Raw genomic sequence first — 142027 nt, 5'->3', positions numbered from 1 at the left:
CAGTGATAATTCACCTCATTCATACAGACCAAGAAAACATTGTTTTTTTCTTTGGACACTTGTTAGCTTTAGTAATTAAAATATTGTGGACTAAATTATGCTTGAGATTCTCAAATTGAAGCTACCTTCTGGCTATGCAGGATTGTCATTTGCCTATCAACTGTTGTATCTATTGGATGCCACCGGATTCTATTCTCTGGGCTTGCATGCACTTAATATTCAAGTTTGTCGAGCTACTGGGCAAGAGCTGGTTAGGTTCACTTCAGTGAATTTTTATTGTCAAATTATTGTATCACCTTTTAGTAAATCTGCTAGTACTTTTCTTTTTAATTAGGGAAAGCTGAAAGGAAAGAGGACTTGTAAATGCAAAATTTGTATGAAATGCAGGAGATCATATGGCTTAGAGTTAGTTTCTTTTTTCATCATTTTAGCATTCTCTCTGGTTGCTGTTGCTTAGTTAAAATACAGACGGTTTTTTTTTTTTTAATCTTCTCCCGTTACCTAGTATAAGGTTATCTCAGTTATGTGCATCTTTCTTTGCCCAAGGCATGAAATTGTTCTCCTTTTTTAATTGCATAATTGGTGTTGGTGTGAAGATGGAATGAGTCTGTTTAAGAACAGCCATCGTACTTGCTTATAAACTTTGTTTGGCATTTGGAGGTAGTGTTAGACTTGGTGCTTGCTGTAATTTGCTAAGCAGGACTGTCTTTTTAATTCAATGTGGTGCTGAAAAGAGTTGTGTGAATGAAGATAAAGATCAGACTTTTAAACTTAGCAGTGCTGAATGTGCTATGCAGACCTATGGTAGGACCTTTGTACTAATTGCTGTTGGCCAAGCTTATGCCAACGCTCAAAATGAATACATAATAGCCAAATCTTTTTTGACCCTGCAGCAGAATCCCGATAGTACACTGTACATGTCTAAGCTGTGCATGTCTTATTGGATAGTCCTTTTTCGTTTGCTTCATTTTACTTTTAGAAGGTATCAATCTACACTTGGTATCAATCTACACTTTCTTATGCCAATCTAGATGGATACTTCATCAAGAATTTCCAAGATACGAAATCAAGAACGTGAGAGACTTCGTGGTCCTCCATGGTTGAAGGTATGGATCTGTCTTGTTAGTTGAATTGATAGATGTCACTTAATGTATACTCTTTCTCAAAGTATCGAGCTTTGCATGTTCACGTGGAAGTGCTGGTAATCCAAAATGGTTGGCTATTTCCTCTTCTTTTTAAAGATTTGATAACATAGGCACTAAGTAAGTCACCCTTTGATCACACGGTTAAATGAGCCAAAATATATGCCGGGGAGTAATTTTTGCTCATGTGAAGTGTACTTTAAATGTCTTAGTAATTCGACTTTTAAATCACTTATATCTTATTAATCCTAACAGGCAGTACAAGGTGCCTTGCTCTCCTGTACGTATACAGTGCTTGACTATGCACAGACTGGATTAATTGCAGCTGTATTCTTCTTCAAGGTGAGTCCTTTTCCTACTTATTTTGATAATAAATTTACTGCAAACAGTTGCATTGACAAAGTATAAGTTACTATTCCCTTTTGTGATATCTGCATCTGAGGTGGTTATTAAATTGTTTGTTGTAATCCTGTAGCACAATTTTGTCTATTTTTTCTAGAAGTGAATGAATCTGTATGATGAAAATGTGGAAGTTTGCTGATGTTTGAAATTTAGTAGATGATGGAATGGTGGTACCAATCTGCTGAGGAGAGAATGTCAGCTCCAACCGTGTACCCTCCTCCACCACCACCTCCACCTCCAAAGGTGACAACTCTCTCTCTCTCTCTCTCTCTCTCTCTCTCTCTCTCTCTCTCTTCCATACCCCTGACACAAATGATTGCTTGCTTCAAATGACTAGAGAATTTTTGTTATCAAGTGTCAGAACTGAAAGAGATTTGGATATTGGATAAAGACAATTTCACGTTTCTGGCAAAACTAGACACCTCTTTCATCCCTCAACAACAATCCTCAATTTATTGTCATGCATGGCTGTGTTATAACAGCAGAGAATTTTTTCAAAAGAGGCTATATGATTCAAGAATCAAGCATCATTTGAGCAGGTTGCAAAAGAAGGGATTCCACTGCCACCAGACAAAACATTATGCCCTTTGTGCTCACAGAAGCGAGCAAATCCATCTGCAGTTACTGTCTCGGGGTTTGTCTTCTGCTATGCTTGCATTTTCAAGTATGTTTCGCAGGTGAGCTACTTCCATCCTAGCAATAATAATTAAATGCAGACTTTAGTGAAATACTTTAGGGAGCACATGGCGTATACATACGGGATATTGTGTGAGCAATTAGCTCTAAGAGTTGTTGAACTGGTCCAAATTATCGTTGAGACTTATGGTGGTTTAGGATGTTCACTAGCTAATAACAATTTTGATGTTATTTAAGATTTCAAAATTGTTGATTTACTACCTGCATGATAACTTATCTTTCTTCTTTTCTTTATTTGTCTTTTCTCTTTGCTAAATAGATAATACTTTATCCGCTTAGTCGTTCTATTAACTTATTGAGACTCTTCAAGTGAATATTGATTCAAAACCTGAACTCTTTCATAAAGCTAAGAACAGGGATTCTTTCGCCCTTTCATTTGTTGGATAAAAAAGGGTGGAAAAGATAGTATTTATTCCTTTGCTAACATGTTTTCAGAGGAAGGACAAAAGTACCAACTTCTTAACTGAAGCAGCTCATATAGTTCAGTATATATCTGATTAGGGACTATATAATGTCTCTTTTCCTAAACCGGAGATTTTGACTTTCTTATTTGTCTATTGATGGTTTTTCCACAATTCCACAGTATAAGCGCTGTCCAGTCACATTGATGCCCGCAACAGTTGACCACATAAGGCGGCTGTTCCACGACATGTAGGATACTCATATCTCTGCAGATGATCATCTTTCTAGACATGGCCAGAACCCATGGTCAAATGAAGGAAACAATATGCTGCAATTGAACCGAAGACGGCCGTTGGGGTGTTTGGAGCAAAGTTGTGGTCTGACAGCGTTTAGTTACCTGATCTTGCCAGCCCATGAGTTGTGACTGAGATACATGTCAAACTTTGTTTCACCTCTCATGCCTTCATTACATGCTCACAACATGCTCAATACGAGTGAAAGTCTCTCTCGGATTACTCAAGCCCAGTCACTTGCCTCACTTGTTTTTTCCTTGGCAAAAAAGAGAAAGTGACGCGGCCATAGTTTGTACATACCTTTGAGATTGTCTCATGTCTTAAACTATATCAACACTGATCATTTTTAGATTAATAAAGGCATCCATGCTTGAGGGCTTTTCCTGTGAAACACATTCCCTTTATAAAGGCATCACTATCCAGGCTTAGTCGCTAGTTGGCTTATAGAATGGGGACATCCTAAGCGGAACTATGGTGGTTTCTCTGTCTGTGGGCTTTTTAATTAAATTGTTTGTCCGGACCTTGGTTGGCTGAATAACTGAGTCGATTTTAAATTGTTAGAAAGAAGCCGAAAGGGAATTCAGAAGGAGAAATCAGGTTGTTAAAGGGGAACCTAGAAAAGGAAATGATACCGCTGGCTAAAATGTCCAAACGTTGCTGGAGTTTACTTTGGTTTCAATCTTGAGTTCACTCTGTATTGTTCATGTTCTAGTTCCGGCTCTCGGTTCAATTTCATGCTTAGACCTTACGATTTGATATAGTTTGTTTCAGTTTCTGGTAGATTCAGTCCTCCAGTGTGTTTTGACATTCTGGATCCTGATTTCGTCATATTCCTCAAATTTGATTGCGCTTCAGTCGAATCCCGATTCAGGGGATGAATTTCTTCATCTCTCTTGCATCTGAATCTGGTTGGCCACGGTCCATTTCGAACCCCATCTCAAAACCGATGATAATTCCGGCTCGGGTTGGAGTCGTCACGAAGTCAATGTTCTTCAGTGAATGTCCCACGAAATTATTGGAGTGAACGTGATAGGACATGATCAGAGTTCAGGATGTACGCTGAATCGGGTGTCTCATCTCAGCCGGGGGACCCAAAAATAATGCTAACAAGATGTACGCTGTCGTATTGACTTTTCTCCCGTGAAGTCCTTCGCAATGGCACAGCCTTCGTCCTAAATTTTTAATTTGAATGAATGCATGTTTAATATGAGAATTGGACCCAGACAATCGCAATCTAATAACACAGATTGGCTTGAACAGAGCTCGATATGCTCTTCCTGCGGAAGCATTTTGGTTGGATAAGCAGATTCAAGTTGAGTTTAACTTCGGAAAGCAGCTTTGCACTTTCAAATTCCTTCTACGGAAAGTCCTTTGTCCTCAAATCCTACTCATTCAAGGCTTGAAAAGTCCATACTTCACAATTGATCCAATAACTAATGATAAGCAATTCAAATAAAAGTCAATAACCTTCAGCCAAAAAACAAAAAAAGTTGGTGACCTGACATAAATGAGTAACTTCATCAAGAGAAAGTCGATAGCTAACTCAAATTAAGGTGGGGCACTTCTTTATAAGAGTCTATGACAATTACGCGTCACTTCTTTTATAGGTTTGACGTTTTGAAATTATGACATTTCTAGAAATTTATTTATAAGAAACTTTTTTTCCCGCCTTTTGTTTTCCAAATGGAATGCTTGAATTCCGCTTACTCAGACCGCATATTTTATACTCCTGTAACAGGGTCTCGATATATTATTTCTTAAATTTCGGTATTTTTATTAACTTATTAATGTGAGATTTTTAGTTACTGTGTGGAGAATTCGTTCAGTCCTTACTTGAGCCTATTGCAGCTATAATCCCTAAAGGGTGCAAAAGGGCCGCCAGCCCTGTGCCATGTAAGTCCAAAACAAGAAAAAGAGAAAAAGAGAAAAAGAGAAGATAAAAAGAAGAAGATCCCGTGTCATACTTTGATCATATGGTCCCTTTGTGCTACAAAAGCTCTAGGCATGTACTTTCCCACGAATTAATTTTTATATTTCTAAAGAAGAAGCTCGATAATTTGATCAACATTAATTTAATTCACTCGGTACTAGGTTTCACGTTCCCGCCAGGTTGTCACGTTGTCTTTTCTCTCCCATCTCTTTCAAATGCGTAAAGGGATGTCATTATCCGATAAAGAAGGAGCACCTAATTCTCTTTAGTTGAGACATTGAGGCAGTTGAGACATTGTGGCATTAGATTACCCAGTCCCGCCCCTCAAATGTCTGTGGTCTATAAAGGCGAGTCACATCATGGGTAATTGCCGAGAATAAAACTTCACAAATTTATGGTTGTGGAGGCGTGTGGGGGCCCTGGACTTATGCTGAGGACAAGAGAGCACGGTCGTCGAAACACCGGAGATGGCCCGTAGGGGAGAGATGGCCGACGACCTTGTGCAAGGGCTGGTGATCCAAGTCACCATCTGTCGACATGCAGCCAATGACGGTGCTAGACTTTGCTCTTTCTTGGAGTCTTGCATTGCCAAACAACCTCCTTTGTAAGATAGGTGAAGTCGGTATTGATGCCTCAATATGTTTCAACCATTGATAAGTCGCCATCTGTCGACATGCGGCCAATGATAGTGCTAGACCTAGCTCTTGCTTGGAGTCTTGCATTGCCAGACAACCCCTTTGCGAGACAAGTAAAGTTGATGTTGATGCCTCAATATGTCTCAACCGTTGATAAATCTCCATTTACTTAATTCACAATTTAAATTTATTTATATAAGAGAAGGAGTATCGTGCATAATAAACAATCCAGAAGATCCATGTCTAAATTGCCTCCTCCAAACACCCCCTTCCCAATCTAGGAACTGAGGTGTCAGAGCTAACCCTTGCCTTGAATAGGAACTTCATCAAGAAAATAATTATTTATAATACGGAAATAATAAAGATAGCTGCCAAGACCATAAAGAAGTAATAATATCACATGGCATCTATACTAACTATATAAATTTGCTACCATACACTAAACGCGTTGCATTCACATCGAATTAAACTTTTGGTCGATTTATTTTTTCCATTTCTCGCTTTTGAATTAGAAAAGTTCCTTCACTCATTTATCACAGCTAGTGCAGCATCATGGCAAGACATTTTCTTGGCATGCATGATAAAAGCTTAGGCAGAAGGATCAGAGACCGACGAATATTCCTGTTGCAATTTGCATAAAGATATCAATTTCGGTTTTTTCTTTACACATTGTATGACAATGAACAAAGAGATAAATAAATATACTTAATTCACATCTTCACATGGCGCGGCCAGGTCAAAAGCCAATATAATGATTACTAACGTCTTATTGGTAGAGAAAATATTAGATACACCTCGTGCTCCAACGTGGTAAATAAGAAGTCACCTCAAATTGCGCCACGTGTCCAACGTTGTATGGCAAGACACTGACTGCTACTTAGGGCTGTACTATGTTTCGGAAAGAGTTAAAGAAACTCAAGTTTATTTTATTACGACATGCTTATTTAATTGGGAAGGAAAGCATTGCGTAAAGTCCAATACTTTATGTGAATATCTATTCAATTAGGTGTGGCTCTCAATATATAAATCGCGCTAGATGATTCTGCCAGTTTTCCATATGATGTGTCATGTTAAATAATCAAAGTTCATTTTTGGTGAAACTATAAAAGAAAGTAAATAAATAACGTGCTAATTTTGGTCATGTCTTTGTATGTAAAGTAACAAAAGTTCATTTATAGCACGGTAGGAAAAAAAAGTAAATAAATCCTCCATACTAGTTATATATGTACAGGTTGCATCATGAACCGATTAAGTAAAGATTATTATATACAATTCAAGGGTACAAGCGAAAAAAACCCACTATTTAAAAGCCTATTAATAATTTTGCAGGCATCATGAACCGATTGAGTAAAGATTATTAATAATGTACAGGTTGCATCAACTCAAAGCAATATGCTGTTGATAGGATTTGAATGAACAATCTTCAACTTTGGAACTCAAAATTTCGTGACGTCTACTTCTTAAAAAAATTATGAAAAAGATAAAGAAGCAATATTCCAAGCTGTTGTGTAGATGGTAAACGCCACCACACAGCACCACCACACATTTTTCTTTTTAATTTTCGATTGAAAAATCATATGTGGAGTACCAAACCCGTTTTTTATTTGCAATGATATATGTAATATTTAATTCTTTTAAGCAAGATGTGTGTTTTATATTTGCACGAACTGGGTGAACGGCTTTCCAAGAAGTAGAGTCTTAACAATACCATCACTTTACAGGTTTGAACAACATGTATCTATGTACGTTAACAAAACTTATCAATACACTTATAAATATATTAAAGCACTTTCCGACCAGATTCACTTAATAAGGGAAAAGCTTTATTTCATCCTTCTTGTATTTTTACATCTTTTCTAATTAAGTCTACAAGCATTTAATTTGTTTGATCAAGCCTTTTTGCTTTTATGGGCTTTGAAATCCGATCAATCCAACTGGCATGGCCATAGGATGATCTCGTAGCATCCATTGGTAAGATTTCCTCAATGTAGAAGTTTATGTGCCATCATGATATGATGTTTCATACATTCGATAATATTTTTCCTTAGATGTCCACACGGACCTTATACGTTACTCGCCTCACCATTTGGTCTCCTCCAGCAACCATGTGTTTAATTCGGTTTGATCGAATTTGGTGTCGGCTAGATTTTATCAAAAAAATTGTTAAAGTAGAAGAACTCAGTTGGACAAATTGAGCGTATAAATATTTTATCAGAAGCAAAGTAAAAATACGTAGACGAAATGTAGAAATTTCCGCATTTAATAGCCGCAAAAGGTAGGAGGGGCTCAAATCCATATTCCCAAATAAGGACAAACCTTCTTTGGGGCAGGTCCCCTCACTCCTTATTTTCTTTTTATTTTCTTTTTTCGTGGGCCCACCTCCTCGCCGTTGAGATCTGGGGGAGTCAAGGCCTGTCGAAAGTCAATAGATCGGACGCTCCTCAATAAAAGATTGGACCCAAAGGGTGTTACTTTCACCTCGAAGCTCGAAGCTTGCCTCCGACTCTTTATGACCACTTTGCGTCCGCACAAATCAAAGCCGCCCAAACCTTAAGCTTGCCTATTAATTTCAACAATCGTTATTACATTCATTGACTATGTTCATCACCATTTTGCCCGCATCATACTTAAGAAGAAATTATCACGTAATCATCATCATTTTCTAACCTGAGTTATGAAATTAGACTTTTCATTGTCGAGGCCCTCAAATACTTATTAAATATATTTAATTAGAAAATACATGAATCTTTGTTTAAAAAATATAATGGGTAGATTACTTTTTCATAATGGAGGGTGGCGATTCTCATAACATCAATAATATATATTGATTATAGTTAGCTCCGTTCATATATTTTGACGTGAGTATAATAACGGGTCAAAACGTTCTAAGTTATCATGGTCTTGATCTAGCCATGTCATATCACATTAAGTTCAATTTTTTTTCAAATTTGCATATTATTTTATCTGTCCCTAATTCGAAAGGTGAATCGAGATTTTATTTTTACTTTCTTGTAAAAATTGACAAAAGGAATTGCATTTGACTTATCGGTTGACGTTATTTTAGCATATGTTTAGCATTCCGAGGAGAAGCTCAATTAACAATTTAAAAAAAAAGTCATGGAATAAAATCAATCTAGACATAAGTAGATAATATGTTTGTGAATATTAGCCGATTCCTACAACTCGTCGGTTACTTTACCAAGCGGTCAAAATCACGAGATACGAGCGTCCACAGTTAAGGGTGCGTTTGTTTGCGTTTCTGTTTAAAAATCGTTCTGGGAGCGAAAATAAAAAAAGTGTTTTTAGGAACAATTTTTGAACAAAACAACGCGTTTAGAAACTTGTTCAGGGAATAAAAATAAACAAAACATGTTTGGTAAATTTGAATAATTTTTTTATTTCTTTTATTTTTCTATTTTTTTCTTATTTTTCCTTTTTTTCTTTTTCATTTTTTTCTTCTTTTTTGCCCATGCGACCGACCTCAGCGAGGCCGAGCTCGCCCGGCGGCGGGCGGCGCGGCCTCGCCGGCCACCACCCGGCGGCGCCGACTCGCCCCCAGATCCGGCGAGGCCGAGGCTCGCCCGGCTGGGCCGGCGAGCTCGGCCTCCCGCCGGATCTGGGCGAGATCGAGCTCGCCCGGGCCGGCGAGGTTGGCCTCGCCATGGTCGGGCGAGCTCCTCGGCCTCGCTGGGCTGGGCGAGGCCGCCCGGGCCAAAAGAAAAAAGAACAAGAAAATAAGAAAAAAAGAAAAAAAAGTTTCTCAAAGTGGTTCGAAAACAAAGAACACAAAATTTGTGTTTCTTTTTTTTGCTTTGTTCGCAGCAAAGAGTAAAACGAATGCAAACGCGTCCGAACAAGGTCCCAAACAGCCTAAAATTTTAACACGTCAATGAACTCCAATCTAGAACCGGGGGACCGGGCAGTAATTATCAAATATTATGAGAATTTGTAAAAATAGGGAAAAAAAAAAAAAATTAAAGTAAAGGAAGAAAGAAAAAGAGGAAGGGTTGCACTTAAAACCCGAAGTCGCAAGAAACAACCAGCCGAACCCACAGAGGACACGTGTCTCCATCTTTTGGTACGCCAGTTCGCTTTTCCACTTCCTTTTGGCCATCCCCCCCCCCACCCATCGCCATCATCATTATTCCCAAAGCTGAAACCATTGCAGACTCCAACTTCGCCGCTTTTTCTTTGCACTTTCTCTCCCTTTACGCAAGGATTTTGTCAATTAGTGTCGACATTAACTATATAATCAAAGATTTTATCATTTTCAAATGCACCATCTTTCTTATATTATGAATATATACATTGCAATATAAAAACTTTTTTTCAATTAAGCATAGATAACAAATTGCGTACAAAGAATTCTAAATCGAAGATGGTGATGGCAGTCAAAATCAAGACACTTAATAAGTATATGAAATTTGTATGGTATTTTGTAGATATTTATATTGCGGAAACTACATCCCCATTCAGCAAAAACAATCTCGAACGCTCTTTGAGGCTCTCGAGATAATTTCCACCTGGAGATGATTAAAAACTAATAAACAGCATCAGCTTTTGACAAAGAGAGAAAGGAAGGAAGGAAGGAACAGCTGTTTTTTTCGACGATGTAGCAAGTGAAACCTGCCCAGATCGAGAGAATCCATGCTCACCTGCACCAAATACAATCTCCTCGCCTTCATTTCTTTTTTATTTACACTTCTTGCTCTGTACTATTGAGGAGTTTTGATGACCCAGGAAGAGACTGCTCCAAGTGCTGCACATCGCACCCAACCGATGCGGCGCAATATCTGTTGCTATTAGTCAGTCCTCGTAGGGATGTGAATCAGTTTGGTTCGAATTTTCAATTCAGATATGAGTGTCAATGATTCGATCCGGATTGGATTGGAAATTGGTCTTGAATCGAATCAAACCATTTGTGTGTATTATCTTTGAATCGAAATGTACCCCAAATTGCAGACTCGGATTGGTTGGGTTTTGGTTTTTTTGATTTTTTTTTTTTAAATATTAAAAAGATATTTAGTGGAAAACAAGAGAGATTGTGTATAGTGTAACATTAAGACGAGAAGCAATTTTCAGCTCAATTAATCGAACTGAACTAAATCGAAACTATCTAAGCCAAAAAAAAAAAAAAGTTTTATATCATTATCCGAACCAACACTCGACTAAACAAAAAATGTATGAAAATTTAGTTCGGATCAATCTTGATTTTAGTTCAATTTCTCGATTTGGTTCAAATGCCCTTTTTTTCTTGAGAATCTAAAAATCCAAATTTCATGTCCTCTTTTCTATTCCCAAAAGTCTCTTTTTCTGACACTCCCACTGTCTCTGATTCACTCGTGCCGATAGAACGCTAAGGTTCTTTTAGTTTATTTATGTGTTGCCCCTGTTTTCTTTCATACTAGTTCAACAATTTTCGATTCTTTCTAAATATTGACAGATAGGATTATTTATAAATTAGGTTAATATTACAAAATCTTAACTTAATATACTTACAACAAATTTACCAACAAAAATTTCAAATTAGAATATTCGTGATAATTTTCCCTCCATTAATTTCTGTTAGATTGAGTTAGTACTATGAAAAACTCCCAAACTTGTACACATATAATAAATAGATGATAATATCCCAAATTGGTATATCCGTCAACTATCACGTTACACCCAATTTAGCAATATAATGATAAAATTTAATGAAAATTAACATAGGGTGAATTTATCACAAATATACTAGTTTGGGATTTTGCGTGTATTAGTCCTTTATAATTTTTTTCCCAATTCATGATTTTGCTATAAAGCAATTAGTACTCTTGTGAAAACATTTGAGAGCTACTATTATGTGAACACTAACAATCTTACGTGATATGGTGCTAATGTGAATATTTTTAATATGGTTTTGTTCTTTTAAATTCTTTACTCTCTTTTCTTGTTTGGACTAAAGTTCATAAGGTGCCATGGCCCTTGCCCAAACTGAGTGAGAGCCATGACACGCTCGCCCAATCTAGGTGAGGCCACAATGCCCAAAACCAACGAGGGTGTGCGACGCTCGCCCAAAGTTGGCATGGGTTGGCCAGCAACCTTTGCCATCCCTCAATTAAAAAAAAAAAAAAGAAGAATTTTTTTAATTAAAAATTAAAAATTTACATTGATATCAATAATCTCACATAAGATAATCAATATCTACATAAGTAATTCTAGTTTAAACTAGCTAATGGACTTAATTGGCAAAATATAAATAGGTTTAAAATTAAAGTGGCACAACTAAAAATTTAAAACTAAATTGATATGATTGTATTAAATTTGTGCAATTTTTTGGTAATTTCTCCCGTTTGTTGTGTCCCATCTCAATATGAACTTCCTACGGACGAGGGACCCGAAAAAATGTTGGCAAGGTGCACGTTGTCGTATTGACTTTTCTTCCTTAAGTCCTTCTCCAAGGGCAGCATACGTTCCAGTTGAACGAATGCATCTTCAATATGAGAATTGAAGACCCCGACACAATCACATTCTCATCACATGAGATTGCCATGTATAGGACCCGATTGCCATGACGGAAGCTTAAAGTGCATTTGGTAAACATTTTGTTTTTGAGAACAAATTTTACTTAGAATTTTTTTTTTAATTCTATTCCTAGGAAATAATCTTTGAGTTTTTAAAGCGATTGGTAATTGTTCAATTTTTTTTTATTCCCTGGATAGAAATGTCTTTAGTAGGATTCATAAATTTTTTGTTTCTTTTAATTTTTAAGTACTTTTATTATATATTTCTTATCTTTTTCTTTTTCCTTCTCTCTTCTTCTTCCTCCTTCCATCGTGGTTGATGACTAGCTAGGTGAGGTCTGGTGAGCTCGTCAAAGCCTCGCTTGCTGGCGTGAGGCCGGCCTCGCTTGGCCACCATGAGGCTCGTCAGGCTGGGCGAGGTTCGGCCTTGCCCAAATCGACAAGGTTGAGCCTCGCAGTGGCTAGGCGAGGCTCTAGCGAGCTCGTTGAACCTCGCCCAACTAGTTGCCGAAGATCGTTAGTGGCTGTGGCGATGGCTAGCAACAGCTGATGGTCAGCTGGGAGGGAGAAGAAGAAGAAGAGAGAAGGAGAAAAGAAAAAATTAGACTTGATTTTAAAAATTGTTCTTGAGAATAGAAAATAACTTTTTTCTTTACTTCTTGATTTAGTTCCAAATTTATTCCTTGGAACAAAAAAATGGATTTTTGCTCTTGGGAACAAAAAAATTATTAAACGAATCTCTATTATTTTTTTTGTTCCGAAAAATAAAAAAATAGAATTAGTTATTCCTAGGAGAGTTACCAAATAGGTCTTTATTCATACCGGATCATTTATACTCGCTGTAACATAGTCTCGTTTTTGAGCTAGGATATCATTATTTCTTGAATATTGAGGTTTCCGTTAGTTTATTAATGCGATTTATTGCAATGACGGCGTGAGAATTAACGCCGTTCTTAATTGCACCGATCGTAGCTATACTCCCTAGGGGCGCAAAGGGCTGCCGGCCTTGTATCGATTAAGTGTTAAAAAGAAGAAGAAGAAAAATGAAATCCGGTGTCATAAGTCACGTACAATGATTTATTATATAGGTCCCTTTTTCTATGAATGTGCTACAAGAAGCTCTTTGGGATATATTCCACCCAAAATCAATATATTTATTTCTAAAGAGGAAGCTTGAAACTTTAGTTGCAACATTAATTTGATTACTCAGTACGACTTTTCACGTTCCGGCCAGGTTGTCATATGTAGTCTTTTCCCTCCTATCCCTTCCTATTGGCTAAAGGAAGTCATTATGCAATAAAGAAGAAGCACCTTAATTCTCTTTATTTGAGACATCGGTGCTACTGAAAAATTGTGGTATAGCTTACTCTGTTCCCCCTCAATGTCTATTGTTTATCAAAGTGAGTCACATGCGAGTCATAGGAAATTGCGGGGAATAGAACTTTTGATTTGACATACTTATGTTTGTGGAGGCATATGGGTCCCTAGACTTATGCTAAGGACAAGAGAGCACGGTCGCTGAACCATCGGAGGTGGCCTATAGGGGAGGCATGGCCGACGCCCTCATGCAAGGGTCGGCAGTCCCAACCACCGAATGGTGTGCATCACGCGCCCAGTAGATAGGCAGAGATCCCGCGTCTCAGGTATTGATGCTTCAGCAAGTCTCGACTGTAAATAAAATTCTCATTTTCTTCATTCACTATTGAAATTTATTGAGACATCAAAAAGAGTACCATGCCAGGTGGAGGATCCATGTCTAGGTTATCTATCGCTCTCTCTTGCCAATACATAGGAATTGACATTTCAGAGCTGACTATTCAATAATCAATCACATGTTTTCGTTTATTAAACTTTTTGATTAGGAGTTTCATCATGAAACACAATTAATATAAGAATTCGAAAACAATAGAATAGCTGTTGAGACTTTAGCAACACTTAATTCCTCCTTTGAGTAGTTTCATTAGGAACTTTTATAGTAATCGAAGAAGAAGATTGCGATAATAATATCACATTGTATTTACATTTACTATGTAGTTTTGCTACCATGTACTATGCAACGCGCATCCCTAATCACTCAAGGAAGAGGCTGAACATGATGATCTGATCAAGGACCAATAGGCAAGCCATTGTATCATGTTGGACAAATTCATCTCCGCAGTATCTTGAGAAATCCTGTTGTTGTAAGTCTAAGGAACAGGGAAAGAGGACAAAGCTTTATCGTCAAGCATTATGAGTCGGACTGCCGGTATGATCGTGTAAACATTGCTCATTTGCCGTCAATCAGCTTTCGTGATCAATGCTGTAATGAGGAGACCTAATTAGAATTGAATCTAGAATCCATTTACAAGATGATCCTACGATAAAGGATGTGTCGAGACCGGTAAATGGTTGCTTGGCCTGATCATTGATACATACAATAGATGTGGATTTGGTGATTCAGACTTTCCAGGGCCAAGTTTATTGTTATCTTGCATACTCGGAGCAAGTGTGGTTACAGCAAGAAAGCTACTTCGTCGGCTTCGTTTCATTGGCGAGCAGCATCCATCGTTGCTTAATTATGGTTCGGTCTCGGACTAAACTTTTGATTGATTTTGTTTTCCTATTTCTCCCTTTTGAATCAGAATAGTTTCATTACTCATTCATCAAAGCTAATGCAACATCTTCGCAACACATTTTCTTTAGCATGCATCAAAAAGCACAGGAAATTAGATAAAGATGCTCATGTTTATATAATTACAACTTGTTTATTAAATTATTTTCCTACACTCGTTCGTTGGATGATTAAAAAAATGGCTTCGCCGATATTTAACTGGGAGGGAAAGCATCGCTTAAACCCAATATTTTATGTGAATTTCTAATGTATTAGGTGGGGCTCTCAAAGTTTAAAAACGTGCTAGATGATTTGGCTAGTTTTCCGCATGACTTTGCACGTTAAGAAACGAAAGTTCATTTATGATGAAGCTACAAAAGCAAGTAAATAAATAATCCATCAAACACCTAACTAGTTAAAGAAGCCAAATTTCAAGCTGTTCTGGAGAGGCTCAACGCCAACATACAGTACCACCACACATTTTTTTTTTTTTATAAAAAATTTCAATTGAAAATCCATATATTGAGTACCAAACCCATTTTTTATTTGCAATGATCGATGTAATTTGTGAGTTTTTTCTGCCAAATGCGTATTTTATTATTTGCATCAACGGAGCGGATGGTTTTCCTAGAAGTAGAGTCTACATGCGTTTAATCTGTCTGATTGAACCTTTCTGTTTTCAAAAGCTTTCCAATCCAGTTGGCGTAGCCGTAGGACGACCTCGTAGCATGACCTAGGTAAGATTTCTTCAGTGCAGAAGTTTATGTGCCAGCATGATTCCACGTTGCTTACATTTGCTAAATTTTTCCACACACGTCCACATACACCGCATAAATTTTTTGCATCATCCTTCGGCATCCTCCGATGGCCATGTTTTTAACTCAATTTGGTCGAATTTGGTGTTGCCGGATTTTATAAAAAAAATCTGCAAAGGATTAGACAAATTAAATGTACGAATATTTTATCAAAAACAAAAAAAAAATGTGTAGATGAAAAAGTTGAAATTTCCTAATTTTAAACCACAAAAAATGAGGTGATCAAATCGCAACTATAACCAACTCTTCCCATATGGGAAGGAGACGTGCCGGGTTTGAACTCTCACATTTTCAGGAGGATTGGGATGGGGATAACTTGCCTTCAAGTGTGGGTTTCGATTGCTCTGCCTTACAAGGAGATAGGACAAAAAGTTTAGAGTGAGTATTAAAGTAAAACTGGCCAAAAAGAAAAAATCCCAGCTACCAACTATCGAGGGTCAAACAGCCAATGACAGTGCTAGACCTTGCTCTTGCAAAGAGCATTACGTTGCCAGACAGCCCCCCTTGCGAGACAGGTAGAGATTCCTCGTCCCATACCTTGCGTTGCTCCTCTTGGTATTGACGATCAGTAAGTCTCAATTGTTGATAAAATCCCAGTTTTCTTAATTCAGAATTAAAATTTATTGAGACATTAGAGGGAGAACCTTGCAAAGTGAAGGGTCTATGTCCAAGTCCTCTCTCTCTCCTTCCCTCCCTCCTTGATATCTAGGAATTGATGTATCAGAGCTAACTATCGCGAGGAGATTCAATAATCAATCATAAATTTTCATTTATTACACTTTTTGAATACGAGCTTAGTCAGAAAATATAATTATTCATAAATACGAAAACAACAAAATAGCTGCCAAGACATACCAAAATAATAATATCTTATAATATTTTCATTGACTATATGGTTTTGCTATTATGTATCGATGTGTTACATCTGCTAAATATTTTCTGTAGCATGATAGATAATGCATAGGCATAAGGATCCGAGGTCGATGAATATTCCTGTTGCAATTTACATAAATATATCAATTTCAGTTTTTTTTTTAACACATTGAATGACAAAGTGATAAATAAATGTACTTGATTCATATCTTCACATCAATGGCACAGCAGCGAAGTCAAAAGTAAATGATATCGATATAGCAAGACACTGATTGTTACTTCCTAGCACTACGTTTCGAAAAGAGCTAAAAAGAAATGCTCAAAATTATTTTATTACGATACATTTATTAAATTATTTGCCTGTGCACCTTCGATCGTTGGGTGGTAAATAAAAAAATGGCTTCGTCAAGATTTAATTGTGAGGGAAAACATCGCTTAAATCCAATATTTTATGGGAATTTCTCGGGGCTCTCGAAGTATAAAATACGCTAGATGATTCGGCTACCTTTTCCCATGACTTTTGCACGTTGAGTAACGAAAGTTCATTTCTGGTGAAGCTACAAAGCAGAGTAAATACAAAATCCATCAAACGCGTTACTATTTAATTCCCACTGCAGTTAAAACTGCTATTGATGTGCCATTTTTCACAATGCCTTTGCACGTCAAGTAACGAGAGTTTATTAATAGTAAGGTAGGGAAGAAAAAGGTAAATAAATCCTTCATACTAGTTACATTTATGTTTTACATATATAACCCGCTATTAAAAGCTCATTAATCATTTTGCAGACACCGTGAACGTTAAATGTAGATTATCAATAATGTACAAGTTATATTGACTCAAAGCAATTTGCATGTGACACCTTAGCCTTCTTTAAAAATTACGAAAAAGCTGAAGAAGCCAAATTTCAATCTATTATGGATGCTCAATGCCACCACATTGGACCACCTCACATTTAATTTTTAATTTTCGATTGAAAAATCAAATATTGAGTACCAACCCCTTTTGAGTACCAAAATCAATTACTCTTTTTTTTCGGCCAGATGCATGTACATCAATTGAGTGGATGACTTTCTTAGAAGTAAAGTTTCTTAGAAGTAAAGTCTATATGTGCTTTAATTTGTTCGATCTAACCATTTTGCTTTCACAAGCTTTCTAATCAAGCCTCTATGGCACCAAATCCAGCCAATTTGGTTAGCATGGCCGTAGGAAGACCTCGTAGCATAACATGGATAAGATTTCTTCAATGTAAAAGTTCATGCGTCATTATGATCCGATAATAATATTCACTAAATTTTCCAACACGTGTCATCATTTGGCCTCCTCCCACAGCCATGTTTTTAACTCAATTTGGTCAAATTTAGTACTGGCTGGATAATATTTAACAAGAGATTTTGCGGAAGTAGAAGAATTCGATTAGACAGAGTATACATATTTTATCAGAAATTAAGTAAAAATACGTAGACGAAAAGTAGGAATTTCCGCATTTGAAAGCCACAAAAAGTGGGAGGGGCTCAAATCCCAATTCCCAATTAAAGGACAACCTTCTCGGGGAAGGCCCTCACTCCTTATCTTCTTTTTATTTTCGATTTATAGCAAAGTTGCTGGGGATTTGCAAATCACGTTGGGCCCACCTCGTCGCCGCTGAGATCCGAGGGAGTCAAGGCGTGTTCGTAGTCAACAGATCGAACGCTCCCCAATGAAAGATTGAACCCAAAGAATGTACTTTCACCTCAAAGCACGAAGCTTTGCCTACTCATCATCATGGCCACTTTGCGTCCGCACAAATCAAAGCCGCCTACAGCCTAACTTACCTATTAATAAAACAATCATTTTTACATTGACTATGCTCATCACCACTTTCCCCACATCATCCTTAAGAAGAAATTATCATATAACCATCATCATTTTCCAAAATTTGATGTTGATTTAGACTTTCTATTGTCGAGGGCCCTCGAAATACTTTTTGAATATATTTAATTAGAAAATTTAATGCTGTTTAAAAAATATAAGAGAGTAGATTATGTTTTCAAGGTAATAATACAAAAGAAAACCCTAAATTAGTATATTTATAACAAATTTCCTCAAATTAAATTTTTAGTCACCAAAATTCTAAACTAGTACATATGTGATAACTTTAACCCAAATTAATCTTTTTACCATAAAAAACTCAAAACTAGTATATTTGTAATAAATTTACATTCTTTTTATTTTCCGTTAATTAAATTGTACTAATACTAAGAAAAATCATAAATTATAACACTTATAATAAATAGAAGGTAAAATACCGAACTATTCGCTAACTGCCACATGTCATTCAACTCAATAATTTGACAATAAATTTTGACTTAAACTTATAGATGGTTAATTTATCGTAAGTGTACTAGTTTAGTTTTTTTTTGTCGTCAAATTAATTTGGAATAAATTTGTCATAAGTGTACAAATTTTACATTTTTAATGGTATTGACCCTATGTTTTCATGGTGGGGGTAGTAATTCTCATTGCATTAATGTATATATATTGGTTATCAGTATCTCTATTCATATATTTCATCAATTAAAATTATAAGTTGAAACGTTCAAATTCATTCTAGTTGCATCGAGTTTGAGTTTTTTTCAACAATTTGACACTGTGCTCAAGTCATATCCTCATGTTGTGTCGAGAACTACATGTTCTTTTATCTAGATTATTTGTTGTCCCTAATTCAAAAGGTTAAACTAAGATTTTCTTTTGGCTTTCTCGTCAAAATTGACGAAAATGATTACATTTGACTAATCTGACTGACTGTTGAGCTTAGGATATGCTTAGTATTTTGTGGAAAAGTTTGATTTGTGACTTTCGAAAAATCAGAGAAAGAAGTCATAAATTAAAGTCACTCTAGATATAAGTAGATAATTTTGTTTATGAATATTAGCTGACTTGTACAACTCATCGGTTACTTATTAAGCGATTAGAATCACGAGACATGGACCTTGGCAAGTAAAATACCAAACAAGGTTCGCATTTTTTTGCTGCGCTAATCACACGGCTATAATGCGTTCACGAACTCCAAGCTCTTGCGAACTAGATGAACGCAGAGTAGACCCATCAAAATGGGCTTAATCTATATATGTATTAAATGCGTTAGTTATATTAAGTAAATAAATCATAAATGAGTTTAAATATAACATAAGTGTTAAATGAGTCATAAATATATCATGAACCGATGTATAATTTACTCAGACCCAATCTGAATATACCCTCTTCATTCTACTTTACCCTTATCTACTTGCTCGTTCCGTAATCTCATCTTAGAGTTTCATAAATTGAATTAAATTTGAAAGCACTTTTAATAATACAAGTTGAGTGTGTATTGGTTAAATGAGAATAGTTGGATTAGATCATTTTTAACTTGATCCGATCTATATGTTTTGACGGGTTCAATTGGGAGATATAATATAAAAAAAAATTAAGAAACATTGTAAAATAGGAGGAATAGGGGAAAAAGGGGGAAAAAGAAAAAGGAAAAAGAGGAACAGGGAACCCTTATAAAGCCGCGAAGTCGCGAGAAACAACCTCGGCTAGAAGACGAAGTCGCCGAGGACACGGGTCACCACCTTTCGGTACGCCAGGTCGCTTTTTCACGTACACGTGTCGCCATCTTCTCTTCGGCCATCCGCCACCCGCCACCATCCCCATCCCTCGTCCCCATCATCACTCCCCTCCATGCCGAAACCCATGAAAATCTCCTCCCTTCTTCACCGCTCTCTCTTTGCACTCTCTCTCTAACAGAGGATCTTGTCAATTGATATCTCACATTAACCATAAAAATAAAGATTTCACCGTTTTCAAAGGGCAATTTGCACGGCCAAAGTCTTGAACTCGATCGGTTCATGAAATTCTTATGGTATTTCGATGAAACTTTTATGGTATTTCAATGAATTTTCAATTTCTATGGAGAAAAGAATCCTCAAATACTCTGTTGATGCCATGAAAAAAATTGCCACTTAAAGGGGTGATTAAGATTTAATCAGCATTAGCTTTTGCCAAAGAGGGAGAGAGAGAAGAGGAAAGAGAGGAACAGCTGTTTTGATGAGGGTAGCAAGTAAAGCCCGGGTCCCAGCCTCCCAGGTTGAGAGAGAATCCATGATCACCTGCACCAGATACAATCTCCTCGTCTTCATTTCTTAAATTTTTTCGGCACTTTCCGGCTCTGTTTTCGAGGAGCCTGATGATCCAGGAAGAGGCTGCTCCAAGTGTGGCCCCGCGCCTAACCGATGCAGTGCATATCTGTTGCTACCTAGTCAGTCGGGACATGTCTGTGTGTTTGTTTATTGAGAATCTGAAAATGCGAAATACAAAAGAAGAAGAGAGGGTGATTTCGGGTCCTCTTCCCGAAGTCTCTTTCCCGACACTTCTGCTCTCTCTCTCTAGCTCTGATCCTTCTGCATATTCCACTTCGTGGGACAAAATTTGAGACTGCCCTTTTTGGAGTTTTATCTCTTTCTCGTGAGCTTTCTGCTCTTCTTCCTCCTCCTTTGGATGCTTATCTTGAGTAGCTGGTGCTAAAGGAAGCTTCTTTGCGTTTCTCTGCTGAAAAGGTTGAGCCTTTGCTTACACGAACGTAACTGGGTTAAATTCTTTTTGTACTTTCTCTGTTAGCTCTTCTCTGTTCTTCCGCTTTTCGAAATATCTCGGCTAAAAAATCTCGCTAAATTGAAGGGACGGTCGTTTCAGTTAAGAAACTCCAATGGGAATCACGCGAATCTCGAAAATTCTGATGCCTGGTTTTTGGGTCGGTTCATCTTCTGAATTCTCATGATCACGGGTGATGTTTTCATTTTATTTTTTGCTGTGAGACGGCGAATTGTTTGAGAGAACTTGAAGCTCTGTTTTTTCATCTGTACTGCTGAAGCCTCCCTCTCAAATTCTTACGGTTATTTTTTCCTTTGTTTTCTGGTGGCCGTTCATTTCATTTTTGTTTGTATGTTCTGCTCGTATCTTCATAGATTTTTTATGTTTATATTTTAATTTTGCAGTTGATAGGAACATCGAAGAGGACCACTCAACAATAACACCCTATCGAGGTGTCTACAGGTAATAGGATGGCTGTCGCTGAAAGCTATGCCTTTGGAAATTTTCTGGAGAGACCCATGAAGGCATTTCTACCGATCATGAGAAATTAGTTGGCCTCAAAGCAAAAATAAGAACAAAAAGAAGAAGAAGAAGAAGAAGAAGAAGAAGAGATCTGGTGGGAGTTTCATTCACGCGATTATAGTGAAAAAAGTTGGGGGTTGACAGTCCATGACATTATCCGTGAAGCTATCATCGTTCTCTTTGGGTCCTTGCGTTCCTCTGTTTTGATAGATAATTGGAAGAAAATGGAAGCTCAGTCGAATCAGAAGGCAATTGAGAGAGTGGTTTCGCAGAAAGCTCTGCAGATGGGGAGCTCATTTCCATGCCAAGTCTGTGTGGTGGGTTTTCTCTGTGGAGTGTGTCTCACCACTCTGTTTCTGGCTGCTCTCACTTCTTTCGGAGCGTTCGGGTTCAGCAGAGTCTCCTTGCCTACGATTGCAATGGGGATTTCCCAGGGGAATTCAAGCTCAAACACCATCAGTGAGTCTTGAATTGTATATTTTTTCGTTATTTGCCTTTTTGTTCACACGCGTTGATGATTAATCGTCGTCCATTATATGTAATACAACTTTGATTATCTGACTTTTGAGATAAACTACAGAGGATGAAGTCGTGAAAATTTCATGTGTTACGGGAAATTTCTGCAACATTGTAGTTTATTTCGTACTTTAAGGGAAAGAGTACAGAAGCAAAGATTTTGGTGCATATATGGCAGTTAAAGATAGCCTTCTTTGCAGAACTCATAAATCTGAAAATTCCATTTTTCCAGGGAAATTTTTGACATAGAGGAAAGATTAAGGTGGAGAACAGATGAAAAGTCATAATTGGGAATGATGGAATGGTGTAGATGAAGCAACTTGAACCTTTTAGCTTTGCTTGTTCAAGTCATTTTGTTGATTCACCTTTGACTTTGACCTGACTGGAGATGCAAAATAACTTGGTATATAAATAATTTAGTTCATGATTCTTCTGAGAGATTTCTGCAGATATTGGATATTGTTCTCTCAACATTTTGCAGACCTTCCACGTTAAAATGTATAATGCGATGAAGCAGGGTAAGTGTGAAGAGAAATGAAGTGAAAGTGATCATTGACTAAATTATAGCTTCCGTGATGGTGTGCTCAAGTTGCTGGCTTAGGATTTCCCTGATAAATTGCAGTAAATCTGCTTATTTACTCGCTTGTGCAACGGCGATACCAATTCCATTGATCCAATTCTTTTTTGGGAGCTCAATTAATTCTTTTGACTATTATACATGGCAGATATCTTCACGAGATCAGATCAAGATTTTGATCTCAAAAGGCCAGAGCGAAATGTCGATTCACTGCCAAGCAAAGAGCATCAAGAGAACGAGAGAGTCTCTTTGCTTTATTCAGCTTGGAGTGCTTTACTAAAAGAACCAACGGATGGAAGAGAGGAATTGCATAAATTAGGACTAAGCAGACCCGCAGTACCATCTGCTCCTCATTTGGAGGACTGCAAATCGAGCGCTCAAGTAAATAAGCGACTCGACAGCTATGCTGAGAATGAGATATTTCCTCCGTGGACTAGTTGGAAAGCATCATTGGAAATGCATTCGGCATCTATAAATGATGAGCAACTGAAGAAATATAGGCGCCGAGAAATATCTGAAGGTTCTTATCCTCCTTGGGTATGATTCTTCAATTTTTAAATCCTCCGGAGATTTTTCATTGGCACATCATGCAATAGCGATTCGAAGTTGTGCAAAAAGATGACATCTCTTAGCTAATTAGCAAGTGATGTTGACAAAATCATCGTCTTAGGTTACCAAGTTTGCGCCATTTCTTGAATCTGTTGCTTTTTGAGTAAAAAATGAATCAGCGTGCTTTGGTTGGGATAATGTATAAAATGTTGGTCTCAGTGTTTCTCTTGATCTAATTTGGGGGAGCATTTGCAGATCACTGGGTCAGATCAGGAAAACTATCCTCTCACGAGAAAAGGTCAACGTGACTTATGGATCCATCAGCATCCTTCAAACTGCAGTGATCCTAGCGTGAGATTCCTTGTGGCAGACTGGGAAAGATTACCTGGATTTGGTATTGGAGCTCAAATAGCCGGAATGTGCGGGCTTCTTGCCATTGCTCTCCATGAGAAACGGGTCCTCATCACTAACTACTATAACAGAGCCGACCACGATGGTTGTGAGGGTATGAACTAGTCCTTTTGTGTGGCTAATTGTAGATATTCGTAGAAGTTCAGATTTCCCAATTGACAAATCTTAAATTGTCCTTTGCAGGATCAGCGCGCTCAAGCTGGTCATGCTACTTCCTCCCTGAAACATCCCAGGAATGCCGAGACCGTGCACTCGAGCTGATTGGGAATCATGATGCATGGACAAGTGGAATTGTCACTGGGAAACAAAATTACAGTTCGAAGCAAATATGGGCTGGCCAAATACCCCAGTAATTTGACTCCGCTTTACCCTTTTTTTTAAGTCAAGCTCATGAGCGATCAGCAGACGTTCGACCCGTTACCCTTTCAATCCATTTGGCTAAATAAGAATTCTAATTCAGGTTATGGGGGGATCCTTGGACTTACCTGCAGCCGACGACTGAAATAAATGGAAGTTTGATTTCGCGTCATCGCAAAATGGACAGAAGATGGTGGCGAGCCCAGGTACAAGGATGCTTTGCTGCATGCATCAAAAGTCTTTTTTAGTTTCCCCAGTTTCGTTATAGAAAAGAGCAAGCAGAGTCACGCATAAATGATGATTGCATTCTGCTCCAACATTTATTTTAAGCTCGGTTCTGTGATTCTTTGCGATGAATACTGATGGTATTTTTCAGGCGGTGCGCTACTTGATGAGGTTTCAAACAGAGTACACATGCGGCCTGATGAATTTGGCGCGCCATGCTGCTTTTGGAGAGGAAGCTGCAAAGATTGTCCTCACAGGTTTGCCTGAGAAATGGCCACAGGTTTGTGTTGTTTTTCCAAGTGCTCCTGCCACGGGAAATTGATCATCTTTAACTGGTCAGCAGCTCATGAGAAATCTTCCATTGCAGAACGCCGTGGAGAAGCCTGTGTCGGACATCGAAAAGTTTGTTTGGTCCAATCACAGACCGTGGATTCCTCGGCCACTTCTGAGCATGCATGTGAGGATGGGCGACAAGGCGTGCGAAATGAAGGTGGTCGAGTTCGAAGACTACATGAGCCTGGCCAACCGCATAAGGAAGCGGTTTCCGCACCTTAATAGCATATGGCTTTCCACAGAGATGCAGGTTGATTTCCTATTTCACACCTTCTTTTTTCTGTGGTCTGATATTCTTTCTGGCAACATTCGCGGTTTGCAAGCTGGAACAATGAATTGCGAATTACCTTCGGCATCGAGTATCTTAATGATTGGAATGTACTCGTTGCCTCCAGGAAGTCATCGACAAGTCGAAATCATACGCGAGCTGGAACTTCTACTACACGGATGTGAGGCGACAAGTGGGCAACATCACGATGGCCAAGTACGAGGCGAGCCTCGGGAGAGAGACGAGCACGAACTACCCGCTCGTGAATTTCCTGATGGCGTCGGACGCTGACTTCTTCATCGGAGCGCTGGGTTCGACTTGGTGCTTCCTCATAGACGGCATGCGAAACACCGGAGGGAAGGTAATGGCCGGGTACTTGAGCGTCAACAAAGACCGATTTTGGTAGAACGCATCGAAGCCCCATGCATACGTCGTTGCATGATCACAATTTTGTGCGTTTCTTCTGTATTCATGTATAATGTGTATATATGTGTATACTTCTCATGTATCAGTTCAATGTACAGATCAAATAAAGACGGTCAATGCATATCCTCAATGCAGTAATTCACGCAGGTTAACAGAGCACGGGTTTATAACCCCTTTAAGGTCGGTTTCCCACATTTTACCCTAAATATGAAGCATAAAAAACGTGAACGAACCCATGTATTCAGATTGATATGGTCTCATTGGGATGATACCTAACTTTAACTAACGTGCAAGCTAACTTAAAGTCGAGGCGAACAATTCTGCAAACATAATGAATAGATTTAATCGGTTCATGAGATTTAAAATATATTTCAGAGCTTATGTGCTCGTGTCCATGAATAATGGAGAACTAGTAAGTATTTATCAAACATCCATTAATGTGCGGATACATGCATATCATCAAATTATTCCCTGTTTCTTTCTTCTTATGTCTTTTTTTTCTCATCAGTTAGCTTTGCATAGATCAAACTAAGTATGCTATTACATTGTACATATAATGTATAGCTGAAAAGTAAACTGGAAGCCATTCTACTTTCCTACAACGTGATGAAATTTCTGCTGGTGGCCTAGCTTTCTTAATTTACTTTGATCCTTTCCAATGTAACTGAAAGTGACAATCAACCTCTATGTGTTTCGTTCTTTCCTTTTGTAATTATAACCTTGTCTTTTTTTCTTCAATTTGACGCGTGCTTCATTATGAAAAAGGTGTATCAAGTGATTAATATATTATTTTAGGTTAAATTGCATTCATATATCAGCTCATGGTAAAAATCAACTTTCCAACAAGGATTTTGGATCCTAAGAAATGAAGATAATTGAGCTTGTGTTGTCAACTTGAAAAAGGATTTCCAAGACAAATTTTCTCGATTTCCTTTGTCAGAATTTCAATGCCAAGAAAATATTTGGGAGGTCCCAAATCCTTGATGTGAAAAGTGGAATGTAAATATTTCTTGTCTCGATGTGATTTTCCCAAAATAAAGCATAATCATGCTTTGGAAACCTGCAGAGGTTAATGCAGCAATAAACTTGGCATACCATTGTCTAGATGCCTGTTTTAATCCATACAAGGATTTGCGAAACGTTACTGAGGAATTGTCCATACATACTTTTACCCTTGAAAGAAGATTGAACTCAAAATCTGGAATGTATAGGACATTTTTAAGAACAAAGTTCTGACCAAGATGTACGGTACCAATTTTAGTAACATGTGTAATGTTCCCATTTGGAAGACGTACCGTAACCGAAGACTGTAGATTTTGATGGATTTGGGAAAATAGGGATTCATTACAAACTATGTGGTCACTAGCGCCTGAATCGATAATCCATGCATCAACAGACAATGAATTCCTTTCATGGAGAAAAGTACCTGAGAATCCTGCACTAGTGTCACCGGTCTTGAGTTGGCTCAAAGCTTGCACAATATTTTCATATTGTTCTTGAGTTATACTCTGCTGGGATGTTCCACCACTCTTTTGTGTAGAGACTTGGTATATAGAAGACTCCTTTTTATTGTTGGGTCTCCCATGTAATTTCCAACATGTATCTATAGTGTGGTGTGGACGTTTGCAATATTCACAATATTTATTTTTAAATTTTGAATTTTGCATACTGACCTTCCACAGTATCGGTGCATTTCATGCAACGGACGAAGGTACTCTACCCCAGTGCTGACGTGGCAAAATGCCGAGCGTCCGATTGCGCGCGATGATCCCAGACGTTCGATGGCGCGCGAGAATCCCAGCCATCCGATGGCGCGCGAGAATCCCAGCCATCCGATGGCGCCCTAGAATCCCAGCCGTTCGATCCAGCAGATCTCCCTCGACCGTCAGATCTCACGCCGCGATCCCAGCCGTCCATTCCAGAAGACCTAAAAACCCTCCGATCATTTCGCGAAGCCATGGCGCGAAACCTCCCCCTCGTCCTCTCGATTCTCCTCCTCCTTCCGGCTAGGGTTTCCGTCAAGACGAATCCGAAGGAAGGGAGCGAAACTGTCCCTTCTCGACGCGAGCGTGGTCCGTCAAAGATCCGGCCGAGCGGTGGTTGGGGATCCATCGCAGAACTGCGATCGGAACACGAGTAGGAGTCGTTCAAGGTAAGTAAAAATCTTGTGGCTTTCTCATTTTCCTTAATCGCGTGATAATCGGAAAGTGGCCTCCGGCCCTTCCAATTTGTCTTCGGCGCTTCGATTTCGTTCCACGGGCCCGACAGCCCGGTTGAAGCGGGCGGTCAAAAGATTCCCTGTTTTAGCTTGGTTAGGGCTCGTGTTAACGAGAAAAGCCTCGCCCTATCTCGACTTTCCATACATCTCTTGCGGTTATCCCGGTGTGCCGGATCTTTTGTCGGAGGAAGTCAAGCAGTGCCGTCTAGGTGCGCACCAATTGATTGCATCGCCTCCCGATGTCTCTGCGGTCGTTCTTCCATTGGGTAAGGAATTTTTCTTGATAAATTCTTCTTTAGACTTAAGTGCTCGTCGGAAATCACGGGCCCAAGAATGATAGTTCGCCGTCCCGGTAAGGGTGGGTGATTAGGCGCAACTTCGGCCCGTTCTGGCCGATGTGGCTGGGTAGGGTTCCATCCCTTGACCCGGTATGAATTCGGGTGCATGACTCGCATTCTCCATTGATGCCATGGGGCTGGAGGCCGATAAGGATTCTGACAGGGAATCTGTCTTTGGAGGCCTTCTCCGGTCGATCCATCAAGATCGAAGCTAAAATAGTTTGATCCCGAGTTGATGAATCTTCTGGTCGTAGGACGATGAACGAGGCTCGATACCATGACAGAATTTTGGTAAGAAGTGTTTTCTTGTATATCCTATTACTCCAACTGGATATATTGAATAAGTCAATACTTGCTCAAAAAAAAAAAATCAATAAATTAATATTATTTCTAACACAACATAATTCACTTCCCATGTAACTGAAAGTAGCACTCAGAGACGGTCGTCTCTGTGAAAAATGGATTTATGAAGTAATATAATAAACTTTATTTCTAAACTCACCCTCCAACTGGATATATTGAATATAAGTCAATAAATTGTTAAGAATACCGTCTCTGTGAAGTGATCCGCGGAATACCGTACAGAATAGTGCATCTGTTTGGTGGGTAGGTTCCGATTTTTAGTTCAACATTAAGGCAAGACTTAATTTTGGTCCCTGAACTTGCGTTGTCCTTCCAATCAAACCCTTTTAACTTTTTGATGTTTTTACTTTCCGCTCTTTCTACATAAGTCTGATGACCCGGCGAGAGACTGCTCCAAGTGCACAACACAGCCAACAGGTGCAGTACATGTCTGCTGCCATTAGTCAGTCAAGGCATGTCTGTTTGTTTCTCGAGAATCTGAAAATACACAGAATAAAATAAAAGAGAAAATGTTTGTCTTCTCTACCCAAAGTCTCTCTTTTCTGACACTCCTGACTCGCTCTCATTCATCTGCATATTCTATTTCAGTCTCTTTTAAACATTTTCATCCCCAGTATTCCTTTTTGTTTTTGAAGCTTCATGGGACGGATTTGACCGCCTGCCATTTTTGGGTTCTATTTCTTTATTGTGAGCTTTTTCTTCTTTTCGGAATAATAAAGTTTTTATTGGTAGAATTTTTGCTGCATGCAAGTTGGTGGAACATGGAAATTGCTTTTATATTGAAAAAGGTTAGTAGAGGTGTTGGAATTTGACGAGGAACAGAAAACTTAGAGGGGAAAGTCAATGGTGGACTTATTGCTGATGGCTTAGGCGCGAATAATTAGTTCTGTTCCAAAAATTAATTTCTGATTAAAAATTAATTTTTTTATTTCTATTTATTGGATAAGTTTTTGAGTAAAAATATATTTTAAAATTTCTTTCCTAAAATAGAAATTTATTTGATAACAATATAAAATTTATTCCTATCAAATGATGGTGGGAGGCGCTTGACATCGGTGGCTAGCAAGTGACTAGCGGCGGGTGATCGATGTCCGGCGTCTAGGGTCTGGTGTCCGGTGTCTGATGTGCGGTGGCGGTTGTTCGCACGTCTGGTGTCCAACAATTGACGGTCGATGGCCGGCAACGAGCATCCGGTGTCCCACGGGCGACAAGTGGTGACGATAATGAATGACGAGAAGAGTCTTTATTTTTTCACTCTTGTTCTAGAAATAGAAAGGTTAAGAATTTTAACTTTTGATTTTTAGTCCAAATCTATTTTTTGAAGTAGAAATTTATTTCAAAAATAGAAAAATGAAATTACTTTATCAAATAGATTTTATTTCAAACTTATTTCGGGGAAAAGAAAAATAGAGAAATAAAGAAATGTAATAGTTATCATTCGCGCCTTTAGAGAACGAGAAATCAAATTCTACTATGCGTTGGACAAGATTGCCTAGCGCTCTCCGTTTACAAGCTGAACTTCTTTGCCGACTTCTAGAGCGGGGTGGCTTTTTTATACATACATACATAGATGTATGTATTTATATATGTGCGTGTACACACTACCAACTAGGTAGAGTTTCATGTAGAGAGGAGAAAAAGACAGAGAGGGCTCTAGTCAAGCTTCTGTGTGTTTGTTCTACTAGTTGTAAGCCTAAGCAAATGGATCTCTCTCATTTTTTGAATTTGTGCTATTACTCCAAATTATCAAGAGTTGATGTTGTTTTCATTCCAACATTTGATATCAGAGCTAATAATGACGTCCATCAATTCCATTCAATTACAACTTTTAAAGTTGACAAGAGAAATTTCAATAACTAGTCTGTCCAGATGAAGGTGCTCTTCAAATCGTAGGATTTGTGAAATCAAGTAGAGAAAAGCTACACCAAAGTTACCAGGACTAAAGCATTCGATGCCTTAAAGAAGAAGGAGAAAGTTCCATCGGTGGGGTCTCAAAAGTAAAATCATAAAGCATTGTAAAAATCTTTTAAGTGAGAAAACGATATCTGAAAAAGATATCGAGCAGAGACGGCCAAACAGCGTGGGATTTTTTGCAAAAATGTGGTTGAGGTCGTGGAATTAGCCAAGGTAGAGGGGGAAATTCAAATTCAACCAGAAAGCATAAAACATGACATCAATTCAAAGTCAAGTGTTTTAAGTGTAACAAATTCAAACAATACAAATTTGAATGCCGAGCAAAGGCAATGCACAAGCAAACAGTTAATGCAATACCATTTATGCTGACACCAATGCATGGTACCTTGATATCAGGTGCAGTAATCACATTTTTGGCCAGAAGTTGTTATTCACATAGTTGGATGAGACAGTTTGTGGTGAAGTTAACTTTGGAATAAATAAAAAAACTCCCATCATAAGTGCATGTAACATTAATATCAAGTCAAAGATGATACTAATGTCATTATTGTAGATGTTTACTTTGTGCCTAGGCTTTTTTGATATTTGCCAAGTATTGGGAAACTTTCAAAAAAAAATGTCACAAAGTCAACATTGAAAATGGAGTTTGCACCTGTAAACAATAGATTGATTACAACGCCGGAGATGATGAGGAACTTGATAGTCCTCTTACTCTTTAGACAACGACTGCATTGACCTTTCAAGTGATGATGTAAGATGGGAATTGGTTGTAGCCTCTTTGATTTGGTCGTTGAAATTTCCATGTTCTAAAAATTATTGGTCCGGAAAAAGATGGTGATTGGCATGCCTTTGATCGACAACCTAGACCGCCCATTCGGATGGTTTCTCATCGGGAAAAAAACATCAAGAACATTTCCAGTTGAAACAGCAAGAAGAGCAAAGCAACCATTAGAGTTGGCACATGCATATGTGGCCTGTTGAGGTGAAATCATTTAGGCAATAAAGCTATATGTTAAATTTTGTGGATGATTTTACCAGAAAAGAATGTGTACATTTTTTAAGAGAAAAATTAGAAACTTTTGGCAAAGTTAAAGAATTTAAAAACTTTTGAAAAATATAGTGACTTTGATTTGAAGACATTGAGATCAGATAGATGGGGAGAATTTACCTCAAATGAATTTAATAAATATTGTAAAATTTGTTAGTGAAATGTCAAAAAAAATTCTTCAACTAATGATTCATTTTTGCCTATCAGTTCAATTTCTTCTTTATCAACAGTTTAGGGCCTGCATGGTTGCACCTATTTCTGTTCCCAGGAACAGAAATTTCTGTTTTTTTGTTCTGGAACAAAAAGGAACAGAAACGCGTTTGTGTGCGTTTCTTCCTTTTTGTTCTTTTTGTTCCTGGAACAAAAAAAAAAAAAAAAATGTAAACAAGAAACACAAATTTTGTGTTTCTTTTCCTAACACAAATCAAAACACTTTTTTCTTTTCTTTTTTCTCTTATTTTTTGTTCTTCTTTCTTTTTGGTCGGCCGGCCTCGGCCATGGCCGGCGACCGCCGACGAGGGCCGGCGGCCTCGCCCGCCACGGCGAGGCTCGCCGGCCCTGGCGAGGCCGACGCCGCCGGTCCCCGGCGAGGCCGAGGGTCGGCCTCGCCATGGTCGGGCGAGCTCGAGCTCGCCCGGCATCCGGCGAGCCTCGGCCTCGCCGGCGGGCGAGGTCGGCCTCGCCGGATCTCTGGCGAGCTCGAGCTCACCCGGCCATGGCGAGGCCGACCTCGCGCCGGCCCGGGCGAGCTCGATCTCGCCCGGATCCGGCGAGGCCGACCTCGCGCCGCCCGGGCGAGCTCGATCTCGCCCCGAATCCGCCTCGAGCTCGCCCCAGCCGGCGAGGCCGAGGCTCGCCCGGCGAGGCCGCGCCTCCCCGCCCGGGCGAGCTCGGCCTCGCCGGATCAAGGCGAGGCCGACTCGCGCCGGCCCGCGAGCTCGATCTCGCCCGAGATCCGCCTCGAGCTCGCCCCCCGGCGAGGCGAGGCCGAGCTCGCCCGGCGCCGGCGAGCCTCGGCCTCTTGGCGGTGGCCCGGCGAGGCCGCGCCGCCCGCCGCCGGGCGAGCTCGGCCTCGCCGGCGGTTGCTGGCCAAGGCCTTGGCCGCACCGGCCAAAAGAAGAAAAAAAAAAATGAAAAAAAAATGAAAAAAAGGAAAAATAAGAAAAAAATAGAAAAATAAAAGAAATAAAAAAATTATCCAAATTTACCAAACATGTTTCGTTTATTTTTATTCCTGAACAAGTTTACCAAACGCGTATTTTTGTTCAAAAATTGTTCCCCCAATGTAAATACTTTTTTTCTATTTCTTCTTTAAACAATTTTTAAACGAACGTTACTAAACGCGCCCTTAATTGCCATTAGGTCGTTCGCAATGATTGATGGAGATGCCAAAAAACTTAAGGACCATAAGATTACGAAAGATGATGATAGTGACAAGGATAAAATCACTTATGAAACTATGGTAAATTTTTGTTTATTGGTAGAATTTGACTCGTATATTACAAGAGAAGTAGCTGTAAATGAGAAGTGGATTCAAGTAACAGATGAAGAAATCGAATCCATAGGAAAAAAAAAATAACACGAGTGCTAACTTCTTTACCACCCGATAAGAAACCCATTGGTGTCAAGTGGACGTACAAGACGAAGTACAAGTTGCGATGGTCAGGTGGATCGTTCTAAAGCTACACTTGTCATGGAAGGTTACAAGCAAAATCCAAATTATTGATTATTTTAAGTATTTGCATCACTAGTTTGAATTGATACCATTATGAAGATCTTAGTATTTGTAGCTTAGATACGTTGGAAGATTCATTACATGGATGCGAAATCAGTATTTCTCAATGGTTTTCTTAAAGAGGAAGTCTATGTGGAGCAAGCACAAGGTTAGGAGAAGAAATGACATGAAAATCAAGTTTATAAACGGTAGAAGGCATTATATAGGCTAAAGCAAGTATCTTGAGTTTGGTACACGTATATTGACATGAATCTACTAGAGAATGGTTTTCAGAATTGCTCCTATGAGCATAATTGTCTATCAAGTTATATACTAATAGCTATATAATAAATGTGCATCTTGATGTTGATGACTTGATATTTACTGAGCGTTATAAAAAGATGATTGCTAAATCTAGGAGGCTATGATTAGCCAGTTTAATATGACAGATTTAGGATTGATGTCCTATTTTATAGGTCTTAAAGTAAAGTAGACAAATGATGGTATATTTCATTCACCACAGAAACATGCTCATGATATTTTGAAGTGATTGAAGATGGAATTGTTTAGATCAATTCGCAGTTCTATAGTAAAATGATTGGAGCCAAAGGAAGAATGAAATTGTGAACTTGTAAATCCCACTTATTTTAAAAGCATTGTTGACAATTTAAGATATTTAGCTTTTTTTTTAGGCTAGATATTAATCATGGTAGGGGAGTTGTTAGTCAATTCATGTAGAAACCATATTGGTCACATTTGCAGATAGCAAAAAGAATTTTACAATACGTCAATGGAACTTGTGATCATGGTTTTCTATATTCTTACACTCATAATTTCAATTTTGTGAGATACATAGACAGCAACTAGGCAAGTGATATGGGGCCTCCGATGAGTACTTCCGAATATGCTGTCTTTCTAGAATCAAAAGTAATTTCTTGGTCGTCAAAAAAATAAGTACTTGCACTCTTCAGAGCTAAAGCAAAATACATAGTGGTAGCTTTGATTGCATGTCAAGCCATTCGGCTTCATAGGATGTCATCTGAATTGATGCATCAACAAAAAGGTCCTGCCAAGTTAATGTATGATGATAAGTTGGCATTTGTATTAGCCAAAAATCTTGTTTTTAATGGTAGAAGCAAACGCATTGACATCAAGTATTACTATGTTCGTAAGCTAGTTAAATACTGTGAGGTTGAACTTAATTTCTACTGATCAAAAGATCATTTTGCAAATAATTTGACAACAAAGGCAGATTCGTACGAAAAAAATAAAGATGATGTTTGGTGTTAGTTGATTTTCATAATCAATTTTAGGGAAGCCGTTGAGATAATAAAGTTGATTTTGGTAGATATTTTGCTGGACAGAAGTTTGTAGAACATGGAAATTGCTTTTATATTGAAGTCGTATATAGTAAGGCATCGGAATTTGACGAGGAAACGAAAACTCAGAGAGGAAAAGTCAGTGGCGGACTTGTTGCTGATGGCTTAGAGAAAGAAAAATTAAAGTCTAATCTGTTCTGGACGTGCTTGCACAGCACGTTCCCCATTTACTAGCTGAACTTCTTTGCCGACTTCAAGAGTTGGTGGCTCTTTTATATGTAATATTTGTACTGTAAATAATATGTGTGCACTGGGTAGGGCTTCATGTAGAGAGGAGAGAAAAGATAGAGGGACTCTTATTTAAGCTTGTGCATGTTTGTTCTTCTTGCTGTAAGCTTATGCAGAAGGCATTTTCAATATAGTTCTTCCTCCTTTTTGGTATTTGTGTTTTTGCTCCAAATTATCAGAAGTTTATGTTGCTCTTACTCTATGGTTGTGGCTGAAGCTATGCCTTAGGAAATTTTCTGGAGACCCCGTGAAAGAGCTGATGGGAGTTTCCGTCATGAGATTTTAGTCCAAAAGTCGGGGGTTGACAGTGCATGAAATTATTAGTGAAGCTATTGTTGTTTTCTTTGGGTTCTTGTTTGTTGGGGGCGCACAGAAAAAGTTTGATACCTTCACTTGAGGAGATTGACAGATTAAGTCCAAGCTGATTGAGTCCAAGCTCTTCAAGATATACAATTGGATTCATCTTTACTAAAAGAGCTCAAGTCAATGGGTTATGGATTAAGTAGAATATATTGATTACTTCATACTACATTAATTATGGATTAAGTAGGATATATTGACTACTTCATACTACATTAATTTTTCGACGTGGGATTTTTCTAAAACAACTTATATGTGCAATCTAATATTGCAATCTTCAATTTTGGTAGATTGTCGGAAGAAAATGGAAGCTCAGTCTAATCAGACGGCAATAGAGAGAGTGGTTTCAGGGAGAGCTCTGCAGATGGCAAGCTCATTTCCATGCCAAGTCTGTGTGGTGGGTTTTCTCTGGGGAGTGTGTCTCGCCACTCTGTTTTTGGCTGCTCTCACTTCTTTTGGAGCATTTGGGTTCAGCAGAGTCTCATTGTCTCCAATTTCAATGGGGATTCCTCAGGGGAATTCAAGCTCAAACATAATCAGTGAGTCTTGATTTTTATCTTTTTTTTAATTTTATTTGCTTTTTTGTTCTGTTTCACTGGAAATCAGGAGTTGTCCCAATTAGAGAATAATCTTCAGCAAAGAATGATCTTTGGATTTTTTGTTAAACAGGTTTAGTGGTGATTTGGATAGGAATTGAATTGCGTAACCAGGATTAAGAACAATAACCTTCAAGGAAAAGAACTACAAATACTGAAACTGAAAATAAATTGTTAAATTGAATAATTACATAGAATTTGCTCTTGCTGATCGTGGATCTCTCTACAATCTTGAGTGCTGTTGGACTAAACCGTCAATCGTTATCTTCAGCTTCAATCGGCATCTTCACTTTGTCTCCTTTCTTCATTTCCCTACATCTAGCACTTAGCTGAATTAACAGTGACATTAGCCATGTTTTATAATCAAATTGGCATGTTCGTCAGACTATTCACCTCCGTGCGTCGATAGTTGTGTTTCATGTAATCATAATACGTGGTAATTGGCAAGAATTCCATTATCGATAACTTGCCGACAACCATATCAGCCCAAGCTATATGCTTGCTTGAATCGGCATCATGTCGATTACAAAGACTTGGTCACTTTTTTGTGTGTAGACTGTTCATATCTGTAGATGAATGATTTCCAATACATTATATGTGATGCTACGTTGATTATCTGATTTCTGAGATAAACTACCGGACTGCTGCTAATTTACTGCTGAGGGTAAAGTTGTAAAAGTTTCATATTTGACAGGAAATTTCTGCAACATTTACTTTGCATCTTACTTTAAGGAAAAGGCAGAGAAGCAAATTTTGGTCAATATATGGGGGGTTAAAAATAGCCTTCTTTGCAGGACTCAGTTCATCTGAAAGTTCCATGGTTTTCATGGATATTTGTCGACAGAGAGGGAAGATTAAGGAGGAAAACAGATGAAAAGTCATAATAGGGAATGATGAAATGGCGTGAATGATGCAACTGGGAACTTTCAGCTTTACTCGTTCAATTTAGTTTGTTGATTGGCCTTAGACTTCGACCTGAATGGAGATGCAAAATAACTCGGTGTACAAATAATTAATTTCACGATTCTTTCTGCAAGACTTCGGCAGAAATTGGACACTGTTCTCTCAACGTTATGTAGATCTTCCACGTTAAGATGTATACTATAATTGCAATGAGAAGGGTGAGTGTGAGCAGAAATGAAGTGAAAATGATCATTTGATTTAGTCATTTCTTCCATGAGGGGGTGCGTGGTACGAATTTTATCGATCCAATTCTCTTTTGGGAGCTCAAACAATTTTTTTCACCGTACAATGCAGATATCTTCGCGAGGTCAGATCGAGATTTTGATCTGAAAAGGCCACCGGGAAATGTCGATTCAGTGCAAAGTGAAGAACAACATCAAGATAGAGAGAGAGCCTCTTTGCTTTATTCAGCTTGGAGTGCTTTACTGAAAGAACCCACGGATGGAAGCGAGGAATTGCGTAAATTAGGACTAAGCAGATCCATGGTACCATCTGCTCCGCATTTGGAAGACTGCAAGTCACACGCTGGAGTAAATAAGCGACTCGACAGCTACGTTAAGAATGAAATATTCCCTCCATGGACTGGTTGGAAAGGGATATTGAAAATGCACTCGGCATCAATAACTGATGAGCAACCGGAGAATCTCAGGCGCCAAGAAATATCTGAAGGTTCTTCTCCTCCTTGGGTATGCTTCTTCATTTTTGGCACATCATGCAATAGGGATTTGAAATTGTGCAGATAGGTTACATCCGTTAGCTAATAGCAGGTGATGTTGACTCGATGATCATGTTGGCATACCGGGTTTGCGCCATTTCTTGAATCTATTGCCTTTGAGGAAAAATTGAATCAGCGTGCTTTGGTAGGGGTGAACGAATGAAACGTCTGTCTCAGTGTTTCTAGTGATCTAATTTTGCAGATCACTGGTTCGGATCTAGAAAACTATCCTCTCACGAGAAAAGTTCAAAGCGACCTGTGGATCCATCAGCATCCTTCGAACTGCAGCGACCCTAGAGTGAGATTCCTTGTGGCGGACTGGGAGAGATCGCCTGGGTTTGGTATGGAGCTCAAATTGCAGCAATGTGCGGGCTTCTTGCCATTGCTCTCTGTGAGAAACGGGTCCTCGTCACTAACTACTATAACAGAGCTGACCACAACGGTTGTAAGGGTATGAACTAGTCCTCTCGTGTTGCTAACTGTTGATATTCGTAGAAGCTCAAGATCTCCCAATTGACAAGTCTTAAATTGTCCTTTGCAGGATCAGCGCGCTCGAGCTGGTCATGCTACTTCCTCCCTGAAACATCCCAGGAATGCCGAGACCGCGCGCTTGAGCTGATCAGGAGTCACGATGCGTGGGAAAGTGGAATTATCACTGCGAAACAAAATTACAGCACGAAGCAAATATGGCACGGCAAAATTCCCAAGTAATTTAACTCCACTTTTACTCTTTCTTCGTTCAAGCTCCGTTAGTGTTAGAATATTTAAATAATAAACTATGCTTTCATCTAACAGTTTAAGCTTTTAGAACAGTTGGCAGTGATCCCACAAAATCTCACATCTTATCAGAGTTAGGAGGTCTTGAGTTCGAATCTTCCAGACCCCTATTTGCCTCCCCAATTAAATTTCCATGTTTAGTACTAGGCAAAAGATCAGACTAAGCATGAGGTTGGCAGTGGTCCCACAAAATCAACCCGACAACCAGACTAAGCATGAGGTTGATAGTGGTCTCACAAAATCAACCCAACAAAATCTCACAGTTAGCAATCAGCGACATTCAACCCATTACTGTTTCAATCTGTTCAGCTAAATAAGAATTCTAATACAGCTTTTGGGGGGATCCTTGGACTTACCTGAAGCCAACGACGGAGATAAATGGAAGGTTAATTTCACGTCACCGCGAAACGGACATAAGATGGTGGCGAGCGCAGGTACGAGAATACTTTGCTAGCGCAGCGTCCCATGTCAGTGATGACTGCATTCTGTTCTGACGTTCACTTCAAGCTCGATTTCGTGATTCGTTGCGATGATAACTAATGGTTTGTTTTCAGGGGGTGCGTTACTTGACGAGGTTTCAAACGAAGTACACATGCGGCTTGATGAATGCGGCACGGCATGCTGCTTTTGGAGCGGAAGCTGCAAAGATTGTCCTCCCAGGTCTACCCGAAAAATGGCCACAGGCATGCGTTGTTAGCTCAAGTGCTCCTGTCGCAGGAAATGGATCATCTTTAGCCAGTCATCTCATGAGAAATCTTCTGTTGCAGGAAGCTGCGGAGAAGCCTGCGTCGGACATCGAAAGGCTCGTTTGGTCCGATCGAAAACCGTGGGTTCCTCGGCCACTTCTGAGTATGCACGTGAGGATGGGCGACAAGGCTGGCGAAATGAAGGTGGTCGGATTCGAAGAGTACATCCGCCTCGCCGACCGCATGAGGATGCGGTTTCCTCACCTTCACAGCATATGGCTTTCCACAGAGATGCAGGTTAGTTTCCTGTTTCAGGCATCATGGTTCGCTGCGACAATAAAGGAAACGACGAATTGTGAATTACCATCGGCATCGAGTATCTTAAGATCGGAACATACCGGTTGCCTCCAGGAAGTCGTCGATAAGTCGAGATCATATGCGAGCTGGAACTTCTACAACACCGATGTGAGGCGACAAATGGGCAACACTTCGATGGCTGAATATGAGGCGAGCCTCGGGAGAGAGACGAGCACGAACTACCCGCTCGTGAATTTCCTGATGGCGTCGGACGCCGACTTTTTCATCGGGGCGCTGGGTTCGAACTGGTGCTTCCTCATAGACGGCATGCGAAACACCGGCGGGAAGGTAATGGCTGGGTACTTGAGCGTCAACAAAGACCGATTTTGGTAGGGTATCAAAGGCATGTATAGGTCGTGCCATGTGTTAGGAACGCAAAATGTTGAAAAGAAGAAACAGAGAAAGGAGGCATGAATTTTTACGCTGAAAAACGTTTGAAAATTAAAAAAGGGAAAACCCACGGTACTGCACTAAGAATCTCTTCACTATTGATATCAATTTTTAGAGGTATAAGTTATAACTATAAAAGAAATTGCCCATTATATAATAGGAATTAAGAGTATATTAAGTTATTGTAGACATGTAAGCCATCAACAATAAAAAAATCTCTTTACTTTAATATTATTAGACTCCAGAACTATATCAATCTCCCACTTGGCAGATGATCTCAAAAATGGAAACCATTATTATTGAATGATCACCGTATTTCCCAAAAATAGAAATTAATGACCGATGGAGGAACAATATCACCATTTTTGTTCATGGCAAATGGTTTTTCTTAGTTTTCACCCGTCTTTAGAACCTAAATTGTCATAGTGCAATGAACTCTTTATCACTAAAGGTCAATTGAAAAATTATGTGGTTCACCAGCTTTAGTCAAAAGCAAATAATGCAATAATGAAGAATACGTTTAGATGTTGTACTAGATCTTCTTAAAGTAGTTTAAATAAGTGTGATTCTTTTTTATCAGAGTTTATAGCAACAGTTCAGGATTCCTATCTAGAACACTCTTAAAACCTCTTTCTCTAGTTTCCTCCATTTGTTCCTCACACTAGATACTGCCGCAGACTTGTCATTGTACAACATATTTATATTGAATGTAGCATTATTTATTCTTATTATATTTCTATTCTATTCATCCTAGATTCTATAGACAAAATAATTAGAATTTAGGTCTCCAATGGAGGTTGGGATGCTTCTTGGTGGCTAGGCCTGATTCCCAAAGACTGGGCCCAAGACCTTTATTTCCATGACCATGTATAGGGCTCCTCCGCCTAAGTCACTAGTGCTTAAGTTCAAGTTTGTAGAGGTCGAGCTTGAGACCCTGGTGCCAATGCTTGGGTCCCCTATGGCCATGCCCAAATACTTGAATCTTGCGCCCAAATCATTGGCGCTTGGGCTTGGGTCCACGGAGGTTGGGCTTGGGACCCCGATCTAACACCTAGGTCCGAGTCCAATGGGGCTAGGCCCAAGTCCATAGAGGCCTAGCTTTGGACCCTAATGCATCTAGTCATTGGTGCTTGGACCCAAATCCATCGAGGCAGGCTTGAGACTTCAATACCCGTGGTTGGGTCCCAATAGTCATATTCACATATTTGAATCCCATGCTTAAAGTCACCAACGCTTAAGTTTGGTTTCATCAAGGTAGGCCTAGGTCCATAGAGGTTGGGCTCAGGATGCTAATACTTGTGTCCCAAATCCCTAGTGCCCATCCCATAGTATTTGGCTCCTGCACTCAAGTCACCGATACTTGCACTCAAGAGCCTGGTTTAGTGCTTGGGTTTGGGTCTATCAAGGTTGGGCCCACATGCTCAAAGACTGGAATCCCAAACACCCAAGAAGACCCCAATCTAGCACTTAGTTCGGAATCCACATAGATTGGGCCTGAGACTCCAGCGTCTATGCTAGGGCCCTCAATGGCCATGCCTAGGTACTTGACTTTTATGCTCAAGTCACTGAATATGAGGCTTGGGTTCATTGAGGCCAGCCTAGGCCGAGGTTCAATCCATGAAGGTTGGCGTGAAAGCCTTTGCATGTGCTAAGACTGTTAGGATCACAAATCTTTGAAGAGAAATTAGAGAAGAAAAACAAACAAATTTTTATGTGGAAAACTTCTCCAAAATCCAAGAGGGAAAAATTGCAATGCCACACTAGACAATCACTTCACTATTAGTATCAATATAAGCTTTACAAGTTTTAGTGTTACAACTACAAAAGATATTCTTCTAATATATACTGCAAGAATTTAAGCATATGTAGTTATGATGAAAGTTACATCTATGTCATTATGAACAGTAAAAATTTTATTCTCTACTTTAGCATGAAAATTACATATATCCCATTAGCAGTAAAAGTTATGCACTTGAATATTATTTTATTTATTTTTATTAGACTCCACAACTCCATCAAAAGGTCCCTAGATCATGCCCTAAAAAGCCAACACAATGAGTCTAACTGATTCTAGCTCTCTTGTATTACAAGAATGGTGCATATCATTTTAAGAATAAAAAATGATGTTTCCTTTTTCAAGTGGAAAAAAAAAAAAATTCTAGTTCATATTCAAATTTCAACCAAATTAAGACAAATATTGCCATTTTTCTGGAGCATAACTTCTTAAAAACATTTTTTGGAAATGTTAAATTTTTCCATGAATCGAAGGAGCCTTGAGATCAAATGGGGGAAACCAAAATCCAAACCAGGCACTTATTATGTTTTTCAATGTGGTGTATCAAGTGGTTCTAACTTTTTTTTGTCCGAAAGTAATTTTTGGCAAAATGACCTTTTTTTTCTTTTTCCTTTTTTGTTACAAATGAAGCTGGAAGTTTGCAAGCATTTTTTTGATGGTTTTATCATATCTCTTGAGATCTTGCTCTTGAGAGTATTTATCTTGGTAACTAGGCTTAGATGTATAGAGCTCCACCCCCGCCCAATTTGGCCGAAAGAAACGAGAGCTAAAATTTATAAGCATGAAAACATGAACAAAGCCATGTTAGTTGGAGAGCGAATTCAACACAGCAAGAGCTCGCTGAAACAGGGCAGGCATAATCGTTGAAATTCCAATCATTTCGTGTTAATAAGAAGCAACTAAGAAATAATGAAACGTAGCGTAATCGAAAAGGCCGTAACTGCTGCGGTTTTCAAGCTCCTGACTGCAGTTCTCAAAACACGGTGATGTTTACCTGCGGCTGCAAAAACTGCAGTTGTAAGTAGATAAGCGCACTGTAATGCAGCCGTAATCATCAAGTTCACACCAAAATTCTTGAACAGTCATTTCCTATGACCAATGAAAATAAGCATATGACCAGCAAGAATATCCAAGATTGGAAATATGAAGTTACAGGAAGGTTCGTGCCAGTCATGTTCTTTGTGCAAACAGTTCACATGTTATCAGATCGTCCATGGTGGTAGATGATCCGGCACCTAAGACAGGGATGATGTTGAAGATAGGTTGCCGATGCATCTCTGCAAGTTCTTCTAAGGCATTCTTGAACAACAGTGATAATGCATCCAGGGGAATGTGCAGGCTCACAGGATAGTAGACCCTTAGGCTCTACAAAAGAGAGGCAAAGAGTTGTGAGAGAGAGAGACACGAACAGATGTTAGTAAAGAATGAAGATGCCGCCCGCTAGAGAAGATTCACTTCTAACTGGAACTGATAAGAACAATTAGCAGCAGAAGCATATTGCAAAAGAATGGGCCATAAAACTTGAGATATATGATTAATTGGAGGACGGGATTCAATTTTCCCATACAAACTTCGCTTCATAAAGAATAAAGAATCCAACTGCTTTAATAACTATCACAGAAAAAATAATTGAGATTCATAATTCAGAATCTCAAAGAAACTTGTTAAATGACATTTTGAACAAAATCTGTTCTAATGATGCAAAAATCAGCAGCATAAGATTTTTCTTTCCTAGAAGAGGATGAGTAGCTTGACAATACTCAAGGTTCATCAGATTGAAACTAGGCACAATGTGAGAAGTGTGGATGGTCTATATATCATGTGGAACGATAGTAAAAGATGGGGAATCGTATAAGAAAATGAAAGAAATAACTTACCACAATTTCTTCCCAAAAGAAACTGTTCTCTGCAAGAATTTTATCAAGGAGATAAACGCAAAATCTTGATATTCTATCCATCTGCCTCTCTGATATAAGATTTTGAATGTCTTCACTTTTCCGATTGGCACTGAGAAACTCAGAACATAACCTTACAGCTGTCTCATTCGTGACTGACATTACTAATGCACAGATTGTCCCATTGACAATACATCTGTTAATGCAAGTATCATGCCAGCCTTCATGCTGAAAACTCTGATTGCCCGTTCTTGTAAGAGACTTGCCTTCAGTTATCGTTTCTGCATCATCCACATTATAAAGTAATGGCTTCACTTCTACCAATGCTCTGCAACAATGTGGAGTCAACTAAATATACACTTGAAGTAGATGGAGACATGGGACACCTATATAATTAATCCTTTTCAATATGCTAAATCAGAAAATGCCATGAACTGCACCTCGATTAGCAAGTTGCCAGTGCATGTGAGATTTGTAAAAGTCAGCAAGTTAGAGAAGTATAGTCTCATAAGGTTATACTGCCTTCTCTGTAATTAAGAACAAAAAATTAAAAATTCTCTCCCCTTTCTCTTGTCTCACAGGTTCTGTGAGTCAGCAGTCAAAACATCTAACAAGTCAAGTTTCGCATATCAAAACATTTATATTTGTTGGCTAAGAAACAGAGAAAAGTAAGAAGATGCCATGACTCCTTTAGTTGTGGATAATCTTCCCTTTGTGGACTATTTACTATCTGTTCCACATCTTCCATGCTAGAAAGTACAATTTCATTGTGCCTGCGACACTCATATGAATTGGGTCCAATTTTTTAATAAGATGAAATGATGCCCTCTCAGGCAACTATGATCTAGTTACAAGTATTGTGAACCAAATCAGCCGGTTCTAAACTACAGCATTTTTTATTGTTCAAGGGAAACATACTTGGATCAATTAAGAAAGGTCGACTGCAGTAGGCTCAGTTTGACCGTGGACGTTCTATCACACAAACAATGAGGGGTGATTTGGTAACTTGCTTTCATGTTTTATCACACAAGGGAAGAAAAACTTTTCAGTTTCCAACGCGAAAACTTGGTTACTAGACTGTCTTTTCAAATAAACCTAAGCAAATTAAGTCCTGCTACCAAAGGCCGTTATAGAAGTGCAGTATATTGCTCAAATAGTTCCATGGAAATGTATACAAGAATCTCGAAAGTGAAAAAGGGAAAGAGAATCCAAAAGGAGAGGATGAAAAAAAAATATAAACCAATATACTCAGTTACCTTTTTGGCAGATCAGGCACAAGGACATACAAAGATAAGTGATCGAGCACCTTAGACAACTTTCCTTCTTTCGTACTGCTAGACCTAATCTGCTTAAGGAATGCCTCCAGCTTGTCCTGAATTTTACCCCTCTCTGATGAGGGAATAGATTCCGAGCAGTACACGACTAACAGAACAGAGGAGGTAGATATTGAACAATTAAAACTTTTAGCCACAGCTTCACTGTTTTGCAGTGCTAGCTCTAACTCAGCTACAGCACCTCCTTTGGTGAGAGTCATTGTTGGAGGGTAAAGCCCCAGTTGCCCAGCCATATATAGCACATTCTTGTGGAAGGTTGCCTATAAATAACAAACTCAGGAAAATCATTTCAATATAGCGGGGCAAAGGGAGAGAGTGGCATCCAGAAAAGAACCCAAGGTAATCATAGAGTTACAAATTAATTCAAGTACACAAATATCTCAAGCACCATCAGCGATTGACATCACCAACGGTGCATCATTATCCTAATTACTGGAGGCTTTCATTTCTTCCATGCAAGTATACTCCATATTTAATTAGTCCACATGCCCAATTGCATAGATTAAATTATATTGATAAGCTTAACCGACGAAGGGATTTACCTGGCTGTATGGTCCAATGCAGCTAGGTGCCCAACATGATATACTTTGTACATGAAGGACTCTTTTCTCCTCATTTTTCGTGACTAAAACTTCAATATAGGCCTTTCCCAGGCCTACATGAGGCAGAGGAAGCTCAACTGTACTACGGGATGGAACACCAGAAGGGCACTTCTCCTGTGTGATGAACTTGACATATGTATCATTTGCTACAGCAAACTCATTCATATCAGATATGTAGAGATGAACATAGAGAACATTCCTCCAATCCAAATTATGTCCCGAAAGTTCTGCTTCGATCTTCCTTAAAACACCTTTAAGGTCATCCTGCAAACCTGCCAATTATTGAAAACAACAAGAGCCACAAAGAGTTGCTTATAAATGAAGATTAACAATATACTGTTACTGCTAAGCCAAAAAAGGGGAAAAAAAGGAGAGAAAACCAAATACCATTACTGCAGACTAAGTAAATCGATCTTTACCTGAAGATTCTGAAGCTCCCAACCAGCAAGAAATGGAGAATGCCAGGTCCTCTTTCTTAGTCGAGATCTGCAGTCCATCATCTGCTGCTTTGGTCAAAACATTTACATCAGCAACAGATTCCTTAGCATCCACACATCCCTCCGAATTCTCAGCTTGTACCTCATACACTAAACCCGTATTCTCATGACGGAGATCATTCATTTTGTCACAACCACCAACAGATACAGATTCGGCCTTAGTTTCCAAATGAAAAGCCAATGGGTGTAGGATTCCAACAGGAGCTATAGAATCTGAAGAGTGCAGAATAACCTGAAATTCTTCAAGCACGATTCGAGCATGCTGAAGAAGTATAACCTCACATAGTTAGAATATTGAACAGAACAAGACAAAACCACTTTTCTTATCCAAAACAGTGTAAGCACGAGCACAGAGAGAGAGAGAGAGAGAGAGAGAGAGAGTCCGTGTGTCGTTAAAATTTAAAACCAGCAATCTTGTTTCTTTTTTTCTGAATTAAATGAAGTAGAAGCAACTGTAGAGTCCAGCATATCAGTAATATTTTTTCATCAGACTGCCTTTGTTTGAGCAACCACACATAGGTTTGAGTAGAATCTAAAACCGAAAACATAGTAACTCATTTCCTGAAGAAAACTAAGTAAACACAACCATAGAGCCCAGCATATCAGAAATATACCTTTTGTTTTGGATTCTAGTAATTTGCTTTTCTTAAACACTATATCCCTTTACAAAGGATGGGCTATAAATAAATTGTGAACAACAGCTTGTTCCATTCAAGGAAGAAATCACAATGAACAGAAAAATGGAGGAACTGTACTATGGGTTTAAGAATAAACTTACAACAAAGAGTGGACAATCGAGAGTTAAAGTTTCGTACTCCCCTCCTTCTCCACAAACATTAATTCCATACAACCTGGCCGAGGTTCAAAGTGAAAGAAAATGCCAGTAAATCACATTTGATGCACAACAAGAAGATAACAACATGCTTTGTAATTGAGACTTCCTTACATACTCTTTCAATTTGTGGAGGTATGAGTACAAGAAAGAGATATCTTTCCCCAAATGCTTTTCAGGATTCAACCCCATAGCTGCCACCTGTCACATCCATTTGTCTTAGAAGAAAAAATAACATCTAATAGAAACACTGTAACATATATATATTTTGGATAAGAATCTACTATGTTGATCTCAATTCATACTTGACAGCTAAAGAAAAACACAAGTACATCCACAGGCATGCCAAATAAACCTAGAATGACTCATCAACTGTGTGAATTTAGGCTTTTAGCCAACCTGAAACTCATCTTTCATCCCAATTTGCACCCTCTAAAACTTTACTACCACCGTTTTCAAACATATCAAAGCACAACATCTGTCTTCAGTGGCAACTATGTCACAAAAAGAGCTCATTGTGAACAGACTCTTCACTAAGTGAGAAGGGACAGGAGAAAGGAAGAAAGAAAGAAGGAAGGAAGGAGCAGTATATTCTGAGGTAAGAGATGTGCCTTGAAAACGATAAAGGAGAAAAAAATAGCATTCTACTTTCAAATACTGAAACAACCATAATAAAAATTTCGATCAATAAATGCACTGTAATGAAATGGCAAACAGGACTAATGGCAAAGTTCCATGGTGGAAGAACATTGACATCAGTTTATACATAAGAAATTCATATCCTCGTTAGTCTCATTCTAGGCATGACTTTCACCTCACAAAATAAATATATCAACTTATAGAATTTGTAGTTTCACTTAAAACCTTTACTAATCTGTATAAAAAGCATAAAGTGAAGCACTTCGTTTCTAAAAAGAAACAGCAGCAGCAGATTTAAAAAAAAAAAAAAAAAGTTCACCTTCACCGTGATGGCCAATATTCCATTGTCAATCTGATTTAACAAAAGAATGAATCCTGTAAGTCAAAATAAACCAAACAACTATCTAATGCCACATCAAATGATAAAACAATTTACCATTTCTTGAAGAAGCATCGACTGATCCTGTTTCCATAAATATGCCAGAGAAACAAGCCCTAACCTTGAACAGACACTTTCCACCCGTAGCCTTTGATAATCAGAAGCTATTGCACCGGAAGATACCGCCTCAATTGATGGTATCTTTTTTTTAACTTCTTTCAACAACTCATACATATCCTCAACTTCATCCCCAGGAGTCATTTTGTAGCTAAGCTTCTGGTGCCTGTCTGAGCATATAGTCTGAAATTAAAAGAAATTATGCAAGAAATGGCATGGCTCTGCAGTAAAAAGTCAAATTCTTCGCTGCAACAGATTGACAGGTTCTTTTGCATCGAGTGAAAAAGCAACATGGCCAGGCCAGGTAATTTTTACTGGAATGGAAGATGTGCGCTAGGGGAAGTGGATAATGACAGCATCAATCATAATGATTAAAGATACTAACATGAAGCTAGTGATGATGCTTTGCGTAACTCAGTAAACTAGTGGTGTTGGAAAATAGGGAAGCCAATGGACACTGGCCTTCCTTGTGGCCTTGGGTTGGCCCTAAAATCATTCGCCCTCGAGGTCAAATTATTGCGGTTAAGTGGGGGACAGTGAAAAAAGCCATTTGACTTGTTGTTTTGTCATTTTAAGGAATTATATTACTCATCTCAACTCTTTTTGTAACCTAAACAAGATGAAAAAAAAAAAAAAAAATGGCCTATCAAAAATCTAAAACCAGCTGCCAGTAATTGTTCTATCTAACCACAAATCTCTTGCATCCATTCTTTGGGAGCATGTATGACACAAATCACTTATACATTCCTACTACTACAAACCACCACTGAGCATTCCTATGCAAAAAACTCGCCTTGTAGATCCTTGTATTCGTTTTCTGAACAATGGAATTCCCATGCACTTTGCATAGCTGACTATTATTTGGTGCCCAACCTGACATCAGCAATGTAAACAGCCTAAAGTGAGCAAACTCCAGTAGTGTCGAAACCTTGATGTAATTGAAGCATTTTAGTCATATCATGAATCATAAAGACGTCAAAACAGCAGATTCCTGAAGACTAGGTAGCAGCAGGCTGAGAATATTTACTATCATAAAACATTCTCCACGCAATTCCCTTTACCATTATGCCTCATCTGAAGTCCACAATTAACATCCTTAGGAGATTAATACAATCAAATGCCAGAAATGCACAGATTACTAAGCAAAATGCAAGCATAAAATGCCGTCTCCGATCACATTCACAAGACAAGAACTCCTCCGTGAACCACCTCGACACGCAGAGAAACTTTCATCGCCGCATCCCACTATTAACTAAATGCATGATCCATCGAGCAAGCGAATGAAAATCCGAGGTGCATTCAAGGTTTCCCTCACGATTCGGAGTCCGTTCATCTAATCCCACACTCCCTCGCTCATTCCTCATCACTTCATCAAAACAATTCCAAAAATAAATTCGCAAAACAACGCTCGTCGACACAGAGAGAGAGAGAGGGACATACAGTCTGATACATGTAGCTATCGAGCTCATCCACGGCATCGTCGACCGGCATCAAATTCGCAAGCGCGACGATCTGAAGTCCAAAAGTCAGGAGATCATCACCACCACCATCATCATCATCATCGTAATACCAGGCATCAATCGAACTTCGAAAAGGTCAAAATCCAAAACGCAAACCACGACAGCAAAAAATGAGGAGCTCATCAATACGACGGGGTCAACGCAGAGGGAGCAGTACCTGGTGGCCATACTGGACGCACTTCATCATGGCGTAGCAGCTGTCCTTGCCGCCGCTGACCAGCGCCACCACCTTCATCTCGAGCTCCTCCCGCCTTCTTCGGCGTGACGTCGGCACAGAAAAAAGGGAGAAGGAAGAGAGAGAGAGAGAGAGAGAGAGACTGTCAGCTTAGTTTTTTCTTCGCGCACAGACAGACACGATGAATAGAATGGAATTCATCTGCTTCCACGCCGACTCTTTGGGGCTTTAGGGTTTTCCCCCAATCTTGAACATTTCTCGAAAACCTCCTAAACCTGGTCCCGATTTTTCAACCGTTACACACGACCTTGTCTGGACCAAAGCCAAATGTAGTTGATCATAATTTCGTAACCTCGATATATGTCATTTTTCACGGACTTCAATCTTGTAATTCAACTGGAATCAATAGTCACGTCGGATATGTTTCCTGATATAAATTAAAAATTTCATAAAAACCTTTTAAATTTAATTTTATACGATTCAACTCTCTCAAATATATAAATTTTTGTTTGTATCACATCGTACCCAAATATACTTTATTATAATTTCATAATCTCGTGTATATGATCTTTCACAAGCATCTCAATATAATACTATATGTTACCATAAACTCAACCCATACTAGTTGCAGCTTCAATGGCCTCTCATGAAAGCCTCCGTTGAATTTTTTTTTTTTTTTGAATTTTCCATTTATCTTTCATGATGATCTGAAATGGCAGGACACGTCACATTGGAATGGATTTTCAATATCTAATATGCTAAACCAAGTTATCTTGTAGGCCCCCCCTCCCCCTTTGCTTTTCCGAGCATGCCATGTGTCGGCTTGCAAATGCATGGACACCGTTTTGGATGTCTTATTATATGTCATATGTCGCATTGCATCACAAAAAATGGTTGCAAGTTAGTGGCTCGAATTGACAGTCATCTTGCAAGCAATTGCCACTAGAGAACCTAACCCGACTTTTCCGAACGTAGATGAGGAGAATCGTGCAATCTATCGTCCTTTCATTCCATCCATCCAGCCTTACGTTGAACCGGGTCTTGAGTTACCCTTTGAGAAGCCGCCTCCTTGTGAGCTAGCCAAACTCAGTAAGGATGGGGCCGCTCGCAGCGACCCAGCAAAGCAGTTGCCAGTGGTATCATTCTGGATGAACGTGGCGACCGGCGAGGAAGCTTTGCTAGACCATGAGGAACGTGTTCTGCACTCACGGTCAAAATGCCACGGTACCTCTGGCCACGTCGCAAGAGGTTACGTTAATAATCATAATGGAAATTGATTCGCCAGAGCCCATACAGATCTTCGCAATAACCGACAAATTTTGTTTGAGCACCGGGGTTGAACATACTCTTGGCTACAAGCCCCCACCAGATTTAGTTCGCATGTACTTACACAATCAAGTTAGTGTTCATGCAACGCGTGAAATCATGACCCATATATCATTTTGATTGTAAAATATTTTACCTAAGAGAAAAGTCTCATCAAGAATCTCGGTACTAGTGGAATTAATTATCACAGGTAGTTATTAAGATATATTTCGATGCATGATATCGAAAATTGTGGAAAGAATTAATAATGTTCATGAAGATAATACTCATGTCACAGATTTACACCGTAGTAATGAGAATCCCTAGCCCTCGCTTGAGGATGGAAAGAGTCGCTCCTGCTTTTATTGTTTTAACTCTCTTGTGGGTTGCTAATCAAAGACCAACAAGGGACTAGAGATCATGCAAGCCCAAATATTATGCAGCGTTCACAATCCACAAATATATCGATCTCCATGGCATTTGCATAAAATAAAAATAATTCCTACTGGTCGTGGCCATTGATACCGCCACAAAGAATACCGACTGATAGCGGAAAATGAGGGTCGTGCAAACTTACTAACAGGTTTAGATGTAGAGATATGGACATAACATTTTCACCATAATATTCCTTTATTGTGGCCAACTTCTCTGACAATGAGCTGTCGCTGACATCATGTTATCGATAAACAAGCATCTGATCAGGAAAAAAAAAAAACATAATACAAAGTCATAGTCGAAAAGCACCGGCAAAGAAAGAGGCAAGCATCCAGCCAAAAAGAAAGAAGAGAACATATGCCTTCAGATCATAAAGTCAGCAGTCAAAACATTTATCTAGTATCGCTATATGGCTTTATGGTGATTGCTTTCTAATAAACTAACCAAAACCCATTCATAAATAACCATTATTCGAACAAACTACCAACGAAAATGGAATGAAAACGGAAAGAATTTGCCTACCTCCCCAACCTTGCCAAATGATTGTACCAGTTTCGAGTACTAGAAGAACCACCAAACTGATGTTCAAAACGTAAGTTATTAAGAGAAGCACCAACCACTTATGCTAGAGAAACAAATATCTCAGAAACTGGCAAGAAGATCACCAATGGCGTCAATGCTTCGAGTTGGACTTCAATTGAGTGTAGTTTAGGCCGAGATTTCCTCCACAGAAATGTTAAATTTGGTACTTGGTATTATCGCCGAAAGTCCAAATATCAGTCCATGTCCAATTTCCTAGAGAAGCCTCTGCCCTGTGGCAGGCCAACTTGACCATCTGTGGAAGTTCCTCCACTCGACAAGTTTATAGGTGGCTGACAATCCATTGGGTAATTCATTCCAGGTTGGCTCTCTTGCTCCTTTGCCTGTTCTCGATGATGATTTTTTTCTCTTTCTTAAAACCTGCCATAAAATAAGATCATTAGAGTACTTGCAAATGCGCAAATGAAATCTTTTATTAAACATGGCAGAGCAGATGCTACAACATTTTTCAACCAAGACCTGAACATCCTACTTATAATCATCTGTTACACTAGTCATCTTAGTGTGCTAAGAAGAAAAAGAAATCTAAAATATTAGAAAATATGATACAAAAAAGAGCACTTGCTGCAGCAGCCTCTCCAACTAATAGTGGACTGAAATATTGGGAGGAAAGTGAATATCAGGTTATCTCCAAAAATAGTCATAGGTTTTAAGCAAGTCTTCTCAACCATTAATAAATTTATGGATGGGCAATTCATGGAGTTATATAGCCACCTTTGATATATATAAAAATAAAAAATAAAAAGGGGGGTAAAAGCCGCCAAAAACCCTAAACTATGCCCATTGTGACACATCCATCCAAACTTCTTCTTGTAACACCAAAAACCCCAAAACTTATATTCATATAACACATTTACCCAAAAAATTTATGTCCAAGAAAAAAGTTTGAGACTTTTGGTATCCAAAAAAAAAAAAAAAAAAAAAACATTTGGGATAAATATGTTACACAAATACAAGTTTGGGCTTTTGGTGTTGCAAAAACAGTTTAGGTGTTTTTGTGGGCTTTTCCCAAAAACAAATTAATGACTTTTTTTAATATAGAAAGAAAGATATAGCCAATAAAAATAAGAAAGGACACCAGCTACTCATATCAAGTGTAAAAGGGAAAGCTTTTTCTGCGACCAGGGTCTTCTTCTTCTTTTTTTCCTTTTTTTTTTTTTCAATTGGCTAACAGTGTTTCTCACTAAGACATGCACATCACTCAATTCATTTATCCTCAAGCCTGGATAAGGTTGGGCATATAAGTTCATCATAACTATCTTACCCGATCACTCTTAGAATGGAGCCTCAAGGGACTCATCCCATACTTCTGCACTTCCATTAGAGGCATCTTCAACATCTTCTTCCATTGAAAGCCTAATATATTCCCTATGGGCGAAGCGATCCCACTCTGTCAAGGTTGGATTCTCCCTTTCCTATTTCAAGTAGAAATATCAAGCCAGTATAAAGCTTGCAACCATGTCAATTAACCAATCATTCCTGTCCCATGAAAAAGTAGAAGTTTTTAAAATATGATATGGAAAATTCCTACCTGACGAATGAGAAATGGATCACGGGTCTCAAAAGCCATAAATTTATTGAGGTTGAAAAGAATATTGAAAACACTTCCCGAAAGTTTGCAGCCTTTCAGATCATTCAATGTGATATAACTTTCATTCTGCAAGCAAGGGCTTTTAAACCGTTAGATAAGTAATAGATAACCACTAAAGAAGTACCACTTTAATGTGGTCAAATTCGCTAGATCCAAGCAATTTAGAAACTAATTCCCTGGAAAAATACTCTAAGGGCCTTAACTACATAAATAAATCAGTATATAGGAGGAATGTACTCTAAAATATGCACTTATACAAGTAATGTGTAATTAAGGGAAAAGATAGATGAAAGGACATTTGCGGTATTCTTAAACATTCTCCTCATCCATTGCAGAACATAAATCCCATGTACAATATAGCTCTGAAGAAAGACAGAGCAAACCTCTGGCCCAATCATGTCAATTATCTGACACAAAATATCCTCAAAGAGCACAGGCTCTTGAGCCATGCACTCCATACGATGCAATTGCTCCTCATAGAAATATTGCAATTCATTTCGGGTCAAAATTCCATTTCCATCCAAATCTATGCATTTAAACCTGAGAAAGGAAGTAAGACATCAAGTTATATTTAAGGTGGAAACATATACAAAAATGTCAAAGCATAAAACACAATTATAAAATTTTGCAAAACAAATTATCAGATATATGCATTAGACATAAAACTTGGAAGATTTTCAAACTGGTCAGATAAACCAAAGCACCATATACAAAATGCCTACACACTCTCTCTCACCCCTAAACGTGCCCCCTCACACTCACCCCATACACACACATACACCTGCGCACATAGAGAAGAGTTCTTATCATGGAACAAAACACCTCCTTTGTTTTCAGCCTTTAGATGAATTGCTAAAAGAAAAATACACTTACTGAAAAAATTAGAGAACTTCACAATTTCATTTCTACCTTATCGAAATAAGAGTTGCAAAACTGGACATGTTATTCAAAGACCTCAAGATTCATGACACAGCAATGCCTATATGGGTTTACAGTATCAGGATTTCAAATGTACCAGTATTCAAGACTAGGCTCGGAAGATTTATCCTCCTCAGCCAGTATGAAGTAAACGAAATCTTCATAACCCATCTTCCCTTCAACTTTGCTGGTGAACTTTTTCGGGACCTGAGATCATTCAGGAGAAAAGAGACAATTTCCATAAGCACCAAGATGTCCATTATAGCAGGAATCTGGATCAAGTAATTACATCCAGCAGACACGAACCTGAGAAAATATTCTATCTACAATTCGGTAGGTAAGTGCATGATTGCCATATCGGATAAGGTTCTCCTTGTCTATCAAGAAATCATGATCTGTATCCAGTTCCCAGAACTTGCAGTATATGACGTAAAAATGTTCATAAGAGAAATACCTGCATTAGGAATTAAAGTATCAATGGTGCAAGCAGAGAGCACAGTTATAAAAGCAAACACCTCAAAAGATTACGCTGGCAGCATCATTACTTTGCCAACTACAAACATAATCCATCAAATAGCTACTTTTAGAGACCAATGCAGAAGAAACAGATTATGCATGAACCGATCTCACAGAGAGATTATAACTCTCAGTGGTTTTTAGTGATGTATATTACACAAATCTGCCTATGAAGAAATGGATGGACAAGCCCCAATGAGAAAACTTTGGAAGGACAGAGATGCCTAATGAAATAATCTAAGAGAAAACATCATCATACGTTCTTTTACCTCAAGACTTTATTTATATCTTCTTCTTCATCTGCATGTAACATTGCATCAATCAAGTTCCCACGTTTCAACTCCCTGAGAGTCAGGTTGCCATTTCCAGATCTATTTATGTAGTAAAATATTCTGTATATCACTGTTTCAGCTGGGCATGGTAAAGAAAGTCATGTTAAATAAACAGAGAAGGGAGAAAAAACAAAATATTACAGTCTAACAGACATGAATGAGAGTTGAGCTGAAGCAACAAGCAGGAAAAACTACGAAGGCTAGGCTATCAGATACAATGCTCCCATAACTACCGGGTGAAACTTTTTAAACCGGCAAATATAAACCAAGATAGAAATATTAAATGTCATTAAAAATTGCTGCTGTGGAAATAATTTAATCAAAAAGTCCTCAGTATAGTTTTTTTTTTTTTTTTTTTTTTTTGGTAAGTAAGTCCTCAGTATAGTTAGTATCTACATTATCACTAATTGTGAAATTTACTTTATAAGTGTCAGAAACAGAACAAATTTTTCTTTATGAATAATGGAAACAGAATGCACTCCATGTAATCAGACTTTATAGCAGCCATGGCACATTTAATTTTGTTAAGTCATTGCGATGAAGTCACGATTCAAAGATCTTGTGTTCTGATAAGGGTTGTTAACAACACCTGACACATATTTCCTCAAGAAATTATAACCCTTCAGTGAGCCAAACTTCCAACTACAAGGGTAAAATAGTACTGTCTATTTCAGCAATGAAAACAAACCAAAAAATGTTTAATTCATGAGAAAAGACCATCACAATATTTTATGACCTCTACTTATTTATTATGAACATTGATCATTTGTAAATAATTGCTTCTATCGATATCCATATTTCAATGATAGTTAGATATTTCACTAGATGACTTGAAATACAGTGTGACTTGATATTAAACCAATAAGGAAACTCAAACACATCGAAACATGGTTTTGCAATTTATTCAAAGACAGAATATTCTCATTTTCATGAAACAAACACATGTTCATGAAAATAGGAAACCAAAGACAATTAGTTTCATTTACATTTTCACCGCAAGCGATTTCTGAAACCAAACAGGTATGGCTGTATGCATCAATCACTCCCCAAAATCATACAGTGGGAGCCATGTGCACCAGGCACCCCCTTTTTAGTAGGGATGGAAGCGGGATAGGCTTGGGATGGTTGACCTAGTCCCAAACCCTTCTCACTAGCTTTCGAGTATTTTGCAAACCCATCCCATAAACTATATGGTTTTGCAAATGGAATGCCAAACCCATCCCATTTGGGTTATCAACAGGCTCTCAAAGGCACTGTCGTTATTAAATTCTTCTTCAAACATTGTCTAGCACAAAATAAACAGCAAACCATCTTTATTACACATCCTCAATCATATAAATGTAGATAATGCAACCACTTCAATTTCAAATTCTCGCAGAAGTTCTACAAATCATAAAAGATAACATAGGTCTTACTTTTCGGGTTTTGTGATACCGGCAAGACAAATCCCAAACCATATAAGGTTCTGTACTAAATTCTAGCCTGTCCCATAACCCTAAACCGTGACACATTTAAGTCCTATTAGGGTTCGGGACAAGTTGGGTACCCTATTGAGACCCAACACAACGCCATCTATATTTTTTAGTCACAAACTACTTATTACACAAAGCCACATTTTTCATTGAAAGCATCTAGAACAGCATATGGGCGAATGAGGAGCATAAAGGAAAGGACGTCATGTTATGTAATATAAACTCCATTTTAAATAGAGTAACAATATTCACTGAAAGTAACTAGAATGGCATATGAACAAATCTGAGGAGCACAAAAGGAAAATAAATCACATCACGATAACCAAAATCTCAACAACAGATCGGGGACAAACCATATCTTTCCTGAAACTCAGGTGTGCTCTGCAAAAACTCCAGTCCGGGGTGAGTAGCCAAAAGCTCTCGAAGCACAGGTTTGAAGTCATCCTGTGGCAAAGCAGGAAAACACAACACATCAGAAACTAAAACAGTATAGATACACCAATGTAGTCAATAACAAGTTGCAAAACTAAGATAACCCCAAAAACTTTTCCAAAACTACAACCTACAGAGGAGAAGGATCAGAGAAAACATGAGCAAGGAAAACATATTAAACCTGAGTGAGATACTTGAGATTTGGTTGCTTCAAAATCTTATAGATTTGAGTTGCTACATCCAGTGTCAACATGTTCCCATTTATCCAGTAATCAGCAAATGCATCCCTATCAGTCAATTATAGGGGAAAGATAAGCCCAACAAACAGCAACAACATTAATAAGAAGGAAAATGTTGAAACAATAGCCAAGAAAGGGAATCTGAAATCCAAATAGCCTCTAAAAAGCATACATCACTAGCTCATGTGGGAACCAATTTTTCACACCCAACATATATTTGCCAATGGAGAAGAATGCAAATCAAGAAGGAAAGTCTAAACATCCTCTCCATGCTTATGGAATAGGTGTCAAGTAGACCGCTAGGTTTATGATATTCCACCAACATAAACAGCAATAGCATAAGCATTAGCCGGTAATGCATTTGTGTATACGTCTCACTCTCAATCATCCAACTTTTTGAGTTTTACTACCTGTAGCTCCAACTCTAGTTTGCAAGCTGACTCACTATCTAAACCTGCCTGGGCGCATGAAACAAGGTAAGATTCTGACAGTTAACCAGTAGAATGGTTATAATATTGTCAAAAGATCAAGGGGGTACTATTGCCTCCCGTTACCAAGAAGCCATGGTCCCAAAGATTTGAATGAAGTTGACGGCTTCAGAAACATCATGAACTAAGATACTTTGAGCACTCAAGTAACTGCAGCGTTAGGTAGCTAAATTAAGGGTATTCAAATACTATCGTAATTATAAGAACCAACTTCTGAAAAAGACCGATGAAAAAATCCATGGACAATTTGAAAGGCCATGCAACTAGAAAAGTTAATTAAAAGAGAAAAAGTGCAGCATCATAAAAATAGCATTCTTGAGGACTTACTGACCATGGCTCAGGTAAGTTGGGCCCCAAGTGGGTTATTAGTCTGACAAATTAAGTATAATATGATTTTCCCTGTTAAAGAAGAGGATTTGACCTGAGAATGCTGAACTTATTTTCCCAACAAAATTGTCATGGACCACTCATTTAGGAAAAGAAAATTAATGTTTCTTGTAGCCGCTACAGTGAGAAAACATTGAACCAAAATTGAAGCCACCAACTACTGCATCCCTTTCTCCCGAAAAATAAATCATCTAGTCAGTCATTTTGTCTGGAAACTTTCCGAAAGATAATCATATTACAGTACAGTAAGAAAGGAAATACTACTGCAATTAATTTGAAATTCACAAGTACTACCATGTGCCTTATTCTTGGATTTGCGCTGACATAACTACTTCTTTCTCAAAGCAAAGTCAACTTAGATACCATGGACAAGTGTGTACAGGGACATTTGGGAAACAGCAAACTGTAGAAGAGAGCAAATAAAGATTCTGGAACGGTATAGGTGCTCTAAATAGAAGAAGAGTCGAAAAGCTAGTATGATGATTGAGCCAAAATCCAAAATTGACCAGTATGCTTAGTCCCATAATGTGGAAATGCATGCAGTAAAGATTGGCGATCATCCAGTACTGGAAGCCTATGCACACCATAGAGGAGACAGAATTGAAAAAGTTAGCGAAGGCAGCCCTGTCACAATCACTAGATTTTGGTTTGACTATATCACAAATTACCACTGGAAGCAAGAACTTAATTTGGGAAAAGGCAGAAAATGACGACAAAATGCAGACCTTGTAATAAAGCCAGTGCCATTAACGTCAATCCTTCTGAAAAGACACGTTGAGAAGAATGATGGCAACTTGCAAATTTCCCTCGTAACTAATTTGAAGTCTGAAAGACCAAGGAAATGATAGAGCAATGAATTATAGATGGCAGAGAAAACACAAGCAAAAATAACAGGAATGCCAACAGTATATTCTTACCATTTATCTGCAAACCATCAGAGTGAGCATAAAAAAATTGATTGATTCTCAATATGCATTGTTCTTTCAGTTCTTTCGGAGGCGGTCGGCCATTTTGAAAGTAAAACTGCAATTATCCACATAAAAAGCAACTTACTTTTAGACATACAAGGAAAATTCATCAGCCATGCTCAAAGAGTACATCTGAATAAATTAGCATCTCCCAAACCTGTGGTATTAATTCTTTAACTGGCTCGCTAACAATTTTCAAAGGAGAACCCAAATTAGAAGGGCCAACTCTCTGTTTCATTACACGAGGGGAACCAGATGTACTCCTAGGGGAAAGTGGAGGGGCATTTCCAGCAGGAAACATGGAAGGTAATGAATTTCCTGAAGCAGCACTGGCGCTTGAAGAGCTCCCAGGAGCATTCAGAGGAGCGCCTGCCTTTGCATCATTTATCAATGATGTCACCTGAAACCATAGGGAAAGCGAAGTTCTAAAAGCTTGGGACACCATATCCAAGATTACTAAAAGAACATCAAAGATTACGAAAGCAAGAACGGATGTATGCAAATCATTGCCTTCTAGTTTAATATTTCAGAGAGCCAGTAACTATGACAGTTTGTGTCCAATCAAAAGCAAGTTAATAATTTTCCAGAAACAGCAACTAATTTCCGAGGAAGCATCCTACATATAGCACCAGCTTCCACAATCAAAGCAACTTCTTCAGGCATCCCACAATCAAACCACTTGAACTTCCCACATCGTCAGGTTTCATTGACTATGGATGTGATGAAACAAAATGACACAAAATTCATATGGCATCCTCACACATTAAGGTCCATGAATTCATAAAAGTGTTTGAAAGGCTTAGCACAATAACCAATTTGGGTAAGGGCCTCTTTTTTCTGTATGACATGATTCAAAGACAAGCTGTCCTGTACTATCAATGAACCAAGTATGACCTAGAATTTAGCATTCATAATTGCCACAGAACTGCTAGACACAAAGTTTTCAAAGTGAGCATCTGGGAAACATACACAAGAAATGACAATTCTCATAGAAGTTGCAGAAGCTATGAGGGCAACTTGACCTCAGAGCAATTGAGTTGTCATCATTGAGGCTCCATGCCATATGGCAATTATAATTATTAGATATAGATTTCAATTTTCAACTGGAAGTGTCATTTTGCTGGATTTATAAATTTATTGAATTGTGATCTTAAAATTTGCTAGGTTTTAAAAAAGAAGCACGACTCACTAAATAAAGTATCAATCTCTGAAGTTTTGAAAATACTGGATAATATTTTAAGGATAATGTCACTCCCATCTACAGAAAGGGTATGCTGAATGATACCGCAGAACTTTGTAGGATGTTTAATAACACCCACATGTTCAAAGGGGCATTTGCAATTTGCCACATCACTTAATACACCAATTAGTGGAACATTCTTGGTATAAAATTCATTACTTTTGTTTTGATATGATTTTTCATCTTAAGTAATTATTCCCTCTAATGGCGAGGTTCTCTTTTCATACCAAATATTTTGAATACAATTTTCATTATAATCAACATCTTGTACACCAATAAAGTCGAAAGTATGTATTTTTTTTTCTCTTTTTAAAGTTATAACCTCCTTCCATCCTTGTTGCAATAACAATTCTTGTTCATGTCTCCTTTTTCATATACAGAAGGGATCAGACCAACAACGTCATGACTCATTATTTGATTATCATTAGAAATACTTACGATGTATGGCAAATCCATGTTCCATCATTCACTTAGACTCTAGCAAAGAGGAGTGAAGATGAGCAAGGCAAAGTATCCTTCAGAAGTTGGAAGAATCATTGGAAAAACACATCAATCCTGACGGTTTAATGCATCTGGCCTGAGTTTTTCAGCCTCACCAAGCTGTCTTGCCCAATTGATTAATTAAAATATAGGACCATCCTTCATTTTAGACTTTATCAGACAAATTATAATCGCACACTTTTGGTAGATAGCAGTGACTTTGGAAAGTAATTAGATTATGTTCAGCAACTTTAATGTCAACCAAGCATGTGTTTGGAATAAGGTATGAACAAACCCAGTATTTGTATTCCAACACATGTTTTGCAGAATACTCCTCATCCTTATCATGTGGAAATCCAAAAATCAATAGTCTAAGACACTTTCCAAAAGTATTGATCCACCTTTTCAATAAAAGCATGACTTGACAAGAAACTTGCCACAAAATAATTCGTAATTCTCATATCAGTTCATTCTTCTTCGAGAATCAACCTTGCATCTACTCAACGAAGACTAAATCAGTTTTCCAGAAGAAAGATTCCTCATAATGTTTCAATTCCCTAGCTGTAGCTTTTTAAGCATAAAGCTCACAATCATGGTATAGGGTAATTCCTATTAAACCCCAATTTTTGAGTCCCATACTAGCAATTGGATACTAACCATCTTTTGAAGTTATTAGATCCCTTCAGGCAACTTTAACCTCAATCTTGCTTGTCTTTAGGGTTAAGGCAAAGAGAAACCGCTGTTAGAAGTCCGACACGTCTTTCATAAGATAAATAATCCACAATCATTTGGAAACCCATCAATCAGTACCCAAAAACACCTCCTAGTTTCTGACCAATTTTCTAGTAAGTGCATGACTTGAATAGAAACTCACCATCAAATGATGCACAATGCCTAATCAGTTCTTTGTTCTTTGAGAGTCAAATTCAAATCACTGAATGATGACACCATCTTTTGCAAAGAGAGAACGTCTCACACAAGTTTCCAATTCCCAAACTGTAACTTTTAGTTTAGAGCTTATACACATGGCATTTCTTATCCATAACCAAAAGACTCCAAATTTCGAATTGCACAAAAAATATTTGTGCTCTAACCGGAAATTTAGGAAATGATTAAATCTTATCCACCATTTGCTTATCCTAAACCAACACATAAAGGAACCATCATCATAATTCTAACACACATTCACCATAAGACTCCCCATCCATAATCATCCGAAACTTGAAAAAACAAGGTCCAAGACAGCTTCTCCAAGTTTTAAACCAACTTTTCTATAAATGTCTGACTAAAATATGAAACTCAGCATAAAAGGGTGAAGCTTGAAATAAAATAAAAAAATCTTCTCTCGTCAATGCGATCAAATACAGGTGATTTCTGAGCTGGAACATGCCCATTAACCAACCAGAATCCCTAACAAGAAACTACAACCGACATGTATCTCAACGAAGTAATGCATAATCACCACCAGCTAAAATGCACACGTAAATTAACACAGCAGTCAGATACGTAGGCACACTCGCAATGCATATCAACCGGCAAATTAAAACGCAGAGATTTCGGTTCAGTTCTTCCGCGGGGGCGGAGGGGGGAGGCGGCGATAAGTTACCAGCCGGTTGCTGTCGGGAAGCGAGAGCCACTGGTGGAAGATCTTCTCGACGAAATCGGAGTTCGATTTCAGAGCCAGCGGGGACACCTCATTGAGCTGCAGCAGGTCGGTCTCCAGGGACGCCACCTCGCCTACGGCGATCTCCATGCTCATCGTCTCTCGTCTCGTCTCTCCGGCCCCTCAACAATCTCTCATCCAAAAAACCCCAGCGCCAATCGAAGCGGCGCGAATCCTCGCGCGGGAAGGGAGGGAGGGAGGGAGACGGAGATCGACGGGAGCAAGGTGCAGATTCAGCTCCGAGAGCTCGGGAGAAGAGCCGGCTCCCGAATCGCGAGAGCTCGATACGCGAGGATCGGGCCGAGCGCCAGATCTTCCGCGGAAACGAGCGGCCGGGATGGGCGCGACAGCTCTCGCGCTTCCCGCTCTCTCCCTTTCTCCCTCTCTCTCTCTCTTTCTCTCCTTCGGCGTGGAGCGGAGGAGGAGGAGGAGGAGGAGGAGGCGATTGGAGAAGACGACGACGAGGACGACGACGGGCCGAAGCGAGAGCGAGCTCTAGAGAGAGAGAGAGAAAGAGAGAGAGGGAGGGGGGGGGATTGTTTATTTAGGGATCGATGACGGAGTTGCAGGCTCGCGAGATCGAATTGGGGGAAGAAATGCTTTTTTTCGGGAGGTGTTAAAAATTAGGGAGCAAGCTGATTATGGAGAGAGAGAGATATCGGTTGAAGAAGAAGAAGGCGCGTTTGCACGTGCTTGGCCACGTGCCCATCATATGCGCGTGCATGAGGTGTGCGCCACCCCCGGGGAAGGGCAAGTTGGACCGGACCCACGACCGCCTTAGGGTGCACATAATAACATCTCTATTTCTCGATTTATTTGTTTTTCTGTTTCTAGTTCAGAATAAAAACTTATTTGGTAAAGTAATTTAATTTTTCTATTTCTGAAATAAATTTCCATTTTAGAAATAGATTTGGAGTAGAAATCGAAGTTAAAATTTTTGTTTTTTTTTTTTTTAATTTTTGAATAGAGAAATTAAAATTCTTCTCATCGTTCACTCTTGTTATCACCAATCGCCCACTAGCGGCACGTGAGACGCCGGACTCATCAATCACTCTTGTTATCACCCATTGCCCACCAGCTACCCATGGGATGTTAGACGCCCACCACTCGTCACTGCTAGATGGTCGCTCGTCGCCAATCGCCGACCACTGGACTCCAGCCGCCGATCGCCGACTGTTTGATGCCTGTCAGTTGTTGGGCACTCATCGCCAATTGTTGGACGTTAGAGGCCCATCGTCGACCATCGGACGTTCGCCAACCTCTTGTTGCTTGCCATCGCCGTTGGATGTCAACCGCCCATCATCGTCCACCGAACTTCAGCCGTTGGCCACCGGCCACTGGTCATCGGCTAGTCGAACGCCAGTCGCCGATCATCGGCTAGTCAGACGCCAAATGCCGAACATCAAACTCCGGACGTTGGATGCAAGATGCCGACTACCGACCGCTAGATGTTGAACTCCGAATGTCAGACGCCAGACGTCACCGCTCCTAGAAATATAAATTTTATTTTTTGACCAAACGAATTTTTATTCTAGAAATAGAAATTTTGAATCGTTATCAAGCGCGTTTCTTTGCTTAGAAACTAATCCATGGAATAGGAATTGATTTCTATTCCAAGAATTTTGTCATGTGCGCCCTTAGTGTGGCGAGGGCTAAAGATTTTAGAAGTCAAAGGACAATTCATGATAAATTAATATTTTTGACCACTAAAAATCAGATCGATATATCTATGAGAAATTGATCTTCCATTAATTTATATTAAATTTTATTGTCAAATTATTGAACTGGATGAGATAATACGTGGTAGTTGATGGATATATTTGTTGGAGCTTTACGTCCCGATTACCGATTTGTAGTTTTTCATAGTGTTAATTCAATTTAATGAAAATTAATAGATTATAAATTCATAATAAGTATACTAATTTGAGGATTTTTTACGGTAAAAAATTAATTTAGGTAGATTTGTTGGGAGTTTTAGGAGGCAAAAAATTAATTTGAAAAAAAAAATTATCATAGATTCATTGAATTTTTCATGATATCATAGATACATTGAATTTTTCATAATGTTAACTCTAAAAGTTATGCATCGTCGAAGCTGCGGCCTGCGAAACACGTTTTAATGGAGATTTTGAATGCCAACACGTTTTAATGGAGATTTTGAAGTGGCATCAAGCTCGTCACGAGTTGAAAAAGGATGTGGATGTTAAATAAAAAGAGCTTCGGGCCGAGACTCGAGTGCGACCGGCGTCAGCCTCGGCTGAATGCATTGGGAGTTGAACCGAGCTGGGCTGGATCTCGTTTTTCTGCCCCACTTTTTCGAGAGTCGATGAAAAAGAGCTCGACCCAAGATGCACTATTTTTCGTTTTTGTTAAATCCCAGTTCGTCATTTCGAGTACATTGGATTACGAGAAGCGAGTTAAGCCTTGCGTAGATTTTTTTTTTTTTTTTTTTTTTTTTGACGAGAAGCCTGGATTACACAAATAATTTTACAGTAAGAAGTGGGTGGGTAATCAGATGCATTGATTTAAATTGTTTTATTCACAACTTACCTTAATCCCTGACTCATTCGCCACCTATATTTATGACATGGGCATTTAGAAAATGGGGCAAACCATTTACAATGACCAAATACGAGTCCAGAAAGCGAGATTGCTTCAGCATCCAATTTGCGCAGGCTTTAAGCCCGAGTCCCGTCTACGAACGATCAGCCACTTTATCGAGTCCCACAACTCAAGTACACTATTGATGGCATTGATTTGTACGACTTGATTCAAAGCCCCGGTTTCAATGGTCACAAGTTTGAAGCCGACGCAAGTCGCACATCCGCACAATTCTAGGTCATCACAACCCGGGCTCCCCGGAAAGCCTAAGTCACAGAACCAGCCATTCAATGAATGGCATTCATACCCATTGGCAGCGGCCGGAACCGGTGGCCAGCTACTCCAACATCACCCGGCCGTCCATAAAATGTCGCCATCAGCTTAGAAAATCCCGGAGAGGATGATTGGACGGGGTTATGATTGAGACATATAATGCTCCAGATGCTCGATGCATTGAAAATTAAACAGCTCTTGCATTCTCCGGTCAAAACCCATTTGATCAACCCGAAAAGTAGGCCAAGTGTTTAAAAAGACTGATCAATGATACAAGCTTTTAGCTAATTGCGGAATCAATATTAAATATGACGAATGTACATCAAGACAGACGTCACATGGCACTCAAAAGTACTGTATGGGGCTATCCTGACCAGAAAGTGCTATGATTTCCCCTGTACCTTGGAAAATCCAGAGACATTATCAACACTCCAATCTCTTTGCTAAAGAGTCTGCACCTTTTAGCAGGAACTAGACTGCACTATCGCATTGGGTTCAAAGAGATACAACAACAGGATGATAAGCAGAAGCTGGAATTGTCGAAACAAAGGCGCACAAAAGAGAACTCCATTGACTTGGGAAAAGATGGATTACAAGGCAACTTGGCAAAAGATGCATTGCAAGGTTTTGATCGAGAGGCAATTGACATTCGGACCAATCCAAACATTTGTAACAGACAAACCAAGAAAGGAAGCATAACTACCAGACTTATCTATAGTCCTATAAGCAAGTTCATGTTACGCACTCTATGGACTCGTACTCCAGCTTGGTCCCTCCTGTAAAAAATTTCTGAAAATCCACGAGCTTAAACTAGTAACAAGTATGCTATGCATTGAATATGGGTTGTCGTAAAATCAACAAAAACTGGGGAAAGAATCTGATGCGATCGATTAAGCTGCTTGGGTAAGAAGATGTTGCTAAACGAACTAAGATTCTAGTTAAGAGATGAATTGTTCCTCTAAACCATTGATTTTTCCATAAATCACTCAACACATACAGAAAATAGTTCAGCATCCTGTAGCAGTAACTTCATGGCTCCAAGTCCATGATAAATGATATTGGGGAACGACCTAATATGCATGAGTAGCAATAATTTATCATTAAACTAGTTTGAACCCACCACAGTATTATTTCTACAAAAGATCAAGGCAACCATAACCTTACTTGGTCAAAGGCTTAATCATGTACTAAAGTCCTCGGACCATCAAGTCAAAGCCCCAGGACAGATGTCCAAGGAATAAAATTATGAAACTATGTGATAAGAAGAAGGACAAGGTCAAAACTTTCCTTAAACAAGCAGTTACCATCAAAATTTCATGGCTTGCAAAACCAGCAAAAGAGACATCAGAAGGAATAGTCTGTGAGACAATATTTGTCAAAATCTATAAAATCCACAAAGAGGGGAGGATAGGCGAGCCACTATGAAGAAACAGAAAAATAAGGATGAAGAAATTGCTACGGTGGAACACACATTCTATGCAGCTCCACTTAAGAAAATGGCTATCTGAGAGCTCAGAGACACCTCAAGTTATAATGCAGTCCCAGTTAACACTGCCTCTTGAGAAAGAACGTCCCATTCTATCAGTTTTTGACGCAATTCATGGGCTTCTTTTTCCATCCCTGCAGCAGCCACACCATCTATTATGGCAGAATAGGTGGTCTCATCTGGCTTGCATTGACTTGATATCATCTTTTCCAGTACTTGTATTGCAGAACTGACTTTCTCATTTCTACATAGCCCATGGATCAGGAATCTGTACGCAATGTTACCAACTCTGTGATTTCTCCTATTCATCTCACCCAACACATCCATAGCTTCCTCGAATAAATTTATTCGGCAATACCCCCAAAGCAAAGCTCGATGTGTGACGTCATCAGGATTAATCCCAGCTTCAATCATCTCATTGTATAATAACTTCGCTTTACCCATCTCGCCCAATTTAGCTGAACCATCAATGACGACATTATAACTGATCAAACCTGGAGAACAGCTAGTACCACTCAAAAAGTGAATTAGTTGAATGGCCTCATCCATCATGCCCTCTTTAGAAAGAGCACCTAGAAGGGTGTTATATGTTATTATATCAGGGCAACACCTTTTCTGAACCATCTGTTCAAAGAAGTCGATTGCACGGCCTAGATATCCAGATTTACACAGACCATTGATCAAAATATTGTAAGTAACAACTGTTGGAAGACGTGAACTTTGACTCATTATTGTAAGGACTTCATCTACTTCATTCCACATGCCACGGGTGCAAAGAGAATGAAGGAGACTGTTATAAGTTATGGTACTAGGTTCCATGTCATGAGATAAAAGATTATGCATGACTAGAGCCGTATCTTCATAATTCCCCCGCTTGCAACTAAAATTTACAAGCGAGTTATATGTAACCATATCAGGATGACAACCATTCATAGCCAAATCTTCCAAAACTTCAATAGCTCGCACAACTCCACGGTGCCTGCATACTAACTCAATAAGAATGCTGTTGGTGACCAGATAAGGTGGGCATCCCTTCTTCAATTGGTCCTTCCAAAAACCAATAGCCTGATCAAAATGACCATGGTCAAACATGCAGCGGATGATAGTGTTGTAACTTATGACATCCGGAGGACAGCCACTCAAGCTCATGTCTTGTAAGAGGTCCACGGCAGATCTGAAGTGCCCTTCCTTACAAAGACTACCAATCATCATGTTACATGTGATCACATCAGGAACCCCACCAGATAAGACCATGACTCTAAGGACTTTGCCAGCTTTCTCTATTCTATTGATTCTAATGAGACCTCTGATTAAGCTTAAGCAGGAAGGGAAGTGGGGAATTTGATTTTGGCGCCCCATGACATCTATCAAATGTGCTGCGGTCATCAGTCTCCTGCTACTGCAGAGATTTTGAAGAATCTCATTATTGGTTTCCTCATCATTTCTGGCAAATGACCCATCTGAAAGCCGCCGTGACGAACTGGAAGTTTTCCTCAAATTCGTCTTAACACTGCTTTCTCTCGGAGCAATCATTTCGTAACCCTCTGAACTCCACTCATCTTGGTCAATGTCATCTTCCTCATAAATGCGAAAGCTTCTTTGTAAGACTTCACACTGAAAAGAGTTCACATTTCTTCGAACACTGAGATAACCAATTGGCAGACGGCAACTATAATTGCACTTAGTTGAGGTACTTGTATGAAAAGCATATCCGGTTAAGCAGTCGATACCACAAGGCCCAAAACTTTGGCTGGCTTGTTTAGAATGCTGATGCAGAAGATGCGGAAGGGACACATTGGCCATGGAACTCTGTGGGGCAACCGTGAAACCCATATCTTCCAAAAACCCGCAGGAACTTCGGGACTCCCAGTGATTCAGAGGGTCATAGCGCTGATGGGCATCAGAGTGCAAAAGCAACGGAGAAAAAGATCGGAAATGACTGCCCTATATTACCCCGGAGATGATAATTCATCCAGGATTCGGAAGGAAATGGAATCACCGACACCAAGTCCTGCAAAAGAACAATGACAGGCCCAGAATCATAAATACAGCATCGAATAACAATAAACCTGTTACATCTCTCCACGCATAACTACCATAAAAGCTGCTTTAATCAAGGTACAAACAATGAACCAAGCCACTTAATCAGGAGAATACAATTCATGCCAGAAAAGACACTGAACCCTCTTAATTCCGATACAGAACAACCAAATCCCCCTCATTTAAGTAGCAAGTATCACAAGAACACGACAAAAAGGAGCACAGCCAGCATCAGCCGATTCAGGAAAAAGCAGCCATGACCGAGAACACCTGATCGAAAACCACTCTCATTTTCCAACCGCCAGCCGACCTAATCATCGAAACTCAAATCACCCGAAGCTTCTCAAATTCCACCGAATGGCAACGAAACAATAGACACACGGGCGGGGCAGAGAGATAAAACGTTCAGATATTTACCAGAATCGACAGAATCGACCGAAAATAACTGCCACAAAAGCCGCTTCAATCAAGGTACAACTAACGAACCAAACCACATAATCAGGAGAATAGAGTTCATGCCAGAAAAGACACAGAACTCTCCAAATTCCGATAAGAACAACCGAATCTCCATCATTTAAGTAGCACATATCACAACACTCGATCGAAAATCACTCTCATTCCAACCGCCAACCGACCGTCAATCATCAAAACTCAAATTACCCAAGCTTCTCAAATTCCACCGAACGGCAACGAAACGGTAGACGCGCGCGGGGCAGAGAGATGGAACGTTCAAATACTTACCAGAAGCAACGGAATCAATTGCCGCCGCCGCCGCCGCCGCCGCCGCCGCCGATTCGGTGTGGAGCAGCCGTTGCGCTCTGCGTTACCGCCGGCGGGGGCAGAGAGAGGGGTAGGAGGGAGACAGCCTGGGGTGGTGATGATTACGAAGGAAGACGCTGATCACTAGGGTTCTCGCTTGCTCGCTTTGCAAATGCAAACTCCGGTTTATGCTTCGTCTACTTTTTTTTTTTGGGCCTTCTGGAAATATGGATTACATGACACGTGCCAAACCTTAATTTTCGGAAAAAGGTGGAAAAAAAAACGTTATGAATTATAAAATTTTCTTAGTACCATACCTTATCGTGTCGCGGACCGACGCTTCAGATCCTGATCCGTGCGAGCCACGCTTGATTATGAAGAGCTGGATTGGTGGAAAGTACTAAAGGAAATGGACCACTGTAATTGTGACCGTATATCTCTCATTAATCTAATGGTAGAAGTTTAATATCTACCTACTACTTATCTATTAAATGCAAGAAGTCTCTAGAAGATAAATGTATAATGTCCCCTTAACTAGTCACAATACCATGCCTAAAGAGCCTAAACACCATCTCATTAGTTTGCCATATATTTTGCTCTTGAATTAGCTAATTGAGCATTTCACATCTATTTTGTCTGCATATTACTCTACATGCGACAAGACACATTTTATTTCAAGCCGGATCTTCGATTGTTATTTAAATCAGGTTGCATGGCAATTCGGACGTGAAGTGAAGAACAAGAATCATAAGCAATTACTAAACACGAGTAAATGCAGGAAGTGGAACATTAAATTGTAAATCTAAAAGAAAGAGTTGATTGTGTTGATGATCGAGAGCTCTTTACAATGATTCAACATGGCTTGTATAGCCTATTGGACAAAATAACAGCCTCTAAGCGATTAATGTTAAAATTAAAAATTACAACCGCCTTTTCGAGATTTTCAACTCTGTGACTAGATTTCATGTCTACGCATTCATCTTATCTATAAATGTACAACTTTTGGTTGTCCATGGGCTCAACTTCAGGGCGCTACTAATATGACTACTAAGGCTCCACGATCGTTTTCCCCAAATGCATGTCCAACCATTTAAAACTTCTCAATTGGCATCTTTATCATCTTCACTTTTACTTTCAACACAACTAATTTTATTTTAAGTACTATTCATTGACCGACAGTCATCATATAGTGATAAAAAAACTTCGTCATTGATATTCATAATTATGAACAAGTTCTTCTGCCATTAATATCTTGTCGATAATACAATTGCTTGCCACAATTGAGCTTTTATATTAACGTCATGTCAATTGTTCATATTTGTGTTCGTCAAGAGGCTTTTTTTATTGTTGATAACTTGTCGTTTGCTACAATCGTTCGATACCGAGTTTTGTATCGGAATCATATTAATAATAAATAAATAAATAAAATTTCATCATTTTTTGGTGTTAACAGTGTCTTAAATGTTATTTAAATATTTCTTGATTGATTGAAAGTGCCGATGATAAATGTTATTTGACATCACTTCTGTTGGATAACTTTTGTCATGTCTAAATAATATGTACTTTGTCTATTTCATTGTCAGATGATACCTTTTGCTCATATGCTATGTAGTTCAGACAAGCTATTTAGAATTAATAAAATTAAACACATTTATTTCTTGATAACATTTCAAGCACCAAAAAAAAAAAAACTTATCTATTTTTTTATCCGAAGTAATACAATTACTGGTGACACACACTAATTATTCAACGACGAAAAAAATATTCCAAGGCACTAATTACTCTCATTAGGAGAGGGATCGTTCTCGATGTTAACAACGAAGAAGTAAATAGCAGACATGTGTAGTGATTCGATGCCGATTTTTCTATCCAATAATATAAAATTAAAGATAGAATGTCACTTATAATTAGGATAATAACACAAATGATCAAATAATTCTTGAATTTTGGCCTAATATAATGTAGTAGCTCAATTTTAATTTGTTCAAATTAGTCCATGAAGTGCAGTTTTTTTTTTTTTGTTCAAACTACAAATCAAACATTGGTTAATAACGTAGATTATTATATCTCGAGTTAATTTTTTTATTTTTAAATGATGAGTTAACATATCTATCTTTTGTACATCTAATTGTGAAAAGATAAAAAAAATTAGGACGTTAACATGTCAATGCATTTTAGATGAATATCTTATTTGTGTAATCCATGTGTCACTTTTTTTTTGTCCACCATCAAACATAATGGATTTGAAGCCTCATCAATATATTTTGTTAATTTGAATTAATGAAATGACAACATTGAATATTTTTTATATAGTCTAGTGACTAGATTGAACATCTATTATGGTTCATATATCACATTGAACAAATTGAATGTCCAGGGGTGACATTGCACATGGGACAAAGTTTAGGGCCGTCAAATGGGTAGGTATGGATTAGATTTGAGTCGAGTTAATTGAATGTTATTGTTGAAAGAAAGAGTATTCTACGTATTGTATTGACTTAATTAATCAAGGATTACAATATATATGAGTAACCTCTCAACATAAGATTAACTATTGACTATTTTACCCTTATTATTATTTCCTAATACTCCCTCTCAGGTTGGGATTTAGATGGATTTATGAAAAACACAGAATCTAGATCGCAAGACAGACAAAGACCAAATTGTGCAATCGGTCTTCAATCCCGTCATCAGGAAAGAAGGCTGAACACATACCAATCTTGTTGGATGGGCTTCTAGTGATTGACGCTGGGGCAGTAGTTCTGTTTAGATCTGCAGGACAGGCACCGATGGGAGGTAGTGGGTGACAATGATGATGCCGGTGAGGGGTGGCTACGATGAGGGACAGATCTGAGTTCAAACCTTAAAAAACCAATGGATAGATCTGGATTTGGGGACGATGACTGAACGACGATGTGGGCATTCTTTCTGCTCTGCTCTCTAGAAAAGAAGCACGTTGCGGCGGTGGCGGCGACGAAGGATTTGGATCTAGCGACGGCCTCCGCCGCCGGGCTATGGTGGTGGTGGGATTGAAGTTTTTTTTTTTAACCTTGCTCTGATACCATGCTGAAAGTGAGAGTATTCTACGTGTTGTATTGACCGAATCAATCAAAGATTACAATATGAATAATCCTCTCAACATAAGATTAACTATTGACCATTTGACCCTTATTATTATTTCCTAACGGTTATCATTTTTTATATTTTATTTATTGCGCCCTCAATTAGCCACTTATTAAATGCCAATACTCATTCGAATGGCTGGAATCATCCTGTCTTTACTGAAAAAAGGGCACATGCCTATGCGTGCGCAAAAAAGAAGAAGACACAAGTAAAATCTAAATTTAAAAGATAATAACCACGATAAATTTATAATACAAAGAGATTGGAAAGTGAGAAACAAATTGAACGTCAATGAGCTACGAATATATTAAGTTGTTAGGTTTGTAACTCTGAACATCTTGCTCAAAATTTTAATCATCCCATTCAATTAATTGCAATGTTATATGTTACATTAAATATAGGCATAATGTAACATAAGTTGAAAAATATCAAGTCTAAGCCAAATGAAAGGGTTAGTGGCCGAGGGCTCTCGAATGACAAAACCACAACAAGAAATCGATATTGAAGAAAAACGATGGAGCCGAACCCTAGCATATGAATGAATCAAGACAAACACCAAATCAATTCTCAATTCGAAAGTCCACCCTTCTTTCATCAGCTCATTGTATCAGCAAAGGAACTAAAATTTATCCCACAACACAATTAGTGGATCTAAGTGCAATTCCAGTAGATTCAACTTGTGGATTCGACAAAAACACATCGGATTTAATTTAGTTCCACGCAAGAGATTCTTGGTCAAATCTAGCAATACTCAGAATCGGATTTGCGTCGTGAGAACACTGAACCTAGATTTAAACCAAGACAGAAATATATCAAGTGCATAGCTCCTAGATTCATTCTCAATGCAGGACAACAAAATTTGAGGAATGCCTATACAGCAAAAACGATCGCCATGCATCCCATGTACAATAAGGAAACCGATGCAATTGAACTATTAGTGAGCTAATTTCAATACAGCAAGGTCTCGGTCAAGAACACATTAGGTAATTCAACATTGTAGTACTGCAAATTTCACTACGCAATGCTAACATGATCTAGCTTAGAAATATCACCAAACATGTAGCAGGCGCTCGACTGATGAACAAAATGAAACAGTAATGGAGAGAGATTCACAGCCAATGTAAAATACTTAGACCATTCATGTTTCTCGCGATAGCTTTAGATACGATCAATTTCCATAGCGACGGAAGTAAAGAGTTCTCGGTGTCTATCTCACTAAAACAGAGCATGAAGAAAAATCCCTTGAAAGTGTAGGTGCTGACCACGCCATCGTTGGAGACAATGAGGATGGTGATCGGAGCCAGGGAATGAGAAACGAACAAGCTCCAAGCACTTCGAAGATGCTGGCTGGAAAACGGGGGCGAACAGAGCACTTCCGGCGGCCGCGAAGCTGGTGGTGTTCGGCGGTGGCCGAGGCTGCTCTCGTGGATCTGATGGACTGATTCGAATTGGGCCAGGTGCTTGATGGGCTTGACTTGTGGTCTGGGCTACTCTTGCGATCAGACCGGGCTGGGCTGGAAGAAGGTGATCAAACCGGGCTGGAGTGATGGGGCTTTTGTGGACCTGGTGCTTCATTTTTCTATTGGTCATTTTATTTTTTTATCATAATTTATTATTACCATCATTATTACCATCATTATTTTACTGTTTTACATAAAATAAATGTTTAACTTGTCAGCGATAGTTCAGATGTCAACACTGTTGTGATGCAAATGGGTCTTCCCCAAAATATTACAAATAACCAACTAAGATGGTAGTTGTAGAAAGCATACATAGATTTAGTCTATTGGTAATGTTGATACCCATAATAATTAAAGTGTAGAACCTATATAAAAATCTATATTTATTAGTAACATTCAATATAAGATCCAGAGATTCTTGAAATGTGATGAACTTGATCTAGTAGATTTAATTTATGCAACAGCCATTTGTGTAATTGTGCATATATGTTTGGTGTGTTTTTCTATGTAATTGTATTGGTTGAATATTAGTGGTCTTGGGACTAAAATGATGTCAAACACCAAATTGCACTCGTATGGCCATTCTCGTTATCATCACTATTTTCTCTCTTTTAGTATTTTATTGGGCAAGTATTGAAGAAAGCAGCGGCGGTCGAAACTTACAAGATTTCTTGGATCTTGATACATACGATCACCTCACAATCACGCCTTTCTTTCTTCTTTCCATGATAGTAATTGAATAGTTTAACTCTAACTTTTATTTTTTGGTGACCCATGATAGTAATTGGGGGACACGTTGGGAGGACCCACCACCCCCGGCGGGTTAACTCTAACTTTTATAACTCTTATAATTAACATTGCTTGAGTCAGCTCTTAGTTGGGTGGAAAACTTAGTCATGCTACATACATGAACAATAAAATACATTGTGGCACACTGAATCTTAGCAAAAAGAATTTTGGTAGATCTATGATTTGGGGTGAACTAGACAACATTTACCTAATCCAATGAAGTAAGGAGTGATCAATGTGATGTGAAAGCTTGAAAAGGTGGAGCTCTTGGTGGGATAGGTAATGTCACTGCAGACATAAGTTGACAATGATGAGGATACTAGCATAATAAGTGGAAAAGTTTGCGATACTCCAAATCTCACATGAAATAACAAATCTTAAGACAAGAGTGGAAACCCACTCCAAAAAACCACAACCTAATACTTTTTCAGGAAGTTAGACCCGCGTTGAGTGTTCTAAGTCATTACATGTGTTAATTCAAATTAAATAAATTTGTTTCACCAAGCAAAATACGATAAGAGGGTACCTATAGATAGTCCTACTCTAGCACATTTGAAAGTTAATTCTAGACTCGATCACAAGAGGCGATTAAAAATTGTAATGCAGCAAATTTCCCTTCGTTGAGCTTCCCCAGTGCACGTGCGCGAGTTCCTTTCCAACATTCAGAGCGATAGAGAGAGAAAGATAGCGGGGAAGAGTGGGGCTAGTTCCGATGAGGTGGACCGGGCTCAATTCAAATCTTTATGAGTTTCACCGAATTGGGCTTACTCAGTTTTATTAGAAGTTGATGGGCCTGGTGTGGCCTAGGCTGCTCTTGTGGATCTAATGGGCTGAGGCGAATTGGGTCAGGTGCTTAATGAGCTTCGCTAGTGGTCTGGGCTACTCACCATCATTATTTTATTTTATTTTTACAAAAAAACATATGTGGTCGGACCGGGCTGGAGTGATGAGCTTTGATGGTCCTGGTGCTTCATATTTTTATTCGCTTTTAAAAAAAAAAAAAAATTTTAAATAATTTCTTTTTATCATAATTTATCACCATCATTATTTTATTTTATTTTTACAAAAAAACGTATGTTTGACTTTTTAGCGGCAATTTAGGTGTCAACGCTGCCGGGACGCAAATGGGCCTTTCCCAGAATATTACAAATAACCTAATGAGATGGACTATTTTCACAAATCCAAATTCGATGAGAATGACAAGTATCAAACTACGAGAAATTTAGAACTCTCTTTTGTAAATTGAAAGTTATAGAAAATATACATAGATTTAGTCTTCCAATAATGTGATAGACATAATTAATTAAAGTGAAAGAAGCTATATGAAAATTATTAGTAAGATCTAGCATAGGAATTAGAGATTCTTGAAATGCGATTACCTTGATCTAGTAAATTTAATTTATGCAATAATCACTCGTGCAGTTTTGGCTATATGTTAAGCGTACTTTTCATGTAGTTGCACTAGTTTAACACTTGCGGGCTTGGGCCTAAAAGTATGTTAAATACCAAATTGCACTTGCATTACCGTTTCGTCATCATCATCGTCATTATTCTTACTCTCTTTCAGCATTTTGCTAGGCAAGAATTGAAGGAAACAGCAACAGTCAAAACTTACGAATTGATTAATAAGCACCCTAAAGGTAATTCCTTCAAAAAATAAGTCGTGGTTGCAGTGTCACTTTTGAAAAAGAAAAGGAAAAAGGAGACAATTATTGTCCTCTAAGGACTTGCAGGGGACGGTGGACTTTATTATATAGACTTTTGTTACTTCGTGTCTGAATAAAAGAACAAGGATTGACATGTAAGACATGAAAAGACAAAGAGGGTCCTAATTTCACAAAAGTTCATCCAATCCAACGTCTCATGTCCACATGAAATGCGCCACGTTTCTAGTTGCAAATGATTCACGACATTAGTGTTACTTTAGGGAAAAAGCAAAAGGAGGAGACATTATTGTCCACTAAGGACATTTAGTGGACTGTGGAGCTTATTATAGATAAGTAAAAAAATTTAGGGGTGAGAACATGCAGATTAGCAAGTAAAAACTATGCTTCCCTTAACAATTGACTCCATGCTTAAAAATAAAGAGGATAGATAAAAAGCAAAATTATATAAAATCGAATATTGACATTTTCTTTATGTAACAAACTTTATCGAGATGCAAATGAACCTTTCTCTAGATATTTCGAATAACCAAATGAGATGGTAGCATTTTTACTGACTCAAATTCGATGAAATTGACAAGTGTCAAAGGATTACAAAGTCAAAATTTTCTTCCATAAGATAAGATACCATATTGAATGAACTCCCTATGGATCTGCGAAGTGCATCATCTAAAAAAGACTTGGTTTTAGTACAATTGGAGAAAATATATGAATCTTTGGATAATTTGGTAGGTAGAACAAATTGTCGTGTAGAAGCTATATGAAAATTTATATTTCAATAAGATCCATGAGGATCTAGAAGTTCTTGAAATGTGATTACTTTGGTTTAGTAGTTTAACTTATGCAATGCTTACTCATGCAATTGTGCCCATGCCTCAAGGCTAAAAGGATGTAAAACACCAAATTGTACTTCTGTTGTTGTTGTCGTCATCATCGTCATTCTTACTCTCTTTCAGCATTTTGCTGGGCAAGTATTGAAGGAAGCAGCAGCAATCAAGACTTAAAAGAACTCCTGGATCTTGATACGTATGGTCACCTCAAGACCGAATCTCTTTTTCTGTTTTTCTTCCAATGATAGTTATAAATAATTTAACTCAAGCCTTCGTGGATCTTGCAAGTAACGTTACTTGAGTTGGCTTTCAGTTGGACCGTAGGTTAAGTCATGTGATGGACATGAAGAATTAATACATTGTGTCACATTGAGTCTTAGCAAGATTATTTTGGGTAGATCTATGATCCAGGAATGGACTGGACAGCCAATCCAAGAAAGTGGCGAATGATTGCCATGATGTGTAAGCGTGAAAAAGTGTTACTCTCGGCAATTTGTTACATTTCAAATCTCACATAAAATAGAAAAGAATTAAAGATGTAAGTTGAAATCCACCCCAAAAATACCACCTAAAAATATTTTCTAGGGAGCTTGACCCGCATTGAACGCTCCAGGTAATTTTATGTTTTCATTCAAATTGAACAAATTTGTATCGCCTTGTAATATTTGACAAAGCATAATTATGATAAGAAAGTCATATAGTTCATGCTACTCTAGCACATTAGAAAGTTAGTTCTAAACCCAATTGACCTGCATGCTTCATAACCTTGAGGTCATTGAGCAGTTCAATACCTATTTAATGCTAATGGTCTGAGCAAGGAATGATAGGAGATGGCATTTTAATTAGAAATGCAAAATCATAGTCCCAAAGTTAAGAACAAAAAAAACGTCGCGTCAAAATAAAACGAAGTTAAGAACATGAAAAATGTCGCGCCAAAATGAAACTAGAATTTCTCAATTGCATCCTTTGGGCTCCTATAAAAGTAGCTCGCGTCATTGTTTGCTAATGAGTAGCGAATGCCTCAACTTAGTTTGCAATTATCATATGTTCCACTTCCAGGGTATGCTGTTTCTAGTGTGCTTTTTTGTCCTAGTAGAGTGGGCACTTCAACTACAGTATGCAAGGCTGTGTATATGTTTGTCAATTAGATCCGGAGACAATTAATCACGATTTTTTGATAGTTATGAAAATCTTCATAATATTTCTGTAATTCACTTGTGAGATTTATTTATTGTTTCACTAGAAGTTGTTTAGACTAAATACTATGTGGATTATGAATTGAGGGTTGGGAAAACTTGGGAGTGCTTAAGTGAATTGAGGAGCTTGGTTATAACATTCGTTGTATTACTTGACTAATAGTAGGCTTTCTCCCCTTGGACTAGATCATATCGACCAAGCCACATATATTCAGCATCTAATTGACTTTTTATTTTCTGGTTTATTGTTGCTATTCCTTCTTTCTTTTGCAACAAAACTCAAGATAAATGTAATGACATGTCTATTTTTAGTTTGACTTATATGTATTTTCTTGCATTGGCTTTTTTTTTTTTTTTTTTTGGTCTATCTAGTATTAACATTTAATTATTTTCACCAAAAAAAACATATTTAAATATTTTGTAAATGATCTATTCTACAATAAGGAAACAAATTCTAAGAAACAAAATGTATGTGTTGAGGTGCAAATTTCAATCGATCTTGTGCAATGGTAAGGCTCAAATTCTAGTTGTTTCGAAACCGAGGGCAATTATTAGGTCCATCTTTATATATATACACACGTGCACTTTACTTAATTATGTAATATCCATTTGAAAAAAAGGGTAATCCTACATGTTTTGGGGAAAAATCAGTACAATAAAACTTTTATTAATTGATTTGTAAGCTTCCTTTAAAAGGCAGTCATAATTGTTTTGATTGAAAAAAATCGTGGTATCCTCCAACTATTTTGTGCCTTATGTTTTTTTTATAATGCTGAATTAGTAATGAAATATCGTTAATTTTGATAAAAAAAAACGTATAGAGGTGTCACCTTTCGAAAAATCAAAAGGAAAAGGAGATATCATTGTCCTTGAGGGTGGATCTTATTTCGGAGACTTTTGCTGCTCCTTGTCCGAATAAAGCAAAGGACGGACATCCATTATTGATAGCGGTGTCACTTTTGGAAAAAGCAAAAGTAAAAGGCGGCATCAGAGGCATCATTGTCCTCACTGGAGGGTGGACCTCATTTTGGAGAATTTTGCCACTTCTTGTCTGACGAACGCAAGTTGAAAGGAAGCAGGTGGATTACCGCATGGCGTCTTAAGTGGGTTGCCGGGAGTAGTGGATCCTCCTGCTTACGCATCTCCCCAGGTTTACTCCTCCGGCTGCCGGCCGTGCGGGGGGTTCCTGGGTCACTAAAAAAAAAGAAAAGCAAAGGATAGACATGCAAGTTGTGAAAAGACCAAGGTCGTCCTAATGTTACTTTGGAAGAAAAAGCAAAAGAAGCAGTAGACATTATTGTCCTAGGACCTGTAGTGGACTTCAGACATTCAAAACAACAAATTGACAAAAGAGAGGCGTAAAGACCAATATGATCTTGAATTTGCAAACGCTCATCCAAAAAATTCAGGATAAGAATGATGTCGTTGTCATGACTATTGTACCATGTCCACTTTGGTTTCAAACAAGAAATTACCCATCGAATCTTAAGAATGTTTATTGTGTGAATTTTAATGTAGTCTTAAATTTATCAATTTTGCTAATATTATTCTAAATCTTTGTGTGAGTTTTCAATCTAATCATCCTAGCTAATTTTCGCCTAAAATTGCTATTATAATGGTCCAGTTATTATTGGCCATCTTATATGGCACATGTAGCGATATGACCTAGACAAATTTTGAGTATATTTCATAGATACTATCTAATCACAAACTCAATTTAATTCGATGTATGGCCACTCAATTTTTCACCCTAATCATACGCATGATGTATCTTTGAGAGCAAATCTAGGTAGCAACAACAATAATGAGGAGAAATAATAAATATTTTTCTATCAAAGTAACAAATATTTATTTTTAACCATTACTTAAAAATGATTTTTCATTAGTGTTTTTGAACACTAGTTGAGCAATCAACTACGAAATCTTGGTAAGATTTATGTAATTTCTTTGTGAGATTTAATGGTTGTTTCGCATGAAATTTCGCACACTAAATACCATGTGAATTACCAAGCATTTTGTCATAACCTTGATGTACCGCTTGATTAATAATGAAATCTTAAACTACTCTCCCCGTGGAATAGGTCATACTGACTGAATCAAACATATTCTCTATCCAATTTACTTTTTTGTTTTCTGGCTTATTATTGTTCAACCATTTGTTTTTGCAACAAAAATCAAGATAAATATACCGACATGTTTCTTCTTTCTTTTTTTTTTTTGGGTAAAAAACCGACATGTTTATTCTTAGTTTGGCTTATATGTATTCTTTTGCATTGACCGATTCCTTTGTCTAGTCTACTATTAGCCAGTCATTATAAAATTGATAGCATATTTATCCATTTTGCAAGTTTTTTCTCCAATAAAGTAATAAATTTTAAGATACAAGATGTATATGTCGACGTGTGAACTTCAGTTGGTCCCATGCACTTGCACGGGTCACATTCTGGTTATTTTGAAAGCGAGAGCAAGTATTAGGTCTATACATATGATCACTTTCCTTAATAATGACATATCCACTTTCAATTTTTTTGTCATATATGTTATGTGAAAAAATCAGTACAAAGCAAGTTATATAATTTTATTAATTGATTAATAAGCACCTTAAAAGTATTTTCTTTAACAAAAAAGTGGTGGTCATTTTGATTGAAAATTCGCGGTCCATATGAGTACAATTACTCATCTCTTTGGCTCAGGATGTTTAGGATCTCCAGGTCGGTTTGCGAGGCTGCAGGCGAGAAGGATGGGAAAAAGGGAAGATCTATGTTCTCCTCTCTCCATGGGTTGTAATTGGATTTTCTCAAGCCGCTTCTTCCACCAACGACGGGCATTTCACGACGTTCCAGCTCGTCACTGGCAATTTCAAGAGAGGCTCAAGTTTAGCAGCGCAAGTGACGACTGCAAAGTTAAAGCCTTTCTTTTTCATTTTGGCTCCACCGACAGTTCGGTTGATCGCAAATTCAGTGTAGCCAGCACAAGTTTAAAACATTAAAAAAGAAAAAGAAAAAGAAAAAGAAAATGGGCCCCTTGTCTGCCATTATTAGGAGAAAACAAAAGGGAAATAAGAAAATGGAGAAGGCAGTATGCACTAGAATTGCGGGAGGAATCTTTCCATCTACACGCCAAAGGCAGCCCACTAGATAAAAAGCTGAAGTAGGGCATTTTACCTCGGGTAGAATCAACGAATGTCGCATTACACAGATTGTGGCCTCAACGTCCATATTTCAGTGTAACTGGATGAAGAGATCTCCACTGAGGCAAAGGCCACCTCGAATCTGACTAGAGTACTTGATGCTTAAAAGGTCTTTTATTCACACCCATCACCTGATGCTATTGTCCCGGACGTAAGGACTTTTGTTTCCTCTCCACTCAGCACACTTCCTTTCAAACCATTCAGGCACTCTAGTTTAATCCTCCGCCGCTCCCGGATCAAGTCATCATGCCCATCGCGGAGCTCTTTCTTGGCGCCCTTCTTCGTGTGTTGTTCGAGAGGTTGGCCTCTCCCGAGCTGCTCAAGTTTGCGAAGATGCTGATCAGCATCAACCAGGTGCTGGATGATGCAGAGGACAGGCAACTGATCAACAATGCTGGGGTGAAGTCGTGGCTCGAAGATCTCAGGAACTTGGCCTACAACATTGAAGATTTGCTTGATGAGTTCACCACAAAATCTGCCGAAAAAAAGTCCAAGGCAAAACCCTGCACTAGGAAGGTCTGTTTCCTTCTTCCAAGTTGTGACTTCATACTAAGCCCATGTGCATTTATGTCCAATTGCAAAATGAGATCCAAGATTAAAGAGATGGATGGAAGATTAAAGGATTTAATCACTCAGAAAGACACTTTGAACCTAAAAGAGAATAATGAAAATCGATCAGCATATCGTCCACAGGATAAGCCGCTTCCCACCACATCTTTGCCCGAGTCTTATTTCATTAGTAGAGAGGATGACATAAGGAAGATCCTCAAATTACTAACGGGAGAAGAGGACGATAGAACATGTGCGGATCTAGAAGTGATTCCCATCGTAGGGATGGCGGGTGTTGGGAAGACGGCTCTAGTTCAACAAGTCTACAAGGAGGCTGAAGAAAATAACTATTTTGATGTGCAAGCATGGACTTGTATTTCTGATGATTTCGACGTGCTTGCTATTACAAAGAGAATCCTACAAACAACAACAAAAAAATTTGACAGTAAAGATACGGACCTGAATTTGCTTCAAATTGAACTCAAGGAAAACCTTAAAGGGAAGAAGTTTCTTGTTGTTTTAGATGATGTTTGGAACGAGAAGTATGAGAAATGGACTACCTTATTGAAGCCTTTTCAATCGGGAGCGAAGGGAAGCAAGATCATCCTCACCACTCGTAACAGTGGCGTTGCTTCATTAGCAAGTGCTAGTGCTAGATCATATGATCTCAAAGGGTTGTCACAAGATACTTGTATGACTCTATTTGCATTTCATGCTCTCGGAGTCAAAAATTTCAATCATCATCCCCATCTTAGAGTGTTAGGCCAGAAAATAGCAAAAAAATGCAAAGGGTTGCCATTAGCTGTGAAGACATTGGCTGGGCTGCTGCGCAATAATGTCAATCCCCAAGATTGGGAAGCCGTATTAAACAACAAAATTTGGGACCTACCAGAAGAAAGAAATGAGATCCTTCCAGCTTTAAAACTTAGCTATCTCCATCTCCCTTTCCATCTAAGGAGATGTTTCGCTTACTGTGCTATATTTCCCAAGGACTATGAAATTGAACGGGACGAGTTGATTCGCTGGTGGATTGCAGAGGGCTTGTTGGAGGGAAGGAAGGAAAAGAACAGTCGTTGGAATGCAGGTTTGAATTATTTTAACGAGCTAGTATCTAGATCGTTATTTCAAAAGTCGAGTATAAACGAATCACGATTCTTGATGCATGATCTTGTGAATGATCTGGCAAAGCTAGTTGCAGGGGCAACTAATTTTTGCTTAGAGGAGTTTGAGCTTGAGGGTAATCAAAATAATGCATCTTTTGCTCGTCATGCCTCATTTATTCCCACTAATCACATTGTGCCAGAAAGACTCAAGATATATCATCAAATGAAGGTACTTAGGAGTTTCATATCATGTAGGAAGCAATCTAGGTATTATGATTGCTTTGCGAGGTCCTATTTGTCTAAAAAGTGCTATGTGACTTGTTGTCGACATTGAAGTACTTGAGGGTTCTCTCATTACGTTACTATTGGATTAGAGAGGTACCGGATAGCATTGGCAAACTGAAGCACCTAAGGCACCTCAATTTGTCATATACAAATATTAAAACACTTCCAAAGTCGATTGTTGCATTATATAACCTAGAGGCTTTGATGTTGCGGGCCTGTAATTACCTCACCGAATTACCGAAAGGTATGGAGAAATTGATCAATCTAAAATTTCTCGACATTACCGATACTCCGAACTTAAGAGCGATGCCAATGTATATAGGTCATTTGGTGGGTCTTGAGATGCTGTCCAAATTTGTAGTGGGAATAGAAAATGGGTTAAAGTTGAAGGAGTTAAAAAACCTGAAAGACCTCAAAGGGGAGTTGTGCATCTTTGATTTGCATAAGGTTCAGGAAGTTGGAGATGCTAAGGAGATCGATTTAATCATGAAGGAGGGAATATGTCGGTTAACCTTGCAGTGGAGTCTAGATTTTGAAATTTCTCGGAATGAAGACCTTGAAGCAGAGGTCCTCGTCTTTCTTCACCCTCACCAAAACCTTGAAAATCTCGGGATATCCTACTATGGTGGCCTAAAATTCCCGTCATGGTTAGAAAGTCCTCCATGTCTCAACATTGTGCATTTACGTTTACATGGATGTTGCAGGGCCAAAACATTGCCATCACTCGGGCAGCTATCTCTGCTCAAAGAACTATATATTGAAGGCCTAAATGCTATATGCACGATAGGGTCTGAATTTTATGGAACTAATGAGAGTCCTTTCCCATCCTTAATAACTCTGGGATTCAAGGACATGCCATTGTGGGAAGACTGGTCTCATTGCATCGGGATTGAAGAAGCAGGAGTTTTGTTCCCTCATCTTGAGCATCTCCTCATTCAAGATTGTCCTGTGTTGATAGGAAAATTGCCTAGTCAACTAGGCTCCCTCACAAAGCTCAAAATCAAGTCCTGTCCGCATATGGATGCGTTGCCCTCCATCATTAGCCTTCCATGTCTTAGAGATTTACAATTCAGAGGTTGTAATGAGAGGGTGCTGAAGAGTTTGGTAAACTTGACATCTCTAACCTCTCTTGCCATAGAAGATGTCTCTAAATTGACTTGCTTAAATCATGGGTTTACAAGCTCCCTGATCAAGTTGGAGGAGTTACAAATTGAAAGATGTGAAGAGTTAACTTACTTATGGCAAGACAGAGAAGCAATCCAAAATCTCACTTGTCTGAAGAGCTTATCCATCAGCGCGTGTTATGAATTCATGTATTTTGTGGCTGAAGAAGGAGATATAGAGCTGCCTGGCAACCTCGAGACCATCAGCCTGAGTGATTGCATCAAATTAGAGAAGCTCCTAAACAAGATGCACAACCTTTACTCTCTTAGAAACTTGTCGGTCAAAAGATGTTCAAATCTCGTGTCCTTCCCCGAAACAGGTATACCGACATCTATGATATCATTAGAAATCCAGGGCTGCAATAGGTTGCAATATTTACCCAGAGGATTAAATGTTGACCCGGATGAACTAAGCAGCATCAATACCCAGGGGGACAAGATGTCTTGTTTGCAAAGTTTAGAGATTTGGGGTTGCGCTTCATTGCCAGCCGCTCTGTTCAGCGGAGGCATATTTTTACCTATAACCCTCAAGAGTCTCAAATTTTACTATTGCCAGAACGTGGAGTCACTTGCGCAAATAAATCTAGACTGTCTTCAGTCGCTTCAAGAGATTGTGATTGAAGGTTGCAATAAGTTGAGAAGCTTACCCCAGGGCCTAAACAAACTCTCCGCCCTCAATACCTTGCATTTGTTGAACTGTGCTGCTCTAGAGCTGGAGTGCTTCCCTCCTCTTCCTCCCGGCATCTCGTCGTTTTGGCTTTGGGAGTGTCCGAAGATAAAATCGTTACCTAATCAGTTGCATCGACTCACGAGTCTTCGATTTCTATTAATTTATGGGTGTGAGAGTATTACGCGCTTCCCCGATGGAGGATTGCCGCCCCAGCTACAGGAACTTGACGTGAGTAAATGCAAGAATATGAAGCAGCCGATGAGGGAGTGGCTCACCCCTCTCACCTCCCTTCAACATCTGGTGATCGACGGCCGCGCGAGTGGAGTGGGAGAGGAGGAGGATCTTGTGCTTCCGCTCCCTTCCTCTCTGCTCTGTCTCAACATCTCATGTTTGGGGAAAGTGGAAAGACTGTCCATCAGTCTCCCTCCCTCTCTCAAGGTCTTAAGCTTTTGGAATTGCCCGAAGCTGAGGGAGTTGCCCCAGGATGGCCTCCCTCCCTCCCTAGAAATACTCCGGATAATAAAATGTGGAATTCTGGAGGAGCGATGTAGGAAAGGGACCGGCAGCTATTGGCCCCTCATCCGCGAAATCCCACAAGTCACATTGGGTGATATTAACTCCGAGTCAATTACTTGAAAGAAAGAAGGGATTCCGACTCTGAATATTCGACATGGGAAGAGATTAGGGTATTATTAATATCTGAGGCCTTGGCTTCTTTCGAAGAAGGAAATTCCATAATGTCGATCACCTCCGCTTTCGCCTCTGTCGTCTCTGCACCTCGATCGCCTCCCTAGGCTCCGCCTCTCCACTCTGTCCTCGTCCTCACCTCAGATCACCCCAAGTCTCCATCTCCCGAAGATTCCCATGCCTCGGACATACTATTTTCATTCAAAAATCAAGGTATCGATCGATCTCTGCCATTTGCTACTCCTCTACTCGTAGTCACTTTGTCTTAACGGACCCGTTGCATTTGGATTTGGATTTCTCGACTTATTTTTGTGCATTCCATTCTAGCAGTTTTATGTACTCATCCAGCAATTCTTTTCGTCATCTGCTGTGCTCTGCCCATTCGCCAAGAGTCTCTAACTCTTGCTCGCCTTGCAGATTACATTGGAATTCCCCCTTTGATGAAGTTTGTCGGTACGGCACAGGGATCCATCGAAAGGTCTATTTAGTCTAGGAGGAGGAGGAGGAGGAGGAGGAGAAGCTGCTTTGGAATCAAAGATGCATAGCCATGGACTCTAGAGACGCTGGTTGCCAAAGTTAAAGGGTGAGTAGATTTGTTTCTGCTGTTTCTTTTGACTGGCTGTTTGAAAGACACAGGTAATGGTAATGGGGTATGATCATAATCTAGGAAGAATCTCTTCTGAAGGATTAGTGTATTGTCGGCATTCTACTTGTTCATTTTTAGCGTTGTATCTAAGCACACGTCAATGGTTTAAAATTTATCGTCTGTTATATTGTTTGTTATCATTCCCCAGTTATCTCATTGATGTGATTGTGTCCATATTCTGTTTTGTGTGTTTGTGTGTCTAAGGGATCAGTTCTATGCAAGGGAAGTGTTAAGTTATACGTTACATATGCATTGCTTGGCACGTTTCTTAACAGCTTAAGTTTTTAAAAACTGCATTTGTGTGACATGCAGCAATTGAATCAAATAGCATGACCAATCAGCCCACCCTATGTTCTTGTTTGGTTCTTTCTTTTAGTAATTGTGGATTGTCTGGAAGACTTTCAGACAAGGATTATGAGGCTCTCATAAATCATCAAATTGCATCAAGATTTAAAGCTTGGATTGTTAAAAGCCGCTCATTTGCCAGAAAACTTTGGCTTATCAAATCTATTGTTCATAGTTTGATTAGCTATTAGTGTCAACTCTTTTTGTTGCCCAAGAAACTTTTTGAAATGATTGAGCGTAAGCGTAGAGCTTTTCCTTTGGAAGGGAGATCCTGATGCTAAAGAGGGAGCAAAAGTTAGATGGACTATATATCCTCTTAAGCAGTTTGGAGGCCTTAGCATTCAAAGACTGGATCTGTGAAATCTTGCTTGTATTTTAAAGTGTCTGTGGAGAATTTTGTAGAGGTGTGGTCTCTATGTTTTGCCTGGCTTTATAGCTATCATCTTGACTGTAAACCAGATGCTACTTATACTTGGAAGAATTTATTAAAAGTTGGGAATATTGCATTAGATATATAGTGGGTGTTGGAGATAATATTTCTCTTGGTATGATTTGTGACACCATGCTGGGATCTTGCCAAAATCATTTCTCAAGGAAAATAACTTATGACTCTTCTCTTCCTTTGCAGGCCAAAGTATCTGCTGTAATTCGTTATTCTCATTGGAAATGGCCCGCGGCTAGGTCTAGAGGGTTGGTCTCTATCCAAGGATGTGGTGAGATTCTAAAGGAGCGATGCACAGAACAGACCGGTTGTGATTGACACCTCATTGGCGAAATCCCACTAAGTTCATAATTTTAGCAGATGGATGAGTAAACTGAAGCTTTTGAGCATAACTACACTAGGGGGGTGCCAAGAATAACCCACCCTTCTTCTTTCAACATCGTCTCCTTCCCCCCGTGTTGTCTTGTTCGCACCTCCATCGCCACCTATTGCTGCTTCACCTCTCCACTCTGTCGTCCTATTCCCTCTTTTTTTGTCACACCGCTGCTCCTTCAGCTCTCATGCGCCGCCATCACCCCCTCCATGTTTCCCACTGGAGCCTTCCCTCTTGTCGACAAGGACAAGGTACAGAGAAGGGTTACATAATTTCTTGGAAATACAATCTGGTAAAGTGTCTCGATACTGTAACTCAATCGGTCCATTTAAACCATGTCAGTAATAGGGTTACGAATTAGGGCAAGTCTGCTTTGAAATAGGGTAATTAAGGTGAATTGTTTTTTTTCTATCCAGTAATTATGAAGTTATTGCACTAGGAAGTGATTGCTTTGTGGATTCAAGATGAGTAAATCTCTACTCTCGACAGGTTAGATATAATAATTGTGGTTAGTGGAGTCAAGATTAATGTTGGAGTATCTGGACTATGAATTCGGTTCTTAGATGGATTCAATGTGGTTAACGTTAGACGATTCATCATGTTGTGAAGATAATGTCTTGGAAAAAACTCAAAAATCATCTGCGTTTAATTTTTTAAGTCGGCAATTAAGTGAAGTTGTGAGCAGATGGTTTTGTTTACTTGTAAAATTGAACAAACAGAAGCAAGAGCCCTTTAAGTACTCAGAATGCTGTCGAATAGAAATTCTGCGTTAATTGTGGTTAAGAGTACATTACTATTGTCAATACATGGGAGTCATATTTGTGATCCAGCTGGAATCGATGGGGGATTTCGCTCCTGCAAAGCAGGGGTTCGTCGTGATACTATTTAGATCTTGATGTTACAAGAAGCTGATTGATTTGAGAATTCTGATGTTGATAGGTGAGACTTCAAGAGTTGTTCAATGAAGAAGGATGTGAGGCAAAGCTATGGTTGAATAAAGATGGGAAGCCTTACATGTACATTGTAGATTTGTATCTCAAGACTCCATTTAAGGATGGTCCTGCCGCGGGAAAGGAAATATCTTCACTGGAGGCAGTGGTGGAACACGGGTTGTTCTTGGACATGGCAACCTCTGTGATTATGGGGAACGTGGAAAGACTGTCCAGCAGTCTCCCTTCCTCTCTCCGGGCCTTATGGATCTTCCATTGCCCGAAGCTTAGGGATTTACCCTAAGATGGCCTTCCTCCCTCCCTCCCTAGAACAACTCTGGATCTTCAAATGTGGAATTCTGCAGAAGTGATGCATGAAACGGTATCGGCACCTCATCCGCAAAACCCCAGAAGTAGTATTATAGGTATAATAAATTTCTGAGCTGGCTCTTTGAAAAGGGTGAGTATTTTAATTTTAGACTAAAAATTATATATGTACTTAACAGGTGTGTTTTTTCTGTTTCATCATATGTTTAGTGAGCTGAAGGTTTTGGGCATAAATAGGGTTCATCTCCTTCCCCATTGTTGTTTGCACCTCAATTACCTCTGCTTCCACTCTCCACTCCGTCATCCTCACCTCCATCTCCCTCTTTTCGCGCCGCCGCTCCTTCAGCTCTCCCACAACAAGGACGGAGTACAGAGAAGTGTCTATTACACTTACAATCTGGGTAGTGGTCTCATTACTGAACTCCATCGATCCATTTAAACCATGTCGATAGTAGGTTACATATTAGGGCAAGTCTGCTTTGAAACAGGGAGGTGTGGAAATGGCGGATTTTTTCTCGTAATTATGAAGTTATTGTGCTAGGAAGTGATTGCTTTGTGGATGTAAGATGAGTATAGTAGGACTCTTCTATCATGAAATGATGTTCTTAGATGGTTTCAATGTGGTGACCGTTAGACAATTCATCTTGTTGCAAAGATAATGTCTTGGAAAAAAACTCGAAAATCGGCTAGGTTTCATTTTTAAGTCAGCGATGAAGTGAAGTTGTGGATGGTTTTGTTTACTTGTGAAATTGAACACACTGAAGCAAGAGCCTTTTAAGTACCCAGAAGACTATCGAATAGAAATTCTGCGTTAATTATAGTTTAAGAGGACAACATGTTGTCAATACATGTTAGTCATATTTGTGATCCAACTGGAATTGAAGGAGCATTTCGCTCCTGAAAAGCAGGGGCTCATCATGATACTATTTGGTTCTTGATGTTGCGAGAAGCTGTTCAATTTGGGATTTCTAATGTTGATAGGTGCAACATCAAGTGTTGTTCAATGAAGGAGGGCATGAAGCAAAGCTACTGTTGAATGAAGATGGGAAGCTTTATGTGATGGATGACTCAAATTACATTGTAGACTTGTATTTCAAGACTCCAATTAGGGACGGTCCTGCAGCAGGAAAGGAGATGTCTTCGCTGGAGGGAGTGAAGGAGGAGGGGTTGTTCTTGGACATGGCAACCGCTGTAATTATGGGGAACATGGAAAGACTGTCCAGCAATCCCCCTTCCTCTCCAGACCTTATGGATCTTTCATTGCCTGAAGCTAAGGGAGTTACCCCAGGATGGCCTCCCTCTCTCCCTAGAAAGACTCTGGATCTTCGGATGTGACGGATGTGGGATTCTGCAGAAGCGATGCACAAAACGGTATCAGCACCTCATCTGCGAAATCCCAGAAGTTGCATTATGGGGTATAATAAATTTCTGAGCTGGCTATTTGATAATTATGTGTACTTAACAAGTGTGTTTTTTTTTTCAGCAAATTTTTAGTGAGCTGAAGCTTTTGGGCGTAACTAGGGTTCGTCTCCTTCCCCCCCGTAGTCTGCACTGCAGCTTAATCACCTACCTTTGCTTCTTCGGCTCTCCACACCATCATCCTCACCTTCATTTCCCTCTGTCACGAGCCACTCATCAGCTCTCCCATGACAAGGACAGGGTACGAAAAGTGCCTATTACAAACTTGGAAGTACAATCTGGTAAGTGGTCTCATTACTAAATTCCATCAGTCCATTTAAACCATGTCAACAGTAGGTTACATATTAGGGCAAGTCCGCTTTGAAACAGAGAGGTGTGGAAAAGGTGGATTTTTACCCATAATTATGAGGTTATTGTGCTAAGAAGTGATTGCTTTGTGGATTTAAGATGAGTGTAGGAGGACTCTTTGATCATGAAATGATGTTCTTAGATGGATTCAATGTGGTGAACGTTAGTTAGACAATTCATCTAGTTGTGAAGATGATGTTTTGGCAAAAAAAAACTCCTAAATTTGGCCGTGTTTCATTTTTAAGCCGGCAATTGAGTGAAGTTGTGAGCTGATGGTTTTGTTTACTTTTTTAAATTTGAACACACGGAAGCAAGAGCCTTTTTTAAGTACTCAGAATGCTGTCAAATAGAAATTCAGTGTTAATTGTAGTTTAAGAGGACGATACGTTGTCGATATATGGGAGTCATATTTGGGATCCAACTGGAATCGACGAAGGATTTCGCTCCTAAATAGCAGGGGTTCATCATGATACTATTTGGTTATTGATGTTGTGAGAACGTGATCAATTTGGGAATTCTGATGTTGATAGGTGTGACTTCAAGAGTTGTTCAATTAAGAAGGGTGTGTGAGGCAAAGCTACAGTTGAATGAAGACAGGAAGCCTTACGTGACGGATAACTCAAACTACATTGTAGAGTTGCATTTCAAGACTCCAATTAAGGACGCCTGCTGCAGGAAGAAGATATCTCCGCTGGAGGGAGTGGTGGACCGCGATTTGTTCTTAGACATGGCGACAGCTGAGATTATTTCCATTAAAACCAGTGTAGATGTGAAGGCGAAGTAACATTTTTACCCAGCAGTCACCTTGATGAGAATTGTAATCTTCATTAGATTTCAATAGATTGTTTCTTGCTTCTTCTTTTTTTATGTGTAATCATGTTTAATTTGTTCTAATCGACTCAAATGTCCAGATGGGTCCTCCCACGCTTTAAGTGTAAATCATTCAATTTGTGGCAGCCCTTGTAATGCTCATTATCAAGCCATTTTGAATATACTCTGCTCATCAGTTTCTGCTGTTATGATGGACAATTGCCTTCGTGGCTGTGATTTGTGAGTACACTCCTGTAGACTCTTGGGTATCCTTCGTTTACGATTTAATGTTGCTAGGGAGACTACGGAAGTGATTCAACTGAAGGGAGACGAAAACCAGAGGTTTCTGGTGTGAAGCGATTTGGCATTCATGCATCATACATGTCAATATTCTTTCGTTTGCGTTTCTTTCAAGGAAACAGATATTCACAAATACTGGCTATTGGTATAGAAATGGAGAGAGTGCGATTAAAAGATGGACCTGCTAATTGAGGATGTTGAGATTTCTAGTTTTATTTTCAGGATTCAGCAATATGTCATGGATTCATCCTTGTTATCTGACATTCTCTCTATTTGCTATTATATGGACTATCGGTTTTCTATGATTAACCTTAATCTGTGACTAATATTTATCAGCATCAGAATCTCTCCATGAATATCAAATCTTTCTATGAAATTGAGATGATGGAATGAGCCTGGCTAAACACAAGGACTGTCTCCCCCAAGATACGACTCATGATGCAATGCTTTGCCTAGGGCGTTGATAGCTCTGTTTGCAAGCTGAAAACTGAAAGAAAAGCGAAGAAATGCGCAATCAAGATGTTTCGCAAAACGCCAGTTTCGTTTGATTCTGGAATTGTTGCAATCTTCGAAAGCCTCAGTGAAAGGAGGAGTGAAAGCACTGGCCTCTTCTAGACATGTAATATAGTGTAGTGTAGTGTCAAACCATACAATAGACATGTTTCTATAACAATTTTACACAAGAATGTCACTTCAACAAATAAAGAACAAAGTGCAATATAAGCCATTGCACGAACGGAAATTGAGTATAATATATACGTCTTTAGTGCAACTCCACATGAAGCCTCAGTCTCGTGATGCCCTCTTACTAGTTCCATAGAACCAAAGCCATAGATGGTGTGAAGATGGTCATCCACAGCGACTTCCGAGGTAGGAACATGTGCGCTGATGAGAAACAAGATACTTGGCATTAGGTTTGGTAAAAATTTCACTAGATTGTAATTCATAAATGCCCTGTTTAATGTTCTTAAAGGAAGTTGATGACTTGGATTGTCTTCATTCAACACCAAATGCACTGTCAAAGGCTGTTGTAGGAGGTGTGACTATGTAAATGTGACTGTTAATAGCTGCCATTTCAGATTGAATTACATGAAGTTCTCTTTTTTGACTAGATCGAAACCTTAGGAAGCATATAACCTGTTCTTTGGAAAACTTGTTTTGGCCATTGGAAAAAGATAAGATCAAGAGAGAGACGTTTTCAGAATCTCACCTTAACTTCCGCTGTCTAATCTTATGGTAGATGAGTTGGAAACTTTTATTCTGAGCTTTTCACAGTCGTTACCGATTGTGCCTTCAAAGAATCCAACGCTAGACATGCTAAAAGGAAGGTACGCATGAGTGGAAAAACTGGGAATTAGTATGAATTGCAATCTCGAGTCTTTGAGTTTATATCTTACAATCACTGAAGCATGGGAAGATGCCAACATTCACGAGAATAGTGTAACCGGCATCGCACTGGCAAGTGTGCTCATAAGTTGCAGACTTCGTGCATGTCCTTCCTCCACGATATATCCAGTAGCAAGCTGCCAAGAAATTCCTTCAACACGACTTATGTACCAAAAGGATGAAGGAGGTGAAGATGATTTACGATCGAAGACAGATGTGTTGTATGGAACGGATGGGACTGTGGGAGGCTCGGGCATGCAGGAGTGCTCAACAGAACCTGCACGAAAAGAAAATTTGCAAATTAAGCCTATGTCCACAAAAGCAAAACACAATTCATATGAACCTCAACCATATGGTTATGAAAGTCGAATGTTTATGAGAGGTAATGTGCAGAGTCTGCAGCTGAATCTCTCGAGCTTCATGTTCTAGGATTAGTTTTTCGTTTATTTTCTCAGAGTCGCATCATCTATGTATTTCGCCATTTAATTGGAGCAAAAAATTAACAAGTTACACTTTTTTTCCCATTCTACTGCAGACAACTAGTCAAATGATTTCTTACTTAAGGCAAAGTGTTTGCTTTATTTACTGTTACAATTCCTGCAACCTTGTAAACACTGAGATGGAACTTGAGGTCGTCTTAATTGTCGAGGCACATCTGTTTCCAACCCGCTTCGCACTGGCATTTGAAGCCAAATAGAACTTGAGGTCATCTTCATTGTCAAGGCACATTTGCTTCCAACCTGCTTTGCACTGGCATTTCAAGCCAAATAGAGCACTGGCATTCACGACGCACGACTCCTTTCCACTTTGCACTTTGCCGCATAGCTCCTCCGCAACATCGATTCAAACCAAGCAAGAAAATCTGTCTGCCATATGTTGTAATTATTCGTGAATGCAATGCAGATTGACCAACATCAATTCAAAACTATGCAGGTTGTTGAGGTGGTAAATTTTCAAAAACTCTTCTACAAGTGCCTGTTTTTTCTTTCCTTTGAATTCTTGTTTGCAGGTATATTTCTTAATTCTTATTCACTTAACTCTCTCAGTGGTGGGAGGGGTGGACCGGAGCTCAAGCTCGGCCTTCACCAGCTAGGCGCCGAAGAACTCGTACTAGAGATGTGGTAGTTGGGGCTTAGTTGAATGCAATGAGCTGCTCGAGCTCTAGCTTTGTATAATAATAGCTGCGTAAAGTTACTGGTTCACGCTGGCATTCAACGACAAGATCAGAGGGTTTGCGGTACAATTGATGATGGGCAACGGACCTTGCCAGACAATCGAATCGGGTTCATGATCATGTACTCATTCACCTTCTTCACAAACTTCAGCCCTAATGCCACCACATTTGTGGTCCCCGCTGAGATCTTCCCGCTGCAGCTCAGGTCAACGTATCTTGGCATATATGCCGCAGCTGACAAGGCTGGGTCCTTGGTGGATGCATTCCGTTTTGTGCATGCAGTGGACAGGATCAGTGTAATCTCATTTTGACAAGTTAATCTAAGTTCTTAGCCCAGAAATAAATTCACATAACTTCCTATTCCTGCTTGCGATTTCCTTCTTGCACTTCTGGCCTATCTGCACTGACGGTTAGACCTTCTATCATCGATCATAGAGAGAAAAATCCCTTTTATCTTGAGTTTCCGTACTTATTGCCCGTCAAATTCATGAAACTTTCAGCCGGATAGTTTCAATTAATTCAGAAGAATATCAATGTATAATTATCCACTTCTCTGAAATAGAAATTGATGATGATTGCGATAAAAGACCATTTTTCAAATCCTGACTAATTCAAAGTGGAGCTTCAAATTCGCACACAAGCACAAGTTCTACTCAAATGAGAATTTTGGAAGGTCAAGCTTTGAATGCAAAGTATGCATGCACGGTTCCTTTGAGACGACCATCTTCATTTGGGGCTGGCCCTCGAGAAGCATCTTGTTTTCCACTTGCAATGAAAGACACCTTGAAGAATTCATCTCTCGTACAAGAAATGAATAGCGTATTGTGAACCAACTGTTAGTACTTAAAAATGTGACATTATTCCCATCGAATGTATAAAGGCGTAAAGACAAGCTTACAGCAATGTAGAGTCCCCAGTTAGGGACATGAAAGGGGAAATAAGGATTAAGAGAGTAGCAGAATTGAAGATAGAGAAGTGCAATCAATTTCTCACTTGATTTTCTCACTACATGACTCCTCTACCTGAAAACAACAAATTATTTCACAACCTCGTAACTTATTAAAGCTTGAATTGAAGCGATTCATGCACTCGCTGCATTAATTCCTCAGTTCAATAACTCTATTAATTTCAAGCCTTCCCAGCTTTGCCCTTTAATGGCATAGACGAAGGCTCCTTATGACCATCTTTAGAAAAGTACATTGGCGTTCCGAGAAACAAGATCTTAAAGCAAGTAACAAGCAAATCACATGGTCAAAGGGAAGCTACATATTGATCATATGGCAAGTGGCTTCAGCTTATGTGCTATGCTCACCCTACAGATATACTCTCCAACCCCTGAAATCCAAAGCTTCAGTCATCTTCATATCTAAATTGAAGAAAGCAAGAAAGGGGTTTTTGTCCAAAGCTAGAAAATTTTAGAGAAATAGATAGCGTGGGCAACCATTGCAGTGTTCAAGCAATGCAGATCCCATGCCATCATTCAGTTCTCACATAAACATGATCTATGCGAAAACCAAAATATTGTAGGAAAAATATTGGGCACTATCGAAGAACATTAGCATCAATATTTATGGAAAGCAGGCAATAACCATGTTTAATTCCCATGAATGGTCAGCACACAATTTCAACAAGTCAAATCTACTCCTATAAACCGCCCCCACCCCCCAAAAAAAAAAAAAAAAAAAAAAAAAAAAGAAAAGAAAGAAAAGCCCATACTTAAAGTTTTTGTTGGGTGTACTGTTAAAGCCAAAGCAGCAGAGGCAAATTCTTACCATATCATGAAAATTTTAAGCAAAAACCAGAAGCAACTTACAAAGCAAGTCAGGACGCATCATTAAACCAGTAGACATGCAGTCTATAAATGTATTTGAAATGGAGTGAAGCAATATATGATCCCAAATCAAAATCACCACTCACTTAGTATTTACCATCAGACCTAGAGAAACAAACATAGATAACAATCAACAAAACGTATGCAATCATTTCACCTCCCCACCGCGAGTCTTCCAGGCAACGCTGCGAACTTTACTAGACTGAATAGTCTCTGTTTCTATCAGAAGACACAGATAGCCCAATGATGCATTCATCCGCCTCCTGCAGATTACCACGAAAGCATTACTCAGAGAAGTCCATATCTAGCTTACCGACGATAACAGAGTCAAGTTACAAACTCGAGGATGCCACAAAAACCGATAAAAAAGAAGAATTTCGACCCCCTTTTCTGCAATGTCCTTAGAAGTCGCTAACCTTACCGTTAAATTCATTACTAAGCGCATCTGGCGAATGCGCAAGCAGTTCATAGATCACAGCAGCGAGAAAAGACAGACATCGGAGCTTACCGTCGGAGGCCAAAAACAAAAAAGCCTTTGCTGGAGCAACGCCGGTGCGAGACAAATCCCAAATTTACGCCGAGGGAGAAGAACCCACCTCGCCAGCTTGGGTCCATCTTACGGCGCAGGGGCATTGGGAGGGAAAGGAAATTCCGTTCTTTCGGGAACTGCAGCGGCACGAATAGACCGAGGAGCATCGAAGAAGAGAGAATGCGGAATCCGGGGTCTTTCCCAGGAAATCGCACGCTCCGTGACTGAAATCGGAGCGGCCCATTCGAGCTTGGGAAGAGAGCCTCGCTGCCATCGGCGGGATGTTCCCACGACGAGCCCGCACCGTGTCGCCGCGTTGCTTCGACAAGCTGCGATCGCTGTCTCTTGGACGAACTGCACCAATTTGAGCGACGCTAACCTCGTTCGAACGGGAGCGAAGCTCGGCGGATGAAGGACTTGAAGCTCGCGAAGAAGGGCTTGAAAGCTTGCGGACGACGGAACCGGGGAGAGAAGAAGAGACGGCGGCGAATGAAGCTCGCGAGGAGCGGCGGAGGACCGGAGCGGCGCGGCGGAGGATCGGGCGAGAGCGATCTGCTTGAGCGGCGGGAGAGAAGAAAGAACACGTGAAAAATTTGAAAATGCTAATTCAATTCGGGGATTTTCTTTAAATTTTTTACCTAATTGCAAATTTCGAACCAAAATAACTCTGTTCTAGTCCTTGGAAAATATTTATCTGCGAACGTTCGGCCGGCCGACGAGTTCACTGAGCTTTTATTTAGAACCCGCTTTAGACTTTAATTTAGAATTTTCCCCATAGACTAGGGATCGCGAAATTGTACGTTTGCCTTATTTTACTTGAATCAAATATTGAATGTTCCGATGGCAGGCAAAACTAATTTTACAGAATTATAAGTTTCGCTTATGATTTTTTGTCTATCTAGTATTAACTAAGTCAACATGACATTGTAACGAATTTAAACATTTTGCAAATTATCTTTTCTACAATAATGAAACAAATTCCAAAAAACAAAATGTAAATATTGAGGTGTATACTTCAATCAATCATGTACAATTGCATAGGTCAAATTCCAAGTGTTTTGAAAGCGAGGGCAATTATTAGGTTCACGTGTATGTTTATTTTACTCAATAAAAACTATTTATTTCCTAAAAAATTGGTCCTACATATTCCAATGAAAATCAATACAATAAATTTTTTATTAATTGATTAATAAGTACCCCAAATTTAATTCCTTTAAAAGTCAAGTCGTTGTCATTTTGATTGAAAAAACCCGTGGTTATATTAAACCTTTTCATATCCATTCAAACGGCGCATCACATGACCAACAGTGGCATTAGTGTCACTTTTGGAAAAAACCAAAAGGAAAAGTAGACATAATTGTTCTCTAAACCCGTAGTGGACTCTGTAAAATAATGGATCGACATGGGAGATGTGAATCTTTTAATTTTGTTAATGTAATTATAAACTTTTGTATTAATTTTTCATGTAGTCATTTCAGTCAATTTTCATCTAAAATTGTTGACATCGTGGTCCGATCATTGTCGGCCGTCCTTAGTGACGTTAGCCGGTGCTCTCCAACTTGAGAGGTTACTAAGCTAGATAATGTTAACAATAATCAACTAGACTAATATGTCGAGTTATATAACAAATTGCAACCGGACCACTAAACAAATTGTCATATATAACATTAAAGAGAAGTTTGAAACATCGCATAATTATTCAATTTACTAATCAGTTTTACTATATCTTTTCTTTTTTGCTTAGAAAGTAATGTCATTCACTGATCATCGAAGAGCCGTATGGGAAGACACAATTTGTTGGCGAAACGGGAGGACCAGGCTATACTAAATATTGGCCTTTCCTGGAGTAAAGGAGAGCATCCAAGGCTAACTTGCACTCACTTTCGTTGATGATGTTTAGGAGATCCACTCGGCTCGCGAGGTTGCAGGTGAGAAGGATAAGAAAAAGGAAAGATCTAAGTTCTCCTCTCTCCAAGAGCCTTAATTGGATTTTCCCAAGCTGCTTCCTCCATCAACAACAGGCATTTCACGACGTTCGAGCTTGTTACTGGTTATTACAGCACAAGTGAAAGTCAAGCCTTTCTTTCTCCCTTTGGCTCCATAGACACAGTTTTGTTGATCACACGCTTTGATTCGGTGTAGCAAGCGCAACTTTACAACATCTAGAAGAAAGAATTTGTGCCCCTTGTCTGCCACCAGTGGAAGGAAATAAAAAGAAGAGAATAGAGGTGAACCGCGGTGTGCGGCGTGCAAACAAAGCAAAACATGAGTAAAATCTAAATTTGCAAGATAATACCCGTGATAAACTTATAATACAAAGAGATTCGAAAGTGAGAAATTGGATGTGGATGAGCCCTGGATATATTACTTGTTAGGCTTGTAGCTACGAACATCTTACTCGAAATTTTAATCATCATATTTGATTTATTGCAATGTTATATTTACGTTAAACATAGGCATAATGCAATGTAAGTTGGAAAAAATCAAGTCTGAGTCAAATGAAAAGGTTCATGGCTGAGGGTCTCGAATGACAAAACCGCAACAAGAAATTAATATCGAAAGAGAACTGATGAACCTGTGCGTTCAAGGATTCTCAACTAACACCAATGGAGGTGGACTGTGGCCTATGATGAATCAAGACTAATGCCAGATCAATGCTCAATTCAGAAGTCCATCCTTCTTTCATCAGTTCATTGTATCAGCAAAGGAACTATAATTTTATTCCACCTAGAATCATTCTTAATGCAAGACAACAGAACTTAGGTAATGCCTATACAGCAAAAAACGATCAACATACATCTATATACAATGAGGAAACGGACGAAATTGCCTGTTAATGAGCTAATTTCATAACTGGAAGGTCTCGGTTAGGAACACATTAGGCAATTAAACATTGCAGCATAGCAAAATTTCTCTACTCAATGCTAAATATAAAGGAGAATGACCTCGGCTTTTATTTCTTCCAAAATGATCTAGCTTAGGAATATCGCCAACTATGTAGCAGGCGCTTGACCGGTGAACAAAATGAAACGGTAAATGGAGAGAGATTCACAGCCAATGTAAATCGACACGGAACATTCAAGGTTCTCATGATAGCTTCAGAAAGTCACAATTTCCATAGCGATGGAATTAAGAATTCTCGGTTTCCACCTCGGTAAAACAGAGCATGAAGAAATATACCTTGAAAGTGTAGGTGCTGACCCCGCCATCATCGGAGACGATGAGGATGATGATCGGACCCGGGGAAGGAGAAACGAACAATCTCCGAGGACGTCGAAGACGCTGGCCGGAAAACAGGGGCGAACGAAGCACTTCCAGTGGCCGCGATGCTGGTGGTGCTCGGCGGTGGCCTGCGGCTGCGATCACTGACAGAGAGGGCGGCAAAGATTCAAAGAGGAAAAATCGACAGAGAATTGCTACTCAATACGGGAATTCCTTCTCTATACTCCCTGCTCTGCTCTCTGAGATTCGAATGCAAAGAGTGCGTGTTGGTCGGCAATCGGAGACGAGTGGCGGCTACTAGTGGACCGGAGGTGGCCGAGTGTATGGAGAGGGAATCGCGACCATCTCGAGTTCGTTTCCAACGTTCAGATTGAGAGAGGACCGGGCTCGATCCAAATCTTTATGGGTTCCATCGAATTGGGCTTAATGGGTTTTATTAGAAGAGAGTTGATCACTGAGTGTTTGATTGTTTTGAAAATCTCGATTAGATTTGGCGATGGTTTTGTAGGGAATTATGCATATTAAACATTGTGTGAGTTTCTGACATTAAAAAAAAAATTGTGTAAATTATTGAATGTAATTGAGGGCTGAGAAAAACTGAGAGTATTTGAATGATTCAAGCATGGTTATAACATTTGCTATATTGCTTGACCAATAGCAAAATTTTATGTTATTCTTTTCATTGATAAGGTCATACTGACCGAATCATGTAATATGATGTTCATTATGCTTTTCTGTATTCTGATTTATTATCCTGATTTATCATTTTATTCTTATCTCAAGTTCAACCATGCTTTTTCTGCATGGCCATCCTAAGTGGTGTGTCGTCAATCTGTCCTAGACAAATTTCAAGTGTGATTCATAGATATTATCTAATCATGAACTCAAATAGCATTTTCTTGTTGAGAATTGGATTTATTAGATTACCAATATGGTTGAACCCAAGTTAAGAATAAAATGTTTGGTGAAAACAAGGACAAAACTAAGAGATTTAGATAACCATTGTGAATCACATTTAATCCTACCTTGTTTAAGTAAAACAATTTCAAAAAATGATAAAGACTTTGAAGGTATCACATTTGGTATTGGAACCTTGAAAGAATGGCGACATTTTAAATGATGTTTCCATTATCAAGCTAGCTTTCTGAAATCACTATGTAAACTACCTTAACTTCTATTCGTACTAATAAATTAATTTTTTTAATAGAATAACATTTGATTGAAGTGAAAGTCCTATGAATTTTCTCATATTCTATTTCGTGTTTAAAAGAAGATAGATCTTGCCATGCACTATCCCATGTCAGGAATGCGATGAATATGTTCATGTCTAAACTAAAGCTACGGAAAAAAAAATGGAGGAGGGTATTCAATCAATCGCTAGTCAATGTTAGTGGGCACTCTTCATTTGTAGAGACAACTAACATAGATAATATTAAGAACAGTGGACTTCAGTGATATATCAAGGATCTGACTTACTACAAATAGGCATTTAGACAAAATGGATCATATGCAACAATTAAGAAAAGTTTCAAACATCGCATAGTTAATATTTGAGCCTCAAAATACCATTTTTTTTTATTTTCCTCCTTTTTTTTATTTTTTGTTAGAAAAGTAATATCATTATTATTTGCTGGAGAAACGGGAGGACCAGGTCGCACTCAATTCCGGCCTTTCATTGATGATGTTGGGAGCTCCAGGTCCTTTTCCAAGGTTGCCGGCGAAAAGGATGACCTCTGCTTCAATTTTGACCTTGAGGACAAAACACGGTGAATTGGGAATTTTAGTTGGGAACTTTAGTGGACATTCACCGATGGTTAAATTAATGGAAATGTCTCATCTCTATTTCAAAATGCTCGTACCGGACAAATGTAGTTAGGTAGTCCCACCATTCTCCTAATGAAACATAAGTCTATCTTATATAACTTTGCGGCTTTGAAATTTCATAATTAATTTGAGCTTGACACCAATGAACTATCTGTATTATGTCTTTTTTTCCTCACTTAGCGATCAAGTGTTATGTGAACTAGTGTTCACATACTTCAACTAGTCCACCTCCTCAAGCCATTTTAAGAGCAAGATCCTGCATATTGGCCATTTTTTACGAAATGATGTCACAACAAACTGTAATAATAGGATATGACTAATTAAGTGTCAAAATTCTACCTATTTAAATGGCTGATGGGCATATTGAAGTTATGTAGCTCCTTTCTTTCGGGACGAAGCAATAATCAGTTTTTATTTGACCTGTGGACAAAATAGAATAAGGAAGCTTTCATTATGAATATAATCATTATCACTTGGCAAGATCGGAGAAAGAAAACGAAGCTTGAAGGTTTGTAATTTTATTCAACCTACGGGCATTTATTTGTTCACCCTAATCTTATACATAATGTAGAGAGTAAATCTAGGTACCAACCATGGTACTAAAGAGAATATGGCATATATTTATTTTTGAAAATTATTTCAAAATGATTTGTTATCAAGTATTTTTGGACACTAGTTGAGCAATCAACTACAAAAGTCTTTTAGCTTTCAACACATTGAGTTGTTGTGTTACGTTGGATTGTGATTGGGACCATATGATGAATGGTTATGATTGTATTGATCTACATAAACTAAGTTTGTGTAATAACTACTCCTTTATTTGATAATGCGATGGGGCTGATGACGCCTTAATAAAGCAGAGTTTTGGGGTTGGGTTGGTCCTCTGAGCTTTACTTATTCAAAAATTTAAAAATAAAAATATTGGGTCTACAAGAAAAGGGTGGGTGAAATTGAAAAAACAGCCTTTTTCTGATTCCAGCCTTTGGTGGCTTTAATCATGCCAGTACATTATTCAATTTCCAATCAACTTGCTCCCATGAAATTAAATCAAATGAAATGGAACGTCAGCATCGATCTATATTTTTCTCTAATTGAGATGGGAATCGACTACAGAGCTCGGACACCTAACCTTAATTAAGGTCTTTACCTAAACACCGAATAATTTCTTGGGAAGCCGAAAAGTTAGTAGTAGGTTGCTCCAAGTCATCACTGGCCCAAACAAAATATTAAGAGAAGACTAATCCCGATCGCCTCAATCAAAAGTGGCGGACTTATAAACAATTGAGTAATACAAATGATGACCATGAAAAATACAGAGAGAGGGAGATGGATGATTTTCTGCATTTTATATCTACTTTACTTGGCCTTTTCCCTCCACCAGGGTCATGAGTCCCCATTCTTACCTCCACCGCTAATGGACAATTGGCTAGGTATTAAGTCCTAATCATCTACCTGCTCCTTGTCTGCCATTATTAGAAGGAAATAAAAACACAAACAGAAGTCAACGGGTGAAGCACGCAGACTTGGTGGAGAGGGGAGCAATGAAACCCACGACTTGGATAGGTTTGTCTATTTGATCCTCCAAGGGCGTATGGAGCCATTTTAGGGGTGAATTTAACGGGCAATTTCTTTCTGGTCATTATTCAAATGGAATTTTGTTGTCCAGTATTTCCAAATACTTGTTAAACAATCAATTGTGAAGATTTAAAATAATGGTTATGCATAAAAAATTACGTGATTATTCAGTAAATGGATATTGTAATTGTAAGGGTAAACTTAAAAAAATTACGCTTTTAGCTTTAATACATAGATGAAATGCAAGATGGTGAGAAAAGATGTTGGTTATGCATTGAAAAAATGGGGGTCACTCTTGTATATAGAAATTGTATTTGTCGGGGGTAATTTCGTGTAACAAAAAAATGAAGTAAAAAACATTTTAAACTTATATATATATGCATGCTTTTTGTTGAGAATGACTGATCCCCAGAAAAACCGGATTCGACACTAAATCGAATCCCTAAACTCAAGCGGAAGACAAGCCCGGGAATTCTAACACGTATCACCGATCCTAAAGCACACCACAGATTCGAGCGTACCTTTTAGCCACAGATTAAACACCGACGCCAATGGAGGAAGAGAAATCTTGGTCCTGTTGATCCGGTGAAGCAAAACGCCTTTGGGAGTCACTTTGTTTCCCTTTTGGAGGAAAAACGACGAGAGAGAGGGAGGGAGAGAAGCGTACGTCGTTTTTTTTTTTTTGATTAAACGGTACCTTTTCTCTCTCTCTCTCCTTCCTTTTATACCCCATTCTTTCCACGGGCCCTATTCCCGTGGGCCGGGCTTTCTCGGGCCCAACTTGGGCGGACGGGCCTTAAGCCCAAATCAAATAAAGTCTTCATCTCCCACTCGCACATGGTGGGCCGAACATGATTCTCTTTACCTCTCTTCAACTTTCATACCGGTGAATAATTCGTGCGACCAACATACTTTAAGAGTTCGTTGCTATACATCTGTTAGGAATATATAGCAGCTCATTAATGAGCATCACACTCCGAGTAGATTTAGTATGCAGTACCCTAGATCGATCGATCACATTTATATCTCTCTTGATCTCTTTTAAACATGATATATACATTTGTATTCACAATTATAGTTATCACAAAGACAATCATAATTGGTCGACCAGTGAATACAAAACCACAATGTGATTCTCCAAAATCAATCTTCCTCTTTCCTTCAAACTCTCAATTTCAGTCCAGCTTGCTTTTCTAGAAATGTCCAATTAGATCGAATCAACTCATGACCATTGGCAACATCCTAAGATAGCAAACACTAAATAGAAATCTTGAGAATAAGTAAAAGTCATGAGGGCACTAAAATTGAGGAACTCTTTTCCTCAAGAGTCTCACACGTCATAAAAGTTGAGATCAAACTTTTTGCCACTCTTATTGGTCGGCTCATGCATACGTAGTATGAAATACGTATTACGGTATTAACTCCTTTCCCATGGAGCGTATGTCTACACCTTTCAATACCGTACAGATGATAGTTCGGACATACCCAATGTCTAACTTGAGTTCACGTATCTACTCTTTTTACAAAATTCATCGAACTCACATCGGCATCTTAGACGAGATAAAGTAAAATATGTGGGGTATTTTACTTTCGGACATAGTAAGTATTATGTCCTCATCTTAACACTCAGTTAAGGCGACATACGTATTTTAAACTTGAGCTCTCGATTATCACCTAGATAATAAGCTTAAAAACAGTCTCATCTCTATTCATCACACATTAAATAGAGGCGATTACCCGTGTGAGTGGGCTAATCTTTTATCTGTCCGACATACTTACTCAACTTAAAATAATACACTGAGTATTGAGATGCATAAAGATCAAACAAAGATTCATAGGCATTAATAATGAAACAACACTAGTTCATAAATGTGAACAACTCGGGAAATTACAATCCGGACATCGACTCTACGCAATCCTAGAGATTTTACATGACCACAAAACACATCTCTAGGTATTGGCTTTGTCATAGGATCTGCTACCATTCTATGTGTAGATATGTACTATAAGTTCACATCCTTTCGTGCAACCATATCCTTGACAAAGTTATACTTGGTATCTATATGTTTGGTCTTGCCATGATACTTTGGATCTTTGGTGTATGCTATAGCTGCTTGGCTATCACAATTAACCAATAATTGATTTGCAGCTTTCTCAATAACACCTAAATGATCCAAGAATCTCTTAAGCCAAACTGCTTCTTGTACTGCTGCGATAATGCCACGAACTCGTTTCCATCGTGGATAAGGCTATGCATGTTTGCTTCTTACTACTCCATGATATGGCGCCATTGCTCGAAGAAAGCAAATCCACGAGGTAGATTTTCTTTCATCTAAATCTCCTCCCCAATCAGGCATCGAATAGCCTTCAAGTCGCAGATCCTTTCCTTGGTAATTCAACTTGTAATCGCGGTTCCCTTCGAGATACCTCGGTATTCTCTTAACGGCTTTCCAATGTCTTTGGACTGGATTGGATTGGTATCTACTCACCATTCCAACTGCAAAACATATGTCGGGTCTTGTACACATCATAGCGTACATCAAGCTCCCAACAGCACTTGCATAAGGAACATGTTTCATTTGTTCCTTCTCTTGTAGAGTCCTTGGACACAGTCTATGGCTCAATTCTTCACCTTTTGCAATAGGAGTATCTATGGGTTTACAATCTTGCATACGAAATCGTTCAAGAACCTTATTTATATAGGTTTCTTGCGAAAGAGACAACGATCTCTTCAAACGATCTCTTGAAATCTTAACTCCAAGAATGTATGCAGCCTCACCCATATCCTTCATCTCAAAGTTGGAAGACAACCAACTCTTGGCGACAGGTCTTAACAAACTCCATATTGCTTCCAGAATTAGTATATCATCAACATATAATGATATGATTACAAATTGATCTTTGGATCTTTTGATATATACACAATGATCCTCATCAATTATTGTAAAATCATATGCCACTATGGCATTATGAAAACGTATATACCATTGTCTTGATGACTGCTTAAGACCATATATCGACATACTTTTTCTTCTTGGCCTTTCACTATGAAACCAGCAGGCTGTTCCATATATATTTCTTCCTCTAATTCTCCATTGAGGAAAGCAGTCTTTACATCCATTTGATGTAATTCAAGATCCGAGACTAGCCACTATTGCCGAATAATGCGAATCGAGGTAAATCTCACTATAGGAGAAAACGTATCTTCATAATCAATTCCTTCCTGTTGATTATACCCCTTCGCCATAAGGCGAGCCTTATGCCTTTCAATCGAGCCATCAGCCTTTCGCTTTATTTTGAGAACCCATTTGTTCCCAATAGCTTTGCATCATTTTGGCAGATCAACCAGTTCCCAGACTTGGTTTGATTTCATTGACTCCATTTCCTCTTCCATTGCATTAATCCATTTTTCCTTACTAGAGCAATTCAGAGCCTCATTAATATTTCTTGGCTCATCCTCATCTTGTGGAACAACTATAAAAGTCTCCCCTTCAATGTCAAAACGTCGACGAGGAATACTTTGGCGACTTGTTCGCCGTATGGGAGATTGTACACTTTGCACATCATTTCCCATTGTGCTCCCACTTGGATGAAGTCCACTAAGGTCATTATCTTTATCCAAGGTTTCAAATAGGGAGTGATCTTCCCCTATTTCGCCCTTCTTAGGAAACTCATCCTCTAAGAATGTGACATCTCGTGATTCAAATTCAATTATACTCCCACTTTCCTGCTCACCAATGAACACATACCCTTTTGAGTGTTCTGAGTATCTTATGAAAATACTCTTCTTTCCTCTAGGACCTAATTTCCCAAACTTGTGAGAGGACTCATGTGTATAGGCAGCACAACCCCATGGCTTAAGAAAACTTAAGTCCGGTTTTCTACCCATCCATAACTCATATGGAGTGGAAGTAACTGATTTGGAAGGCACACGGTTCGGTATATAGGCAGCAGATTAACAACGCATCACTCCAAAAAGTGATAGGTAAGTTAGCATGCGCCATCATGGACCTAACCATTTCCAGTAGGGTTCTTTTCTTCTCTCCGCAACACCATTTTGTTGAGGAGTATATGGAATAGACAACTGTCTTTTTATTCCTTTTTCATCACATAATTTTCTGAACTCATCAGATAAATATTCTTGACCTCGATCGGATCTCAATGCTTTTATTTTCTTGTCTAATTGATTCTCTACCAGGTTCATAAACCTTTTAAAACAACTTATTGCTTCAGATTTGTGAGAAATCAAATAGACATATCAAAATCGAGTATAATCATCAATAAAAGTGATGAAATAAACAGCCCCATGCCTTCCTTTCACATTCATTGGACCACATATATCAGAATGGATTAAATGCAGAGGAAATTCAGCTCTTTTTCCTTTTCCAAATGGTTTTCTTGTCGTTTTCCCTTCCAGGCAATGCTTACATATGGATAAATTGACTTTTTCAATATTGCCCAACAAGCCCTCTTTGGCTAGTCTATTCATACGCTGTTGGCCAATGTGACCAAGTCTAGCATGCCACACATTCACATCATTATCATATTTATTAGGAGACGTGAGAAGGGAATAACAAACATTAGCATTAACATAATCAATATCTAATACAATAAAACCATCCAGAAAATAACCACAACCATAGTAATTTGTATCCAAAAACAAATTCACACCTCTATTACTGAAGTTCATATTAAAACCTAATTTAACCAACACTAATACGGACACTAAATTCCGACGAATCTCCGGAGCATACAGCACATCATGAAGGAACAAAGTGCGTCCACCACGCATATTCGGTTGGCATGTGCCAATTCCTTTCACTTCAGCTCTAGAGTTGTTTCCCACATAGATCCACTTAGTTCCGGTTGGTACTCGTCGAATTCCACGAAGGATCCTCTATCCTTCGCTACATGGTCCGTCGCTCATGAATCCACAGTCCACAAAGGATTAGACTTAGTTAAGAATACAGAACTCGACACAAAAGTAAAGTTCTGAAAAGTACAAGGGGTGCATACCTTCTTTGGCTCACGACAGTCGCGAGCATAGTGACCCTTCTTGTCACGGTTGTAGCATTTCACCCTTGCAAGCTTTTTCATGTGGGGGACGCTTCCCTCTTTCATGTTGGTTAAACTTGGGTTTCTTCCCTGAAGGACCCGCTTCTTCCTTGCCTTTCCCCTTATCAAACCGGTTAGGGCGCTTGCGTTTAGAGCTCGAAGCTCCACTTGAGCTAGAACCGGCATAATAAAGTTCAGCATCCGGCTTAGCCGCCAACGGGCGGTCCTCTTCCAACTCAAGATGACGCATTGCATCCTCAAAAGTTTTGATATTTTCATTGTGAGTCGGTGCACCTTCATGTGCTCCCAACTCGAGGCAAGGAACGAATCACTTTGCACTGCTGCTCATTTGTGAGGACATGGCCAGCATCTCTCGGCTCGGTTATCATGTTTGATATCTTTCTAAGATGTTGCTTCATGGTCGACCATGAGGCTTCTTATAAGAGTCAAACGATAGTGAGCTGCCCGAGTCTAGTCACCGAAGTATGACCAAATCTAGCTGCCAATGCCTCCCACATTTCCTTGGCATTGTCAAAACGCCGAAACTCTCGCATGACGTTATTTTCCATGCTTTGCTCGGCAACGTGATGCGAGCTAGAGAGTTCATTCTTTTCCACGCAGAAAAAGCTTCTTTGTCTCTTTTGTCTTTGTGCGGTGGTTCCCTTTTCGGGTTCTACCATGGTCATGACAAGAGCCTCAAGTGCTTCTTGCTCTTCCAACACATACTTGGATTTTCATTTGCCAAATTTCATAGTTGTCACCATTGAGCTTTTCACCTTTGTTCAGCTCGGCAACTATGCTCTTTGTGGCTGAAGCCATTGATATGAACAAATCAAACAAATATGCACGAATTATTAATGCCTATCATTTATGCATCCCTATTTACATAGACCCATCATATTAAAAAATAATTTCAAGTAAGGCTTCAGAATCAAAAGGTCACTATGTTTCCAATCATCTTCCAAAATCCTAACTTAAAACTATCATCAATATAATTGTCTTATGCAAAATCAATTCTATGAAACTACAAAAACTTCTAAAACTACCCACAGCAACCAGCAATAACAGAAATCAATATATAATAGACATCCAATAAAAACAATAATGCTTTCAATTAACACAATTAGGTAGTAATCATTACATAATATGTCCACAAATCACACTTAACATATATCGGCCAATACAACTAACACCAAGTCGGCACACGAACTGGAAAGATCCTCTTTTGTTCAATTTCTTGATCTTTTCCCTTGAAACAATACAGTAATATTCATTTACAAAATCCATCACAATTTTCTTATAGGAAGCGCTTCGTTGACATCCCATATGCGATTCAACACATCTTGCCATTCGGGTGGAAGAGTGTTTATGAAAAATCGCACCATCTCTGACTGTGACATAAGACGACCATTCCATACGACCTGTTGAATTTTCCCGTTGACTTCAAGGACATGATCAATTAAGTCACCTCTCTTCCATCGATGATCGATCGCTCGGCTATCAACTTAGACAAACCTATCATTTTGTTCATCGGTAACTACGACAATAGGTGTGCGCAACCTCGGGGAGGCATTGTTCCTACAACAAATGCAGAACAAATAAGGGATCACATTATAATCCACATAGACTTAATTGAAAAAGAAACACTTTTTTTTTCCGGGTCAACGGTCAAAGTCAACGGTCAACGGTGGTCAACGGCCGTCAACGGTCAACGGTCGTCGGACCGGTCGGGCCGGTGGGCCCGGCTCGCGCGAACCGACGGCACGTGCCGCGCGCGTGCCGGGTCTCGCGCGGGTCGGGTCGCTGGTCGGGTCGCCGGCGGTGACCGCCCGGCGTAACGTCGCCGTCCGACATCATCGATGACGTCACCTTAGCGGTTGGGCACGTGCGGCGTCTCCCGGCGGCGCACGACGTACCTCTAGACTCGTCTCGACGTTGCCTTTCTTCCCATGTAAAACATTTTCGACTTACGAAAACCCATTAAAATGGCCGAAGAACGCTCGGGTGTCGGGATTTTTGTCCCGATCCGTACGGCCGAAAGTTTCTTCGCGAAAACTCAATCAAAGAACATGAAATTGATTGGGAAAACGTGAACCTGGCTCGATACCAATGTTGGGAATGACTGATCCCGAAAAACCGGATTCGACACTAAATCGAACCCCTAAACTCAAGCGGAAGACAAGCCCGGAATTCTAACACGTATCACCGATCCTAAAGCACATCACGATTCGAGCGTACCTTTTAGCCACGAGATTAAACACCGACGCCAATGGAGGAAGAGAAATCTTGGTCTGTTGATCCGGTGAAGCAAAAACGCCTTTGGGAGTCACTGTTTCCCTTTTGGAGGAAAACGACAGAGAGAGGAGGGAGAGAAGCGTACGTCGTTTCTTTTTTTGATTAAACGGTACCTTTTCTCTCTCTCTCTCCCTTTTTATACCCCCTTCTTTCCACGGGCCCTATTCCCGTGGGCCGGGCTTTCTGGGCCCAACTTGGGCGGACGGGCCTGTCACGACCTCTTTTTTCCGTCCGGGGAAAAAGAAGAAGGTTTAGGGGTATTTGCGTAAAGAGGTGGACCAATGGCCCTAGATTAGGCGCGGGCTCTCCCAAGCCGATACCCCGCGCGACGTTGGATTCGTTTTTAGTTATTAACAACCTATGTAATTCTAGGAGTCGCCACTAGCCTATTGAGGTCGGCTAGAAACCAATCAAGACACGGGAGTGTTGTCTCGATTCATACGCAACCGAGAGATTTCTAGGAACGGAGACTTGTTTACGCCAATGTTTCTATTAGCGCCCTTGCGGTACCACTAACTTGGAAGGATGTTTATCTAAATGGCCATACAATCTTGATTACCAATTATAATCTTTATGAAACCACTAAGTGTCCATGCAAATGTTTTTGTAGTTTTTTTTTTTTTTAATGTCTAGACTAATCCTAACATAATTTAGAAGAGAAATTTACACTCAAAATAATGAAAAGCGGCGCGTAAGTAAACATCTAAGAAATTGAAATGACTTGAAAATAAACGCGAAAAGGTAAACCCGATACAAGTCGGGCAAATAATATTACATGGCCTTGTTATCACGCCCGGGACAGGACCCCCATGAGCAAAATGAGAGTTCAAATATGCATGAAATTACTCTATATGCATGAAATTACTTTAAATAGTTTTAATCTACACAAAACGGATTATTTACAAAAAATGGTTATAAAATACCAAAATAGCATTAAATTAGGAAAATGACATTTTAAAATTAGGAAAATTTCATATATGTCATTTATATCCTAATTTGATGCTATCTAACATTTTTTGATATTTTTGAAATTTTCATATTTTTCTCTTTTTTAATTATTTTTTTAAAAATAATAATAATAATTCCTTAAACCGATCTATGCTAACATGGAGTAACACAGCACATGAATATCACAATGATCAAGCTCAAATCGACCGTTTCAAGATCGAAGCTTAGTTTGGGCATTTTGTCGAATACTTGGTGTGCATTAAACTAGCCCCAATAGCCTCCTCGAGCCATATTTGCAGCCTTCAATCTCCACTCATAAGCAATCTCATGTGGAACTAAAGTATTAAGATCATACTACCACATGCAAAGAACAAGATTAGATAGAAATCATAGCTAAAAACACACTAGAACCAAGCTAAAATCATCCTCAAATACACGGGTTTGAACTGATTTTGCAAATCTGGGTTTGAACCCAAGTCAAACAAACAGGTTACATGCCAATATTCAAGCCCCGACACTCATCGCATATGAGATCTAAAGGAAACATTACTTGATCCGAGTGAAAGTAGGTAACATGAGCTTTCAAATGCAATAAACACCACAGAGAATGACCCACCGAACAACATCAAAACGACCTCTCCAAGAAGCACACATGCAACACTCTTGAAGAGATTTCAAACACTTAGAAAAATTTCAACCTCAGAAATCAGTTTTCCGGGCTGGTTTCCCTCTTGATTCTCATGATCAAAACATGCTCAAAATCGAAAATACGTACATCTAGGATGCTTACCTTACTTCCTAGTTTCCTTTTCAAGTGGTTCTTGGCCAAGGAAACCGAGAAATTGTCCTCTGGAAGCACGTGGAAGTTGGCTTCTTCAACTGGAAATGAGATCTGCAGAAAAGAAGAACTGACAACGAAGGTTTTCGTTGACCTCTAAAATTAGACTTCAAGACGTCTTTTGTTGGAAAAATTGACACCAAGCCAAACTATATGTATTATTGTTTGGGGGTAGAAGTCAATATTTTCCTCGTTTGTTTCTCAACTTTCTCAAAAACACTGCCTTTTTCTCACTCATGACCAACTGGGCTCAACACTTAGAAAAAATTCCGTGTTTCCTGGCCCGCCTGGAGGGTGTTTTTTCGGGGGGCTTTAGGAGGCCTTCCCGATCTCCATTTAGGACGTGCGACCTATGGATGGAAAGATATTTGAGTGAAGTTTCACTCTCTAGTTGAAGGTTTTGGCTAATTTTGGCCACAGGTGTGTGAAAATCTCACTTTCCTCTCTCCAGGTCGGTCTGGGATTTCTGGGTTTTGCTTTTCTGAAGTTGCTTCTGAGGGCTTCTTTGGGGATCGATTCCGAGCTCTCTCCTCTCCCTCTCGTCTCCTCTCTCCACTCCTTCGAAAGACCTCCCTTCGTAGATCTTATCCCCTGCATTCAACGATCTCCTCACCGGCTTTTTGCCCTCCTGCCAGGCCTACCAACTAAGCAGTCCAACCACTCTCTGACTTAGTCAAAATTTTCCAATTTTGCAGATGTTGAGTGTGCCGATTTTGCTGCGACTTTCCCGTGCTTCCAGCAGCTTATCCCTGACAAATTTCCGTCCACTTGCACTACTCATTACGGTCTTCCATCACGTGCAAAGATCAGGCCGGCTGGACAGCTAAGGAGGATATGGTGGGGCCACCAAGTTGCCCACTCAACAACTCCGACTTCAAACCAACTCGTGGACTGGGATTTGTCAGCTGGTTTAGGCGCTTTAAACCATGAATTTGGCTGCGATTGTTTATCAATTAGCAAGCCCATGTATAGTAGTTTAAGATCTTGATCGGATTTTGTGATTTTGGCCACCCAAGTTTGCAAAAAGATCCCTCAAAGTTGGCCATCTTCTTATCCGAAAATACCCAATTTAATGCAAGTTTGGTCATTTTGGCCCAATTTGATTGATTCAAGTTGGCCCAAATTCAATTTCAACTTAATTGGTGACCAAGATGATGATTTAAGGGCTCGGGCGCAAATTTTGCAAAATTTGCGAATTGGTCCCTCAACTTTTGGAAATTGCATTTTGGCCCCAACTTGCCATTTGAATTCCAATTTGACCTTTTGGGCTTAGCTAGTCACATTTAGATCATTGGCCCCAACTTCTTTTCTTTTCTTTTTTTAATCTTTTTTTTTTTTCTTTTCAATTTTCTTTTAAAGTAAAAACATATTCTATTTAAAACACCATATTAAATGCCTAAATAATCTATATGCAAGAATTTAACATGAAATATTTTTTGGCAAAAATTTAGGTGTCAACAGGGCCTTAAGCCCAAATCAAATAAAGTCTTCACTTTCTTTTCTAGCGAAGTAGCACATCTTACTATCACGAGTAGTTGAAAGCAAGCTGCAAAAATTATATTTGTGGTTGCGTGGGTTTAGCTTTTTTTTTTTTTTTTTCCTTTTAGAGATGTGTCTTGTGAATTTAACTTATACTAGATTTTGACCAATGGTAAAAATATTAGAAAGATCTTGTCTCTATCTCGCAAATAATTGTACAGCATGCAACCATTAGTTTGGATTAACCAGTTCCCACAAAAATAGAAAGCGAACACTGACTTTCTAGATAATTCCACAATCATGTTGACAGGACATTAGCATCATGTTACCATCAACATTGACCTGCTTTATGGGCATGCTCCTCATTGAAATAGGAGCATTTCTCATTCAGATGCTAGAAGGATCGCTGTTGACCATATGAGCGTTCACTCAACCCATAGAAGGTTGCACTTGGCCTCTAAGAAATGTGCACATGATGTGGACGAGAGAGTGTATCATGATAAGCATGTACTTCACCGTAAAAAAAGCGAGCAATTTATCGTGAGGAACTTGTTTTTCTGATTTCAGCCAGCCTTTGGTGACTTCAATCATGCCAAAACCTGGTCTGATTTCCGACCTACTTGTTCTTGAGAAATGAAATGCAACATCAGCATCAATCGACATTTTTTCTTTAAATGAGATTAGTGAGGACAATGGGGCTTGGACACCTAACTTTAGTTGAGGCCTTAACTAAACACCAGTTAATTCTTTGGGGAAGTTGAAAAGTTTGTAGCAGGTTGCTCCAAGTCGTCACTAGCCCAAACTAAACATTAAAAAAAGATTGTTGCTGGCCACCTCAATCAAGACAGGAGTAGCGGACAATTGATTAGGTATTAAGTTAAGGCCCAAACATGATATTAAAAAAAGACTCTTGCTGGTCGCCTCTATCAAGAGAAGATCAGCGCACTTAGAAACAATCGAGTAATACATATAGAGAGAGAGAGAGAGAGAGAGAGAGAGAGAGAGAGAGAGAGATGATTCACTGTATTTTATATGTACTTTACTTGGCCGGTCCCCACCACCCGTGCTACCGGTGTCTTTAGTCCCCATTCATACCTCCATCGCTAGTGGACAATTGATTAGGTATCAAGTTAAGGCCCAAACTAAATATTAAACAAAGACTCTTACTGGTTGCCTCAATCAACACAAGAGTAGCAGACTTATAAACAATCAAGTATACAAATGGTGACCACAAATAATATATATACACAGAGAGAGATGGATGATTTTCTGCATTTTATATCTACTTTACTTGGCCAGTCACCTCCACCATTGTCTTTAAGTCTCCATTCTTACCTCCACCACTAATGGACAATTAATTGCGTATTAAGTCCTAATCATTTAGGGCGTGTTTGGTAACGTTTTTGTTCGGAAACAATTTTTGAACGAAATATATTTTTTTTGTTTCTATTCCGAAAACAATTTATGAGTATAAGAACATGTTTGGTAACTACAAAAAAATTCTACTCTAGAAACATAAATACGTTTGGTAAATTTTTTTTTTTCTTTTAATTTTTCAATATTTTTATTATATTTTTCCTTTTTTATTCTTTCTTATTTATTTATTTTTTCCTTCTTCTTTCTTCCTTTTGGCCGATGCCGGCCTCGGCCAGAGGCCGCGACTAACGATGAGGGTCGGCCACCTCGCCGAGCCGCTAGGTTAGCGTCGCCAGCGGTGGCCCGGCGAGACCGAGCCTTGTTGGTCGACGTAAGGCTCGGCCTCGCCGGGCCGGGCGGGCGACCTCGCGCCGCCCGGGCAAGGTCGAGCCTTCTTTGGTGACCTCGCCTAGCCACTGAGGCCACCGGCGAGGCTTGGCCTCGCCCGTGGTGGCGCAAGGTCGGCCTCACTTAGGGTCGACGATGCTCCGGTGAGGTCGCCGGCCCTCGACGGCTGGTTGTCGGCCATGGCCGAGGCCGTTGACTGGCCAAAAGGAAGAAGAAGGAAGGAAGGAAGAAGAAGAAGGAAAGAAAAAAGAAGAAGAAAAAAAGAAGAAGAAAAAAGAAGAAGTGTTTCTTGGAATTGTTCTCGGAAACAAGAAAGAAGTTTTTCTACTTTTTGTTTTTGTTCCAAATCTATTCCCGAGAACAAAAAAAAAAGATTTTTTTGTTCCCGAGAACAAAAGTATAAACAAACGCGTTTCTATTCTTTTTTTGTTCTCCAGAACAAAAGAACAGAAATTTGTGTTCCGGGGAACAGAAATAGAAATAAACAAACAGGCCCTTACTTGCTCCTTGTTTGCCATTGTTAGAAGGAAATAAAAAGACAAATAGAGGAAACGGCGGGTGAAGCACGCAGACTTGGTGGAGATGGGAGCAATGGAACCTACAATTTGGATGGGTTTGTCGATTTGATCCTCGATTGAATTTGAAAAGACCCTTTTTTCCTGGTCATTATTTAAAAGGAATTAAGTTATCGAATGTTTCCATATACTTTTTTTGGGTCTAAGAATGCATCCAAATACTTGTTAGCAGTCAATTGCGTGAATTTTTAGCTTCCAACGCATCAAGTTCTCATATTTTGTGGAATGTATGGTTCAAGTTGATCTTCTAATGAGTTTTGCTATCATAACATTACTTAGGGTATTGCGAGAATAATAATCTATTAGAAACAACAAATTCTTAAAGAAATGGGTCTTGCAATAATTTAGAATTATTTATGATTTGATTTTTTGTAGTCCAAAATATATTATTATTTCACAGTACATTAAAAACTGTCATACAATCATTAAAACTAAATATATTTAATAAATTCCCGAGATACTCGTTAATTATTCATTTGAAGAATGCACTATAACCCTCGATCACAATATATCGGATATGTGCAATTATTTCGTGAATCTAGTATAAATATTAAACTGAACTATTATACCTCTGTATTCTCCCGCAGTAGTTTTTATTTTATTTGTTGCTTTTTTTTCTGCACATTAATATTGAATCTCACGCAAACTCGTTCTTTCTATTCTGCTTTCATTTCTTGCAATAATACCTTATCATACAAAGATTTTTCCATAAAAAATAGTAAATACAGAAATAATATGCTCATTAGGAATTATCTTAGAAATATCGCTAGTATAAGTCCTTATTATATAGATGTTGCAAATTCAATGACTGCAAGTAAGCACAGAGTCTTCCCAATTCCATGCCGTGAGATAATAATTTTTTTAAGTGTCTAGTATAAGACCCTATTAGATAATTATTTTCTAAATTTCCTCTTTGAATCCTGTAGTCCAGAGATAATTGTTTTTTAAAATCTTATAGCAACTCTCTTTCGTCGATTAGGGTTCTTCCTAGGAGAAATACGAAAGTCAGTAATATAGAAATTGGACCTCATAAAAATTGGACCAGAAACGAAGAGAGTGGCATGAGCTATTAATTACAGAGTTACGAGGACACAAACAAAGATAAAGGATCTCATCCCCCAGAAGAAGAACACAAAAAGCCTAAAAGACCTAAGCCTGATTCTAAGCTAATACATTAAAATGGGACAGTTGAACCATTCATTGGCCACGGATGAGGGAAAGTATTCTTCTAATGCCGCTCCAGTCTTTTCCTCCTCCCAGCTTCAATACTTTTTTCCTTAATTTTATGTAATTGTCTAATTAAACTGTGAACTTTTATTTAATTGGCAATCCTTGACACGAAATACACATAATAATAATAAATAAATAAAAATCTCCACACAAATCCACATACTTAGATTCACACTAATTGCATATGTTTACAAATATATTTTTTCATTTAAATCTCATGTTTATCCAACATACATACCTATAATTTATTTATGATATAATATCACTGGATTGATCTCTAACTGAAATTAATAAACCGAGTCATGTGCATCGTTGATAAAATTTGTCACGTCACTTTACTAATAGAGTTACAGCTAGTGTGTAGTATCTAAGCATTATCCTGCATAATTTCTCTCTATTTTTGTTAAAGTCATTGTGCTAACTAACTTATCAGGGAGGGCTAATTTCTAGTGTCACATCTTATTGAGGATTTGGAGATGTTGAAATTTCTAATTATATCTGCTCGATTGAAAGGCTCTCTTTGAGGATATCTAGCATCTGAAAAATGCAATGCTGTGTATATCTAAATTTCGATGCTCGTGGCCTCATTAGTGAATTACCAACAACTATTTATTTGTCACAATTTTCTTTTTTCCTTTCTTTAGCCTAAAAAGACTTATCATGACAGAGAAAAGGCCATTAAGTCAAAGATTTGAAGTGAGCACTGTGCGATGCTAATTAGGAAGTTCTTCAGGAGCTGCTATGTGCCTTCAATGGCTTGGTTTTGGGAGGCTTCTCCTAAAGAAATTTTAGATATTAAGGCTCCATTCATTTCACAAATAACAATTTCTCTAAAAACATTTTCAAATCTTTCGATATTCATTTCGTAGAAAATAAATTGATCAGGGAAAACATTTTCCATCCATCAAAAAGGCCTTCTAAAATAGGGCAAAATATTTTCCGTTTTTTAAAACCAAGTGTTTTTTTTTTTTCACTAAACACCTTTTCATTTTATTTTTATATTTTAAAAAATTAATTTTTTTATTATTTAAAAAATTTCTTTTCTATTTTCATTTTCTTTCTTCTTCTTTTTTTTTTTTCCTTCGTCTTCGATTGGTCACCAGTCACAATGGCGATCAGTGACTAGCTAAAGGCAAGCTCGAGCCTCGCCAAAGGGTAGCGAGGCTCCACCTCACCTCACCCGAGTTGCCAAAGGTTAGTGACGCCCTAACAACCTTGAGTGGGGCTCAAGCCTGTTTAGCTAGTTGGATCTGGCAAGTCACCCGAGGTCACCAGATCCCGAGGTCACCAAAGATCGGCGAGGCTCTAGCGACCTTGGGCAAGACTCGAGCCTAGCCCGGCTCGCCGGCCTTGGGCTAGCTTAGCTTGACTAGATCAGGTGAGGCTAAGCCTCGTCATAATATTTGGCGAGCTAGAGTCTCACCGGCCTATGGCAAGGCTTGAGCTCACTTATGATCGGTCGTTGGCCATCACCGTGATCGACAACCGATCAAGGAAGAAGAAGAAAATAAAGAAAGAAAAGAAAAGAATAAAAAATAAGTAAAAATTGATTTAAAAAAGAAAATACTAAAAAAGTTATTGAAAGAAGTGTATGGAGGAAAATAATTTCCTTAATAAACGGTGGAAAATATTTTTCAATTCATTTTTAAATTTCAACCAAGTATAAAAAAAATATCATTACTTTCCTTAAAAATGGTTATAAGTACAATTACTCATCTCTTTGATTCATGATGTTTAGGATCTCCAGGTCGGTTTGCGAGGCTGCAGGCAAGAAGGATGGGAAAAAGGGAAGATCTATGTTCTCCTATCTCCATGGGTTTTCATTGGATTTTCTCAAGCCCCTTCTTCCATCAACGGCCTGCATTTCACGACGTTCGAGTTCGTCACTGGCAATTTCAAAGAGAGGCTCAACTTTAGCAGCGCAAGTGACGACTGCAAAGTTAAAGGCCTTTCTTTTACCTTTTGGCTCCACCGACAGCTTTGTTGATGGCAAATTCAGTGTAGCTAGCACAAGTTTAAAACATTAAAAAAAAAAAAACAAGGAAAAAGAAATGGGCCCCTTGTCTGCCATTATTGAGAAGGAAATAAGAAAACAAAAGAGAGGTGAACAGCGGGTGAAGCGCGCAGGCACGGTGAAGATGGAGACAGTGAGGAAGGGGACCCACAATTTGGGCCAATATGCACTAGAATTGCGGAAGGAATCTTTCCGTCTACACGCCCAAGACAGGGCACTAGATAAAAAGCAGTTCTGTCTGCCCTTCATTAGGACATTTTACCTCGGGTAGAATCAACAAATGTCGCATTACACAGATTGTGGCCTCAACGTCCATTTTTCAGTGTGACTAGGACAAAGGCCACCTCGAATCTGACTAGAGTACTTAATGCTTAAACAGTCTTTTATTCACACCCATCATCTGATGCTATTGTCCTGGACGTAAGAACTTTTGTTTCCTCTCCGCTCAGCACACTTCCTTTCAAACCATTCAGGCACTCTTGTTTAATCCTCCGCCGCTCCCGAGTCAAGCCATCATGCCCATCGCGGAGCTCTTCCTTGGCGCCCTTCTTCCTGTGCTGTTCGAGAGGTTGGCCTCTCCCGAGCTGGTCAACTTTGCGCGCCGTGAGGGGATCGATAACCTGCTGAAGAAATGGGAGAGGATGCTGAATAGCATCAATCAAGTGCTGGATGATGCAGAGGAGAGACAACTGACCAGCGCTCCTGGGGTGGAGTCGTGGCTCAAAGATCTCGGGAACTTGGCCTATGACATCGAAGACTTGCTTGATGAGTTCGCCACAAAGTCTGCGGAAAATAAGTTCAAGGCAGAACTTGGCAATAGCAAGGTGTGCTCCCTTCTTCCGAGTCGTTGCTTTAAATTGAGCCCAAGAGCATTTATGTTTGACCGTAAAATGAGATCCACGATCGAAGAGATGGATAACAAACTACAGGATATCATCACTCGGAAAGATACTTTTAACTTCGGAGAGAATAATGGGAATCGATCAACATACCGTCGACAGGATAAGCAGCTTCCCACCACGTATTTGCCCGAGCCTGGTTTTGTTAGTAGGAAGGATGAAAAAAGCGAGATCCTTGAATTATTGACCAAAGATGAAGACGATAGAACATGTGCAAACTAAAAGTGATACCTATCGTAGGGATGGGGGGTGTGGGGAAGACGGCTTTGACTCAACAAGTTTACAATGATGCGAGAGTCACTAACTATTTCGATGTGAAAGCATGGGCTTGCGTTTCCGAAGATTACGACGTGCTTGCTATCACAAAGAGTATCCTAGGGATAACCAACGGCCATTTGTCCTGTGAAGGTAAGGACTTCAATTGGCTTCAAGATAAGCTCAAGGAACACCTTGCGGGGAAGAAGTTTCTTGTCGTTTTAGATGATGTTTGGAACGAGAATTATGGAAATTGGACTACTCTATTGAAGCCTTTTCAATTGGGAGCGAAGGGAAGCAAGATCATCCTCACCACTCGTAACAAGAGTGTTGCTTCATTAGCTAGTGCTCCACCGTATTATCTCAAAGAGTTGTCACAAGATGCTTGTATGACTCTGTTGGCATTTCATGCTTTTGGTGTAGAAAATTTCGATCATCATCTAGATCTTAAAGTATTAGGACAAAAAATAGCGGAAAAATGCAAAGGGTTGCCATTAGCAGTAAAAACATTGGCCGGGCTGCTACGCCATAAAGTCAACCCCCAAGAATGGAAAGCTATATTGAATAGCAAAATTTGGGACCTAAGAAATGAGATCCTTCCAGCTTTGAAACTTAGTTATCTTCATCTCCCTTCCAATTTGAGGAGATGTTTTACTTATTGTGCTATATTTCCAAAGGACTATGAAATTGAACGGGACGACTTGATCCACTGGTGGATTGCAGAGGGCTTGTTGGAGGTAAAAGAAGCAAAGACCCTTTGGAATACAGGTTTGAATTATTTTAATGAGCTAGTATCTAGATCATTATTTCAAAAGTCAAGTATAAACGGATCACAATTCTTGATGCATGATCTTGTGAATGACCTTGCAAAGCTAGTCGCTGGTGCAACTTATTTTAGCCCAGAGGAGTTTGAGTTTGAGGTTAATCAAAGTAATGCATCTTTTGCTCGTCATGCCTCTTTCATTCCCAGCTATCACATTGTGCCGAAAAGACTTGAGGTATATCGTCGAATGAAGGGACTTAGGAGCTTCATATCATTACGAAAGCCCTACGGTCAGTTCTACTTGTCCCATAAAGTGCTATGTGACTTGTTGTCGACAGTAAAGTACTTAAGGGTGCTTTCATTGAGTCATTATCGAATAAGAGAGGTACCGGATTGCCTTGGCAAATTGAGGCACCTAAGGCACCTTAATCTATCGTATACTAATATCAAAATGCTTCCAAAGTCGATTGTTACATTATATAACCTAGAGGCTTTGATGTTGCGGGCTTGTCGATACCTCACCACATTACCGAAAGGTATGGAGAAATTGATCAATCTAAAATTTCTCGACATTACCGATACTCTGAACTTAAGAGCGATGCCAATGTATATAGGTCATTTGGTGGGTCTTGAGATGCTGTCCAAATTTGTAGTGGGAACAGAAAATGGGTTAAGGTTGAAGGAGTTAAAAAACCTGAAAGACCTCAAAGGGGAGTTGTGCATCTTTGATTTGCATAAGGTTCAAGAAGTTGGAGATGCTAAGGAGATCGATTTAATCACAAAGGAGGGAATATGTCGGTTGACCATGCGGTGGAGTCCAGATTTTGAAATTTCTCGGAATGAAGACCTTGAAGCAGAGGTCCTTGTCTTTCTTCACCCTCACCAAAACCTTGAAAATCTCGTGATATCCTACTATGGTGGCCTAAAATTCCCGTCATGGTTAGAAAGTCCCCCACATCTTAACATTGTGCATTTACAATTACATGGATGTTGCAGAGCCAAAACGTTGCCATCACTTGGGCAGCTATTTTTGCTCAAAGAACTATATATTGAAGGTCTAAATGCTATAAGCACGATAGGGTCTGAATTTTATGGAACCGATGAGAGTCCTTTTCCATCGTTAATAACTCTAGAATTCAGGGACATGCCATTGTGGGAAGACTGGTCTCATTGTGTTGGGATTGAAGAAGTAAGAGTTTTGTTCCCTTGTCTTGAGCATCTCCTCATTCAAGATTGTCCTGTGTTGATAGGAAAATTGCCTAGTCAACTAGGCTCTCTCACAAAGCTTGAAATCGAGTCCTGTCCACATATGGATGCGTTGCCCTCCATCATTAGCCTTCCATCTCTCAAAGAATTAAAATTCAAGAGTTGTAATGAGGGGGTGCTAAAGAGTTTGGTAAACTTGACATCTCTAACCTCTCTTATCATAAAAGATGTCTCTGAACTTACTTGCTTAAATCATGGGTTTACAAGCTCCTTGATTAGGCTGGAGGAGTTATATATCAAAAGATGTGAAAAGTTAACTTACTTATGGCAAGACAAAGTTGTTGATATGTGTCCTGAATTCATGTATTTTGTGGCTGAAGAAGGAGATATAGAGCTGTTTGGCAACCTTAAGACTATCTGCTTGAGTGACTGCATCAAATTAGAGAAGCTCCCAAGCAAGATGCACACCCTTTATTCTCTTAGAGACTTGTCAATCGAAAAGTGTCCAAATCTCGTGTCCTTCCCCGACACAGGTATACCGACATCTATGATATCTTTAAAAATCGAGGGCTGCAATAGGTTGCAACATTTACCCAAAGGATTAAATGTTGACTTGGATGAACTAGGCAGCATCAATACCCAAGGGGACAAGATGTCTTGTCTGCAAAGTTTAAAGATCACCTCCTGCCATTCTTTACCAGCTGCTTTGTTTAGCGGGGGCATATTTTTACCTATAACCCTCAAGAGTCTCAAAATTTTTCATTGCCAGAATGTGGAGTCGCTCGCGCAAATAAATCTAAATTGTCTTCAATCCATTAAAGAGATTGAGATTGGTAGTTGCGATAAGTTGAGAAGCTTACCCCAAGGCCTAAACACACTCTCCGGCCTCAATTCCTTGCATTTGTACCACTTGACTGCTCTAGAGCTGGAGTGCTTCCCTCCTCTTCCTCCCGAAATCTCGACGTTTAAGCTTGACAATTGTTCGAAGATAAAATCGTTACCTACTCAGTTGCATCGACTCACCAGTCTCCAAGATCTGGAAATTAGTGGGTGTGAGAGTATTACGTGCTTCCCTAATGGAGGACTGCCGCCCCAGCTACAGCTTCTTACGATATTAAAATGCGAGAATATGAAGCAGCCGGTGAGGGAGTGGCTTACCCCCCTCACCTCCCTTGAATGGCTGGAGATCGACAGCGAGGTTGGAGGAGTGGGAGAGGAGGAGGATCTTGTGCTTCCGCTCCCTTCCTCTCTACTCAGGTTCTGGATTAGAGATATGGGGAAAGTTGAAAGACTGTCCAGCAGTCTCCCTCCCTCTCTCCAATATTTAGGTATCTTCAATTGCCCGAAGCTGAGGGAGTTGCCCCAGGATGGCCTCCCTCCCTCCCTAGAATTTCTCTGGATCGAAGGATGTGGGATTCTGGAGGAGCGATGTAGGAAAGGGACCGGCTGCTATTGGCCCCTCATCCGCGAAATCCCACAAGTCACATTGGGTTGTGACGACTCCAAGTCAATTACTTGAAAGAAAGAAGGGATTCGGACTCTGAATATTCTATATGGAAGAGATTAGGGTATTTTCAATACCTGAGCCTTGGCTCTTTTTGAAGAAGGGGATTCCATAGTGTCAATCACCTCCGTTTTCCCCTCTGTCGTCTCTGCACCTCGATCGCCTCCCTAGGCTCCGCCTCTCCACTCGGTCGTCGTCCTCACCTCATATCACCCCAAGTCTCCATCTCCCGAAGATTCCTATGCCTCGGACATACTATTTCCATTCAAAAATCAAGGTATTGATCGATCTCTGCCATTTACTACTCCTCTACTCGTATTCACTTTTGTCTTAATGTACCTGTTGCATTTGGATTTGGATTTCTCGGCTTATTTTTGTGCATTCCATTCCAGCAGTTTTCTACACTCACCCACCAATTCTTTTCGTCATCTGCTCTGCTCTGCCCATTCGCCAAGAGTCTTTAAATCTTGCTCGCCTTGCAGATTACATTGGAATTCCTGTTGATGAAGTTCGTCAGTACGGCACAGGGACCCACTGAAAGGTCTATGTTAAGCCTAGGAGGAGGAGGAGGAGGAGGAGGAGATGCTGCTTTGGAATCAAAGATGCATAACCATGGACTCTGAAGACGCTGGTTGGCAAAGTTTAAAGGGTGAGTAGATTTGTTTCTGCTTTTTCATTTGACTGGCTGTTTGAAAGACACAGGTAATGATAATGGGGGTATAATCAGAATCTTGGAAGAATCTCTTCTGAAGGATTAGCATATTGTCGGCATTCTACTTGTTCATTTCTAGCATTGTATCAAAGCATATGCCAATGGTTTAAAATTTACCGTCTATTATGTTGTTTGTTATCATTCCCCAGTTATCTCATTGATGTGATTGTGTCCACATTCTGTTTTTTTTTTTTTGTGCATGTGCGCAAGGGACCAATTCTATGCAAAGGGAGTGTTAAGTTATACGTTACATGTGCATTGCTTGGCACGTTTCTTAACAGCTTAAGTTTTTAAAAACTGCATTTGTGTAACATGCAGCAATCGAATCAAACAACATGCTAATCAGCCAACCCTATGTTCTTGTTTGGTTCTTTCTTTTAGTAAGTGTGGATTGTCTGAAAGACTTTTAGACAAAGATTAAGGCTCTCATAAAATCATCAAATTACAAAAAGATTTAAAGCTTGGACAGTTAAAAGCCGCTCATATGCCAGAAAACTTTAGCTTATCAAATCTATTATTCATAGTCTGGTTAACTATCAGTGTCAACTCTTTTTGTTGCCCAACAAAGCTTTTGAAATGATTGAGCGTAAGTGTGGAGCTTTCCCTTTGGAAGAGAGATCCTGATGCTAAAGAGAGAGCAAAAGTTAGATGGACTGTCTATCATCTTAAGCAGTTTTGGAGGCCTTGGCATTAAAAGACTTGATTTGTGAAATCTTGCTTGTATTTTAAAGTGTGTGTGGAGAATTTTGTAGAGGTGTGGTCTCTATGTTTTGCCTGGCGTTATAGCTATCTTCTTGACTGTAAACCAGATGCTGCTTATGCTCGGAAGAATTTATTAAAAGTCGGGAATATTTTGAAACCGTGCATTAGATATATAGTAGGTAATGGAGATAATATTTCTCTTGGTGTGATTTGTGACACCATGCTGGGATCTTGCTGGAATCATTTCTCAAGGAGAATAACTTATACTCTTCTCTTCCTCTGCAGGCCAAAATATCTACTGTAATTCGTTACTCTCATTTGTAATAGCCCGCGGCTAGGTCTAGAGGGTTGGTTTCCATCCAAGGATGTGGTGTTCTAGAGGAGTGATGCACAAAACAGACTGGCCACGATTGGCACCTCATCTGCGAAATCCCACAAGTTCATATCATTTTAGCATATAGATGAGTAAGCTGAAGCTTTTGAGCGTAACTACACTAGAGGGGTGCCAAGAATAACCCACCCTTCTTCTTTCATCATCGTCTACTTCCCCAGCCCCTTTGTTTTCTTGTCTGTACCTCCATTGCCTCTCCACTCCATCATCCTATTCCCTCTTTTTTGTCACGTCGCTGCTCCTTCAGCTCTCATGCGACGCCATTGCCCCCCTCCGTGTTTCCCACTAGAGCCTTCCCTCTTGTCGACAAGGACAGGGTACAGAGAAGAGTTACGTGATTTCTTGGGAGTACAATCTGGTAAAGTATCTCGATACTATAACTCAATCGGTCCATTTAAACCATGTCAATAGTAAGGTTACGAATTAGGGCAAGTCTGCTTTGAAATAGGGTGGGTTAAGGTGGATTTTTTTTTTCTTTCCAGTAATTATGAAGTTATTGCGCTAGGAGGTGATTGCTTTGTGATTCAAGATGAGTGGAAATCTCCGCTATCAACAGGTTAGATATAATAATTGTGGTTAAGCAGAGTCGAGATGAATGTTGGAGTATCCAGGTTGTGAATTCGGTTCTTAGATGGATTCGATGTGGTTAACCTTAGACGATTCATCATGTTACGAAGATAATGTCTTAGAAAAAACTTGAAAATTGGCTGCGTTTCATTTTTTAAGTTGGCAATTCAGTGAAGTTGTGAGCATATGGTTTTGTTTACCTGTAAAATTGAACAAACGGAAGCAAGAGCCCTTTAAGTACTCAGAATGCTGTTGAATAGAAATTCTGCATTAATTATAGTTAAGAGTACATTACTATTGTCAATACATGGGAGTCATATTTGTGATCCGATTGGAATCGATGGGGGATTTCGCTCCTGAAAAGCAGGGGTTCGACATGATACTATTCAGTTCTTGATGTTGCGAGAAGCTGATCGATTTGGGAATTCTAATGTTGATAGGTGAGACTTCAAGAGTTGTTCAACGAAGAAGGGTGTGAGGCAAAGCTACGGTTGAATGAAGATAGGAAGCCTTACATGTACATTGTAGATTGTATCTCAAGACTCCAATTAAGGATGGTCCCACCACTGGAAAGAAGATATCTTCGTGTGGTGGAGCATGGGTTGTTCTTTAATATGCAACCCTTGTGATTATGGGGAACGTGGAAAGACTATCCAACAATCTCCCTTCCTCTCTCCGGACCTTATGGATCTTCCATTGCCTAAAGCTGAGGGATTTACCCCAGGATGGCCTCCCTCCCTCTCGAGAACAACTCTAGATCTTCAAATGTGGGATTCTGCAGAAGTAATGCACGAAACAGTATCAGCACCTCATCCGCGAAACCCCAGAAGTTGTATTATGGGGTATAATAAATATCTAAGCTGGCTCTTTGAAAAGGGTGCGTATTTTAATTTTAGACCAAAAATTATATGTGTACTTAACAAGTGTCTTTTTTCTGTTTTAGCATATTTTTAGTGAGCTGAAGCTTTTGGGTGTAAATAGGGTTCATCTCCTTCCCCTTTGTTGTCTGCTCCTCAATTACCTCTGCTTCCACTCCACTCCGACGTCCTCACCTCTATCTCCCTCTTTGTTGCGCCATCGCTCCTTCAGCTTTCCCACAACAAGGACAAGGTACGAAGAAGTGTCTATTACACTTACAATCTGGTAAGTGATCTCATTACTGAACTCCATCAGTCCATTTAAACCATGTCAGTAGTAGGTTACATATTAGGTTAAATCCGCTTTGAAATAGGGAGGTGTGGAAAAGGCGGATTTTTTTTGGTAATTATGAAGTTATTGCGCTAGGCAGTGATTGCTTTCGATCATGAAATGATGTTCTTAGATGGTTTCAAATGTGGTGACCGTTAGACAATTCATCTTGTTGCAAAGATAATGTCTTGGAAAAAAAAAACTCGAAAATCTGCTGTGTTTCATTTTTAAGTCAGCAATTAAGTGAAGTTGTGGATGGTTTTGTTTACTTGTGATGTTGAACACACAAAAGCAACAGCCTTTTAAGTACCCAGAAGACTGTCAAATAGAAATGCTACGTTAATTATAGTTTAAGAGGACAACACATTGTCAATACATGGTAGTCATATTCATGATCCGACTGGAATCGATGGAGGAATTCACTCCTGAAAAGCAGGGGTTCATCATGATACTATTTGGTTCTTGATGTTGCGAGAAGCTGTTCAATTTGGGAATTTTGATGTTGATAGGTGCAACTTCGAGGGTTGTTCAATGAAGAAGGGCATGAAGCAAAGCTATTGTTGAATGAAGACGGGAAGCTTTATGTGATGGATGACTCCTTGTATTTCAAGACTTTAATAAGGAAAGTCCTGCAGTAGGAAAGGAGATGTCTTCGCTGGAGGGAGTGGAGGAGGAGGGATTGTTCTTGGACATGGCAACCGCTGTGATTATGGGGAACATGGAAAGATTGTCTAGCAATCCCCCTTCCTCTCTCCGGACCTTATGGATCTTCCATTGCCCAAAGCTGAGGGAGTTACCCCAGGATGGCCTCCCTCTCTCCCTAGAAAGACTCTGGATCTTCGGATGTGGGACTCTACAGAAGCGATGCACAAAACGGTATCAGCACCTCATCTGCAAAATCCCAGAAGTTGTATTATGGTGTATAATAAATTTCTGAGTTGGCTCTTTGAAAATTATATGTGTACTTAACAAGTGTTTTTTTTTTCCAGCAAATTTTTAGTGAGCTGAAGCTTTTGGGCGTAACTACGGTTCGTCTCCTTCCCCCCTTGTTGTCTGCACTACAGCTTAATCACCAACCTCTGCTTCTTCGGCTCTCCACTCCATCATCCTCACCTTCAATTCCCTCTTTGTCACGCTGCCGCTCCATTAGCTCTCCCACGACAAGGACAGTGTACGAAGAAGTGTCTATTACAAACTTGGAAGTACAATCTGGTAAGTGGTCTCATTACTGAACTCCATCGGTCCATTTAAACCATGTCAGTAGTAGGTTACGTATTAGGGCAAGTCCGCTTTGAAACGGGGAGTTGTGGAAAAGGCAAATTATTTCCCGTTATTATGAAGTTATTGCGTTAGGAAGTGATTGCTTTGTGGATTTAAGATGAGTGTAGTAGGACTCTTCAATCATGAAATGATGTTCTTAGATGGATTCAATGTGGTGAACGTTAGTTAGACAATTCATCTTGTCACGAAGATAATGTTTTGTGAAAAAAAACTCCTAGATTGCGTTAGGAAGTGATTGCTTTGTGGATTTAAGATGAGTGTAGTAGGACTCTTCGATCATGAAATGATTTTCTTAGATGGATTCAATGTGGTGAATGTTAGTTAGACAATTCATCTTGTTGCGAAGATAATGTTTTGGGAAAAAAAACTCCTAAATTCGGCTGTGTTTCATTTTTAAGCTGGCAATTGAGTGAAGTTGTGAGTGGATGGTTTTGTTTACTTTTGTAAAATTGAGCACACGGAAGCAAGAGCCTCTTTTAAGTACTCAGAATGCTGTCAAATAGAAATTCAGTGTTAATTGTAGTTTAAGAGGATGATACGTTGTCGATATATGGGAGTCATATTTGGGATCCAACTGGAACCGACGGAGGATTTCTCTCCTGAAAAGCAAGGGTTCATCATGATACAATTTGGTTATTGATGTTGTGAGAAGCTGATCGATTTTGGAATTCTGATGTTGATAGGTGCGACTTCAAGAGTTGTTCAATTAAGAAGGCTGTGTGAGGCAAAGTTATGGTTGAATGAAGACAGGAAGCCTTATGTGACGGATAACTCAAACTACATTGTAGAGTTGCATTTCAAGATGTTTCGCAAAACGCCAGTTTCGTTTGATCCTAGAATGGTTGCAATCTTCGAAAGCCTCAGTGAAAGGAGGAGTGAAAGCACTGTGTCTCTTCTGTAGTGTAGTGTTAAACCATACAATAGACATGTTTCTATTTACACAGGAATGTCACTTCAACAAATAAAGAACAAAGTGCAACATAAGCCATTGCACGAATGGAAATTGAGTATAATCTATATACATCTTTAGTGCAACTCCACATGAAGCCTCGTGATGATGCACTCTTACTAGTTCCATAGAACCAAAGCCATAGATTCTGTGAAGATGGTCATCCACAGCAACTTCCGAGGTAGGAACATGGGCACTGATGAGAAACAAGATACTAGGCATTAGGTTTGGTAAAATTTCACTAGATTGTAGTTCATAAATGCCCTGTTTAATGTTCTTAAAGGAAGTTGATGACTTGGATTGTCTTCATTCAACACCAAATGCACAGTCAAAGGCTGTTGTAGGAGCTGTGACTATGTAAATGTGACTGTTAACAGCTGCCATTTCAGATTGAACTACATGAACTTCTCTTTTTTGACTTAATCAAAACCTTAGGAAGCAAGTAACCCGTTCTTTGGAAAACTTGTTTTGGCCATTGGAAAAAGATAAGATCAAGAGAGAGACGTCTTCAGAATCTCACCTTAACTTCCGCTGTCTGATCCTGTGGTAGATGAGTTGGAAACTTTTATTCCGAGTTTTTCAGTCGTTACCGATTGCGCCTTCAAAGGATCCAACACTAGACATGTTAAAAGGAAGGTACGCATAAGTGGAAAAACTGGGAATTAGTATGAATTGCAATCTCGAGTCTTTGAGTTTATATCTTACAATCACTTAAGCATGGGAAGATGCTAACATTCACGAGAATCGTGTAACCAGCATCGCACTGGTAAGTGTGCTGGTAAGTTGCAGACTTCATGCATGTCGTTCCTCCACATTATATCCAGTAGCAAGCTGCCCAGAAATTCCTTCAATACGACTTATGTACCAAAAGGATGAGGGAAGTGAAGATGATTTACGATCGAAGACAGATGTGTCGTATGAAACGGATGGGACTTGGGGGAGGCCCGGGCATGCAGAGTGCTCAACAGAACCTGCACGAAAAGAAGATTTGCAACTTAAGCCTATGTCCACAACAGCAAAACACAATTCATATGAACCTCAACCATATGGCTCTGAAAGTTGAATGTTTATGTGAGGTAAGGTGCAGAGTATGCAGATGAAGCTCTCGAGCTTCATGTTCTAGGATTAGTTTTTCGTTTATCTTCTCAAGAGTTGCATCATCCATGTACTTCACCATTTAACTGGAGCGAAAAATTGGCGACTTACACCTTTTTTCCCATTCTGCTGTAGAGAAATAGTCAAATGATTTCTTAAGGCAAAGTGTTTGCTTTATTTACTGTTACAATTACTGCAACCTTATAAACACTGAGATGGAACTTGAGGTCATCTTCATTGTCGAAGCAAATCTGCTTCCAACCCGCTTTGCACTGACATTTGCAGCCAAATAGAACTTGAGGTCATCTTCATTGGCGAGGCGCATCTGCTTCCAACCCACTTCGCACTGGCATTTGAAGTCAAATAGAGCGCTGGCATTCACGACGCAGGACCTCTTTCCACTTTGCACTTTGCCGCATAGCTCCTCTGCAACATCGATTCAAACTGAGCAAGAAAATCAGTCCGCCATTTGTTGTATTTATTTGTGAATGCCATGCAGAATGATCAACATCGATTCAAACCGACACGGGTTGTTGAGGTGGTAAATTTTCAAAAAACTCTTTTACAAGTACCTGTTTTTTCTTTCCTTTGAATTATTGTTTTGAGGTATATTTCTTATTTCTTATTCCCTTAACTCTCTCAGTGGCGGGAGGCGTGGGCCGGAGCTCAAGCTCGGCCATCACCAGCTAGGCGCTGAAGAACTCGTACTAGAGATGTGGTAGTTGGGGCTTAGTTGAATGCACCGAGCGATTTATCTTTGCGTAACTAAGCATGAGCTCGAGCTCTAGCTTCGTATAATAATAACTGTGTAAAGTTACTGGTTCACGCTGGCATTCAACGACAAGATCGGAGGGTTCGCAAAACAATTGATGATGGGCAACGGACCTTGCCAGACAATCAAATCGGGTTCATGATCATGTACTCATTCACCTTCTTCTTCGCAAACTTCGGCCCTAATGCCACCACATTTTTGGTGCCCACTGAGATCTTCCCAGTGCAGCTCAGGTTGACGTGTCTTGGCATATATGCCGCAGCTGGAAAGGCTGGGTCCTTGGTGGATGCATTCGGTTTTGTGTATGCAGTGGACGGGATCGGTGTTAAGAAGACCTTGATCACACTCGGCGTGACCAATTTCTTTGGGACAGTCTTCATCTTCTTGGTGCCAGAGTCGAAGGGCCATTCGCCCGAGGAAATATCTCTGGAGAACATGAGGAAGATAATGCAGCTGAGTTGAGGACTGTCCCCGTTTAAATAGGCCTCAAAGTCTACTCATGAGCTTTCTAGCAGACTTTGTCAATGTAAACTAGCTTTGGTACAGTTTTAGACTGTATTACCTCTGAAAGCTGCCTTTTTCGGCCTCTGATCATGTTGACCTTTGTCGAATAGATTCATGGCACCATCGTTGAAGCTTGAACCATGGTCATTGAAGTAGAGGCAGATGTATCTCTGTGGTCATATAATCACATTTTGACAACTTAATCTAAGTTCTTAGCCCAGGAATAAATTCACATAACTTCCTATTCCTGCTTGCAATTTCCTTCTTGTACTTCTGGCCTATCTGCACTGACAGTTAGATCTTCTATCATCGATCATAGAGAGAGAAATCCCTTTCATCTTGAGTTTCCGTACTTATTGCCCGTCAAATTCATGAAACTTTCAGCCGGATAGTTTCAATTCATTCAGAAGAATATCAATGTATAAGTATCCACTTCACAGAAATAGAAATTGATGATGATTGCGATAAAAGACCATTCCTCAAATCCAGACTAATTCGAAGTGGAGCTTCAAATTCGCACACAAGCACGAGTTCTGCTCAAAAGAATTTTAGAAGATCGAGCTTTGAATGCAAAGTATGCGTGCACAATTCCTTTGAGATGACCATCATCGTCTAGTATTATCCTGCATAATTTCTCTCTATTTTTGTTAAATTCATTGTGCTAATTAACTTATTAGGAATGGCTGATTTCTAGTATCACATCTTATTGAGGATTTGGAGGATTTGAAATTTCTAAGTAAACCTGCTCGATTGAAGCCCTGTCTTTGAGGATTAATTAGCATCTTTAAAACGCCACGCGTGTCTCAATCACGATGCTCATGGCCTCATTAGTGAATCACCAAGAACAACTGTTTATCTATCACAATTTTCCTTTTTCTTTTCTTTGGCTTGAAAAGACTTATCATAATAGAGAAAAGGCCATTAAATCAAAGATTTGAAGTGAGCAATGCGCAATGCTAATTAGGAAGTTCTTCAGAAGCTGCCATGTGCCTTCAATGGCTTGGTTTTTGGGAAGTTCCTCCTAAAGAAAAATTAGACATTAAGTCTCCATTCATTACACTGAAACAACTTTTAAGAATTTTTTTTTGAAATTTCCGATATTCATTTCATGAAAAATGAACTAGTCAGAGAAAATATTTTCCATAAAAAAAGAAAAGCCTTCTAAAATAGAGAAAAATGTTTTCTGCTTTTGAGAAAGTAGGAAACGTTTTCCATCTTCTTTCTTCCACTTCTAAATCAACTGCTTTATTTTTCTCACCAAACATCTTTTCATTTTATTTTTATTTTTTAGATAGAATTTTTAGTTATCTTTTTTTTTTTCCTTTTTCCTTCTTCTTCGGATGATCGTCAACCACGGCGATGGTTGGTGACCAGCCAAAGACAAGCTCGAGCCTCACCAAAAGGCGGCGAGGCTCTACTTCACCTCGCTTGAGGTCACCAAAACACTAGGGAAACTCGCCCAAGCTTGCCAAAACAAGGTTCCAACAAACTCTAGCGAGACTCGAGTTCCACTCAACTCATTGAATTTGGAGAGTCACTTGAGGCCACTAGAGGTCGGTGAGGCTTTAGCGACCTTGGGCAAGGCTTGAGCCTTGCCTAGCTCGCCGACCTTAGGCAAGCTCGGCCTCAATGGATCAGGTGATACGGAGCCTCACCACAATATTTGGGAAGCTAGAGCCTTGCTAGCCTATGGCAAGGCTTGAGCTCGCCTATGGTCAGTCATTGGTTGTCGCCATGGCTGGCGATTGATCAACGAAGAAGAAGAAAAAGAAAAGAAAAATAAACATAATTAAACTTGATTTAAAAAATAAAATAATAAAAATCATTGACAGAAGTGCACGGAGGAAAATATTTTCTATACCAAACGGTGGAAATTTTTTTTCAATTCATTTTCAAGTTTCAGTCGAATACCGAGAAATATCATTATTTCCCTGGAAAATGGTTATGAATACATTTACTCGTCTCTTTGATTCATGATGTTTAGGACCTCCAGGTCGGTTTGCGAGGTTGCAGGCGAGAAAGATGGGAAAAAGGGAAGATCTATGTTCTCCTATCTCCATGGGCTTAAATGGGATTTTCTCAAGTCGCTTCCTCCGTCAACGACGGGCATTTCACAACGTTCGAGCTGGTCGCTGAAAATTTCAATGGGGGGCTCAACGTTATCATCACCGGTGACGACTGCAAAGTTAAAGCCTTCCTTTTTCCCTTTGCCTCCACAGACGTGGTTTTGTTGATCAACCGACTTTCCTTCAGAGTTCGCTAGAACAACTTTAAAACATTTTCAAATGAAATGGACCCCTTGTTTAGGAGGATAAAAAAAAAAACAAAACAAAAACAAAAGAGAGGTGAACGGCTGGTGAAGTCCGCAGGCTTGGTGCAGATGGAGACGGTGAGGAAGGGACCCACAATTTGGAATAATTTTAGGGTGGATGGAGCCATATTGACGTGGGGCTTCCTTGACTCTGCCTTCGGGCTAATATGCCATGGAGACCTAGTTTTGCGTCAGAATTGCGCTAGAAGTCTTTCCATCTTCACGCCAAAGGCGGCCCACAAGATTGACAAATGCCTTGTCGAATCTAACCAGAGGACTTGATGATTAAAAAGTCTTTTATTCACACCCATCATTTGATGCTATTGTCTTGGACGTAATAACCTTTGCTTGCTCTCCACCCAGTACACTTTGTTTCAAACCATCCGTGCACTCTTGTTTAATCCTCTACCACTCCCGAACCAAGCCATGCCCATCGTAGAGCTCTTTCTTCAGGCCCTTCTTCAAGTGCTGTTCGAGAAATTGGCCTCTCCCGAGTTGCTCAACTTTGCACGGCGCAAGGGGATCCACACGTTGCTAAAGAAATGGGAGAAGATGCTGATCAAGATCGACAAGGTGCTTTATGATGCAGAGGATAGGCAACTGACTAGTGATCCCTAAGTGAAGTCGTGGCTCGAAGATCTCGGGAACTTGGCCTATGACATTGATGACTTACTTGATGAGTTTGCCATAAAATCCGTGGAAAACAAGTCTGATGCAGAACCCAGCTGTAGCAGGGGGAGGTCCCTTCTTCCGAGTTGTTGCTTCAAATTGAGCGTATGTGCATTTATGTTCAACTGCAAAATGAGATCCAAGATTAGAGAGATGGATGGCAGATTACAAGATATCATAACTTTTAAAGATAGTCTGCACTTGAGAGAGAATAACGGGGAGCGATCAGCATACTACCAACTGGATAAGCCGCTTCCTACTACGTATTTGCCCGAGCCTGGTTTTGTTAGTAGGAAGGATGAAAAAAATGAGATCCTCGAATTATTGACCAGACAAGAAGACGATAGAACATGTGTGGATATAAAAGTGATTCCCATTGTAGGGATGGGGGTGTTGGGAAGACGGTTTTGGCTCAACAAATCTACAATGATGCTAAAGTCACAAGCTATTTTGATATGAAAGCATGGGCTTGTATTTATGATGATTTCGACGCGCTTGCTATCACAAAGAGTATCTTAGGGACAACTAGCGCCCATTTGTCATGTGAAGATAAGGATCTGAACTAGCTTCAAGGTAAACTCAAGGAAAACCTTTCGAGAAAGAAGTTTCTTGTTGCTTTGGACGATGTTTGGGATGAGAAGTATGGAAATTGGACTACTCTATTGAAGCCTTTTCAATTGGGAACAAAGGGAAGCAAGATCATCCTCACCACTTGTAACAGCGGCGTTGCTTCATTTGCCGGTGTTGCACCGTATTATCTCAAAGAGTTGTTAGAAGACGCTTGCATGACTTTGTTCGCATTTCATGCTCTTGGAGTCAGAAATTTCGATTGTCATCCTCATCTTGAAGAATTAGGTCGGAAAATAGTAGGAAAATGCAAAGGGTTGCCGTTAGCAGTGAAGACATTGGCCGGGCTGTTGCGCACCAAACTTTAGTCCCCATGAATGGTAGGCTATATTGACCAACAAAATTTGGGACCTACCTGAAGAAAGAAATGAGATCCTTCCAGCTTTGAAGCTTAGTTATCTCCATCTCCCGTTCAATTTGAGGAGATGTTTTGCTTATTGTGCCATATTTCCCAAGGACTATGAAATTGAAAGGGATGAGTTGATTTGCTGGTGGAGTGCGAGGGCTTGTTGGAGGGAAAAGAAGGAAAGAATCATTTTAATGCAGGTTTGAATTATTTCAACGAACTAGTATCTAGGTCATTATTTCAAAAGTCGAGTAGCAATGGATCACGATTCTTGATGCATGATCTTGTGAATGACTTGGCGAAACTAGTTGCTAGTGCAAAGTATTTTAGCTCAGGGGAGTTTGAGTTTGAGGGTTATCAAAATAACGCGTCTTTAGCTCGTCACGCCTCATTCATTTCCAGCAGTCATATTGTGGCAGAAAGATTCAAAATAGATCATGGTATGAAAGGACTTAGGAGCTTCATATCGTTAGTGAAGCAATCTAGGTACTATCTTTGGTCCTATTTGTCTGAGAAATTGCTATGCGACTTGTTATCTAGATTGAAGTACTTGAGGGTTCTTTCATTATGTCACTATTACATTAGAAAGGTACCGGATTGCATTGGCAAACTGAGGCACCTAAGGCACCTCAATTTGTCATATACCGATATTGAAATGCTTCCAAAGTCAATTGTTGCATTGTACAATCTAGAGGCTTTGATGTTGCAAAGCTATCAAAACCTCACCGAATTACCGAAAGGTATGGAGAAATTGATCAATTTAAAATTTCTTGACATTACCGACACTCCAAATTGAAGAGTGATGCCAATGTATATAGGCAATTTGGTGGGTCTTGAGATGTTGTCCAAATTTGTAGTGGGAATAGAAAATGGGTCAAGATTGAAGGAGTTAAAAAACCTGAAAAACCTCAAAGGGGAATTGTGCATCTCCAATTTGCATAAGGTTCAAGAAGTTGGAGATGCTAGGGACACCAATTTACTCACAAAGGAGGGAATATGTCGGTTGACCATGCAATGGAGTCCAGATTTTGAAAATTCCTGAAATGAAGAGCTTGAAGCAGAGGTCCTCGACTTTCTTCACCCTCACCAAAACCTTGAAAATCTCGTGATATCCTGCTATGGTGGCCTAAAATTCCCGTCATGGTTAGAAAGTCCCCCACATGTTAACATAGTGCATTTACGTTTACATGGATGTTGTAGGGCCAAAATGTTGCCATCACCGGGCAGCTATCTTCGCTCAAAGAACTATACATTGAAAGTCTAAATGCTATATGCACGATAGGGTCTCAATTTTATGGAACTGATGAAAGTCCTTTTCCATCCTTAATAACTTTAGAATTTAAGGACATGCCATTGTGGGAAGACTGGTCTCATTGCACTCGGATTGAAGAAGTAGGAGTTTTGTTCCCTCATCTCGAGCATCTCCTCCTTGAAGGTTGTCCTGTGTGATAGGAAAATTGCCTAGTCAACTAAGCTCCCTCATAAAGCTCGAAATCAATTCATGTCTGCATATGAATGTGTTGCCCTCCATCATTAGCCTCCCATCTCTAAAAGAATTAAAATTCATAGGTTGTAATGAGCGGGTGTTGACGAGTTTGGTAAACTTGACATCTCTAACCTCTCTTGTTATAGAAGATGTCTCTGAACTTACTTGCTTAAATCATGAGTTTACAAGCTCCCTGATCAAGCTGGAAGAGTTATATATGAAAAGTTGTGAAAAGTTAACATATTTATGGCAAGACAGAGATGTAATCCAAAATCTCACTTGTCTTAAGAGGTTAGTCGTCAACATGTGTCCTGAATTCGTGTATTTTGTGGCTGAAGAAGGAGATACAGAGCTGCCTGGCAACCTCGAGACCATCCACATGAGGAATTGCATCAAATTAGAGAAGCTTCCAAGCAAGATGCACACCCTTTACTCTCTTGAAGACTTGTCATTGAAAATTGTCCAAATTTCGTGTCTTTCCTCGAAACAAATATACCAAAATCTATGATATCATTACTAATGCTGGGACTGCAATATGCTACAATCTTTACCTAGAGGATTAAGTGTTCATCCAAATGAACGAAGCAGCATCAATTCCAAGGGGAACAAGATGTCTTGTTTGTAAAGTTTAATAATCTCCCATTGCGATTCTTTGCTAGCCTCTCCATTTTTACTTGTAAGCCTCAAGAGACTCGAAATTTGGTACTGCCGAGAAGTGTAGTCGCTCACGCAAATAAGTCTAGACCATCTTCAGTCACTTCAAGTGATTCAAATTATAGGTTGCCATAAGTTGAGAAGCTTACCCCAGGGCCTAAGCACACTATCCGGCCTCAATTCCTTGGAATTGGCCTTCTTACTTGCTCTAGAGCTGGAGTGCTTCCCTCCTCTTCCTCCCAGCATCTCAAAATTTCATCTTCGGGAGTGTCCGAAGATAAAACGTTGCCTAATCAGTTGCATCAACTTCTATATCTCCATGATCTGACAATAAAATTTTGTGATAGTATCCGCTTCCCCGATGGAGGATTGCCGCCCAAACTAGAAAAACTTGAGGTAGGGGACGCATGAATATTAAGGGTGCGCATGGATTTATTTCGTGCTTTTTTGTTCACCTGGAACAAAAAAAAAAAGTGTTTACGTTCCTAACAATTTTTGAACAAAAGAACGCGTTTGGTAACGTTTGAGTCCTAATAAAAAATGAACGAAACACGTTTGGTTAAATTTTATTATTTTTTTGTTTCTTTTAATTTTTTAAACATTTTTATTATTTTTATTTTTTCCTTTCTTTTTATTTTTCTTTTTTCCTAGGTCACCGGCCTCCTGCGGCCCATTGACGGGCAGGCCCCGGCCTCGCCCGGCCACGCGAGGCTCGCCGCCCACCTGCGAGGCCGAGCCCGTGGTCGGGCGAGGCTCGGCCTCGCCTTGGCCGGGCGAGCTCGGCCTCGCCCCCGGATCCGGCGAGGCGAGCGTCGCCGCCCGCGAGGCTCGGGCTCGCGGATCTGGCGAGCTCGAGCTCGCCCGACCCATGGCGAGGCCGAGCCTCGCCGGATCTGGGCGAGCCCGAGCTCGCCCGGCCCAAGGCGAGGCTCGGCCTGCGCCGCGCGGCCACGCCGAGCCTCGCCTTGGCCGGGCGAGCTCGGGCTCGCCAGATCCGGCGAGCCCGAGCCTCGCCATGGTCAAGCGAGCTCGAGCTCGCCCGTCCGGCGAGCCCGAGCCTTGCCGGGGCCCGCGACGCCGAGCCTCGCCGGGGGCCGGCGACGCGGCCTCGCCGGATTCAAGCCGAGCCTCGACGGCCGGTCGCCGGCCATGGCCGAGGCGGCGGCCGGCCAAAGAAAAGAAGAAAAAAAAGAAAAGAAGAAGAGAAGAAGAAGAGAGAGAGAAGAGTCGTTTTGTTTTTTCGGAAGTGTTTTTCGAGAAACAACTTTTTTTTTTTTTTTTCTTTCCTATTTCGTTTCAGGAACAAAAAAAAAAAAAGAACAAAAACGCAACCAAACGCGTTTCTGTTTTTTGTTCCCGCACACTTTCCGTACAGAAGTGTGCCGGAAACACTTTTTTGGAGTGTTTCCATGCACGCCCTAAGTAGCTAGCGAGCGAGTGGCTTACTCCCCTCACATCCCTTAAAGTACTGGAGATCATGGGCCGCGCTGGAGGATTGGGAGACGAGGAGGATCTTGTGCTTCCGCTCCCTCCCTCCCTGCTCCATCCCTCTATCTGGAATATGGGGAAAGTGGAAAGATTGTCCAGCAGTCTCCCTCCCTCTCTCCGATTCTTATGGATCTCCGATTGCCCGAAGCTGAGGGAGTTGCCCCAATATGGCCTCCCTCCCTCCCTCGAAGACCTCCGGATCATCAATTGCCCCATTCTACAGGAGCGATGCAAGAAAGGGACCGGCTGCTATTGGCACCTCATCCGCGAAATCCCAGAAGTTAAGATATGGAGGTAGAATATCTCTGCCGGCTCTTTGAAAAGGGTTCGTATTTTAATTTGAAAAGGGTGCCCCTTTGTTCGTCCTATTCCCTCTTCTTTGTCACGCCCCGCTCCTCCATGTTCCCCACCAGAGCCTTCCCTCTCGTCGACAAGGACAGGGTACGAAGAAGGATTACGTGAGTTCGTGGAAGCACAATCTGGTAAAGTGTCTCGATACTGTAGCTCGATCGGTCCATTTAAACCACGTCAGTAGTAGGGTTATGAATCAGGGCAAGTCTGCTCGACCGCTCGCCTGGCCGAGCGCGAGGGATCGAGCCCTGGCTCGGTGAATTTTTAAGAATGCCGATGCTGATCGTTTTTTTTTCCCCGATTGCAGTGTACGTTCCGTTTATGGCCTGATTGGACGGAGATGGACTCGTCGGCCCTCCTGTTCAACCAGCTCAAGGTTCGGAACTCATCTTGTTCTTCTTTCTTTAGCCGACCTTAATGCGCTGCGGTTCGATCAATAGTTGATGGCTGGAACTCTTTAACAGGCAGCGGAACTGTTCTTTCTGTTAGCTGGACTGAATGTGATTGAATCGGAGGAGCATGTTTTGCACATGGTGAAGCACATAAAAAGCGTTGCTGCAAAGTATGTTCTTGGGCCGAAATGGGGACTTAAGAGAGAACGATTTAGTTTTCATCATTTGACTTCACCTGACTGACCTTGCTTTCCTCCTAAAATTAAAGCCATTGTTGATTCAAGATGAGTTTAGTAGGAATCTTCGATCGTGAAATGGGTTCTCAGATGGGTGAAGGTAATAGAAATCGCTGTTCCTCAACCGGTTGGATATAATCATCGTGGTTGGCAATGTCTAGATGACTATTGGAGTATCCAGATTGTGACTTCGGTTCTTAGAGTGATTCAATGTGCTCAATCTTAGACGATTCTTGTTGTTGTGAAGATAATGTCTTGGAAAAAGACTCCGAAAATCGGATGAGTGGAAAAACTGGGAATTAGTATGAATTGCAATCTCGAGTCTTTGAGTTTATATCTTACAATCACTGAAGCATGGGAAGATGCCAACATTCACGAGAATAGTGTAACCGGCATCGCACTGGCAAGTGTGCTCATAAGTTGCAGACTTCGTGCATGTCCTTCCTCCACGATATATCCAGTAGCAAGCTGCCCAGAAATTCCTTCAACACGATTTATGTACCAAAAGGATGAAGGAGGTGAAGATGATTTACGATCGAAGACAGATGTGTTGTATGGAACGGATGGGACTGTGGGAGGCTCGGGCATGCAGGAGTGCTCAACAGAACCTGCACGAAAAGAAAATTTGCAAATTAAGCCTATGTCCACAAAAGCAAAACACAATTCATATGAACCTCAACCATATGGTTATGAAAGTCGAATGTTTATGTGAGGTAATGTGCAGAGTCTGCAGCTGAATCTCTCGAGCTTCATGTTCTAGGATTAGTTTTTCGTTTATTTTCTCAAGAGTCGCATCATCCATGTATTTCGCCATTTAATTGGAGCAAAAAATTAACAAGTGTCACTTTTTTTCCCATTCTACTGCAGAGAACTAGTCAAATGATTTCTTACTTAAGGCAAAGTGTTTGCTTTATTTACTGTTACAATTCCTGCAACCTTGTAAACACTGAGATGGAACTTGAGGTCGTCTTTATTGTCGAGGCACATCTGTTTCCAACCCGCTTCGCACTGGCATTTGAAGCCACATAGAACTTGAGGTCATCTTCATTGTCAAGGCGCATTTGCCTCCAACCTGCTTTGCACTGGCATTTCAAGCCAAATAGAGCACTGGCATTCACGACGCGCGACTCCTTTCCACTTTGCACTTTGCCGCATAGCT

The 142027-nt window shown here is 39.6% G+C and overlaps 10 protein-coding genes, 2 long non-coding RNA genes and 1 other non-coding gene across 34 annotated transcripts in view; 7 read left to right on the top strand and 6 right to left on the bottom strand.

The window, feature by feature from the left end:
* Positions 1 to 3326, top strand: part of LOC104432549 (peroxisome biogenesis protein 12) — a 6179-nt gene extending 2853 nt beyond the window's left edge. Inside the window, exons 5-10 of the mRNA XM_010045004.3 lie at positions 141 to 250; positions 1032 to 1106; positions 1398 to 1484; positions 1701 to 1787; positions 2084 to 2221; positions 2824 to 3326. Coding sequence (XP_010043306.2) covers positions 141 to 250; positions 1032 to 1106; positions 1398 to 1484; positions 1701 to 1787; positions 2084 to 2221; positions 2824 to 2895 — 569 coding nt within the window. The 3' untranslated portion in view covers positions 2896 to 3326. The remainder of the gene's footprint in view (positions 1 to 140; positions 251 to 1031; positions 1107 to 1397; positions 1485 to 1700; positions 1788 to 2083; positions 2222 to 2823) is intronic.
* A 16693-nt stretch (positions 3327 to 20019) lies between these two features.
* On the top strand, positions 20020 to 25233 carry LOC104432548. Its single transcript, XM_010045003.3, has 9 exons — positions 20020 to 20859; positions 21298 to 21874; positions 22657 to 23045; positions 23313 to 23562; positions 23652 to 23817; positions 23929 to 24031; positions 24202 to 24330; positions 24418 to 24633; positions 24779 to 25233. The coding sequence occupies exons 2-9, from the start codon at positions 21640 to 21642 to the stop codon at positions 25055 to 25057; spliced, it is 1767 nt and encodes a 588-aa protein (XP_010043305.2). The 5' UTR covers positions 20020 to 20859; positions 21298 to 21639; the 3' UTR covers positions 25058 to 25233.
* A 9475-nt stretch (positions 25234 to 34708) lies between these two features.
* LOC104432792 lies at positions 34709 to 39130 on the top strand. The gene is made up of 9 exons (XR_005548717.1): positions 34709 to 34781; positions 34930 to 35178; positions 36493 to 36884; positions 37116 to 37364; positions 37455 to 37620; positions 38022 to 38124; positions 38245 to 38373; positions 38458 to 38673; positions 38788 to 39130. It is a non-coding gene; the product is annotated as an uncharacterized LOC104432792 (transcript).
* Positions 39131 to 41775: 2645 nt separating this feature from the next.
* Positions 41776 to 49229, bottom strand: LOC104432545 (diphthine--ammonia ligase). Of its 2 annotated transcripts, none has more exons than XM_039307409.1 (12): positions 48891 to 49229; positions 48654 to 48725; positions 48007 to 48086; positions 47154 to 47379; positions 47037 to 47069; positions 46197 to 46279; positions 46025 to 46097; positions 45169 to 45508; positions 44690 to 45021; positions 44070 to 44407; positions 42796 to 43141; positions 41776 to 42283 (listed from the first exon to the last, which is right to left on the bottom strand). In XM_039307409.1, exons 1-12 carry the CDS (start codon positions 48966 to 48968, stop codon positions 42089 to 42091), a joined length of 2196 nt encoding a protein of 731 aa, XP_039163343.1. In that variant the 5' UTR covers positions 48969 to 49229; the 3' UTR covers positions 41776 to 42088. The 2 variants fall into 2 exon arrangements, with proteins under 2 accessions (XP_039163343.1, XP_039163344.1); XM_039307410.1 differs by having other exon boundaries at positions 47154 to 47383; positions 48891 to 48960.
* Positions 49230 to 50990: 1761 nt separating this feature from the next.
* Positions 50991 to 62603, bottom strand: LOC104432544 (serine/threonine protein phosphatase 2A regulatory subunit B''beta). Of its 2 annotated transcripts, XM_010045000.3 has the most exons (13): positions 61918 to 62603; positions 58749 to 58991; positions 58541 to 58646; positions 58349 to 58448; positions 56691 to 56796; positions 56431 to 56521; positions 54543 to 54684; positions 54064 to 54211; positions 53855 to 53964; positions 53223 to 53379; positions 52780 to 52905; positions 52513 to 52663; positions 50991 to 51608 (listed from the first exon to the last, which is right to left on the bottom strand). In XM_010045000.3, the coding sequence occupies exons 1-12, from the start codon at positions 62068 to 62070 to the stop codon at positions 52523 to 52525; spliced, it is 1623 nt and encodes a 540-aa protein (XP_010043302.2). In that variant the 5' UTR covers positions 62071 to 62603; the 3' UTR covers positions 50991 to 51608; positions 52513 to 52522. The 2 variants fall into 2 exon arrangements, with proteins under 2 accessions (XP_010043302.2, XP_039162479.1); XM_039306545.1 differs by lacking the exons at positions 58349 to 58448; positions 58541 to 58646; positions 58749 to 58991; positions 61918 to 62603 and adding an exon at positions 57568 to 57588.
* Positions 62604 to 66107: 3504 nt separating this feature from the next.
* LOC104432543 (pentatricopeptide repeat-containing protein At1g08610) lies at positions 66108 to 69331 on the bottom strand. Its single transcript, XM_010044999.3, has 2 exons — positions 69116 to 69331; positions 66108 to 68345 (listed from the first exon to the last, which is right to left on the bottom strand). The coding sequence occupies exon 2, from the start codon at positions 68165 to 68167 to the stop codon at positions 66377 to 66379; it is 1791 nt and encodes a 596-aa protein (XP_010043301.2). The 5' UTR covers positions 68168 to 68345; positions 69116 to 69331; the 3' UTR covers positions 66108 to 66376.
* A 12300-nt stretch (positions 69332 to 81631) lies between these two features.
* On the top strand, positions 81632 to 83440 carry LOC120290700 (putative disease resistance RPP13-like protein 1). The gene is made up of 2 exons (XM_039307063.1): positions 81632 to 83018; positions 83412 to 83440. The coding sequence occupies exons 1-2, from the start codon at positions 81632 to 81634 to the stop codon at positions 83438 to 83440; spliced, it is 1416 nt and encodes a 471-aa protein (XP_039162997.1).
* LOC104432788 lies at positions 82762 to 91718 on the top strand. 9 transcript variants are annotated; one of them, XR_005548587.1, is made up of 7 exons: positions 82762 to 86055; positions 86260 to 86425; positions 87462 to 87899; positions 88588 to 89037; positions 89886 to 90319; positions 90388 to 90604; positions 91202 to 91693. XR_005548587.1 is itself a non-coding variant. In XM_039307502.1 (4 exons), exons 2-4 carry the CDS (start codon positions 90243 to 90245, stop codon positions 91453 to 91455), a joined length of 504 nt encoding a protein of 167 aa, XP_039163436.1. In that variant the 5' UTR covers positions 89109 to 89305; positions 89886 to 90242; the 3' UTR covers positions 91456 to 91718. The 9 variants fall into 9 exon arrangements, 1 of the variants encoding a protein (XP_039163436.1); XR_005548586.1 differs by having other exon boundaries at positions 87462 to 87940; XR_005548591.1 differs by lacking the exon at positions 87462 to 87899.
* A 653-nt stretch (positions 91719 to 92371) lies between these two features.
* Positions 92372 to 97438, bottom strand: LOC108957692. 4 transcript variants are annotated; one of them, XR_005548595.1, is made up of 5 exons: positions 96681 to 97438; positions 94206 to 95676; positions 93179 to 93444; positions 92992 to 93098; positions 92372 to 92666 (listed from the first exon to the last, which is right to left on the bottom strand). XR_005548595.1 is itself a non-coding variant. In XM_039307503.1 (2 exons), the coding sequence occupies exons 1-2, from the start codon at positions 93881 to 93883 to the stop codon at positions 93209 to 93211; spliced, it is 348 nt and encodes a 115-aa protein (XP_039163437.1). In that variant the 5' UTR covers positions 93884 to 94128; the 3' UTR covers positions 93116 to 93208. The 4 variants fall into 4 exon arrangements, 1 of the variants encoding a protein (XP_039163437.1); XR_005548594.1 differs by lacking the exon at positions 96681 to 97438 and having other exon boundaries at positions 94206 to 95994; XR_001984681.2 differs by lacking the exons at positions 94206 to 95676; positions 96681 to 97438 and adding an exon at positions 93727 to 94122.
* A 958-nt stretch (positions 97439 to 98396) lies between these two features.
* Positions 98397 to 100372, bottom strand: LOC120290873. Its single transcript, XR_005548597.1, has 2 exons — positions 99882 to 100372; positions 98397 to 98890 (listed from the first exon to the last, which is right to left on the bottom strand). It is a non-coding gene; the product is annotated as an uncharacterized LOC120290873 (long non-coding RNA).
* Positions 100373 to 119745: 19373 nt separating this feature from the next.
* LOC104432536 (putative disease resistance RPP13-like protein 1) lies at positions 119746 to 132536 on the top strand. 9 transcript variants are annotated; one of them, XM_039307498.1, is made up of 10 exons: positions 119746 to 124424; positions 124630 to 124796; positions 125847 to 126310; positions 126960 to 127396; positions 127501 to 127629; positions 128217 to 128583; positions 128697 to 128919; positions 129672 to 131013; positions 131318 to 131570; positions 131676 to 132536. In XM_039307498.1, exon 1 carries the CDS (start codon positions 120629 to 120631, stop codon positions 124160 to 124162), a length of 3534 nt encoding a protein of 1177 aa, XP_039163432.1. In that variant the 5' UTR covers positions 119746 to 120628; the 3' UTR covers positions 124163 to 124424; positions 124630 to 124796; positions 125847 to 126310; positions 126960 to 127396; positions 127501 to 127629; positions 128217 to 128583; positions 128697 to 128919; positions 129672 to 131013; positions 131318 to 131570; positions 131676 to 132536. The 9 variants fall into 9 exon arrangements, 8 of the variants coding, with proteins under 8 accessions (XP_039163432.1, XP_039163433.1, XP_039163430.1 ...); XM_039307499.1 differs by having other exon boundaries at positions 127501 to 127662; XM_039307496.1 differs by having other exon boundaries at positions 126960 to 127361; positions 127463 to 128583.
* A 7296-nt stretch (positions 132537 to 139832) lies between these two features.
* Positions 139833 to 140875, top strand: LOC120290699. Its single transcript, XM_039307062.1, has 4 exons — positions 139833 to 140183; positions 140303 to 140371; positions 140548 to 140616; positions 140705 to 140875. Exons 1-4 carry the CDS (start codon positions 140178 to 140180, stop codon positions 140873 to 140875), a joined length of 315 nt encoding a protein of 104 aa, XP_039162996.1. The 5' UTR covers positions 139833 to 140177.
* Positions 140876 to 141367: 492 nt separating this feature from the next.
* Positions 141368 to 142027, bottom strand: part of LOC120290872 — a 4229-nt gene continuing 3569 nt past the window's right edge. The window contains exons 2-3 of the long non-coding RNA XR_005548596.1: positions 141760 to 142027; positions 141368 to 141476 (exon numbers count right to left, since the gene is read on the bottom strand). The exon at positions 141760 to 142027 is cut by the window's right edge and continues 2764 nt beyond it. This is a non-coding gene — a long non-coding RNA (uncharacterized LOC120290872). The remainder of the gene's footprint in view (positions 141477 to 141759) is intronic.

This window comes from Eucalyptus grandis, chromosome 2 (genome assembly GCF_016545825.1).
Source record: "Eucalyptus grandis isolate ANBG69807.140 chromosome 2, ASM1654582v1, whole genome shotgun sequence".
Taxonomy (NCBI): domain Eukaryota; kingdom Viridiplantae; phylum Streptophyta; class Magnoliopsida; order Myrtales; family Myrtaceae; genus Eucalyptus; species Eucalyptus grandis.
Note: the sequence above shows the minus strand (reverse complement) of the source record. Positions and strands in the feature narration are given on the sequence as shown.

Coding starts and splice junctions, on each gene's coding strand:
- LOC108957692 (XM_039307503.1), bottom strand. CDS start 93,883: ATGAAGATGACCTCAAGTTCTATTTGGCTTCAAATGCCAGTGCGAAGC. Junction 93,445..93,771: donor TCCATCTCAGTGTTTACAAG/GTTGCAGGAATT, acceptor CTTTTCGTGCAG/GTTCTGTTGAGCACTCCTGC.
- LOC104432543 (XM_010044999.3), bottom strand. CDS start 68,167: ATGGGTTTCACGGTTGCCCCACAGAGTTCCATGGCCAATGTGTCCCTT.
- LOC104432544 (XM_010045000.3), bottom strand. CDS start 62,070: ATGAGCATGGAGATCGCCGTAGGCGAGGTGGCGTCCCTGGAGACCGAC. Junction 58,449..58,540: donor TGATGGTTTGCAGATAAATG/GTAAGAATATAC, acceptor TTGGTCTTTCAG/ACTTCAAATTAGTTACGAGG. Junction 53,965..54,063: donor TAGATAGAATATTTTCTCAG/GTTCGTGTCTGC, acceptor GAATGATCTCAG/GTCCCGAAAAAGTTCACCAG.
- LOC104432536 (XM_039307497.1), top strand. CDS start 120,629: ATGTGCAAACTAAAAGTGATACCTATCGTAGGGATGGGGGGTGTGGGG.
- LOC104432545 (XM_039307409.1), bottom strand. CDS start 48,968: ATGAAGGTGGTGGCGCTGGTCAGCGGCGGCAAGGACAGCTGCTACGCC. Junction 47,380..48,006: donor CGAATACAAGGATCTACAAG/GCGAGTTTTTTG, acceptor ATGCTCAGACAG/GCACCAGAAGCTTAGCTACA. Junction 45,509..46,024: donor TCGATTGTCCACTCTTTGTT/GTAAGTTTATTC, acceptor ATACTTCTTCAG/CATGCTCGAATCGTGCTTGA.
- LOC120290700 (XM_039307063.1), top strand. CDS start 81,632: ATGCCCATCGCGGAGCTCTTTCTTGGCGCCCTTCTTCGTGTGTTGTTC. Junction 83,019..83,411: donor GAACAGTCGTTGGAATGCAG/GTTTGAATTATT, acceptor CTATTGGATTAG/AGAGGTACCGGATAGCATTG.
- LOC104432548 (XM_010045003.3), top strand. CDS start 21,640: ATGGAAGCTCAGTCGAATCAGAAGGCAATTGAGAGAGTGGTTTCGCAG. Junction 21,875..22,656: donor TTCAAGCTCAAACACCATCA/GTGAGTCTTGAA, acceptor TATACATGGCAG/ATATCTTCACGAGATCAGAT. Junction 23,046..23,312: donor AAGGTTCTTATCCTCCTTGG/GTATGATTCTTC, acceptor GAGCATTTGCAG/ATCACTGGGTCAGATCAGGA.
- LOC120290699 (XM_039307062.1), top strand. Junction 140,372..140,547: donor GTTCGTGGAAGCACAATCTG/GTAAAGTGTCTC, acceptor CCCCGATTGCAG/TGTACGTTCCGTTTATGGCC. Junction 140,617..140,704: donor TCCTGTTCAACCAGCTCAAG/GTTCGGAACTCA, acceptor ACTCTTTAACAG/GCAGCGGAACTGTTCTTTCT.
- LOC104432788 (XM_039307502.1), top strand. CDS start 90,243: ATGTGGGATTCTGCAGAAGCGATGCACAAAACG. Junction 90,276..90,387: donor CAGAAGCGATGCACAAAACG/GTATCAGCACCT, acceptor TTTTTTTTTCAG/CAAATTTTTAGTGAGCTGAA. Junction 90,605..91,201: donor AAACTTGGAAGTACAATCTG/GTAAGTGGTCTC, acceptor TGATGTTGATAG/GTGTGACTTCAAGAGTTGTT.